At 48.6% G+C, this 144,179-nt stretch overlaps 2 protein-coding genes across 2 annotated transcripts; both read left to right on the forward strand.

The window, feature by feature from the left end:
• The first annotated feature begins 22,149 nt into the window (after positions 1-22,149).
• klhl6 (kelch-like family member 6) lies at positions 22,150-109,170 on the forward strand. The gene is made up of 7 exons (XM_085990723.1): positions 22,150-22,465; positions 66,613-66,778; positions 74,842-75,291; positions 80,593-80,830; positions 85,517-85,719; positions 98,199-98,412; positions 104,084-109,170. Exons 1-7 carry the CDS (start codon positions 22,206-22,208, stop codon positions 104,383-104,385), a joined length of 1,833 nt encoding a protein of 610 aa, XP_085846849.1. The 5' UTR covers positions 22,150-22,205; the 3' UTR covers positions 104,386-109,170.
• A 20,890-nt stretch (positions 109,171-130,060) lies between these two features.
• LOC147116012 (putative G protein-coupled receptor 148) lies at positions 130,061-137,934 on the forward strand. Its single transcript, XM_085989489.1, has 2 exons — positions 130,061-130,151; positions 136,360-137,934. Exon 2 carries the CDS (start codon positions 136,655-136,657, stop codon positions 137,675-137,677), a length of 1,023 nt encoding a protein of 340 aa, XP_085845615.1. The 5' UTR covers positions 130,061-130,151; positions 136,360-136,654; the 3' UTR covers positions 137,678-137,934.
• The last annotated feature ends 6,245 nt before the right edge of the window (positions 137,935-144,179 follow it).

A 144,179-nucleotide genomic window follows, 5' to 3' on the forward strand; every position in this document is an offset into this window, starting at 1 on the left:
TGTGGCCAGTGGCAGGGCTGAAAGAATAGAAGATGCTGGTATCCTCATACATGATCCTTCTTCTCACATCCAAGTTCCCCCTCATTCCACAACCTCTTCTGATTTACAATCTGCACGTGGTGTAAGCATGCACCTCTTGATTTTCTCGCTCCCCTCACCACAACCCTACCCTTGTGCCTTTCTCATTTCATACACCCAAGAAACCCATCCTGCCCAGCCAGTGGTTCAACAACAACTTGTATTTATATAGCGCCTTTAACGTAGTAAAATGTCCCAAGGCACTTCACAGGAGCGTTATCAAACAGAATTTGACACTGAGCCACATAGGGAGATATTAAGGCAGATGACCAAAAACTAAGGCAAAGAAGTTGGTTTTAAGGAGTGTCTTAAAGGAGGAAAGAGAGATAGAGAGACAGAGAGGTTTAGGGAGGGAATTCCAGAACTTAGGGCCTTGGCAGCTGAAGGCACGGCCACCAATGGTTGAGCGATTATAATCAGGGATGCTCAAGAGGGCAGAATTAGAGGAGTGCAGATATCTCAGGGGGTTGTGGGGCTGGAGGAGATTACAGGGATAGGGAGGGGCGAGGCTATGGAGGGATTTGAAAACAAGGATGAGAATTTTTAAATTGAGGCATTGCTTAACCAGAAGCCAAAGTAGGTCAGCGAGCACAGGGGTGATGGGTGAACGGGACTTAGTGTTAGTTAGGACACGGGCAGCAGAGTTTTGGATGAGCTCAAGTTTAAGTAGGGTGGAAGGTGGGAGGCCAGCCAGGAGTGCGTTGGAATAGTCGAGTCTAGAGGTAACAAAGACATGGATGAGGGTTTTAACAGCAGATGAGCTGAGGCAGAGGTGGAGTCAGATGATGTTCCGGAGGTGGAAATAGGCAGTCTTAGTGATGACGCAGATATGTGGTCGGAAGCTCATTTCGGGGTCAAATATGACACCAAGTTTGCGAACAGTGTGGTTCAGCCTCAGACAGATGTTAGGTAGAGGGATTGAGTCCGTGGCTAGGGAATGGAGTTTGTGGTGGGGACTGAAGACAATGGCTTCGGACTTCCCAAAATTTAGCTGGAGGAAATTTCTGTTCATCCAGTTACCGGATGTCGGACAAGCAGTCTGACAATTTAGAGACAGTGGAGGGGTCGAGAGAAGTGGCGGTGAGGTAGAGCAGGGTGTCGTCAGTGTATATGTGGAAACTGATGCTGTGTTTTCAGATGATGTCGCCAAAGGGCAACATGTAGATGAGAAATAGGAGGGGGCCAAGGATAGATCTTTAGGGGACTTCAGAGCTAAAGGTGCGGGAGTGGGAAGAGAAGCCAGTGCAGGTGATTCTTGTTGTGTCTGTGTATAATAAGACACAGACTGCAGGAGAACAGTACAACAGGTGTTTATTCAACGTGGCTCACACGGGAACTGATCTGTACAGATTACTACTCAGTGCTATATATAGGCGTGGTCACTGCCGGTACTGCAGTATATATGAGCTGTAAAAGATAGTTCCCCCCTGTGGTGATTATTCCTTGATTAGTAAAAGTATTGTGATTCGTTGTTTGTTAACTGCCTTGGGATATGTGTTGTAATCTCATTGGTAGTTGATGATAACATGATGTGTTGTGGCTACCTTAAATTCAGCCCTTTTCTAGCTTTAGTTGGGACTGGATGTAGAAAGATATGCTGCCGAGTTTAAAGTTAATAAAGCCTAACTTTGGAAGGCAAATCTATTCTTTATTTCACCCCCTTAAAGGTATATACATTACAATTCCTCCCCTTTTAGATTAACCGTACCATAATACTCATTTAACAATTAAATATCAAACTAATTACAATTAACACTTTTAACATGCAACATTAGCTGAAAATAGTCTATTTATATATTCAGTCTTTAGGGAGGCTTCCTGATCCTTTCTGGATAGCGCCTTTCCCGAGTGTCTTGCTCTTGGTGCGGAGGCGATTCTGGCCCCCTGTCGTCGGTTGGTTCATCAGCTTCCGATGCTACTGTTTCTGGGGTAGATGCGACCTGTACGTCGGGTTCATCACCAGGTACGTATGGGCGAGGCATGGGGTTGACTTGTTCCTGTGACTCTAGGATCTGGTCAGCATGGCGTCTCACGATGCTCTCCCCAACGTCCACTGTGTACATTAGTGGGCCCTGCCGTGTGCATATCGTTCCTGGCTGCCATTTTCTGTTCGGTAGTCGCGGGCCAAGACTGGTTGCCCTACATTGAAGCTCCTTGTTGGCTTCTCATGGATGTGCTGGAATTGCTTACTCTCAACATCTCTTCGTACGTTTGGTCTGAGCAAATCCAGGCGAGATCTTAAACTTCGGTTAAAGAACATCATGGCTGGGGCCTGGTTGGTGACTGCATGTGTCGCATTCCGGTAGGCAAACAGGAAATTGTCCACCTTGTGCTGCAGTGGAATGTTGTCATTGTACATAGCCTTTATTGCCTTCTTAAAGGTTTGTACGAACCTCTCAGCCAATCCATTTGTGGCTGGATGATACGGGGCGGATGTGTAATGCCTTACCCCATTCTTTTTCAAGAACCTCCGGAACTCTTTGGGCACAAACTGTGGTCCGTTGTCGGAGCAAATCTGTTCTGGCAAGCCATTCCTGGCAAAAATGGTCCGTAGGACTGCAATAGTTTTCTCCGTGGTGGTGGAGGACATTTTGATGACCTCAGGCCATTTCGAGTGCGCATCCACGGCTATTAAAAACATTGAGTCCATGAATGGACCAGCAAAATCAATATGCACCCGTTGCCATGGAAATGAGGGCCACTCCCATGGGTGTAGAGGGGCCTGTGGTGGTGCATTTTGGACTTTCTGGCATCCTGAGCAACTCTTGGTCAGGTCCTCGATTTGTTTATCGATTCCCGGCCACCACACATAAGCCCTGGCTAGGCTTTTCATTTTTACCCCTCCCAGATGACCCTCATGAAGCTCATTGAGCACTCTATCCCTTAACTTGGGTGGAATTACCACTCGGGATCCACACATCAAGGTCCTCCGGCACACTGACAGCTGTTCTCTCCTTGTCGAGAATGCTGGCAACAGTGAGTCGCCATGTGCTGGCCATCCCTTCACCGTCAAATCATATACCCGAGACAGTGTCGGGTCATTTCGGGTTTCCTTTTCGATACAAGCGTTAGTTACCGGTAGGTATTCAACTATAGTCGAATGAAATATTTCGACAGGATCCACTGCTGGTGCTTCCTCCGCAGTAGGCAGTGGCAGGCGTGATAGCCCATCAGCATTTCCATGCTGTTTCGTGCCCTTATATTCAATCTCATAGTGGTGTGCCCCTAGAAAAAGTGACCATCTTTGTAGTCGTTGCGCAGTCATCACCGGAACACCCTTCTTCGGATTAAAAATGGAGACAAGAGGCTGGTGATCAGTCAGCAAGGTGAATTTCTGCCCGTGCAGATAGTGATTGAACTTTTTCACTCCCCACACTAGGCTGAGGGCCTCCCTGTCAATCTGGGCGTAGTTACGCTCGGCTGAGGTTAGTGATCGTGACGCAAAGGCTATTGGCCTCTCTGAGCCGTCCGAGAATTTGTGCGACAGCACCGCTCCAATGCCGTAGGGTGACGCATCACATGCCAACCGAATTGGTAATGTGGGTTGTAATGGGCCAATACCTCTTTCGATGTGATTAGTGTTTTGCTCTTCTGGAAAGCTCGTCTACATTCATCACTCCACTTCCATGGCACCCCAGTTTGCAGTAGGGTGTTCAGTGGGTGTAGTATTGTAGACAAATTTGGCAAGAACTTATGGTAGTAGTTTACCAGCCCGAGGAACGACCTCAGTTGTGACACATTTTCCGGTGCTGGAGCCTTGACTACTGCCTCAATCTTCTCTGGGGACTTATGTAACCCCTCTTTATCGATAACGTGTCCACAATATGAGATCTGTTTTCTAAAAAACTCGCATTTGGGGCAGTTAGCTCAGAGCCCATATTCCTGCAATCTAGTGAGCACCTGCTCCAGGTTGGCAAGGTGACCACTGTCATTTTCGCCCGTGACCAGGATGTCGTCCAAATAACACTGGGTCCCTGGGATCCCTTGCAGGACTTGTTCCATTGCCCTCTGCCAAATAGCCGGAGCTGATGCTACACCTAATACCAGCCGGTTGTATTGGTAGAGACCTTTATGGGTGTTGATTGTGAGGTATTTTTTTGATGCTTCTTCTACCTCCATTTGCAGATACGCCTGGGCCAGATCAATCTTAGTGAAGCGTTTCCCTCCAGATAGCGAGGCGAAAATATCTTCAATCCGCGGAAGTGGATATTGTACGGTGTGAAGGACTGGGTTCACTGTTACCTTAAAGTCCCCACAGATGCGAACCTTCCTTGGTTCCCCAGGCGTGCTGCTCAACGACTTTTTTATCATAGGGACGATGGGTGTAGCCCACTCGCTCCAGTCTACCTTGGACAGTACACCTAACGTTCCAGACTCTCCAGCTCTGCTTCGATGGCTGGGCGGATCGCATAAGGTACCAGTCTGGCCGTAAAAAATTTTGGGCTTGCGTTTTCTTCAATTTTAATCGTTGCTGTCATGCCTTTTAGTGTTCCGAGTCCTTGCTGGAACACTTCTTTCGCGTCAGTTAGGATCTTTGACAGTCGCCCAGGTGTGACGTCGTCATCCTTTTTGTCAGCCACAGTCAGTTCCTGTATGGAATGCCAATCCAGTTGTATTTTCCGGATCCATTCACGTCCCAGTAATGGTGGTCCTCCATCTTGCAATACATACAGGTCTAGTTTTGGTGTTTCCTTACCGTTATATATAACGGTCACCCTTATTTTTCCTTTGGGATAGACTTTTTGCCCCGTGTACGTCTTCAAAATAATTTTTGTGTCTCTCAAGGGTATGTGTGAGAATAGCCGCTCGTAGTCCCGTCGGTTTATGACTGTTAGGGCTGATCCTGTGTCCAATTCCATCTTTACCTGGACTCCTGCTATCTTGAGAGTGACCCAAATGGTACGGTGATCCTCCGTTGTGATCACATTATGTAGTTTCAGACAACTCAGTTCCCTGCTTTCGGAGTCGCTTTCACTCTTTTGTTTGTCTGAACTACTCTCCGTCATCTTATGTACCTTCTTGTACTTTCCTTTGGTAGGTTTCTTATTGCTGGTTTTCTTTCCCGACCTGCAGACTCGTGCTATGTGTCCTACTTTTCCACACTGTCTGCACACTTTGTCTTTGAACCAGCAATCATTCTGGTCGTGTGTTGTTCTGCCGCAGTGATAGCACTTCTCTGTTCTATATGACATTTCATTTGTGCCATATTCTTGCCGTCTCTGTTGTATCTCTGCAGCGCCCCATGCTGCTGCTTCATATGAAACCACAATGCTGAAAGCCTTTTCCAGCGTAAGGTCCTTTTCAGATAAAAGCCGTTTCTGGGTTCCTTCACTTTGAAGTCCACACACAAACTTGTCCCTTAAGGTATCTGCCAGTCCCGCTCCAAACTGGCAGTGTTTCGATAGTTTGCGCAGTTCTGTTAAATAATCAGCATTGCTTTCATCCTTATGCTGGTTCCGTTTGTGAAACTTGAATCTTTCTGCTATCAGCAGCGGTGTGGGCTTTAAATGTTCCTGTAGTATCGTTACTATGTCTTCAAAACTCTTTTCCATTGGCTTCGTTGGGGTTACTAGATTTCGTAATAAACCATACGTCTTTGCACCCATTAAATTTAACAATACCGATGCTTTCTTGTCATCTGACACCTCATTTGCCTTGCAGTATATCTCTATTCGTTCGACATATGTAGTCCAATCTTCGACTTCATTGTCAAATGCGGTGATACTGCCACTCTTCGGCATTTTGGGTGTGGTTTAAAATGGCGCCTCCCAATGGCCTAAAATGGCGTCTCGCGTGCTTTCCTTCCTCCCCCGCTGCTGCCAATGCCGCTCCCGGCGGTTCTCGTGGCAATGGCGGCGCCCTGTAGGTTTCGCGCCCTTCTCCTGCGCTGCTGCCAACGCCGCTCTCGGCGGTCCTCATGGCAATGGCGGCACCTCGCGGGTTTCTGCGCGTCTCTCTCTCCCTCTCTTTGACGCTGCTCGGCCCCTGAACACCGGCTGCGCCCTGTGCGCTCTGCCCTCTCTCTCTCTCCCCTGTCGACGCTGCTTGGCCCTTTGCTGTGCCGCTCGGTCGGGCTCTAGCCCGCCGCTGTCCGGGAAGGGTCTGCGCACTAACTGTTGCCAGCCCGTTTCGCTGGACCACCTCGACTGGAAAGCCAAGCCTGGCTCTCGACAGCCTACCCCGCAATTCTTGAGTCTCTGCTGGATGACTGGGCGGTTGCCTGTGGTCGATGCCCGAGTCTCTGGCCTTGACCTCCAATCCACTGATCTCCAGGAACGAATCCCCGGGAGGTGATGCAGAGTTGCAGGTAGGTTCGAACTTGCCTTGTCGCCAATGTTGTGTCTGTGTATAATAAGACACAGACTGCAGGAGAACGGTACAACAGGTGTTTACTCAACGTGGCTCACACGGGAACTGATCTGTACAGATTACTACTCAGTGCTATATACAGGTGTGGTCACTGTTGGTACTGCAGTATACATGAGCTGTAAAAGATAGTTCCCCCCTTAAAGGTATATACATTACAATTCTCTGGCTATGATTAGATAGATAAGAATGGAACCAGGTGAGTGCAGTCGTTGGACAATGGCGGAGAGGAGTTGGAGGAGGATGGTATGCTCAACCATGTCAAAGGCTACAGACAGGTCGAGAAGCATGAGGAGGGATAGTTTACCTTTGTCACAGTCACATAGGATGTCATATGTGACTTTGATAAGAGCCGTTTCGGTACTTTGGCTGAGGCAGAAACCGGATTGGAGAGATTCAAACATGGAGTTCCGGGAAACATGGGCATGGGTTTGGGAGGCAACAACACATTCAAGGTCTTTGGAGAGGAAAATGAGGTTGCAGATGGGGCGGTAGTTTGCAAGGACAGTGGGGTCAAGGGTTGGTTTTTTGAGGACGGGGTAATGATGGCAGATTTGAAGGAGAGGGTGACAGTACCTGAGGAGAGAGAACCATTAACAATATCAGCTAACATGGGAGCCGGGAAAGGAGGCTGGGTGATCAGCAGTTTAGTGGGAATAGGGTCGAGGGAGCAGGAAGTGGGTCTCATGGACAAGATGAGCTTGGAGAGGGCATGAGGGGAGATCGGAGAGAAACTAGAGAAAGATGTGAGTTCAGGACTAGGGCAGGGGGAACCTTAAAGGCAGTTTGAGCTGGTGGGCTGGGGAAGGGAGGGATGTGGCAGAGGCAGCTGATCGGATGGTCTCAATCTTTGTGACAAAGAAGTCCATGAGCTCCTCTTACTTGTTGTTGGAGGTGAGGGTGCAGGAGACAGGAGACAGGGGTTTATGAAAATGATTTGCAGTAGAGAAAAGAAGAGGGAGATGACAGTGAAGAAGCAGAAGAAACACCATCACTCGATTTCACACTCCTAGCCACCAGCTCAGAAACTGACACTCCGCGTACTTTAGGGAATAGGTTAGATGCGGGATCTGCACGCGGTGAGACACCGGGCACAAGTGGGCTGCAGCCAGGGCAGTGGGAAAGGGTAACGCATAAGAACATAAGAACATAAGAAGTAGGAGCAGGAGTAGGCCATACGGCCCCTCGGGCCTGCTCCACCATTCAATAGGATCATGGCTGATCCGAACCTAGACTCACGTCCACTTCCCTGCCCTCTCCCCGTAACCCCTAATTCCCTTATCTGCTAGGAAACTGTCTATCTCCATTTTAAATTTATTTAATGTTGCCGCTTCCGCAGCTCTCTGGGGTAGCAAATTCCATAGATTTACTACCCTCTGAGTGAAGAAGTTTCTCCTCATCTCAGTTTTGAAAGGGCAGCCCCTTATTCTAAGATTATGCCCCCTAGTTCTAGTCTCACCCATCAGTGGAAACATCCTCACTGCATCCACCCGATCAAGCCCCCTCACAATCTTATATTTCGATAAGATCGCCTCTCATTCTTCTGAATTCCAATGAGTAGAGTCCCAACCTACTCAACCTTTCCTCATACGTCAACCCCCTCATCTCCGGAATCAACCGAGTGAACCTTCTCTGAACCGCCTCGAGAGCAAGTATATCTTTTCTAAAATATGGAAACCAAAACTGCATGCAGTATTCCAGGTGTGGCCTCACCAATACCCTGTATAACTGCAGCAAGACTTCCCTGTTTTTATACTCCATCCCCCTTGCAATAAAAGCCAAGATTCCATTGGCCTTCCTGATCACCTGCTGCACCTGCATACTAACTTTTTGTGTTTCATGCACCAGGACCCCCAGATCCCTTTGTACTGTAGCACTTTGCAGTTTCTCTCCATTTAGATAATAACTTGCCCTTTGATTTTTTCTGCCAAAGTGCATAACCTCACACTTTCCAACATTATATTGCATCTGCCAAATCTCTGCCCACTCACTTAGCCTGTCTATGTCCTTTTGCAGGTTTTTTATGTCCTCCTCACTCACTGCTTTCCCTCCCATCTTTGTATCGTCGGCAAACTTGGATATGTTGCACTCGGTCCCTTCCTCCAAATCATTAATATAGATTGTAAAGAGTTGGGGTCCCAGCACCGACCCCTGCGGAACACCACTAGTTACTGATTGCCAGCCCGAGAAGGAACCATTTATCCCGACTCTTTGTTTTCTGTTAGATAGCCAATCTTCCACCCATGCCAGTATATTACTCCCAATCCCGTGATTTCTTATCTTGATCAGTAATCTTTTGTGTGGAACCTTGTCAAACGCGGGTGCCAGCTCTCCGGAGGGCGAGGCCACACACGAGTTTTGCTGCACAGGACTCAGATGACGACGTCGATGGGCCGGCCTATAGAAGAACGCTGAAGAGTATGCACAATGAAATGGTTGGTGCGTTGGCAGGCCTGCCGGAATTTATTTAAGAAAGGAGGGGGACAGAAAGCAGGAAACTATAAATCAGTTAGCTTAACATCTGTCATTGGGAAAATGCTGGAGTCCTTCATTAAGGAAGCAGTAGCAGGGCATTTGGAAAATCATAATGCAGTCAAGCAGAGTCAGCATGGTTTTATGAAAGGGAAATCATGTTTAACAAACTTGCTGGAGTTCTTTGAGGGTGTAAGGAGCAGGGTGGACAAAGGTGAATCAGTGGATGTGGTTTATTTAGATTTCCAGAAGGCATTCGATAAGGTGCCACATAAAAGGTTACTGCATAAGATAAGAGCTCACGGAATTGGGGGTAATATATTAGCATGGATAGAGAATTGGCTGACTAACAGAAAGCAGAGAGTTGGGATAAATGGGTCAATTTCCGGTTGGCAAACGGTAACTAGTGGGATGCCACAGGGATTGGCACTGGGGCCTCAACTATTTACAGTCTACATTAATGACTTGGATGAAGGGACTGAGTGTAATGTAACCAAGTTTGCGGATGATACAAAGATGGGTGGGAAAGCAAGTTGTGCAGAGGACTCAAAGAACCTCCTAAAGGGATATAGACAGGCTAAGTGAGTGGGCAAACATTTGGCAGATGGAGTATAATGTGGGAAAGTGCGAGGTTATACACTTTGGCAGGAAAAATGAAAAAGCAAATTATTATTTAAATGGAGAGAGATTACAAGATGCTACAATTCAGAGGGACCTGGGGGTCCTTGTGCATGAAACACAAAAAGTTAGCATGCAAGTACAGCAAGTAATCAAAAAGGCAAATGGAATATTGGCCTTTATTTCAAAGGGGTTGGCTTATAAAAGCAGGGAAGTCCTGCTACAACTGTACAGGGTATTGGTGAGATCACACCTTGAGTACTGCGCACAGTTTTGGTCTTCTTATTTAAGGAAGGATAAACTTGCATTGGAGGCAGTTCAGAGACGATTCACTAGGTTAATTCCAGAGATGAGGGGGTTGACTTATGAGGAAAGGTTGAGCAGGCTGGGCCTATACTCACTGGAATTTAGAAGAATGAGAGGTGACCTTATTGAAATATATATGATACGGAGGGGGCACGACAAGGTAAATGCAGAGAGGATGTTTCCCCTCGTGGGGAAATCTAGAACAAGGGGGCACAGTTTTAGAATAAGGGGTCACCCTTTTAGAACTGAGATGAGGAGGAATTTCTTCTCTCAGAGGGTCGTAAATCTATGGAATTCTCTGCCCCAGAGAGCTGTGGAGGCTGGGTCATTAAATACATTTAAGGTGGAGATAGACAAATTTTTGCAAGATAAGGGAGTGAAGGGTTATGGGGAGTGGGCGGGGAAGTGGCTTTGAGCCTAAGATCAGTTATGATCTTATTGAATGGCAGAGCAGGCTCGAGGGGCCAAGTGGCCTATTTCTGCTCCTATTTCTTATGTTCTTATGTTATGATCGCTATTAGATAAATGTCCATGCACCGTTAGGCAAGTAACTAAATCTGGCTCATTACTCATTACTAAATCTAATATGGCATGCCCTCCTGTTGGTTCTCGAACATATTGCTGCAGAAAACTATCCCAGACACAATCAAGAAATTCACTACCTTTCTGACATGTGATAGTCTATATGAAAGCTAAAACCTCCCATTAAAACCACTCTGCCTTTACCACATGCTTGTCTAATCTCTGCATTTATACAATCTACCACTTCACAGCTGCTACCAGGGGCTGATACACAACTCCTACTACAATCTTAAATATTTCTTAATTCTACCCATAAAGTCTCCACTGCCTGTTTACCTCTCATTAGATCCTCTCTTATTATTGAAGTGATTTTATCCTTAATCACTAAGGCTAGTCCTCCCCTGCTACCATGTTCCCTATCTTTCCTGTAGACCTTATAACCTGGTATATTTAGTTCCCAGCCCTGACTGTCTTGCAGCCATGTCTCAGTAATGGCTACCATGTAATACCCTCCAAGTTGAATTCGCGCCTGCAGTTCATTCAATTTGTTCCTTATACCCCGTGTGTTTGTATAAATTACGCTTATTTGGGCCACACACCCACACCTGTCCTTCAGCTCTATTGTTTTACTTACCTGTTTCTGATTTCTATCTCCTGGTTTAATCACTTTTCATCTTTTAGTTTTCCCTTCACCTGTAGTGCCTAAAGCATAATTTCTGATTGTTACTCTGCTCTCTTCCCTTTCGTTTGCTTTTGAACTATTATTTGTACTACATTTTCCACCTGAGCCCTCCCCCCATTTGCTAGCTTAAAGTCCTTATGATCGCCCTTTTTATCTTTTCCGCAAGGACCCTGGTCCCAGTTCGTCCCAGCGGTACAGTTCCTTCCTGTCCCAATATTGGCGCCAGTGTCCCACAAAATGGAACCCCTCTTTTCCACACCACTCCTTCAGCCATGTGTTCACCTCCCTAATCTGCTAATTTGCATGTGGCTCAGGTAATAATCCAGAGATTATAACCCTTGAGGTCCTGTTTTTTAATTTAGCTCCAAGTTCCTGGTACTCTCCAAACTGGACCTCTTGCCTACTCTTCCCTATCACAGAAACCCCACAGTGCAGATAGAGGCCATTTCGGCCCATCGAGCCTGCACCAACACATATCCCACCCGATCCCTGTAACCCCTACACCAACACATATCCCACCCTATCCCCGTAACCCCACGTATTTAATCCCCCTAACACTAAGGGTCAATTTATCATAGCCAATCAACCTAACCCGCACATCTTTGGACTGTGGGAGGAAACCGGAGCACCCGGAGGAAACCCACACAAACATGGGGAGAATGTGCAAACTCCACACAGACAGTCACCCGAGGCCGGATTCGAACCCGGGTCCCTGGCGCTGTGAGGCAACAGTGCTAACCACTATGCCACCGTGCTGCCCTATGTTGCTGGTCACAACATGGACCACAACGACTGGATCCTCCCCCTCCCTCTCCAATATCCTTTCAATCTGGTTCAAGCTGTCCCTCACTCTGGCACCAGGTAGGCAAAATACCTTGTGGGACTCTTGATCCTGCTTACAAAGGATGCTATCTGTCCCCCTAATTATAGAATCCCCTACAACTAACATATTACGCTTCCCCTCCTCCTCCTCCCCCCTTTGGACAGCGTCCTGCTCCAAGGTGCAATAGTCTGCATTCTGGCTGTCCTTCCGACAGTCTTCATCCTTATCCTCACAGGTAGCAAGTACATTGTGCCTGTTGAATAGGATCAGTTTCTGCAGATCCTCGATCTCTATCTCACCTGAGTTCCCTTTACTCTGCATACTATCAGTCACACCAACCCCGTTCTGAACATACAAGCACCATTTTGTGCTTCTGCATAATCAATATATTACGGACATGTGATATAGTATACTGTGCAAATAATAGAATATATCATTAATATGATTTATGCCAGTTGGCCTGTATATCCGTCTGAAGCTCCAGTGCCTTCCAGATTATCCCTCCTGTAATGTATATACCTTTAAGTGGGGAACTATCTTTTACAGCTCATTTATACTGTAGTACCGGCAGTGACCACACCTGTATATAGCACTGAGTAGTCATCTGTACAGATCAGTTCCCGTGTGAGCCACGTTGAGTAAACACCTGTTATACCGTTCTCCTGCAGTCTGTGTCTTATTATACACAGACACAACATTGGCGACAAGGCAAGTCGAACCGACCTGCAACTCTGCATCACCTCCCGGGGATTCGTTCCTGGAGATCAGTGGATTGGAGGTCAAGGCCAGAGACTCGGGCATCGACCACGGGCAACCGCCCAGTCATCCAGCAGAGACTCGAGAATTGCGGGGGAGGCTGTCGAGAGCCAGGCTTGGCTTTCCAGTCGAGGTGGTCCAGCAAAACGGGCTGGCAACAGGTAGTGCGCAGAACCTTCCCGGACAGCAGCGGGCTAGAGCCCGACCGAGCGGCACAGCAAAGGGCCGAGCAGCGTCGACGGGGGAGAGAGAGAGAGGGCAGAGCGCACAGGGCGCAGCCGGTGTTCAGGGGCTGAGCAGCGTCGAAGAGAGGGAGAGAGAGACGCGCAGAAACCCGCGAGGTGCCACCATTGCCACGAGGACTGCCGAGAGCGGCGTTGGCAGCATCGCAGGAGAAGCGCACGAAACCTACAGGGCGCCGCCATTGCCACGAGAACCGCCGGGAGCGGCGTTGGCAGCAGCGGGGGAGGAAGGAAAGCGTGGGAGACGCCATTTTAAGTCATTGGGAGACGCCATTTTAAACCACACCCAAAATGCCGAAGAGTGGCAGTGTCACCGCATTTGACAATGAAGTCGAAGATTGGACTACCGACCATCGAACACATATACCAGAAACGCTGTTTACGGAGGTCACGGACCATCATCAAAGACCCTACCCGCCCCAGCCACAGTCTGTTCGCCCTCCTGCCATCTGGGAGACGCTACAGATGCATTCGCACCCGTACGACCAGATTTAGGAACAGCTTCTTTCCCAGGGTTGTTAAATTTAATGGGTATTGTTAAATTTAATGGGTGCAAAGATGTATGGTTTATTACGAAATCTAGTAACCCCAACGAAGCCAATGGAAAAGAGTTTTGAAGACATAGTAACGATACTACAGGAACATTTAAACCCCACACCGCTGCTGATAGCAGAAAGATTCAAGTTTCACAAACGGAACCAGCATAAGGATGAAAGCAATGCTGATTATTTAACAGAACTGCGCAAACTATCGAAACACTGCCAGTTTGGAGCGGGACTGGCAGATACCTTAAGGGACAAGTTTGTGTGTGGGCTTCAAAGTGAAGGAACCCAGAAATGGCTTTTATCTGAAAAGGACCTTACGCTGGAAAAGGCTTTCAGCATTGCGGTATCATATGAAGCAGCAGCACGGGGCGCTGCAGAGACACAACAGAGACCGCAAGAATATGGCACAAACGAAATGTCATATGGAACACAGAAGTGCTATCACTGCGGCAGAACAACACACGACCAGAATGATTGCTGGTTCAAAGACAAAGCGTGCAGACAGTGTGGAAAAGTAGGACACATAGCATGAGTCTGCAGGTCGGGAAAGAAAACCAGCAATAAGAAACCTACCAAAGGAAAGTACAAGAAGGTACATAAGATGACGGAGAATAGTTCAGATGAACAAAAGAGTGATAACGACTCCGAAAGCAGGGAACTGAGTTGTCTGAAACTACATAATGTGATCACAACGGAGGATCACCGTACCATTTGGGTCACTCTCAAGATAGCAGGAGTCCAGGTAAAGATGGAATTGGACACAGGATCAGCCCTAACAGTCATAAACCGACGGGACTACGAGCGGCTATTCTCACACATACCCTTGAGAGACACAAAAATTATATTGAAGAGGTACACGGGGCAAAAAGTCTACCCCAAAGGAAAAATAAGGGTGACCGTTATATATAACGGTAAGGAAACACCAAAACTAGACCTGTATGTATTGCAAGATGGAGGACCACCATTACTGGGACGTGAATGGATCCGGAAAATACAACTGGATTGGCATTCCATACAGGCACTGACTGTGGCTGACAAAAAGGATGATGACGTCACACCTGGGCGACTGTCAAAGATCCTAACTGACGCGAAAGAAGTGTTCCAGCAAGGACTCGGAACATTAAAAGGCATGACAGTGATGATTAAAATTGAAGAAAACGCAAGCCCAAAATTTTTTAAGGTCAGACCGATACCTTATGCGATCCGCCCAGCCGTCGAAGCAGAGCTGGAGAGTCTGGAACGTTCCGGTGTACTGTCCAAGGTAGACTGGAGCGAGTGGGCTACACCCATCGTCCCTGTGATGAAAAAGTCATTGTGCAGCACGCCTGGGGAACCAAGGAAGGTTCGCATCTGTGGGGACTTTAAGGTAACAGTGAACCCGGTCCTTCACACCATACAATATCCACTTCCGCGGATTGAAGATATTTTCGCCTCGCTATCTGGTGGGAAACGCTTCACGAAGATTGATCTGGCCCAGGCGTATCTGCAAATGGAGGTAGAAGAAGCATCAAAAAAATACCTCACAATCAACACCCATAAAGGTCTCTACCAATACAACCGGCTGGTATTAGGTGTAGCATCAGCTCCGGCTATTTGGCAGAGGGCAATGGAACAAGTCCTGCAAGGGATCCCAGGGATCCAGTGTTATTTGGACGACATCCTGGTCACGGGCGAAAATGACAGTGATCACCTTGCCAACCTGGAGCAGGTGCTCACTAGATTGCAGGAATATGGGCTCCGAGCTAACCGCCCCAAATGCGAGTTTTTTAGAAAACAGATCTCGTATTGTGGCCACGTTATCGATAAAGAGGGGTTACATAAGTCCCCAGAGAAGATTGAGGCAGTAGTCAAGGCTCCAGCACCGGAAAATGTGTCACAACTGAGGTCATTCCTCGGGCTGGTAAACTACTACCATAAGTTCTTGCCAAATTTGTCTACAATACTACACCCACTGAACACCCTACTGCAAACTGGGGTGCCATGGAAGTGGAGTGACGAATGTAGATGAGCTTTCCAGAAGAGCAAAACACTAATCACATCGAAAGAGGTATTGGCCCATTACAACCCACATTACCAATTCGGTTGGCATGTGATGCGTCACCCTACGGCATTGGAGCGGTGCTGTCGCACAAATTCTCGGATGGCTCAGAGAGGCCAATAGCCTTTGCGTCACGATCACTAACCTCAGCTGAGCGTAACTACGCCCAGATTGACAGGGAGGCCCTCAGCCTAGTGTGGGGAGTGAAAAAGTTCAATCACTATCTGCACGGGCAGAAATTCACCTTGCTGACTGATCACCAGCCTCTTGTCTCCATTTTTAATCCGAAGAAGGGTGTTCCGGTGATGACTGCGCAACGACTACAAAGATGGTCACTTTTTCTAGGGGCACACCACTATGAGATTGAATATAAGGGCACGAAACAGCATGGAAATGCTGATGGGCTATCACGCCTGCCACTGCCTACTGCGGAGGAAGCACCAGCAGTGGATCCTGTCGAAATATTTCATTCGACTATAGTTGAATACCTACCGGTAACTAACGCTTGTATCGAAAAGGAAACCCGAAATGACCCGACACTGTCTCGGGTATATGATTTGACGGTGAAGGGATGGCCAGCACATGGCGACTCACTGTTGCCAGCGTTCTCGACAAGGAGAGAACAGCTGTCAGTGTGCCGGAGGACCTTGATGTGTGGATCCCGAGTGGTAATTCCACCCAAGTTAAGGGATAGAGTGCTCAATGAGCTTCATGAGGGTCATCTGGGAGGGGTAAAAATGAAAAGCCTAGCCAGGGCTTATGTGTGGTGGCCGGGAATCGATAAACAAATCGAGGACCTGACCAAGAGTTGCTCAGGATGCCAGAAAGTCCAAAATGCACCACCACAGGCCCCTCTACACCCATGGGAGTGGCCCTCATTTCCATGGCAACGGGTGCATATTGATTTTGCTGGTCCATTCATGGACTCAATGTTTTTAATAGCCGTGGATGCGCACTCGAAATGGCCTGAGGTCATCAAAATGTCCTCCACCACCACGGAGAAAACTATTGCAGTCCTACGGACCATTTTTGCCAGGAATGGCTTGCCAGAACAGATTTGCTCCGACAACGGACCACAGTTTGTGCCCAAAGAGTTCCGGAGGTTCTTGAAAAAGAATGGGGTAAGGCATTACACATCCGCCCCGTATCATCCAGCCACAAATGGATTGGCTGAGAGGTTCGTACAAACCTTTAAGAAGGCAATAAAGGCTATGTACAATGACAACATTCCGCTGCAGCACAAGGTGGACAATTTCCTGTTTGCCTACCGGAATGCGACACATGCAGTCACCAACCAGGCCCCAGCCATGATGTTCTTTAACCGAAGTTTAAGATCTCGCCTGGATTTGCTCAGACCAAACGTACGAAGAGATGTTGAGAGTAAGCAATTCCAGCACATCCATGAGAAGCCAACAAGGAGCTTCAATGTAGGGCAACCAGTCTTGGCCCGCGACTACCGAACAGAAAATGGCAGCCAGGAACGATATGCACACGGCAGGTCGCATCTACCCCAGAAACAGTAGCATCGGAAGCCGATGAACCAACCGACAACAGGGGGCCAGAATCGCCTCTGCACCAAGAGCAAGACACTCGGGAAAGGCACTATCCAGAAAGGATCAGGAAGCCTCCCCAAAGACTGAATATATAAATAGACTATTTTCAGCTAATGTTGTATGTTAAAAGTGTTAATTGTAATTAGTTTGATATTTAATTGTTAAATGAGTGTTATGGTACTGTTAATCTAAAAGGGGAGGAATTGTAATGTATATACCTTTAAGTGGGGAACTATCTTTTACAGCTCATGTATACTGCAGTACCGGCAGTGACCACACCTGTATATAGCACTGAGTAGTCATCTGTACAGATCAGTTCCCGTGTGAGTCACGTTGAGTAAACATCTGTTATACTGTTCTCCTGCAGTCTGTGTCTTATTATACACAGACACAACACCTCCCAAATAACCCAACATTTGCTTCTTCATGCTTGCACAGTGGGTTCATAACATTGTGCTGTGGTACGGAATTATACACAGCAGAAGATTCCCAGGTTCACTCCCTGGTCTGTACTGGGTGAGCTGATCTCAGCTGGGGTTATAGTAGGAACAATGCAATTATTTTTAGTGTCCCTAGGCTTGAAAGGAAAGTGCATATCTGTGGACATTGGCTGAGGACAGTGTGTTGGCCATGATGCCCCTTGTGGTCATATTGCCTGTTAGCTGTGGCTCAGTGGGTAGCACTCTCGCCTCTGAGTCAGTAGGTTGTGGGTTTAAGCCCCATACCAGAGACCTGAGCACATAATCTAGGCTGACACTCCAGAGCAGTACTGAGGGAATGCTGCACTGTCGGAGGTGCCATCTATCAGATGAGACGTTAAACCTGCGCTGTCAGGTGAATATAAAAGTACCATGGCACTATTCGAAGAAGAGCAGGAGTGTCCTCCCGGTGTCCTGGACAACTTTTATCCCTCAACCAACAGCTAAAATGAACGATCTGGTCATTTATTTCATTGCTGTTTGTGGGAGCTTGCTGTGCATGAATCGGCTGCTGCGTTTGCTACATTGAAATAGTGATTACACTTCAAAGGTACTTCACTGGGTGTAAAGTGATTTGGGATGTCCTGAGGTTGTGAAAGGCGCTGTATAAATGCAAGTTCTTTCTTTCTGATGACACTCAAAGTTTAGGGTTATGCAGGAATAATGGTGATTTGGACAAAATAGCAGAGGGAGGGCCAGAGCCCACTGAATTATGCTCTAGCAAGAGTCAGTGCTTTCAGGGGTTGGGGGTGGGGAGAGGAGAGTTAGAAAAAGGGCCGATAGTGAATTACGGATATAAACTTGAAGATTGCAATAGTGAAGGCACAATCTTCATGAGTATTGTAGAGGAAAATGTATGCAAGACCCTCACGTAACATTGCGTACTGTCACACTGCACAGTGAGGTGATATTAGCCCAGAAATTCGGGTCGAGGGCTTCCCATGGGTGCAAGCCCCCGACCTACACTTACATATCGCGCTGACTTTTGAAGACTGGGCCTGCTTGGATTTCCCGTCTGTGGCTCGGTTCAGCTCCCGGCGCGCTGTGCGTGCGTGATGCAGCGGCGTACTTAGTGCGATGAGCCAGCTGGGATCACGTGAGCACTGGGCAACCAATGGGAGTTTACAAAAGTCCATTCATGAGTTAGACATAAGACCTGTCAAACTCATGAAAAGTCCAGGCGCCCAAAACACTACTTAAACTTTAAATAAAAGTTAAAAAAAATTCCAATAATTAAATTAACTATTAATAGCTTTAAAAAAACTAATTTAAACAATTATTCAAATTTCTGCCAAAATTTTTTTTCAAGAAATCGGGTCCAAAAATACACTTACCTTACTGTAAATTGTTTAAAAATAATAAACCTGTGGAAAAAAATTTCTAACTTTAATTATTAGACCACTTACCTTATAAAACTAAGTCCTTACGTCTGCTTTTTACATTCATAAAAAGTGGAGGCCTTCACGCACAGACAAACCTGTCAAAAGAAACGAAGTTCAACGCGAACGCGCTGCCTCCAACGTCGCAAGGGAACCGCCTCTTAACCCCTTGGTTCAGAGGAGAGGAAATGCCGGTTTTCCGCGCATGCGCTGTGCATGCGCAAATCCGGCACTTCCAACGGGCCCACGTGTGAGTACCCCGTCCGTACTCACGCGTTGGGACCGGAATTACTGTGCCAATATGTTTTGTATGTTTGAAAAGAAAGAAAAGAAAGCTTTGTAAAACACTTTTTTCACAAAGATTGTGCTTGTACCTCTGAGGCCCCTCCCTCCTCCCCCCCCCCCCACCCCGCTCCTCCCCATGAAGAACAGGAATTGTCCACTGATTTCCTGAGATTCCACAAGACTTTACTTGCAAACATGGTGGAAGAGAACAGGGCAAAGGTTGGGCTTTAAAATGTCCCATTGGAAATGGCATGGCCGAGGGGAAGGGGACAAAACTGGAAATTTCAAAGTGAGACAGGATATCGCTGATAGTTAGGAGACTGTCTCAATGGAACAGATGCTTCTGAAGAACAATAGGCCCACTTCTATCAGCAGCACAGTGGAGTTCAAAGGTTAAAGTGAACTTCCTCTGATGCAGGGTAGCAACAAATCCAATGGTCTGGATGACAACCAGAATATAACTTTAAATTACTCTAAGCAGATCGCTAGATTCAGCTTACTGTGTGGATATATATTGCATATTTGTCTGAGCCTTCAGAATACAGTAACAGTATTAACTTGGTGGGCAAAAAAAAATGATCATTTAGAACAGGCTGCAATTTTTAGGCCCTAAGATCACACTTGCTGCAAGCTATATTAACTGGACATTGTAGACCATTCAGCCCCTCAAGCCTGTTGCGCCATTCTATTAGATCAGGGCTGGTCTGTACCTCAACTCCATTTACCCGTCTTTGTTCCATATCCATTGATACACAAAAATCTATTAATCTCAGTCTTGAAAATTTCAATTGACCCAGCAGCCACAGCCTTTCAGGGGAAGAGAGTTCCAGATAACCAGTATCCTTTGTGTGAAAAGTGCTTCCTCATTTCACTTCTAAATGGCCAAGCTCTAACTTTAAGATTGTGCCCACTTGTTCTCGATTTCCCCACCAGAGGAAATCGTTTCTCTGTATCTACCCTATCGAATCCTTTTATCAGTTTCAAAACCTTGATTAGATGAACCCTCAACCTTCTAAACTCAAGGGAATACAATCCAAATTTATGCAACCTATCCTCATAATTTAACCCTTTAAACCCTGGTGGGTCTGCACTGCATCCCCTCCAAGGCCAATATATCCTTCCTCAGGTGCATTACCTAAAACTGAACGCAATACTCCAGATGGGGTTTGACCAAAGCTCTTTACAACTGACGTAGCACTTCCTCATTTTTATATTCCAGCCTGCTTAAGATAAACCATACTGCTTCTCTTCCTTTTGCAGGCAAAACAAAACACACAGAGCATTCAAACAGCTGTTTTCCATTTATCTAACCCACTACAAAAATTATCACCAAAAGATATGTAGCATCATGGCAACACTGTAATGAATGAACAGAGACCGAACTAATCAACGTGAATTATCAGTCACAGTTCATCAGACACTGTCCTTTCACCTCTGGGACCTGAATGCAGGCCAGACTGATAAGATGGAGGTCTGCGTATGCTTTATGGGTTTCATCTGCACTGTGTTTGGACAGCTTATACCCAGTTTCTAGCGGACATGTGACCAGAGCAAAGTACGGCACAAATTGGAACTGAATTAACAATTTCACTCAGAGAAGCCATGAGCATACACTAATGCAGTAGGTGGTGCTCTTCTGAGCCTGAGATTGGGGTTGGGTAGAATTGGGTAGAATTGTTGGCGTAAGGTATCTAACTCATGCTATGCATGACTTCGTAATGTTTGCTGGAACAGTGTGGAGCTTTGCTCTGTATCCAACCTGTGCTGTACCTAACCTGGGAGTGTTTGATGAGACAGTTTAGAGGGGGTTTTACTCTGTATCTAACTGTGAAGTATGTGACCTGGGAATACTTCAGGGGACAGTGCAGAGACAGCTTTATTCTGTATCTAACCCGTGCTATACCTGCCTTGGCAGTACTTGATGGGACAGTGTAAAGGGAGCTTTACTTTGTATCTAACCCCTGCTGTACCTGCCCTGGGAGTGTTTGATGGGACAGTGTCAAATAAATTTACTCTGTATCTAACCCTGCCCTGGAAGTTTTACTCAACTTCTAACCCATGCTGTTCCTGACTTGATAGTGCTTGATGGGGCACATGAACAAAAAGTGGAAAGTTGTCCGATTCCAGATGACATCCCACAACCCCAAAAGATATCACTTGTTGGTAGGTCTGCCTCACTTTATTCTAATGACTAGATCTTGTGTGAGACGTTGTGGTTTTGGTGCTCTCAGAGACTCTGGCACTGCTCTCAGGCCAAACGTAACGAGAATACTCAGCACTTCCATGGTTATGAGTTTCCACGGTTGACCCCCAATCAGCCTGGTGAGTGTATTTTATTGGGAGCCATTGCGTACTCTGTTCATCACACTTGCTGCACTGGATCTCATCATCCTGCAGCAATGCAACTTTGTATTAGTGCCAGAGTTTGTGAACTCACAGACAGAGGCAGCGTTAGTACCGTGCAACCCAATGTATGAACTGTCCAGAGCCCAAGGGACCCAGCCTCAACAAGTGTCATTGTCCTCGGGAGAGATGGAAGAAAAAAAAGACATTGTACAGTGGGAAATCGTTGCTATCTAGCTGTGCATCCCCTTGATCAGTAAACATCATGCTTTGGGGAAGGTTATCCTTAGGCCAGGAACTGACCGCAACATGGTTTGAGGATTCAGACCATTATTGAGCCTCTCAATCTTCAGTCTCATGGTTTTTGAGGTCATCCAAGCCCTGCTTCGACCCTAACACCAAATGCGTGCCCGGCATAAAGTGCCACCCTCTCACGTTCAAATTCCTTTTATGCAAAGGAAATTCGACTGAGACAAGATGTGTTGATTTAGTAACATTCAGTGGACTAACTAAACTTCATGAAAAAAAGCAGGTTAGTGAAGGGTGAACAAAGAATGAGAAAGTGCAGCTCTTCCTGTTCTGCGTGTGTGTTGGTCTCTGATAAGAAGCGAGTCATGAGCAGGAAATCCGTCAAAGGGCAACATTACAACCAACTCCAAAACCTCAAAACGCTGCTACAGTCAGCGGAGAGTGGAGCAATCAGACAGTAGCATGCGACATGGCAGACGTGGTGGAGAGCAGCACCGACAAGTCCCCCAGCCGCCAAGCCGGGAAACACCCCCAGGGGGTCGAGGGGCTGACAGAAACCTTGTCCGACGGGAGGGTGACATTCGATGACACCGGGCTCTCCGCTGTCCTTCAGAGCGGCCTGGAGAACCTACGGTTGGAGAGGTCCCTGACAGATGTCGTGCTGTGTGTGGAGGGCAGGGAGTTCTCCTGCCACCGGGTGGTCCTGGCAGCGGTGAGCAGTTACTTCAGGTAGGCCAAAAGTAGACGTCTTTACTTTGTTCACATGGCGAGAATGTTTGATATTTCCTTTGCCCCGTTGTTGGCGGCTGTGCCTTCAGCTGCCTAGGCCCTGAGGTTTGGAATTCTCTCCTAAACCTCTCCACCTCTCCACCTCTCTCCTCCTTTAAGATTCTCCTTAAGACCTCACTCTTTGATCAAACTTTTGGTCCACCTGTCCTAATATCTCCTTATGTGGCTCAGTGTCATTTTTGTGTCTGGTAAAACCCCTTGGGATGTTTTTACTACATTAAAGGTGCTATGTAAATGTAAGTTGTTGTTCCGGTGAGTTAAGCTGCTCCATGGGTGCTCCATGGGAGTCTCTTTTTTGAGCTGGAGACTGCTCTAAAAAAAATATTCAATAACAATCCTCCAGCCCCTCACTAATGTGTGACTAACTCCTTTGCTCACTGAAACTCTGTACCCATCCCTCCGTTCACTGTTGACTCGCCACCACCGATAAATAAGGTTCGCGTCAGCTGATTGTTCCTGACGCCTCAGTGTGGCTTCCTCTTGCACACAGTGACTGCTGATCTGTAATTGTTATGGCAGAACATTGGAGAAACGCGAGACATGAGCTTTATGAGCAAACAATGTTAATTTCCTGGTACTGCTGCGAGCAACCCAGGGGGGAAATCATAGGGACATTAAAAAACAACTTTTTTTCGTTTTCTTTGAACACTTTCATTTATTAGTGATAGAAATATTGGAATTGGGAAAAAAGGCTGTTTCATTATACAGGGCCGTTGGAGGTGGGAGGTCATGAGATGAAGCCTCTGGGGATATGTTCAACTTGAGTTGGCAACCCAAAGCGCGAGACAGGTCACAGGCCCGTTTAAAAGCACAAAGGAATGTGAGGAGTGAGGTACCTCAAAAGAGATAACAAAATGAGTGTGTTTCATTGCAGACAGCAAGCTGACAGGGCTGCTCACACATGGGTGCGCCAGGCAGCTTTTCATCGCGTGCATTTTGTTTTGCTTCTGTTTTAAATTGATAAAAAAGAAAATATATTACAACTTTTACATCATCAGACCTTTCAAAAGCACTTCAAAGCCAATGAATTACTTTCGAAGTGCAGTCGGTGTTGTTATGTAAACAAACACAGCAGCCAATTTGTGCACCTAAAGGTCGCACAGACAGCAATGAGATAAGGACCAGTTAATCCGCTTTTAGGCAGGTAATTTTGACTTTGGGCGATAGTATGAAATCGGCGATATTGTTTCAGCCACCCATTATACATCTCCCGATTCTCATTTCCAGGAGAGAGGTAAGCCGGGCGGCTAAATCGATGTCACCCACGTTACACTATCACCCAAAGTTAAAATATTCCTCTTAGTATTGGTTGAGGGATGAATGTTGGCCAGGACACCAGGAGAATGCCCTTGATCTTCTACAAGTAGAGCCAGTTTAACACTTCACCTGAAAGGTAGCATCTCTGACAATGCAGCACTTCTCCTCAGTACTGCGCTGAAATGTCGGTCGAGATTATGTGCACAAACCTAGATTGGGGCTTGAACCCATTATCTTCTGACTCAGAGACAAATGGTACCACTGAAACACCCTGGCATTTACATGCAGCTTCCAGCAGTTTAATGTGGGGAGAGTGAGTCCGTGGGGTCACTGTGGGGTGAGTGAGTCTCCAGGGGTCACTGTGGGGTGAATGAGTCTCCAGGGGTCACTGTGGGGAGAGTGAGTCCCCTGGGGTCACTGTGGGGAGAGTGAATCTCCAGGGGTCACTGTGGGGTGAGTGAGTCTCCAGGGGTCACTGTGGGGTGAATGAGTCTCCAGGGGTCACTGTGGGGTGAGTGAATCTCCAGGGGCCACTGTGGGGTGAGTGAGTCTGTCTCCAGGGGTCACTGTGGGGTGAGTGATTCCCCAGGGGTCACTGTGGGGTGAGTGAGTCCCTGGGGTCACTGTGGGGTGAGTGAGTCTCCAGGGGTCACTGTGGGGAGAGTGAGTCCCCGGGGTCACTGTGGGGTGAGTGAATCTCCAGGGGTCACTGTGGGGTGAGTGAGTCTCCAGGGGTCACTGTGGGGTGAATGAATCTCCAAGGGTCACTGTGGAGTGAGTGAATCTCCAGGGGTCACTGTGGGGTGTGTGAGTCCCTGGGGGTCACTGTGGGGTGAGTGATTCCCCAGGGGTCACTGTGGGGTGAGTGAATCTCCAGGGGTCACTGTGGGGTGAGTGAGTCCCTGGGGTCACTGTGGGGTGAGTGAGTCCCTGGGGGTCACTGTGGGGTGAGTGAGTCCCTGTGGGTCACTGTGGGGTGAGTGAGTCTGTCTCCAGGGGTCACTGTGGGGTGAGTGAGTCTGTCTCCAGGGGTCACTGTGGGGTGAGTGAGTCCCTGTGGGTCACTGTGGGGTGAGTGATTCCCCGGGGGTCACTGTGGGGGAGACTGAGTCTCCAGGGGTCATTGTGGGGTGAGTGAGTCTCCAGGGGTCACTGTGGGGAGACTGAGTCTCCAGGGGTCATTGTGGGGTGAGTGAGTCTCCAGGGGTCACTGTGGGGTGAGTGAGTCCCTGGGGGTCACTGTGGGATGAGTGAGTCTGTCTCCAGGGGTCACTGTGGGGTGAGTGAGTCCCTGGGGGTCTCTGTGGGGTGAGTGAGTCTGTCTGCAGGGGTCACTGTGGGGTGAGTGATTCCCCAGGGGTCACTGTGGGGTGAGCGAGAGCTGGAAATCACTATTGATGGAGAGACTTTGCATGCCATTCAAGCCTTTGGAGAGCAGTTTGAACCCACAATCTTTAGACTCATAGGCAAAACTGTGACCTCTGACACTTTGCTGATATTTTTAGACAAACTGGTCCAGGTTACAGAGCAAGGCTTGGTTCCAGAGCAGGATTGATTATAGAGCAGAGCCTGGGTACTGAGCAGGACTGGTTGCAGAGCAGGACTGATTACAGAGCAGGGCCTTGGTACAGAGGAGGACTGGTAATAGAGCAGGATCAGTTACAGAGCAGGGCCGGTTACAGAGCAGGGCCTGGTTACAGAGCAGGACTGGCTCCAGAGCAGTGCCTGGTTACAGAGCAGGACTGGTTACAGAGCAGGGCCCTGCTACAGAGCAGGACTGGTTACAGAGCAGGGCCTGGTTACAGAGTAGAGCCTGGTTACAGAGCAGGACTGGTTCCAGAGCAGTGCCTGGTTACAGAGAAGTGCCTGGTTCCAGGGCAGAGCATGGTTCCAGAGCAGGACTAGTTCCAGAGCAGGGCCTGGTTCCAGAGCAGGACCTGGTTCCAGAGCAGGACTGGTTCCAGAGCAGGGCCTGGTTACAGAGTAGGACTGGTTACAGAGCAGGGCCTGGTTACAGAGCACGACAGGCTCCAGAGCAGGGCCTGGTTACAGAGCAGGACTGGTTACAGAGCAGGGCCTTGGTACAGTGCAGGACTGGTTACAGAGCAGGGTCTAGTTACAGAGCAGGACTGGTACCAGAGAAGGGCCTGGTTACAGAGCAGGACTGGTTGCAGAGCAGGACATTGGTACAGAGCAGGGCCTTGGTACAGAGCAGGACGCGTTACAGAGCAGGGACTGGTTACAGAGCAGGACTGGTTACAGAGCAGGGCCTTGGTACAGAGGAGGGCCTTGGTACAGAGGAGGGCCTTGGTACAGAGGAGGGCCTTGGTACAGAGCAGGGCCTTGGTACAGAGCAGGGCCTGGTTACAAAGCAGGGCCTTGGTACAGAGCAGGACTGGTTACAGAGCAGTGCCTCATAACAGAGCGGGACTGGTTCAAGAGCAGGGCCTGGTTCCAGAGCAGGACTGGTTCCAGAGCAGGGTCTGGTTACAGAGCAGGACTGGTTCCAGAGCAGGACTAGTTCCAGAGCATGGCCTGGTTACAGAGCAGGGCCTTGGTACAGCGCAGGGCCTTGGTACAGAGCAAGGCCTGGTTACAGAGCAGGGCCTTGGTACAGAGCAGAGCCTTGGTACAGAGCAGCGCCTTGATACAGAGCTGGTACTGGTTACAGAGCAGGTACTGGTTACAGAGCAGGGACTGGTTACAGAACAGGACAGGTTACAGAGCAGGACTGATTACAGAGCAGGGCCTTGGTGGAGAGCAGGGCCTGGTTCCAGAGCAGGGCCTGGTTACAGAGCAGGGCCTTGGTACAGAGCAGGGCCTGATTACAGAGCAGGACCTGGTTACAGATTAGGGACTGGTTATAGTGCAGAATTGGTTACAGAGCAGGACTGGTTACAGAGCAGGGCCTGGTTACAGAGCAGGGCCTGGTTCCAGAGCAGGACTGGTTACAGAGCAGGGCCATGGTACAGAGCAGGGCCTGGTTACAGAGCAGGACTGGTTACAGAGCAGGGCCTGGCTCCAGAGCAGGACTGGTTACAGTCCAGGGCCTTGGTACAGAGCAGGGCCTGGTTACAGAGCAGTGCCTGGTTACAGAGCAGGACTGGTTCCAGAGCATGTCCTGGTTCCAGAGCAGGGCCTGGTTCCAGAGCAGGACTGGTTACAGAGCAGGGCCATGGTACAGAGTAGAGCCTGGTTACAGAGCAGGGCCTGGTCACAGAGCAGGACTGGTTACAGAGCAGGGCCATGGTACAGAGCAGGGCCTGGTTACAGAGCAGGACTGGTTACAGAGCAGGACTGGTTACAGTCCAGGGCCTTGGTACAGAGCAGGGCCTGGTTACAGAGCAGGACCTGGTTCCAGAGCAGGACTGGTTACAGTCCAGGGCCTTGGGACAGAGCAGGGACTGGTTGCAGAGCAGGATTGTTTACAGAGCATGACTGGTTACAGAGCAGGACTGGTTACAGAGCAGAGCCTGGTTACAAAGCAGGGCCTGGTCCCAGAGCAGGACTGGTTACAGAGCAGGACTGGTTACAGAGGAGGACCTGGCTCCAGAGCACGACTGGTTACAGTCCAGGGCCTTGGTACAGAGCAGGGCATGGTTACAGAGCAGTGCCTGGTTACATAGCAGGACTGGTTCCAGAGCATGTCCTGGTTACAGAGCAGGGCCTTGGTACAGTGCAGGGCCTTGGTACAGAGAAGGGCCTTGGTACAGAGCAGTGCCTTGTTACAAAGGAGGGCATTGTTACAGATCAGGGCCTTGGTACAGAGCAGGGCCTGGCTACAGAGCAGTGCCTGGTTACAGACCAAGGACAGGTTATCATGCAGAATTGGTTACAGAGCAGGACTGGTTACAGAGCAGGGCCTGGTTTCAGCACAGTGCCTGGTTCCAGAGCAGGACTGGTTACAGAGCAGGACTGGTTACAGAGCAGGACTGGTTACAGAGCAGGGCCTGGGTCCAGAGCAGGACTGGGTACAGAGCAGAGCCTGGTTACATAGCAGGGCCTGGTTCCAGAGGAGGACTGGTTACAGAGCAAGGCCTTGGTACAGAGCAGGGCCTGGTTACTGAGCAGGGCCTTGTTACAGAGCAGGACTGCTTCCAGAGCATGGCCTGGTTGCAGAGCAGGACTGGTTACAGAGCAGGGCCTGGTTACAGAGCAGGGCCTGGTTACAAAGCAGGGCCTGGTTACAAAGCAGGGCCTTGGTACAGAGCAGGGCCTTGGTACAGAGCAGGGCCTGGTTACAGAGCAGGACTGGTTCAAGCGCATGTCCTGGTTACAGAGCAGGGCCTTGGTACAGAGAAGGGCCTTGTTACAGAGCAGGGCCTTGTTACAGTGCAGGGCCTTGGTACAGCGCAGGGACTAGGTACAGAGCATGCCATTGGTACAGATCAGAGCCTTGGTACAGATCAGGGCCTTGGTACAGAAAAGGGCCTGGTTACAGAGCAGGGCCTGGTTACAGAGTAGGACTGGCTACAGAGTAGGGCCTGGTTCCAGAGCAGGGCCTGGTTCCAGAGCAGGACTGGTTACAGCACAGGGCCTTTGTAAAGAGTAGGGCCTTGGTACAGAGCATGGCCTTGGTACAGAGCAGGGACTGGTTACAGAGCGGGGCCTTGGTACAGAGCAGGGTACGGGTTACAGAGCAGGACTAGTTCCAGAGCATGGCCTGGTTACAGAGCAGGGCCTTGGTACAGAGAAGGGCCTTGGTACAGAGCAGGACCTTGTTACAGAGCAGGGACTGGTTACAGAGCAGTGTCTGGTTACAGAGCAGGACTGGTTACAGAGCAGGGCCTTGGTACAGAGCAGGGCCTGGTTACAGTGCAAGGACTGGTTACAGAGAAGAGCCTGGTTACAGAGCAGGGCCTGGTTCCACATCAGGACAGGTTCCAGAGCAGGGCCTGGTTCCAGAGCGGGACTGGTTAAAGAGCAGGGCCTTGGCACAGAGCAGAGCCTGGATGCAGAGCAGCAGCTGGTTACAGAGCAGGGCTGGTTCCAGAGCATGGCCTGGTTTTGGTGCCGAATTGGTTACAGAGCAGGACTGGTTACAGAGCAGGGCCTTGTCACAGAGCAGGGCCTTGTCACAGAGCAGGGCCTGGTTACAGAGCAGGGCCTGGTTACAGAGCAGGGCCTGGTTACAGAGCAGGGCCTGGTTACAAAGCAAGGCCTGGTTACAGAGCAGGGCCTTGGTACAGAGCAGAGCCTTGGTACAGAGCAGGGCCTTGGTACAGAGCAGGTACTGGTTACAGAGCAGGTACTGGTTAAAGAGCAGGGACTGGTTACAGAACAGGACAGGTTACAGAGCAGGACTGATTACAGAGCAGGGCCTTGGTGGAGAGCAGGGTCTGGTTACAGAGCCGGGCCTGATTACAGAGCAGGACCTGGTTACAGATTAGGGACTGGTTATAGTGCAGAATTGGTTACAGAGCAGGACTGGTTACAGAGCAGGACTGGTTACAGAGCAGGACTGGTTACAGCGTAGCGACTGGTTCCAGAGCATGTCCTGGTTCCAGAGCAGGGCCTGGTTCCAGAGCAGGACTGGTTACAGAGCAGGGCCATGGTACAGAGTAGGGCCTGGTTACAGAGCAGGGCCTGGTCACAGAGCAGGACTGGTTACAGAGCAGGGCCATGGTACAGAGCAGGGCCTGGTTACAGAGCAGGACTGGTTACAGAACAGGGCCTGGCTCCAGAGCAGGACTGGGCACAGATCATGGCCTGGTTACAGAGCAGGACCTGGTTCCAGAGCAGGACTGGTTACAGTCCAGGGCCTTGGTACAGAGCAGGGCCATGGTACAGAGCGGGGACTGGTTACAGAGCAGGACTGGTTACAGAACAGGGCCTGGCTCCAGAGCAGGACTGGGTACAGATCATGGCCTGGTTACAGAGCAGGACCTGGTTCCAGAGCAGGACTGGTTACAGTCCAGGGCCTTGGTACAGAGCAGGGCCATGGTACAGAGCGGGGACTGGTTACAGAGCAGGACCGGTTACAGAGTGTAATGTATATGCCTTTAAGGGGGGGAACTATCTTTTAAAGCTCATATATACTGCAGTACCGGCAGTGACCACACCTGTATATAGCACTGAGTAGTGATCTGTACAGATCAGTTCCAGTGTGAGCCACATTGAGTAAACACCTGTTGTACCGTTCTCCTGCAATCTGTGTCTCATTATACACAGACACAACACAGAGCAGGGCTGATTACAGAGCAGGGCCTTGGTGGAGAGCAGGACTGGTTCCAGAGCAGGACCTGGTTACAGAGCAGGGACTGGTTGCAGAGCAGGATTGTTTACAGAGCAGGACTGGTTACAGAGCAGGACTGGTTACAGAGCAGAGCCTGGTTACAAAGCAGGGCCTGGTTCCAGAGCAGGACTGGTTACAGAGCAGGACTGGTTACAGAGGAGGGTCTGGCTCCAGAGCAGGACTGGGTACAGATCATGGCCTGGTTACAGAGCAGGACCTGGTTCCAGAGCAGGACTGGTTACAGTCCAGGGCCTTGGTACAGAGCAGGGCCTGGTTACAGAGCAGTGCCTGGTTACAGAGCAGGACTGGTTCCAGAGCATGTCCTGGTTACAGAGCAGGGCCTTGGTACAGTGCAGTGCCTTGTTACAGAGGAGGGCATTGTTGCAGATCAGGGCCTTGGTACAGAGCAGGGCCTGGCTACAGAGCAGGGCCTGGTTACAGACCAGGGACAGGTTATCATGCAGAATTGGTTACAGAGCAGGACTGGTTACAGAGCAGGGCCTGGTTTCAACGCAGTGCCTGGTTCCAGAGCAGGACTGGTTACAGAGCAAGGCCTTGGTACAGAGCAGGGCCTGGTTACTGAGCAGGACTGGTTCCAAAGCATGGCATGGTTTTAGTGCAGAATTGGTTACAGAGCAGGACTGGTTCCAGAGCAGGGCCTGGTTCCAGAGCAGGGCCTGGTTCCAGAGCAGGACTGGTTACAGCGAAGGGCCTTGGTAAAAAGCAGGGCCTTGGTACAGAGCAGGGCCTTGGTACAGAGCAGGGCCTGGATACAGAGCAGTGCCTGGTTACAGAGGAGGACTGGTTACAGACCAGGACTAGTTCCAGAGCATGGCCTGGTTACAGAGCAGGGCCTTGGTACAGAGCAGGGACTGGTTACAGAGCAGTGCCTGGTTACAGAGCAGGGCTGGTTACAGAGCAGGGCCTGGTTACAGTGCAAGGACTGGTTACAGAGAAGAGCCTGGTTACAGAGCAGGGCCTGGTTCCACATCAGGACTGGGTACAGAGCAGGGCCTGGTTCCAGAGCAGGGCCTGGTTCCAGAGCAGGACTGGTTAAAGAGCAGGGCCTTGGTACAGAGCAGAGCCTGGATACAGAGCAGCACCTGGTTACAGAGCAGGGCTGGTTCCAGAGCATGGCCTGGTTTTGGTGCAGAATTGGTTACAGAGCAGGACTGGTTCCAGAGCAGGGCCTGGTTCCAGAGCAGGGCCTGGTTCCAGAGCAGGGCCTGGTTCCAGAGCAGGACTGGTTACAGCGAAGGGCCTTGGTAAAAAGCAGGGCCTTGGTACAGAGCAGGGACTGGTTACAGAGCAGTGCCTGGTTCCAGAGCAGGACTGGTTACAGAGCAGGACTGGATACAGAGCAGGCCTGCTTACAGAGCAGGGCCTTGGTAAAGTACAGGGCCTTGTTACAGAGCAGGGCATTGGTACAGAGCAGGGCCTTGGTACAGAGCAGGGCCTTGGTAAAGAGCAGGGCATTGGTACAGATCAGGGCCTTGGTACATAGCAGGGCCTGGTTACAGAGCAGGACCTGGTTACAGAACAGGGACTGGTTATAGTGCAGAATTGGTTACAGAGCTGGACTGGTTACAGAGCAGGACTGGTTACAGAGCAGGGGCTGGTTACAGAGCAGGGCCTGGTTACAGAGCAAGACCTGGTTACAGAGCAGGGCCTTGGTACAGAGCAGAGCCTTGATACAGAGCAGGGCCTTGGTACAGAGCAGGTACTGGTTACAGAGCAGGGACTGGTTACAGAACAGGACACGTTACAGAGCAGGACTGATTACAGAGCAGGGCCTTGGTGGAGAGCAGGGCCTGGTTACAAAGCAGGACCTGGTTACAGAGCAGGGACTGGATATAGTGCAGAATTGGTTACAGAGCAGGGCCTGGTTCCAGAGCAGGGCCTGGTTCCAGAGCAGGACTGGTTACAGAGCAGGGCCATGGTACAGAGCAGGGCCTGGTTACAGAGCAGGGCCTGGCTCCAGAGCAGAACTGGGTACAGAGCAGGACCTGGTTCCAGAGCAGGACCTGGTTCCAGAGCAGGACTGGTTACAGAACAGGGCCATGGTACAGAGCAGGGCCTGGTTACAGAGCAGAGCCTGGTTACAGAGCAGGGCCTGGTTCCAGAGCAGGACTGGTTACAGAGCAGGACTGGATACAGAGCAGGGCCTGGCTCCAGAGCAGGACTGGGTACAGATCATGGCCTGGTTACAGAGCAGGACCTGGTTCCAGAGCATGACTTGTTACAGTCCAGGGCCTTGGTACAGAGCAGGGCCTGGTTACAGAGCAATGCCTGGTTACAGAGCAGGACTGGTTCCAGAGCATTGCCTGGTTACAGAGCAGGGCCTCGGTACAGTGCAGGGCCTTGCTAAAGAGCAGGGCCTTGGTACAGAGCAGTGCCTTGTTACAGAGGAGGGCATTGTTACAGATCAGGGCCTTGGTTCAGAGCAGGGCCTGGCTACAGAGCAGGGCCTGGTTACAGACCAGGGACTGGTTATAGTGCAGAATTGGTTAAAGAGCAGGACTGGTTACAGAGCAGGGCCATGGTACAGAGCAGGGCCTGGCTACAGAGCAGGGCCTGGCTACAGACCAGGGACTGGATATAGTGCAGAATTGGTTAAAGAGCAGGACTGGTTACAGAGCAGGGCCTGGTTTCAGCACAGTGCCTGGTTCCAGAGCAGGACTGGTTACAGAGCAGAGCCCGGTTACAGAGCAGGGCCTGGTTCCAGAGCAGGACTGGGTACAGAGCAGAGCCTGGTTACATAGCAGGGCCTGGTTCCAGAAGAGGACTGGTTACAGAGCAAGGCCTTGGTACAGAGCAGGGCCTGGTTACTGAGCAGGGCCTTGTTACAGAGCAGGACTGCTTCCAGAGCATGGCCTGGTTGCAGAGCAGGACTGGTTACAGAGCAGGGCCTGGTTACAGAGCAGGGCCTGATTACAAAGCAGGGCCTTGGTACAGAGCAGGGCATTAGTACAGAGCAGTGCCTGGTTACAGAGCAGGACTGGTTCAAGCGCATGGACTGGTTACAGAGCAGGGACTTGGTACAGATAAGTGCCTTGTTACAGAGCGGGGCCTTGGTACAGAGCAGGGCCTTGGTACAGCGCAGGGCCTAGGTACAGAGCAGGTCATTGGTACAGAGGAGGGCCTGGTTACAGAGCAGGGCCTGGTTACAGAGCAGGACCTGGTTACAGAGCAGGGACTGGTAATAGTGCAGAATTGATTACAGAGCAGGGCCTGGTTACAGAGTAGGACTGGTTACAGAGTAGGACTGGTTACAGAGTAGGACTGGTTACAGAGTAGGACTGGTTACAGAGTAGGGCCTGGTTACAGAGCAGGGCCTGGTTACAGAGCAGGCCTGCTTACAGAGCAGGGCCTTGGTACAGAGCAGGGCCTTGGTACAGAGCAGGGCCTTGGTACAGAGGAGTGCATTGGTACAGATCAGGGCCTTGGTACAGAGCAGGGCCTGGTTACAGAGCAGGACCTGGTTACAGAGCAGGGACTGGTTATAGTGCAGAATTGGTTACAGAGCAGGACTGGTTACAGAGCAGGACTGGTTACAGAGTAGGGACAGGTTACGGAGCAGAGCCTGGATCCAGAGCAGTGCCTGGGTCCAGAGCAGGACTGGTTACAGAGCAGGGCCACGGTACAGAGCAGGGCCTGGTTACAGAGCAGGGCCTGGTTACAGAGCAGGGCCTGGTCACAGAGCAGGGCCTGGTTACAGAACAAGTCCTGGTTGCAGAGCAAGGCCTGGTTACAGAGCAGGGCCTTGGTACAGAGCAGAGCGTTGATACAGAGCAGGGCCTTGGTACAGAGCAGGTACTGGTTACAGAGCAGGGACTGGTTACAGAACAGGACAGGGCACAGAGCAGGACTGATTACAGGGCAGGTCCTTGGTGGAGAGCAGGGCCTGGTTCCAGAGCAGGGCCTGGTTCCAGAGCAGGACTGGTTACAGAGCAGGGCCATGGTACAGAGCAGGGCCTGGTTACAGAGCAGGGCCTGATCACAGAGCAGGACTGGTTACAGAGCAGGGCCATGGTACAGAGCAGGGCCTGGCTATAGAGCAGGGCCTGGTTACAGACCAGGGACTGGTTATAGTGCAGAATTGGTTACAGAGCAGGACTGGTTACAGAGCAGGGCCTGGTTTCAGCGCAGTGCCTGGTTCCAGAGCAGGACTGGTTACAGAGCGGGACTGGTTACATAGCAGAGCCCGGTTACAGAGCAGGGCCTGGTTCGAGAGCAGGACTGGGCACAGCGAAGGGCCTTGGTAAAAAGCAGGGCCTTGGTACAGAGCAGGGCCTTCGTACAGAGCAGGGCCTGGTTACAGAGCAGGGCCTGGTTACAGAGCAGTGCCTGGTTATAGAGGAGGACAGGTTACAGAGCAGGTCCTGGTTACAGAGCAGGCCTGCTTACAGAGCAGGGCCTTGTTACAGAGCAGGACTGGTTACAGAGCATGGCCTGGTTACAGAGCAGGGCCTTGGTAAAGTACAGGGCCTTGGTACAGAGCAGGGCCTTGGTACAGAGCAGGTCATTGGTACAGAGCAGGGCCTGGTTACAGAGCAGGGCCTGGTTACAGAGCAGGACCTGGTTACAGAGCAGGGAGTGGTAATAGTGCAGAATTGATTACAGAGCAGAGCCTGGTTACAGAGTAGGGCCTGGTTACAGAGTAGGGCCTGGTTACAGAGTAGGGCCTGGTTACAGAGCAGGGCCTGGTTACAGAGCAGGGCCTGGTTACAGAGCAGGGCCTGGTTACAGAGCAGGGCCTGCTTACAGAGCAGGGCCTGCTTACAGAGCAGGGCCTTGTTACAGAGCAGGACTGGTTACAGAGCATGGCCTTGGTACAGAGCAGGTACTGGTCACAGAGCAGGTCCTGGTCACAGAGCAAGGCCTGGTCACAGAGCAGGGCCTTGGTACAGAGCAGAGCCTTGATACAGAGCAGGTACTGGTTACGGAGCAGGGACTGTTTACAGAACAGGACAGGTTACAGAGCAGGACTGATTACAGGGCAGGGCCTTGGTGGAGAGCAGGGCCTGGTTCCAGAGCAGGGCCTGGTTACAGAGCAGGGCCAAGGTACAGAGCAGGGCCTGGCTACAGAGCAGGGCCTGGCTACAGACCAGGGACTGGTTATAGTGCAGAACCGGGCAGCACGGTGGCATAGTGGTTAGCACTGTTGCCTCACAGCGCCAGGGACCCGGGTTTGAATCCGGCCTCGGGTGACTGTCTGTGTGGAGTTTGCACATTCTCCCCGTGTTTGCGTGGGTTTCCTCCGGGTGCTCCGGTTTCCTCCCACAGTCCAAAGATGTGCAGGTTAGGTTGATTGGCTATGATAAATTGACCCTTAGTGTTAGGGGGATTAAATACGTTGGTTTACGGGGATAGGGTGGGATATGTGTTGGCGTAGGGGGTACGGGGATCGGGTGGGATATGTGTCGGTGCAGGCTCGATGGGCCGAAATGGCCTCTATCTGCACTGTGGGGTTTCTGTGATTCTGTGAATTGGTTACAGAGCAGGACTGGTTACAGAGCAGGGCCTGGTTTCAGCGCAGTGCCTGGTTCCAGAGCAGGACTGGTTACAGAGCAGGACTGGTTACAGAGCAGGGCCAAGGTACAGAGCAGGACTGGTTACAGAGCAGGGCCACGGTACAGAGCAGGGCCTGGTTACAGAGCAGGGCCTGGTTACAGAGCAGGGCCTGGTCACAGAGCAGGGCCTGGTTACAGAACAAGTCCTGGTTGCAGAGCAAGGCCTGGTTACAGAGCAGGGCCTTGGTACAGAGCAGAGCGTTGATACAGAGCAGGGCCTTGGTACAGAGCAGGTACTGGTTACAGAGCAGGGACTGGTTACAGAACAGGACAGGTTACAGAGCAGGACTGATTGCAGGGCAGGGCCTTGGTGGAGAGCAGGGCCTGGTTCCAGAGCAGGGCCTGGTTCCAGAGCAGGACTGGTTACAGAGCAGGGCCATGGTACAGAGCAGGGCCTGGTTACAGAGCAGGGCCTGATCACAGAGCAGGACTGGTTACAGAGCAGGGCCATGGTACAGAGCAGGGCCTGGCTACAGAGCAGGGCCTGGTTACAGACCAGGGACTGGTTATAGTGCAGAATTGGTTACAGAGCAGGACTGGTTACAGAGCAGGGCCTGGTTTCAGCGCAGTGCCTGGTTCCAGAGCAGGACTGGTTACAGAGCGGGACTGGTTACATAGCAGAGCCCGGTTACAGAGCAGGGCCTGGTTCGAGAGCAGGACTGGGTACAGCGAAGGGCCTTGGTAAAAAGCAGGGCCTTGGTACAGAGCAGGGCCTTTGTACAGAGCAGGGCCTGGTTACAGAGCAGGGCCTGGTTACAGAGCAGTGCCTGGTTATAGAGGAGGACAGGTTACAGAGCAGGTCCTGGTTACAGAGCAGGCCTGCTTACAGAGCAGGGCCTTGTTACAGAGCAGGACTGGTTACAGAGCATGGCCTGGTTACAGAGCAGGGCCTTGGTAAAGTACAGGGCCTTGGTACAGAGCAGGGCCTTGGTACAGAGCAGGTCATTGGTACAGAGCAGGGCCTGGTTACAGAGCAGGGCCTGGTTACAGAGCAGGGAGTGGTAATAGTGCAGAATTGATTACAGAGCAGAGCCTGGTTACAGAGTAGGGCCTGGTTACAGAGCAGGGCCTGGTTACAGAGCAGGGCCTGGTTACAGAGCAGGGCCTGCTTACAGAGCAGGACTGGTTACAGAGCATGGCCTTGGTACAGAGCAGGTCCTGGTCACAGAGCAGGTCCTGGTCACAGAGCAAGGCCTGGTCACAGAGCAGGGCCTTGGTACAGAGCAGAGCCTTGATACAGAGCAGGTACTGGTTACGGAGCAGGGACTGTTTACAGAACAGGACAGGTTACAGAGCAGGACTGATTACAGGGCAGGGCCTTGGTGGAGAGCAGGGCCTGGTTCCAGAGCAGGGCCTGGTTACAGAGCAGGGCCAAGGTACAGAGCAGGGCCTGGCTACAGAGCAGGGCCTGGCTACAGACCAGGGACTGGTTATAGTGCAGAATTGGTTACAGAGCAGGACTGGTTACAGAGCAGGGCCTGGTTTCAGCGCAGTGCCTGGTTCCAGAGCAGGACTGGTTACAGCGCAGGGCCTTTGTAAAGAGCAGGGCCTTGGTACAGAGCATGGACTTGGTACAGAGCAGGACTGGTTACAGAGCGGGGCCTTGGTACAGAGCAGGGTACGGGTTACAGAGCAGGACTAGTTCCAGAGCATGGCCTGGTTACAGAGCAGGGCCTTGGTAGAGAGAAGGGCCTTGGTACAGAGCAGGGCCTTGGTACAGAGCAGGGACTGGTTACAGAGCAGTGCCTGGTTACAGAGCAGGACTGGTTACAGAGCAGGGCCTTGGTACAGAGCAGGGCCTGGTTTCAGCGCAAGGACTGGTTACAGAGAAGAGCCTGGTTACAGAGCAGTGCCTGGTTACAGAGCAGGACTGGTTACAGAGAAGAGCCTGGTTACAGAGCAGGGCCTGGTTCCACATCAGGACTGGTTACAGAGCAAGACTGGTTACAGAGCAGGGCCTTGGTACAGAGCAGGGCCTGGTTACAGAGCAGCGCCTGGTTACAGAGCAGGGCTGGTTCCAGAGCATAGCCTGGTTTTAGTGCAGAATTGATTACAGAGCAGGGCCTGTTTACAGAGCAGGGCCTGGTTCCAGAGCAGTGCCTTGGTACACAGAAGAGCCTTGGTACAGAGCAGGGCCTTGGTACAGAGCAGGGACTGGATACAGAGCAGGGACTGGTTACAGAGCAGGACCGGTTACACAGCAGGACTGAATACAGAGCAGGGCCTTGGTGGAGAGCAGGACTGGTTCCAGAGCAGGGCCTGGTTACAGAGCAGGGCCTGGTTGCAGAGCAGGGACTGGTTCCAGAGCAGGATTGTTTACAGAGCAGGACTGGTTACAGAGCAAGACTGGTTACAGAGCAGAGCCTGGCTATGGAGCTGGGCCTGGTTACAGGCCAGGGACTGGTTATAGTGCAGAATTGGTTACAGAGCAGGACTGGTTACAGAGCAGGGCCTGGTTTCAGCGCAATGCCTGGTTCCAGAGCAAGACTGGTTACAGAGCAGGATTGGTTACATAGCAGAGACTGGTTACAGAGCAGGGCCTGGTTCCAGAGCAGGACTGGGTACAGAGTAGAGCCTGGATACATAGCAGGGCCTGGTTCCAGAGCAGGACTGGTTACAGAACAAGGCCTTGGTACAGAGCAAGGCCTGGTTCCAGACCAGGACTTGTTACAGAGCAGGGCCTTTGTAAAGAGCAGGGCCTTGGTACAGTCCAGGGCCTTGGTACAGAGCAGGGCCTGGTTACAGAGCAGGGCCTTGGTACAGTGCAGGGCCTTGGTACAGAGCATGGCCATGGTGCAGCGCAGAGACTGATTACAGAGCAGGTCCTTGGTACAGAGCAGGGCCGGGTTACAGAGCAGGGCCTTGGTACAGAGCAGGGACTGGTTACAGATCAGTGCCTGGTTACAGAGCAGGACTGGTTACAGAGCAGGGCCTGGTTACAGAGCAGGGCCTGGTTACAGAGCAGGACTGGTTACACAGCAGGGCCTTGGTACAGAGCAGGGCCTTGGTACAGAGCAGGGCCTTGGTACAGAGCAGGGCCTTGGTACAGAGCAGGGCCTGGTTCCAGAGCAGGGCCTGGTTCCAGAGCATGGCCTGGTTTTTGTGCAGAATTGTTTACAGAGCAGGACTGGTTACAGAGTAGGGCCTGGTTGCAGAGCAGGGCCTGTTTCCAGAGCAGGGCCTGATTCCAGAGCAGGACTGGCTACAGCGAAGGGCCATGGTAAAGAGCAGGGTCTTGGTACAGAGCAGGGCCTTGGTACAGAGCAGGTACTGGTTACAGAGCAGGGACTGGTTACAGAACAGGACAGGTTACAGAGCAGGACTGAATACAGAGCAGGGCCTTGGTGGAGAGCAGGATTGGTTCCAGAGCAGGGCCTGGTTACAGAGCAGGGCCTGGTTACAGAGCAGGGCCTTGGTACAGAGCAGGGCCTGGTTACAGAGCAGGACCTGGTTACAGAGCAGGGACTGGTTACAGTGCAGCATTGGTTACAGTGCAGGACTGGTTCCAGAGCAGGGCCTGGTTCCAGAGCAGGGCCTGGTTCCAGAGCAGGACTGGTTACAGAGCAAGGCCATGGTACAGAGCAGTGCCTGGTTACAGAGCAAGGCCTGGTCACAGAGCAGGGCCTGTTTACAGAGCAGGGCCTGTTTACAGAGCAAGGCCTGGTTACAGAGCAGGGCCTTGGTACACAGAAGAGCCTTGGTACAGAGCAGGGCCTTGGTACAGAGCAGGGACTGGATACAGAGCAGGGACTGGTTACAGAGCAGGACCGGTTACACAGCAGGACTGAATACAGAGCAGGGCCTTGGTGGAGAGCAGGACTGGTTCCAGAGTAGGGCCTGGTTACAGAGCAGGGCCTGGTTGCAGAGCAGGGACTGGTTCCAGAGCAGGATTGTTTACAGAGCAGGACTGGTTACAGAGCAGGACTGGTTCCAGAGCAGGACTGGGTACAGAGTAGAGCCTGGATACATAGCAGGGCCTGGTTCCAGAGCAGGACTGGTTACAGAGCAAGGCCTTGGTACAGAGCAGGGCCTGGGTCCAGAGCAGGGCCTGGTTCCAGACCAGGACTGGTTACAGAGCAGGGCCTTTGTAAAGAGCAGGGCCTTGGTACAGTCCAGGGCCTTGATACAGAACAGGGCCTGGTTACAGAGCAGTGCCTGGTTACAGAGCAGGAATGGTTCCAGAGCATGGGCTGGTTACAGTGCAGGGCCTTGGTACAGTGCAGGGCCTTGGTACAGAGCAGGGCCTTGGTACAGAGCAGTGCCTTGTTGCAGAGGAGGGCATTTTTACAGATCAGGGCCTTGGTACATAGCAGGGCCTGGCTACAGAGCAGGGCCTGGTTACAGACCAGGCACTGGTTATAGTGCAGAATTGGTTACAGAGCAGGACTGGTTACAGAGCAGGGCCTGGTTACAGAGCAAGACCTGGTTACAGCGCAGTGCCTTGGTACAGAGCAGAGCCTTGATACAGAGCAGGGCCTTGGTACAGAGCAGAGCCTGGTCACAGAGCAGGGCCTGGTCACAGAGCAGGGCTTGGTTACAGAGCAGGGCCTGGTTACTGAGCAAGACCTGGTTACAGAGCAGGGCCTTGGTACAGAGCAGAGCCTTGATACAGAGCAGGGCCTTGTTACAGAGCAGTTTCTTGTTACAGAGCAGGGACTGGTTACAGAGCAGGACCTGGTTACAGAGCAGGACTGATTACAGAGCAGGGCCTTGGTGGAGAGCAGGGCCTGGTTCCAGAGCAGGGCCTGGTTACAGAGCAGGGCCTTGGTACAGAGCAGGCCTGGTTACAAAGCAGGACCTCGTTACAGAGCAGGGACTGGTTATAGTGCAGAATTGGTTACAGAGCAGTACTGGTTACAGAGCAGGACTGGTTACAGCGTAGGGACTGGTTACAGAGCAGGGCCTGGGTCCAGAGCAGGGCCTGGTTCCAGAGCAGAACTGGTTACAGAGCAGGGCCATGGTACAGAGCAGGGCCTGGTTACAGAGCAGGGCCTGGTCACAGAGCAGGGCCTGGATCCAGAGCAGGACTGGGTACAGATCATGGCCTGGTTCCAGAGCAGGACCTGGTTCCAGAGCAGGGCTGGTTAGAGAGCAGAGCCTGGTTACAGAGCAGGGCCTGGTTCTAGAGCAGGGCTGGTTACAGAGCAGGACTGGTTACAGAGCAGGGCCTGGTTACAGAGCAAGACCTGGTTACAGCGCAGTGCCTTGGTACAGAGCAGAGCCTTGATACAGAGCAGGGCCTTGGTACAGAGCAGGACTGGTTACACAGCAGTGGCTGGTTGCAGAGCAGGGCCTTGGTACAGAGCAGGGCCTTGGTACAGAGCAGGGCCTTGGTTGCAGAGCAGGACTGGTTACAAAGCAGGGCCTGGTTACACAGCAGGGCCTCATTACAGAGCAGGCCCTGGTTACAGAGCAGGGCCTGGTTACAGAGCAGGGCCTGGTTACAGAGCAGGGACTGGTTACAGAGCAGGGACTAGTTACAGAGCATGGACAAGTTACAGAGCAGGGACGAGTTACAGAGCAGGACTGGTTACAGAGCAGGGCTGGTTACACAGCAGGGACTAGTTACAGAGCAGGGACTAGTTACAGAGCAGGGACGAGTTACAGAGCAGGACTGGTTACAGAGCAGGGCCTTGTTACAGAGCAGGGCCTTGTTCCAGAGAAGGACCTGGTACAGAGCAGGGCCTGGTTACAGAGTAGGGCCTGGTTACAGAGCAGGGACTAGTTACAGAGCAGGGACTAGTTACAGAGCAGGACTGGTTCCAGAGCAGGGCCTGGTTACAGAGCAGGGCCTCGTTACAGAGCAGGACTGGTTACAGAGCAGGGACTGGTTACAGAGCAGGGCCTGGTTACAGAGCAGGGCCTTGTTACTGAGCAGGGCCTTGGTACTGAGCAGAGCCTTGGTACTGAGCAGGGCCTTGGTACAGAGCAGGGCCTGGTTCCAGAGCAGTGCTTGGTTCCAGAGCAGGACTGGTTACAGCGAAGCGCCTTGGTACAGAGGAGGGCCTTGGTACAGAACAGGGCCTGTTTACAGAGCAAGGACTGGTTACAGAGCAGGGACTTGCTAGAGAGCAGGGCATTGGTGCAGAGCAGGGCCTTGGTACAGAGCAGGGACTTAGGACAGACGGGGACTGGTTACAGAACAGGACTGGTTACAGAGCAGGGACGGTTTACAGAGCAGGACTGGTTACAGAGCAGGGCCATGGTACAGAGCAGGGCCTGGTCACAGAGCAGGGCCTGTTTCCAGAGAAGGACCTGGTACAGAGCAGTGCCTGGTTACAGAGCAGGGCCTGGTTACAGAGCAGGGACTAGTTACAGAGCAGGGACTAGTTACAGAGCAGGACTGGTTCCAGAGCAGGGCCTGGTTACAGAGCAGGGCCTCGTTACAGAGCAGGACTGGTTACAGAGCAGGGCCTTGGTACTGAGCAGGGCCTTGGTACTGAGCAGGGCCTTGGTACAGAGCAGGGCCTGGTTCCAGAGCAGTGCTTGGTTCCAGGGCAGGACTGGTTACAGAGCAGGACTGGTTACAGAGCAGGGCTTTGGTACAGAGCAGGGCCTGGTTACAGAGCAAGGACCGGTTACAGAGCAGGGACTTGCTAGAGAGCAGGGCCTTGGTACAGAGCAGGGCCTTGGTACAGAGCAGGGCCTCAGTGCAGAGCAGGGACTTAGGACAGAGGGGGACTGGTTACAGAGCAGGACTGGTTACAGAGCTGGGGCTGGTTGCAGAGCAGGGCCTTGGTACAGAGCAGGGCCTTGGTACAGAGCAGGGCCTTGGTTGCAGAGCAGGACTGGTTACAAAGCAGGGCCTGGTTACAGAGCAGGCCCTGGTTACAGAGCAGGCCCTGGTTATAGAGTATGGCCTTGGTACAGAGCAGTGCCTGGTTACAGAGCACGACTGGTTCCAGTGCAGGACTGGTTCCAGAGCATGGCCTGGTTACAGAATAGGACCTTGGTACAGTGCAGGGCCTCGGTACAGAGCAGGGCCTTGGTACAGAACAGGGCATTGGTACAGAGCAGAGCCTTGGTACAAAGGAGGGCATTGGTACAGAGTAGGGCCTTGGGACAGAGCAGGGCCTTGGTACAGAGCAGGGCCTTGATACAGAGCAGGGCCTTGGTATAGAGCAGGGACTGGTTACAGAGCAGGGACTGGTTACAGAGCAGGACTGGTTACACAGCAGTGGCTGGTTGCAGAGTAGGGCCTTGGTACAGAGCAGGGCCTTGGTACAGAGCAGGGCCTTGGTTGCAGAGCAGGACTGGTTACAAAGCAGGGCCTGGTTACACAGCAGGGCCTCATTACAGAGCAGGCCCTGGTTACAGAGCAGGGCCTGGTTACCGAGCAGGGCCTGGTTACAGAGCAAAACCTGGTTACAGAGCAGGGACTAGTTACAGAGCAGGGACTAGTTACAGAGCATGGACGAGTTACAGAGCAGGGACGAGTTACAGAGCAGGACTGGTTACAGAGCAGGGCCTGGTTCCAGAGCAGGACTGGTTCCAGAGTATGGCCTTGGTACAGAGCAGGGCCTGGTTACAGAGCACGACTGGTTCCAGTGCAGGACTGGTTCCAGAGCATGGCCTGGTTACAGAATAGGGCCTTGGTACAGTGCAGGGCCTTGGTACTGAGCAGGGCATTGGTACAGAGCAGGGCCTTGGTACAGAGCAGGGCCTTGGTACAGAGCAGGGACTGGTTACAGAGCAGGGTCTGGTTACAGCGCAGGGCCATGGTACAGAGCGGGGCCTGGTTACAGAGCAGGGCCTGGTCACAGAGCAGGGCCTGTTTACAGAGAAGGGCCTGGTTACAGAGCAAGGCCTGGTTACAGAGCAGGGCCTTGGTACAGAGCAGGGGCTTGGTACAAATCAGTGACTGGTTACAGAGCAGGGATTGGTTACAGAGCAGAACCGGTTACAGAACAGGACTGGTTGCAGAGCAGGGCCTTGGTACAGAGCAGGACTGGTTCCAGAGCAGGGCTTGCTTACAGAGCAGTACTGGTTACATAGCAGGGCCTGGTTACAAAGCATGGACTGGTTACAGAGCAGGGCCTTGGTACAGAGCAGGGCCTTGATACAGAGCAGGGTCTTGGTACAGATCTGGGACTGGTTACAGAGCAGGGACGGTTTACAGAGCAGGACTAGTTACAGAGCAGGGCCATGGTACAGAGCAGGGCCTGGTCACAGAGCAGGGCCTGGTTACAGAGCAGGGCCTGGTTACAGAGCAAGGCCTGGTTACAGAGCGGGGCCTTGGTACAGAGCAGGGCTTGGTACAGAGCAGGGCCTGGTTACAGAGCAGGGCCTGGTTCCAGAACAGGACTTGGTACAGAGCAGGGCCTTGGTACAGAGCAGGGCATTGATAGAGAGCAGGGCCTTGGTACAAAGCAGGGACTGGTTACATAGCAGGGCCTGGTTACAGAGCATGGCCTGGTTACAGAGCCGGGCCTGGTTACAGAACAGGGACTGGTTACAGAGCAGAATTGGTTACAGAGCAGGACTGGTTACAGAGCAGGACTGGTTACAGAGCAGAGCCTGGTTACAGAGAGGGCCTGGTTACAGAGCAGGACTGGTTACAGAACAGGGCCTTGGTACAGAGCAGGGCCTGGTTATGGAGCAGGGCCTGGTTCCAGAGCAGTGCTTGGTTCCAGAGCAGGACTGGTTACAGCGAAGGGTCTTGGTACAGAGGAGGGCCTTGGTACAGAACAGGGCCTGGTTGCAGAGCAGGACTCGGTACAGAGCAGGGCCTTGTTACAGAGCATGGCCTAGGTACAGAGCAGGGCCTGGTTTCAGAGCAGGGCCTGATTTCAGAGCAGGGACTAGTTATAGAGCAGGATTGGTTACAGAGCAGGGCCTGGTTACAGAGCAGGGCCTGTTTCCAGAGCAGGACTGGTTACAGAGCAGGACCTTGGTACAGAGCAGGACCTTGGTACAGAGCAAGGCCTGGTTACAGAGCAGGGTCTGGTTACAGAGCAGGGACTAGTTACAGAGCAGGGACTAGTTACAGAGCAGGGACTAGTTACAGAGCAGGACTGGTAACAGAGCAGGACTGGTTACAGAGCAGGACTGGTTACAGAGTAGGGCTTTGGTACAGAGCAGGGCCTGGTTACAGAGCAAGGACTGGTTACAGAGCAGGGACTTGCTAGAGAGCAGGGCCTTCGTACAGAGCAGGGCCTTGGTACAGAGCAGGGCCTCGGTGCAGAGCAGGGACTTGGGACAGAGGGGGACTGGTTACAGAGCAGGACTGGTTACAGAGCAGGGGCTGGTTGCAGAGCAGGGCCTTGGTACAGAGCAGGGCCTTGGTACAGAGCAGGGCCTTGGTTGCAGAGCAGGACTGGTTCCAGAGCAGGGCCTGGTTCCAGAGCAGGGCCTGGTTCCAGAGCAGGACTGGTTACAGAGCAGGAGTGGTTACAGAGCAGGACAGGTTACAGAACAGGACCTGGTTACAGAACAGGACTGGTTCGAGAGCAGGGCCTGGTTATAGAGCAGGGCCTTGGTACAGAGCTGGACTGGTTACAGAGCAGGACTGGTTACAGGGCATGGCCTGTGTGGTGTATGTAACCGTTCCACCTTTAAGGGAACTATTTTAAGAGTTGCACTACTTTATCTTGGCTGCTGTATACTGTAATACCGGTGGTGACCACACCGGTATATAAGTGCTGTGTAATGATCTATTGGGCAGTTCCGCCCTGACCTTCGACTAGTAAAGACCTGTTAAAAGTTACTCTTGTGGTCTGTGTAGTAATTCTCAATATAACACACAGACTTAACAGTGGCGACGAGTACGATCTTACCCTGCGACAGAGATACATCCAAGGCAGTTTAACGGGCGTTGAGAGGAGGCATCCGCCCTCATCATTCTGCTGAGAAAAGACTCGGGTCTGCAGAGCAAAGGAAGAATTCTGACACGAAGCCTTCCAGCAGCAACAGGCAGTGATCATCCCTTCTATCACGGTGGTGGGTAAGCCGATCAGCGACGAGCAGCAAGTCGGCCACGTTGGCTGTGAAGTAGGGGAGGGAAAAACGGAGGATATAAGGGCGGAGAACTCGACCACGGCCGGGGAAAAGAGCCGGACAGAAGTCGGGGCCAGAGGCGAAGCCGCCATTTTCGTAGGCGGGGGAAGAAGACAAGCGCGGGAAACCGCCATTTTGAAAAATAAATAAATAAATAAAAGAAAAATTTCTTTTTGTTTCTCAAGAAGGTTGCGAAGATGCCTAAGCGTGGTAACATCAATGATTTCGATCCCGATGTTGAAGATTGGGCCACGTATGTAGAACGCATAGAGATATATTGTAAGGCAAATAAAATATCAGATGAAGATAAAGCACTAACCTTACTAAACTCAATGGGTGCGAAGACATACGGTCTATTGAAGCATCTTCTATCACCAGCTAAACCGGCGGATCAGACTTTCGCTAAAATTGTTGCTGTCCTGAAAAATCATTTGAACCCCACACCGCTGATGTTAGCGGAACGATTTAAATTTTATGCGAGAACACAACTGAAAGAGGAAAGCAACGCGGAGCATTTAATTGAACTGCGTAAGCTAGCGAAATACTGCCAGTTTGGGGAAAGCCTGACAGAGGCACTGAGAGACAAATTCGTGTGTGGATTGTCGAAAGAAGGAATACAAAAGCGGCTGCTTGAAGAGAATGATCTTACACTTGATAAGGCTGTCTCTATTGCAGCATCGCACGAAGCTGCAGCGAGAGGCACTGCGGAAATGCAGCTGAAGGCAGCGGTACTCAGCGTAGATCAAATGGCTTCGGGTACAATGAAATGTTATCGTTGTGGGAAGACAACACACGATCAGAACCAATGCTGGTTTAAAAGCCAGGAATGTAGAAAATGTGGCAAGCTTGGTCACATAGCTAAAGTATGCCGGTCAGGAAAGAAGACCAGCAACAAAAAGTCACCGCAGGAAAAGTGCAGAAAGGTACATAAGGTGGCTGAGAAGAGTTCGTATGAACAGAATTCGGATTCAGACTCCAACAGCAAGGAACTGGGTAGTCTGAGAATTCACAATGTGAGTAAGGAAGCTGACCGACAAACTATCTGGGTCACACTGCAGATAGCAGGAGTCCAAATGAAGATGGAATTGGACACCGGATCGGCGTTGACGGTCATGAATAAGCAAGATTACAAAAGGTTATTCAAACATATTCCCCTACGGGATACGAAGATAGTATTGCAGACATACACGGGGCAAAGAGTATACCCCATCGGAAAGATAAAAGTCAAGGTGGTACACAAGGGCAAAGAACACCAAGGAATGGACTTATATGTACTACCTGAGGGAGGTCCACCACTTCTGGGACGGGAGTGGATCAGGAAAATAAATATGGACTGGCACTCCCTAAACGCAATAACGGTAGATTCCGGGAAAAAAGATGTCAAACCTGAACGATTGTCCAGAATATTGGATGAGGCTAAAGAGGTGTTCCAACAGGGACTGGGAACACTGAGAGGAATTAAGGCAAAAATCAAGATTGCAGAACATGCAAACCCAAAATTTTTCAAAGCCAGACCGGTACCTTATGCGATACGACCTGCTGTGGAAGCTGAGCTGGAAGGGCTAGAACGTTCAGGAGTACTGTCTAAGGTGGACTGGAGTGAGTGGGCCACGCCCATTGTTCCCGTCATGAAGCGTTCATCGAGTAACAAGCCAGGGGAACCGGGGAAGGTCCACATCTGTGGAGACTTCAAGATCACAGTTAATCCGGTGCTTCACACGGTGCAATATCCGCTTCCGCGGATTGAGGATATCTTTGCTTCATTGTCTGGCGGGAAACGCTTCACCAAGATAGACCTGGCGCAAGCATACTTACAGATGGAAGTTGAGGAAGAGTCGCGCCAGTATCTCACAATCAACACGCACAGAGGCTTGTATCGATATAATAGACTGGTTTTTGGAGTGGCTTCGGCTCCAGCAATTTGGCAGAGGGCCATGGAGCAGGTATTACAGGGAATTCCAAGCACTCAATGTTACTTGGACGATATCCTGATTACAGGAGATGACGATGAGGAACACCTTGCAAATTTGAAACTGGTGCTCACCAAGTTGAAGGAATATGGCCTTCGAGTTAATCGCCAGAAATGTGAATTCTTTCAGAAACGGATCTCGTACTGTGGTCATGTCATTGACCAGGAGGGGCTGCACAAGTCACCTGGCAAGATCGAAGCGGTTGTGAAGGCTCCCGCTCCGGAAAATGTATCCCAGTTGAGGTCGTTCCTAGGGTTGATTAACTATTACCATAAGTTTCTGCCAAATCTATCCACGGTGCTGCACCTGCTGAATGCTCTTTTGCAGAAAGAAGTACCATGGAAGTGGAGCGAGGACTGTAAGAAGGCCTTTCGCAAAAGCAAGGCATTGATCACCTCAGAGGAAGTATTGGCTCACTTCAACCCAACACTACCTATTCGTTTAGCTTGTGATGCTTCTCCTTATGGTATTGGAGCAGTACTCTCACACAAGTGGCCAAATGGCTCGGAAAGGCCAGTCGCATTTGCATCCAGATCATTGACCTCCGCTGAGCGCAACTATGCTCAGATAGATAGGGAGGCTCTCAGCCTGGTGTGGGGAGTAAAGAAGTTTAATCATTACCTGCAGGGCCAGAAGTTTACACTGCTGACAGACCACCAGCCGTTGGTATCCATATTCAACCGTAAAAAGGGCGTTTCCATTATGACAGCGCAAAGGCTACAGAGGTGGTCCCTTTTCCTAGGGGCACACCAATATGACATAGAATACAAAGGATCAAAACAGCATGGGAATGCTGATGGTTTATCGCGCCTACCGTTGCCAACGGTAGAAGAGGCGCCTACAGTGGACCCAGTGGAGAAGTTCCACTCAACCATAGTGGAATGTCTACCAGTAACAAATTCTACCATTGAAAAAGAAACGAGAAATGACCCGACTCTCTCACGAGTCTACGATTTAACGGTGAAGGGATGGCCAGCACATGGCGAACCACTGTTGCCAGCATTCTCGCAATGAAGAGAACAGCTGTCAGTGTGCCGAGGAACCTTGATGTGTGGATCCAGAGTGGTGATTCCACCCAAACTCCAGAGTAAAGTGCTAAAGGAGCCTCACGAGGGGCATCTGGGTGGAGTGAAAATGAAGAACCTAGCCAGAGCATTTGTGTGGTGGCCAGGTATTGATGGAGACATCGAAGAAATGACCAAGAGCTGTCTAGGATGCCAGAAGGTCCAAAACGCCCCACCACAAGCCCCTCTACATCCATGGGAGTGGCCCTCATCTCCATGGCAAAGGGTATATATCGACTTTGCTGGTCCATTTATGGACTCAATGTTCTTAATCGCGGTGGATGCACACTCCAAGTGGCCGGAGGTAATAAAGATGTCCTCCACCACCACGGAAAAAACCATCACAGTATTAAGGACCATATTTGCCAGGAATGGGCTGCCAGAACAGATCTGTTCTGATAATGGACCGCAATTCGTGTCCGAAGAATTCAGGAAGTTCTTAAAAAAACAATGGGGTTAAGCACTACACGTCCGCCCCATACCATCCCGCCACCAATGGATTAGCTGAAAGGTTTGTCCAGACCTTCAAGAAGGCCATAAAGGCCATGGGTAATGAAGACCTAAATCTACAACATAAGGTGGATAACTTCTTGTTGGCGTACAGGAATGCAACACATGCGGTCACAAACCAAACTCCCGCCATGATGTTTTTCAATAGAAGACTAAGATGCCGGCTGGATTTGATCAAGCCAAACATCAGAAGGGACGTAGAGAACCGGCAATTTCAAGGCATGAATGAAAGGCCAACTAGAACCTTCCAGATAGGTCAACAAGTTTTGGCCCGGGACTACCGTACCGAGAAATGGCAGCCTGGAACTATTTGCACACGACTAGGACCGCTGATGTATACCGTGGACATTGGTGAAAGCATAATAAGGCGCCATGTTGACCAGATCATAGAGTCATCCGAAATGGGACAACCTACTCCACAACTCTATACGCCTAATGATGAAGCAGAGATACCCATAGTATCTACCTCCGATCCGGTGATACTGGAATCAGATGTACCCGACACTGGCATTCAAGCCGAATCGACCTTGCCAAAAGAACCTACTACACCACCGAAAACTACTACACCACCGAGGCGTTATCCGGACCGAGTCAGGAAGCCTCCAGAGAGACTGAATCTGTGAACTGTTGTACATGAAGTTGTGTATATATGTTATTATGTTATGTTAATGGGGAATATATACTGTTAAGCTAAAAAGGGAGGATTGTGGTGTATGTAACCGTTCCACCTTTAAGGGAACTATTTTAAGAGTTGCACTACTTTATCTTGGCTGCTGTATACTGTAATACCGGTGGTGACCACACCGGTATATAACTGCTGTGTAATGATTTATTGGGCAGTTCCGCCCTGACCTTCGACTAGTAAAGACCTGTTAAAAGTTACTCTTGTGGTCTGTGTAGTAATTCTCAATATAACACACAGACTTAACAGCCTGGTTACAGAGCAGGTCCTTATTACAGAGCAGGGCCTTGGTACAGAGCAAGGCCTTGGTACAGAACAGGGCCTGGTTACAGAGCAGGGCCTGGTTACAGAGCAGGGCCTTGGTACAGAGCAGGACTGGTTACAGAGCAGGACTGGTTACAGAGCATGGCCTGGTTACAGAGCAGGGCCTTAGTACAGAGCAGGGCCTTGGTACAGAGCAAGGCCTTGGTACAGAACAGGGCCTGGTTACAGAGCAGGGCCTGGTTACAGAGCAGGGCCTTGGTGCAGAGCAGGGCCTTGGTGCAGAGCAGGGCCTGGTTACAGAGCAGGACTGGTTACAGAGCAGGATTGGTTACAGTGTAGGATTGGTTACAGAGCAGGGCCTGGTTACAGAGCAGGGACTGATTACAGAGCAGGGCCTGGTTCCAGTGCAGGACTGGTTACAGAGCAGGATTGGTTACAGAGCAGGGCCTGGTTACAGAGCAGGGACTGATTACAGAGCAGTGACTGATTCCAGAGCAGGACTGGTTACAGAGCAGGGCCTGGATACAGAGCAGGGGCTGGTCACAGAGCAGGGCCTGGTTCCAGAGAAGGACCTGGTACAGAGCAGGGCCTGGTTACAGAGCAGGGCCTGGTTACAGAGCAGGGACTAGTTACAGAGCAGGGACTAGTTACAGAGCAGGATTGGTTCCAGAGCAGGGCCTGGTTACAGAGCAGGGCCTCGTTACAGAGCAGGGCTGGTTACAGAGCAGGGCCTGGTCCAGAGCAGTGCTTGGTTCCAGAGCAGGGCTGGTTACAGAGCAGGACTGGTTACAGAGCTGGGCTTTGGTACAGAGCAGGGCCTGGTTACAGAGCAAGGACTGGTTACAGAGCAGGGACTTGCTAGAGAGCAGGGTCTTGGTACAGAGCAGGGCCTTGCTACAGAGCAGGGCCTCGGTGCAGAGCAGGGACTTAGGACAGAGGGGGACTGGTTTCATAGCAGGACTGGTTACAGAGCAGGGGCTGGTTGCAGAGCAGGGCCTTGGTACAGAGCAGGGCCTTGGTACAGAGCAGGGCCTTGGTACAGAGCAGGGCCTTGGTTGCAGAGCAGGACTGGTTACAGAGCAGGGCCTTGGTATAAAACAGGGACTGGTTACAGAGCAGGGACTGGTTACAGAGCAGGACTGGTTACAGCGCAGGGCCATGGTACAGAGCAGGGCCTGTTTACAGAGCAGGGCCTGGTCACAGAGCAGGGCCTGTTTACAGAGAAGGGCCTGGTTACAGAGCAAGGCCTGGTTACAGAACAGGGACTTGGTACAGTGCAGGGCCTTGGTACAGAGCAGGGGCTTGGTACAAACCAGTGACTGGTTACAGAGCAGGGATTGGTTACAGAGCAGGGCCTGGTTACAGAGCATGGACTGGTTACAGAGCAGGGCCTTGGTACAGAGCAGGGCCTTGATACAGAGCAGGGTCTTGGTACAGATTTGGGACTGGTTACAGAGCAGGGACGGTTTACAGAGCAGGACTAGTTACAGAGCAGGGCCATGGTACAGAGCAAGGCCTGGTCACAGAGCAGGGCCTGGTTACAGAGCAGGGCCTGGTTACAGAGCAAGGCCTGGTTACAGAGCAGGGCCTTGGTACAGAGCAGGGCTTGGTACAGAGCAGGGCCTGGTTACAGAGCAGGGCCTGGTTCCAGAGCAGGTCTTGGTACAGAGCAGGGCCTGGTTACAGAGCAGGGCCTGGTTCCAGAGCAGGACTTGGTACAGAGCAGGGCCTTGGTACAGAGCAGGGCCTTGATAGAGAGCAGGGCCTTGGTACAGAGCAGTGCCTGGTTACAGAGCAGGGCCTGGTTACAGAGCAGGGCCTGTTTCCAGAGCAGGACTGGTTACAGAGCAGGACTTTGGTACAGAGCAAGGCCTGGTTACAGAGCAGGGCCTGGTTACAGAGCAGGGCCCGGTTACAGAGCAGGGACTAGTTACAGAGCAGGAACTAGTTACAGAGCAGGGACTAGTTACAGAGCAGGACTGGTAACAGAGCTGAACTGGTTACAGAGCAGGACTGGTTACAGAGCAGGGCTTTGGTACAGAGCAGGGCCTGGTTACAGAGCAAGGGCTGGTTACAGAGCAGGGACTTGCTAGAGAGCAAGGCCTTGGTAGTGAGCAGGGCCTTGGTACAGAGCAGGGCCTCGGTGTAGAGCAGGGACTTGGGACAGAGGGGGACTGGTTACAGAGCAGGACTGGTTACAGAGCAGGGGCTGGTTGCAGAGCAGGACTGGTTACAAAGCAGGGCCTGGTTACAGAGCAGGGCCTGGTTCCAGAGCAGGGCCTGGTTCCAGAGCAGGACTGGTTACAGAGCAGGAGTGGTTACTGAAATAAAGAATAGATTTGCCTTTCTAATCTAGGCTTTATTAACTTAAAAATCCTGTAGCACATCTTCAACACCCAGTCCCAACTAAAGGCTGGAAAGAACTGAATTTAAGATGGCCACCACAAATCACATGACATCAACTACCAATGAGATTACAACATATATCCCAAGGCAGGAAACAAACAAACAATCACAATACTTCTTACTAAACATAAATAATAATCACCACATTCACCCCTCCTTTTAAAATATACTCCAACCTAAATAACCTTTACAATTTATAATTAATTATTTACAACTAAAACTTTGCACAGACAAAATAAAACTATTCAACATGACACAATACTAAGTGAGCAACAACAAATAGTAACATTGCACATAAGTATTAAGTATCTCTCAACTAAAACAATATAATATAATATTTCAACAATTTTAAAACATTACTATCAATTTAAAAGTCCATTTTCAATCGGTCGACCGGATATCTTGTTCGTGTCGACCTTCTTAACCTTGGTGAAATTCCTTGCCCTCCCACACCAGGAGACACAGAAGTATCTTCTGCAGGAAGGCTATCCATATCCCGATTTTCAACGGTTTCCGGATAAGAAATCCCATCAGGAGGTAAACTGGGACGGTCATGAACATCCATCGAGGGCTGACTAATAGAAGTATAATTATCTGCAGTCGGATTGGAAATATTCGTAGTATCTGTAACAGCAGCCACATTATCTGAATCATGACTATTGTTAATATCCTCAGAAGAGGGCTGGCCACCACAAGGAGCCAAGTCTTTAATTGAAACGGTACTTTCTTTCCCATCTTGGAATTGAATATGAGCATATTGGGAATTTGCCTCCAACAGCTCCACCTCCTCCACTAAAGGATCATATTTTGACAATCTAACATGGCGTCGAAGCAGCACAGGTCCCTGCATAGTAAGCCATGAAGGTACCGAATATCCCGTAGTAGATCTCCGCGGATAGTTAAAGAGCCTTTCATGGGGGGTCACATTAGTAACCGTTGAAAGCAATGATCTAATGGAATGCAGGGCATCAGGCAGTACCATTTCCCACTGTGTATTCTTAAGGTTCCGGGATGTCAAAGCCAACATAACTGCCTTCCAGATCACCCCATTGTATCGTTCACACTGTCCATTACCCTGGGGATTATACGGGGTAGTTCTGCTAGTAGAAATTCCCCGACTCTGAAGGTATTCCTTCAACTGGGAAGACATAAAAGAACTTCCCTGATCCGAATGGATATACGCAGGCATCCCAAAGATGACAAAAAGTTGAGTCAGACATTTGATAACTGTAGCAGCTGATACATCTGCGCAAGGAAAAGCAAAAGGGAACCTTGAAAACTCATCCACAACAGTAAATATATATCGGTTTTGAGTAGTTGAAGGAAGAGGCCCCTTAAAATTGACGCTCAAACGTTCAAAAGGAGAAGTAGCCTTTATAAGATGAGCTCGTTGAGGCTTAAAGAAATTCGGTTTACACCGAGCACAGATAGAACATGATGAAGTCATCCGCTTGACGTCTTCAACTGAAAAGGGCAAATTCTTACTGCGTACGAAGTGTATCATCCTCGTAACCCCAGGATGGCATAAGGCATTGTGAAGATTAATAAGCGTATCTCCGTGAATCACAGAACAATAAGCCCTCGACAGCGCATCAGCAGCAACGTTATCCTTCCCCGAACGATAAACTATATCAAAATGGTAACATGCCAACTCAATCCTCCACCTCATTATTTTATCATTCTTAATCTTTCCAAAACGTTTGGCATCAAACATAAAGGACACAGACTTTTGATCAGTTACCAACGTAAAATGTCGCCCCGATAAATAATGTCTCCATTTACGCAGTGCTTCTATTATTGCATACGCCTCTTTCTCTATTGAAGAATGCCTTTTTTCACTATTGTTCAAGGTACGTGAGAAAAAGGCCACAGGTCTTCCATTTTGGTTCAGAGTAGCCCCAATTGCAAAATCAGGAGCGTCCGTCTCAATCACAAAAGGAACCTGCTCATCAATAGAATGCACAACTGCTCCAAGGATATCCTTTATAAAATTATCAAAACACGTCCTGGCCTCCCATGATAGAGGATATGTAGTAACCCAAATAAGAGGCCGGATCTTCTGTGAAAAATTTGCAATCCAATTAGAATAGTAAGAAAACAGTCCAACAACTCGTTGCAAAGCCTTAGAATTAGTAGGACAAGGTAAATCAATCAATGGTCACAGACGTTCTGGGTCTGGTTTAATCTTGTTTCCCGAGATAATGTACCCCAGTAGATTTACCTCAGTAGTCGAAAAGGTACACTTCTCTTTATTGAAAGTTAAACCAACTTTTTCTGCAGCTTGAAGGAATCTTTCTAAATTAGAATCATGCTCCACCCTTGATTTGCCACACACCGTGATGTCATCTAAGTATGAAAAGGTGTCAGAGAGAGTTATCACTTATAAAAGCATCCATTGCCCGTTGAAAACAAGCAACACCATTAGTAACACCAAATGGTATTCGGCAAAACTGATACAGCTTTCCACCAGCCTCAAAGGCCGTATATGGTTGATCCTTCTTAACAATAGGAATCTGATGATAAGCACTCTTTAGGTCAATAGTGCTAAAAACCTTATACTGAGATACTTTATTGATAAGCTCATCAATCTTAGGCAAAGGGTACGCATCTAATTGAGTATACCTATTAATAGTTTGGGAATAGTCTATCACCATTCGTTTCTTATGTCTCTCGTTAGTCGTGACAACTACCTGTGCCCGCCAAGGCGAACAACTAGGTTCAATGATTCCTTCCAATAAGAGACGTTGAACTTCAGAATTAATAAATTCTCTATCCTGACTGCTATACCTTCTTGACTTGGTAGCAATTGGCTTACAATCCGGCATCAAATTGGAAAAAAGTGATAATGGAGAAATGGATAAAGAGATTAATCCACAAATAGATAAAGGTGGCTTAGTCCCTCCAAATGAAAGACTGAGAGACTCGTGTAACTGAAGCACATCATGACCAATCAAAATATCCGCACAGAGATTATGCAAAACAGATAGGCGTATATCAGTATACGTATTACCTAGAAGAATCAATTTCACAAGGCAACAACCAGCTACTTGTGAAGTGAGAGTCGTCTGAGCCATACACACCTGATAGGAAACAGGCGAAATTTTCAAATGCTTCTCCTTTGCAAACTGAAGACTTATAAAACTCTCGGTACTGCCCGTATCTATAAGGGCCTTCACTTCCAACCCATTAACTTGGGCCGTAACTATAGCTTTGTTTAGGCCATGAGCAAATGCAGCAGAAATTGATGCAATAAACGCCCTATCTAAAGGCTGAATAGTCACAGAGGAGGTAATTGAACCTGATGATTTATACACACGTGCGTAATGACCTCTCTTGCCGCATTTACTACACACAGCCTCCCGAGCAGGACACTTCAGACGAGGGTGCTGGACGTTCCCACAAAAATAACACTTCTGAATCCTAGAGGCAACAGCCGCTGAAGTAGAAACTGTTTCAGAATCTAGTAAACCACTCCTATTAAGTCCACATAATTCCTTTTCATCGGAACTGCTGAAACCACAGTCACAGGCCGATTAAAAAGAGCATAAGAATCCGAACTTCTCTGAGCCACATCCAATGTAGAAGCTTGCTCAAAAGCACTCTTAAGATCCAAAGTCTTATTTTCTAACAACCGCTGATGAATTGATCTAGACAGTAATCCATTAATAAAAGCATGCCGTACCGATTCTTCCTTATATTCTTCAGCCGTCACGGCCTTATAATTACAGTTAACACTAAGGCACCGAAGTGCTTGTAAATAAGTATCCAAAGATTCTCCCACCTGCTGCCTACGGGCAGATAGAAGGTGATGTGCAAATACCTCATTCTTTGGTTTAACAAAAATCTTTTCCAATGTAGAAATAGCCACTTCATAAGTTTTACAGTCCAAAATATACTTATACACATCCGGAGCAATGTAGTTGATCAGCATATTCAGCTTATTTAGAGACTCTTGATCCAACACGCCCAAAAAGTTTTAAAATGTACAATACCGGTGTTTCCATTTATCATCCACTCCTGCAGAATTAGGGTCAGCATTGAATCATTCTGGTTGAAGATATCGCTCCATTCTGACATAAAGTTAATAAATTGAAATAAAGAATAGATTTGCCTTTCTAATCTAGGCTTTATTAACTTAAAAATCCTGTAGCACATCTTCAACACCCAGTCCCAACTAAAGGCTGGAAAGAACTGAATTTAAGATGGCCACCACAAACCACAAATCACATGACATCAACTACCAATGAGATTACAACATATATCCCAAGGCAGGAAACAAACAACCAATCACAATACTTCTTACTAAACATAAAGAATAATCACCACAGTTACAGAGCAGGACAGGTTACAGAGCAGGACTGGTTCGAGAGCAGGGCCTGGTTACAGAGCAGGGCCTTAGTACAGAGCAGGACTGGTTACAGAGCAGGATTGGTTACAGGGCATGGCCTGGTTACAGAGCAGGGCCTTATTACAGAGCAGGGCCTGGTTACAGAGCAGGGCCTTGGTACAGAGCAAGGCCTTGGTACAGAACAGGGCCTGGTTACAGAGCAGGGCCTGGTTACAGAGCAGGGCCTTGGTGCAGAGCAGGACTGGTTACAGAGCAGGACTGGTTACAGAGCATGGCCTTATTACAGAGCAGGGCCTTGGTACAGAGCAAGGCCTTGGTACAGAGCAGGGCCTGGTTACAGAGCAGGGTCTGGTTACAGAGCAGGGCCTGGTTATAGAGCAGGACTGGTTACAGAGTAGGATTGGTTACAGAGCAGGGCCTGGTTACAGAGCAGGGACTGATTACAGAGCAGGGCCTGGTGCCAGTGCAGGACTGGTTACAGAGCAGGATTGGTTACAGAGCAGGGCCTGGTTACAGAGCAGGGACTGATTACAGAGCAGTGCCTGATTCCAGAGCAGAACTGGTTACAGAGCAGGGCCTGGATACAGAGCAGGGCCTGGTTACAGAGCAGAACTTGTTACAGAGCAGGGCCTTGGTACAGAGCAGGACTGGTTACAGAGCAGGGCGTGGGTACAGAGCAGGGCCTGGTTCCAGAGCAGGACTGGTTCCAGAGCAGGGCCTTGTTACAGAGCAGGACTGGTTATAAAGCAGGATTGGTTACAGAGCAGGGCCTGGTTCCAGAGCAGGACTGGTTCCAGAGCAGGACTGGTTACAGAGCAGGGCCTTGGTACAGAGCAGGGCTTTGGTACAGGGCATGGCCTGGGTTCAGAGCAGAGCCTTGGTATAGAGCAGAGCCTTGGTACAGAGCAGGGCTTTGGTACAGGGCAGGGACTGGTTACAGAGCAGGACTGGTTACAGAGCAGGGCCTTGGTACAGAGCAGGACTGGTTACAGAGCAGGGCCTGGGTACAGAGCAGGGCCTGGGTACAGAGCAGGGCTTGGTTACAGAGCAGAACTGGTTACAGAGCAGGGCCTTGGTACAGAGCAGGACTGATTACAGAGCAGGGCCTGGGTACAGAGCAGGGCCTGGGTACAGAGCAGGGCCTGGTTACAGAGCAGAACTGGTTACAGAGCCGGGCCTTGGTACAGAGCAGGACTGGTTACAGAGCAGGGCCTGGGTACAGAGCAGGGCCTGGTTACAGAGCAGAACTGGTTACAGAGCAGGGCCTTGGTACAGAGCAGGACTGGTTACAGAGCAGGGCCTGGGTACAGAGCAGGGCCTGGTTACAGAGCAGAACTGGTTACAGAGCAGGGCCTTGGTACAGAGGGGGACTGGTTATAGGGCAGGTTTGGTTACAGAGCAGGATTGGTTACAAAGGAGGTCGCACAAAATCTAATATGAAACAAGAAGTTTCCTATTACTTTTTGTGCATCCTTTTAATTAAATAAATTAATTTTCTGCTACTCATCCTCTGTTTCTTCCATTACTCCAGATCAGTGAACATTCTCTGCCTAACTATTTATTCAGCAGATGTTTGATTTGATGTTGAAGAATGCGAGCTGGTTCTGTAACCCAATGCCAGGCAGATATTGAAACCGACACATACTCAGCTTGTTACAGATAGCACCTCACGAGGCGATGAAAATCAAACCTCAGTTTCTGTTTCGAATGAATGTTGTCGTTCCAGACTGCTCTTGCTGTAACTTTGTTAACCAGTTAATTTTGGAACATTCCTTTTCAAATTGCCATTACATTTCTGTTGGGGGATTGGGTGGAAACGGAATTATAAACGATGCATGATAAAACTTGAAAGCTGGTGAAAATATAGGCTCTCGGAGTAAACGGAAGGGTCACTTGCTAAATAAATCGCAGATATTTATAAGGGGGCTTTCCCATATTGAAAGTCCAAGCAAACATTGGGCGAGAAAGGGACAGGGTTGGGGTGTCCAAACAGCTGCCAGATGAAACACAGGACCACCTGGAATGACATGACATTGAGTGACCCAGGGATTGTAGATATCTTAATGATTCTATTGCTGCCCTAACTATTTATCTGCTCTGAGATAATCTACAAAAATAAGTGGCGGTGTTTTATTGACCAGATCAATAGGAACACAATCTACCTGCACAACCTATTGTAAATGGCTAGTCAACCAGTTGAGGCAACCAAGTCATGCACAGTCTGAGTCCCAAGAAGGTTAGGTGTATCTTTGTACCTGCCACACAGCTCTAGCCTTTAGTCATGAGTTTAGAAGGTCACTCCCTTTCCCACCTTCACCCCCCCCACTCCACCACCCCCCCCCCGCTCCCCGACCCCAGAACCTTGTGCGATACAGGGGGTCAATTTTGATATTTGAGAGCTGGTCAACAGCGGGGTTGGGGTTATTGTCTCTGGCCAGTCAGAAGCCTCTGAGCTGCTCCAGGGACCCCCGTGTGGTTTCGAAGCGCTCCCCTATTCCTGGTTCTGACCACCGGACTTATTCGGTAGCGATGTAGACAGAAAACGTGACTCGTGGTTTGGGTGCAAAACAGACCAGTATTTATTGAAACAAAAAGAAAGAAACAACTTAAAAATAAACAATACAACACTCCTATATTCGATACAGCACTTTTACTCAACGCAGTACACTTAGTGTCCACTAGAGCGCTCTTTGCTCAGTGCAACACTCCTTTATTTAAATACATCACTTTTAAATATAGAAACACCTTGCTCACTACAGCGCCTTTGCTTAGTGGCTTTTACTTAAAAACAGCACTTTAATACAGAACCCTTAGTGTCCACTGAAGCACGCCTCTGTTTAGTGCAACACTCTTTTTAATAGCACTTTTAATATAGAAACACCTTGCTCACTACAGCACCTTTGCTTAGTGGCTTTTACTTAAAGAAACAGCACTTTAATACAGCTACTCTCAGTGTTCACTACAGCCTTATCTGCTAGTGCAACACTGTTACTTAAATAGGGGAGGAGAGAACGGACACAACGAGGGGAAATTGACTAAAATCACAGTTCTAACAAAATTCCCACTTAATTCCCACCCCTATACCTATTCTAAGTTGCCTTGTAATGGGCCAGAAAAGTATATGCTCACCAATGAAAACCCGCCTGCTCCGTGCCCTGCGATCTTTGATCTTCACTGCCCCGAAGTAAAAACACCCCAGTATTTTAAAAGTAAACTGCTGGTGTTCCACCCCTTTAGTCAGGCTCCCACGTTGTAAAGGGCACAGAGGCGAGGCCACAGAGAGAGAGAGGCTTCTGAGAAGCTATCTTTTATACCCCATTTGGGCTCGCCCAAATCCGGATGTATCTGGGCTAAACAAAAGGGATCCAAACTGTCCCCATTGTCTGGAATGGGTTTGGATGAATTACCCATTCGTTTAAACTGCGTTTTTTTTCAGTTTAAATGTGTCCTCATTGTCTGTGATGGGCTTTTGAATAAAGCTGCTGTGGTTTGAAAAAGAAGCATGTCTATTTCCTTGATTGCTTGAGTAAACAAAAGTCATTGTCCTTGTGGTTAGACTGAAACCGCAGTAATCCTTTGTGTAGCAGTTTCTGTAAACACATCGATTGTCTCTGCAGGGAGGGGAAACTCCCTGAACTGCCTTTGATTGGCAGTCTGGTCAGCCATCTTTGATCTTCACCTTTTTCACAGACACACACGGAAGCTGCCTTTTCAATTCCTTGTCTTCTGCCATGCGGTCTGGTGGCCATTTTGATCCCTGGATTTTTAAAGGTATATTACCCAGGTATTCTTTAATCAAAATTCAATCTTCGGAACTGTAGGAAATCTCAAAATTATTGCAAAATCCCTACACATATGTGCAGCATACAACTTACATATAGGCCTATATTTCCCCAGTATTAGCTGCTGTGGCTCGCACACATATTCAACCAGAAGGAAGAGGGCTTGGGGAGTGTTGGAGTTAGTTCTATGCCCCCTCTTCTCTCCCGGGCTGCTTCAGGAATGTAGTCTTTTGCTATTGTTGAATGTCGGGATGGCTCAGACTTTAGGGGGCCATGGACTCCTTTCACAATTCTAAGATCTTCCAGCCCGAGGAGCTGGCGAAGGCTCAGTCAAGTGCTGATGGCGTGAGGTGGAGCAAATTTGCTGGGGACTTAGGGCTACTTTACACCCCCAGAAGGGTTGGGTTGTCACAGACCTTTCATATATTCCGTTTGATGGAAAATATGCCAATTAACTATGTACTGACAGAAACATACATGTGCTAAAAATGCAGGTAACTATCCAGAAATGAGGGTGAAACCTCAAAATGAACGAGAGTAAGATACTACTCATGGCTTTTGGCAGCCTCCCAATCCTCATGCGTTGGAGTGGCTTATTCCTTTATCAGCTTCTCCCAGGATGCTTACTGAGCTCGGGCCTACTTACTGAGGCTCTAGCAAGGCAGTTGTTCTTTGAAAAGGAGTGTGATGATTAGCTCACCTCAGAAGCCCTCTTGTTTTTTCCAGCAATGAGCTATTTAACACTAATTTCATGTTGGCTGCTGTGTGAAGGAGGGCAGCTCTGGGACTGAGGGGGGTGGAGGAAGTGGGGGGGGATCCATTTCCAAATTAGAGATGGAATTAAGTTGACTTGGGTTGTCCTACTCCAAAACAGCTTCTTGTTGTTGGATGTCAAGGCTTTGGAAAGGGTGCAGTGGAGATTTACCAGAATACTAGGGATAAGGGACTTCAGTTATGCGGAGAGACTAGAGAAGCTAGAAATGTTCTCCTTAGAGCAGAGAAAGTTAAGGGGAGATTTGATTGAAGTGTTCAAAATCATGAGAAGTTTTGATAGAGTAAATAAGGAGAATCTGTTTTCACTGGCAAGAGGGTCGGTAACCAAAGGACACAGATTTAAGATAATTGTCAAAGAGGGGAAATGAGGAGAATTTTTTTAAGCAGCGAGTTGTTATGATCTGGAATGCACTACCTGAAAGGTGGTGGAAGCAGATTCAATAGCAACATGCAAAAGGGAATTGGATAAATACTTGAAAAGGAAAAATTTGCAGGGCTATGGGGAAAGAGAGTGGGAAGTGGGACTAATTCGATTGCTCTTTCAAAGAGCCGGCACAAGCAAGATGGCCTAAATGGCGGCCTCCTGTGCTGTATGATTCTATGATTTGTTGCTTGATCACGGGGTGGAATTTAATGATGGCCATGGAACAATTTACAACCAAACCTGCCTTGCCCTCTGTGGTGATTATTCCTTGATTAGTAAAAGTATTGTGATTCGTTGTTTGTTAACTGCCTTGGGATATGTGTTGTAATCTCATTGGTAGTTGATGATCACATGATGTGTTGTGGCTACCTTAAATTCAGTCCTTTTCTAGCTTTAGTTGGGACTGGATGTGGAAAGATATGCTGCTGATTTTAAAGTTAATAAAGCCTAGCTTTGGAAGGCCAATCTATTCTTTATTTCAATTTATTAACTTTATGTTAGAATGGAGCGATATCTTCAACCAGAACGATTCAAGGCTGACCCCAATTCTGCTGGAGTGGATGATAAATGGAAACATTGGTATTGTACATTTAAAAACTTTTTGGGCGTGTTGGATCAAGAGGCTCTAAATAAGCTGAATATGCTGATCAACTACATTGACCCGGATGTATATAAATATATTTTGCACTGTAAAACTTATGAAGAGGCTATTTCTACATTGGAAAAGATTTTTCTTAAACCAAAGAATGAGGTATTTGCACGTCATCTTCTATCTGCCCGTAGGCAGCAGGTGGGAGAATCTTTGGATACTTATTTACAAGCACTTCGGTGCCTTAGTGTTGACTGTAATTATAAGGCTGTGACGGCTGAAGAATATAAGGACGAATCGGTACGGGATGCTTTTATTAATGGATTACTGTCTAGATCAATTCGTCAGCGGTTGTTAGAAAATAAGACTCTGGATCTTAAAAGTGCTTTTGAGCAAGCTTCTACATTGGATGTGGCTCAGAGAAGTTCGGATTTTTATGCTCTTTTTAATCGGCCTGCGACTATGGTTTCGGCAGTTTCGGATGAAAAGGAATTATGTGGACTTAATGGGAGTGGTTTACTAGATTTTGAAACAGTTTCTACTTCGGCGGCCGTTGCCTCTAGGATTCAGAAGTGTTATTTTTGTGGGAATATCCGGCACCCTCGTCTGAAGTGTCCTGCTCGGGAGGCTGTGTGTAGTAAATGCGGCAAGAGAGGTCATTATGCACGTGTGTGCAAATCATCAGGTTCAATTACCTTCCCTTCTCCTGGTGTGGGAGGGTCTTCCTCCACTACCTCTTCTGTGACTATTCAGCCTTTAGATAGGGCGTTTATTGCATCAATTTCTGCTGCATTTGCTCATGGCCTAAACAAAGCTATAGTTACGGCTCAAGTTAATGGGTTGGAAGTGAAGTCCCTTATAGATACGGGCAGTACTGAGAGTTTTATAAGTCTTCAGTTTGCGAAGGAGAAGCAGTTGAAAATTTCGCCTGTTACGTATCAGGTGTGTATGGCTCAGACGACCCTTACTTCACAAATAGCTGGTTGTTGCTTTGTGAAAATGGTTCTTCTAGGTAATACGTATACTGATATACGCCTATCTGTTTTGCCTAATCTCTGTGCGGATATTTTGATTGGACATGATGTGCTTCAGTTACACGAGTCTCTTAGTCTTTCATTTGGAGGGACTAAGCCACCTTTATCTATTTGTGGATTAACCTCTTTATCTATTCCTCCATTATCACTTTTTTCCAATTTGATGTCAGATTGTAAGCCAATTGCTACCAAGTCAAGAAGATATAGTAGTCAGGATAGAGAATTTATTAATTCTGAAGTTCAACGTCTCTTATTGGAAGGAATCATTGAACCTAGTTGTTCGCCTTGGCGAGCACAAGTAGTTGTCATGACTAATGAGAGACACAAGAAACGAATGGTGATAGACTATTCCCAAACTATTAATAGGTATACTCAATTAGACGCGTACCCTTTGCCTAAGATTGATGAGCTTATTAATAAAGTATCTCAGTATAAAGTTTTTAGCACTATTGATTTAAAGAGTGCTTATCATCAGATTCCTATTGTTAAGAAGGATTAACCATATACGGCCTTTGAGGCTGGTGGAAAGCTGTATCAGTTTTGCCGAATACCATTTGGTGTTACTAATGGTGTTGCTTGTTTTCAATGGGCAATGGATGCTTTTATAAGTGATAACTCCCTCTCTGACACCTTTTCATACTTAGATGACATCACAGTGTGTGGCAAATCAAGGGTGGAGCATGATTCTAATTTAAAAAGATTCCTTCAAGCTGCGGAAAAAGTTGGTTTAACTTTTAACAAAGAGAAATGTATCTTTTCGACTACTGAGGGAAATCTATTGGGGTATATTATTTCGGGAAATAAGATTAAACCAGATCCAGAACGTCTGCGACCATTGATCGATTTACCTTGTCCTACTAATTCTAAGGCTTTGCAATGAGTTGTTGGACTGTTTTCTTATTATTCTAATTGGATTGCAAACTTTTCACGGAAGATCCGGCCTCTTATTCGGGTTACGACATATCCTCTATCATGGGAGGCCAGGACATGTTTTGAGAATTTTAAAAAGGATATTTTAGGAGCAGTTGTGCATTCCATTGATGAGCAGGTTCCCTTTGTGATTGAGACGGATGCTTCGGATTTTGCAATTGGGGCTACTTTGAACCAAAATGGAAGACCTGTGGCCTTTTTCTCACGTACTTTGAATAATAGTGAAAAAAGACATTCCTCAATAGAAAAAGAGGCATACGCAATAGTAGAAGCATTGCGTAAATGGAGACATTATTTATCGGGGCGACATTTCACGTTGGTAACTGATCAAAAATCTGTGTCCTTTATGTTTGATGTTAAACATTTTGGAAAGATTAAAAATGATAAAATAATGAGATGGAGGATTGAGTTGGCATGTTACCATTTTGACATAGTTTATCGTCCGGGGAAGGATAACGTTGCTGCTGATGCACTGTCGAGGGCTTATTGTTCTGTGATTCACGGAGATACGCTTATTAATCTTCACAATGCCTTATGTCATCCTGGGGTTACGAGGATGATACACTTTGTATGCAGTAAGAACTTGCCTTTTTCAGTTGAAGACGTCAAGCGGATGACTTCATCATGTTCTATCTGTGCTCGGTGTAAACCGAATTTCTTTAAGCCTCAACGAGCTCATCTTATAAAGGCTACTTCTCCTTTTGAACGTTTGAGTGTCGATTTTAAGGGACCTCTTCCTTCAACTACTCAAAACCGATATATATTTACTGTTGTGGACGAGTTTTCAAGGTTCCCTTTTGCTTTTCCTTGTGCAGATGTATCAGCTGCTACAGTTATTAAATGTTTGACTCAACTTTTTGTTATCTTTGGGATGCCTGCGTATATCCATTTGGATCAGGGAAGTTCTTTTATGTCTTCCCAGTTGAAGGAATACCTTCAGAGTCGGGGAATTTCTACTAGTAGAACTACCCCGTATAATCCCCAGGGTAATGGACAGTGTGAATGATACAATGGGGTGATCTGGAAGGCAGTTATGTTGGCGTTGACATCCCGGAACCTTAAGAATACACAGTGGGAAATGGTGCTGCCTGATGCCCTGCATTCCATTAGATCATTGCTTTCAACGGCTACTAATGTGACCCCCCATGAAAGGCTCTTTAACTATCCGCGGAGATCTACTACGGGATATTCAGTACCTTCATGGCTTACTATGCAGGGACCTGTGTTGCTTCGACGCCATGTTAGATTGTCAAAATATGACCCCTTGGTGGAGGAGGTGGAGCTGTTGGAGGCAAATTCCCAATATGCTCATATTCGATTCCAAGATGGGAAAGAAAGTACTGTTTCAATTAAAGACTTGGCTCCTTGTGGTGGCCAGCCCTCTTCTGAGGATATTAATAATGGTCATGATTCAGATAATGTGGATGCTGTTACAGATACTACGAATATTTCCAATCCGATTGCAGATAATCATACTTCTATTAGTCAGCCTTTGATAGATGTTTATGACTGTCCCAGTTCATCTTCTGATGGGATTTCTAATCCGGAAACCGTTGAGAATCGGGATATGGATAGCCTTCCTGTTGAAGATACTTCTGTGCCTTCTGGCGTGGGAGGGCAAGGAATTTCACCAAGGTTAAGAAGGTCGACACGAACAAGATATCCGGTCGACCGATTGAAAATGGACTTTTACATTGATAGTAATGTTTTAAAAATTGTTGAAATATTATAGTATATTGTTTTAGTTGAGAGATACTTAATACTTATGCGTAATGTTATTATTTGTTGTTGTTCATTTAGAATTGTGTTATGTAAATAGTTTTAATCTCGTGCATAGTTTAGTTGTAAATAATTAATTGTAAATTGTAAAAGTTATTAGGTTGGAGTATATTTTAAAAGGAGGGGTGAATGTGGTGATTATTCCTTGATTAGTAAAAGTATTGTGATTCGTTGTTTGTTAACTGCCTTGGGATATGTGTTGTAATCTCATTGGTAGTTGATGATCACATGATGTGTTGTGGCTACCTTAAATTCAGTCCTTTTCTAGCTTTAGTTGGGACTGGATGTGGAAAGATATGCTGCTGATTTTAAAGTTAATAAAGCCTAGCTTTGGAAGGCCAATCTATTCTTTATTTCACCCTCCAACTGGCTCTGGGTGATCTGGTTTCAACGAGAGGAAATACAGAATTGGCAAAAAAAAAGAAAATGAATGAATCCTTTTCTCATGTGAGATTTCATTTCTCTCCCAGGGCGATGTTTTGTAATGACCTTAAAGAAAAGCATGAAGAAAAGATTGTGATTAAAGGAGTCGATGCCGATACCATGCAGACCTTATTGGACTATACCTACACCAGCAAAGTCTACATCACCAGACAGAATGTCCAGAGGATCCTGGAGGCAGCCAGTCTCTTTCAGGTTAGCAACAATGAAACCTTCTGCTACGGGCAGTTTTTGTCTGTTATACCGCCGCACACAGAGAAAGGTGCGGCGCAATAGGGCATTAAATTGCGGGGGTGGGGGGGCGGAGAATTGATTCCATATCGATTGCTGCCTATTTCCTGGTCGGGTCTTGAGGGACGTGGCGGGGGAGGGGGTAGAGGTGGTGGAAACTCCCATCCACAGCAGACTGGACCTTCATTTGCATATTAAAATGAGGATGGGAACGCCCATTTTCCAGAATGAGGATGTGCGGGATGCCAATTACAATCCGCACCCATGAAACCTGCCGCCCAGGACTGCTAGGGACGGACAGCTCAGGAGTTTCCTTTATAGGGCATAGCACGCAATGGTATGCATTTCTGGGCCCTTTACTCGTTAGTTTTTTTCCCCATTGTTCTATTCTTCCTACTGCCACTTAGGCTTTCATGAGCCTATGTGCCAGTCGTTCTTAATTAATATATATTTTATTTGCCCACAGCAAATTACTGCAAATAATGGGTTTCCTAATGGGAATTCTCCAAGGTGAGTTTTTAAAAGAAGCGGATGACCTACAGAGGGACACCCGTATACCCACATCTGGAAACAGAGGTAGAATTAACTCTCTTGGCAGATCCAATGCTGCTGAAGGCTACTCCTCTCAAAGGAAGCTGTGATAGCAGATCCCGGGTGGCATCACTAAGATGTGTGAATGACTGACTTAACCGTTGTCCTGCATGGTTTTCCAGAAGCACTCCAATCACAGCAGGTCGTGCTCTACCTTGCACTATATGAACAAAACCCATGCCGAGGTAATCTACAGCCTTGTTAGCAGCTTCCAAGATGGTGCCAACCACCTCTGCAGACCCTGGAACACCTTCCTGGCAAAGTCCACAGGGATAAGTCTTCTGACGGTCTGAGTCAGCAAAGAAATGGTTGGCGAGCTGTGTCATTCGCTGTAAGGACACCTGCAGCTACCATGCAACATAGGGCCTGTACATGTGCAGAAGCAGTAATAGTCTCAAACTTGGCTGCATCTCTTTGCAGGCCTGCTGTAATGCTGACCTATGGAGATAGTACTGCGGCATGGCACGGAGGGTCACCTTCCTTGCAAGCAGCTCCTGGAGCACCGCCTCAACTTTAGCAGCCATCAAACAGGAGCTCGGCTGATGGGCTGCTCCATCTCTTGTTGGCAGACATGTGCCTGCCTCTACGGTTACCTACAGTTTGGCCTGTCGTGGCTCGATCCCCTGCCCCTCCAGCCTTGACAAAGACTGATCATGAGTTCGGATCCCTTTCTGACAGTCTCCTAAAGCTTTCTGATTTTTCTTACCCACTTTTAATTGGTTCATTCCCTTAAGTTGGACGCATGCAATTTTTCTCGTCCACCACCAGTTTGAGGTCGCATCTGGTGTTGTGAATAACTATGCAAATAAGCTTTACACCAGAAAATTGAACGCTGTTTGCACTTGAGCTCTCAGGGGGAATTTGCAGAAGTTCTTAATCATTTAGAACTAACTTACACCTGTAGACTAAAATCAGCCAAAGGTATCTAAAAGACTCAGTTCTCATTCAACTACCTAGGGACAGCTCCACTGGCCAGTAAAGATGCTCTAAAACAGCAGGAAATGCCTCTATTCTAACCCTACAGATCTGAGATACAAGCCAACCCATTTGACTTAAATAGCTGATGGCTAATGGTGGAGTGCAACAATTGATTGTCATCGGCAACTCTATGGGCAGAGATGAATGCCGATTAGGGTTGCGGTGGTACAAACTGTTGGAAGTCCAATGTGTTGTTCTTGGTGAGTGACTGGAGAGCACACTGGTGATCACCCCCACCCCCTCCGCACCTCCCAATAGCCAGTCACTGACTCCAATGTTACAGGGAAATATTTTTTGTTTACACATGATTGAATCCAGCACACGGAATCTTTGACACAGACTGAAGTATTTGCATCAAACCACAAACTGTGCATCGCTTCTCTGAATGGGGAAAGATAAAACATATTACAGAATGATAAACATCTCAGCTTCCCCTTCACGTACTTGCAGTCACTCTGATTTTGATTTGAAACTGTTCCACAGGCTTCAGCTGCCTCACATTTCCCTGAAGTTGATGGCACCGCCACTGAATAAGCAGGGTGGCTGGATCCCCAGCTCTCTGGGGGTGTCAACTTGTTTGTTATTGATCTGTTGTCTGTGCTTTGTGGCTGGTATCCCCTGATGGTTTGAACACACACACATGTCCAGATGAATCTGTAAACAGCAGGATAGTGTGGTTTTCACACCATTGCACTTTGTTGCCTCTGCAGTAACTTTCTTACTCTGACACCTACATAGAATCTACAGCACAGAATCAGGCCATTTGGCCCACCTGGCCTGTGCCAGTGTTTATTCGCTACACGAGCCTCCATCGCCCTAATTACCTCTTCCTATCCCTGCCTCCGTGTCACTCAATTCCCTTCTCCCTCATGTATGCATCCCCTTAAATGTATCTGCTTCAACCACTCCATGTGGCAGCGAGTTGCACATTCTCTCCACTCTCTGTGTAAAGAAATACCTCTTAAATTCTTTATTTGATCTGTTAGCGGCTATTCTTTATTTATGCTTCCTTAGACACACCCACAGTGGAACCAGTTTCTCCACACTCACCCTATCCAATTCCGTAATAATTTTAAAGACCTCTCTCTGGTCTCCTTTTAGTTTTCTCTTCTCCAGAGAAAAGAGCCCTAACCTGCTCAATCTTTCCTGATAGTTGCATCCTCTTAATTCTGTAATATCCTTGTAAATCTTTTCTGCACTTTCTCCAGGCTTCAATAATCTTTCTGTAGTATGGAGTCTGGAACTGCACACAGTACTCCAAGTGTAGTCTAACCAAGGTTCTATATAAATTTAACATTACCTCCCTCTTTATTCATCCTACCAAAACGAACCACCTCACACTTCACTATATTAAATTTCATTTGCCATTTATCCACCCACTCTGCAAGCCTGTTTATGTCTTCCTGTATTTAGGTGCAGTCCTCCTCATTATTAGCTATACCCCCCAATTTGGTGTCATCTGCAAATTTTGACGCCATACCTTCAGTTTCTGAGTCCAAATCATTTATGCACCTGGTGAACAATAATGGCCCCAGCACAGATCCCTACAGGACCTCATTTTTCACTTGCTACCAGTCTGATAAACTTCCCTTAACTCCTACGCTCTGTTTTCTGTGTTGCAGCCATCTTTCAATCCAGTCTGCTACATGACCTTTGACTTCATGAGTCATGAGTCTGTTATGTGGCATCTTATCCACGGCATTCTGAGAGTCCATGTATACCACATCCACTACATTGCCCTTGTCTAATCTTTCTGTTGTTTCTTCAAACAATTCAGTAAGACTGGTTAAACATGAAACTCCTCTCAGAAATTCATGCTAATTATTTTTATTATATTCTCTGTCTCTAGATGTTTTGCTGTTTCATCTTTTAGTGGTGGGTATCTTTCCTAATACTGGCGTTAAGCTAACTGGTCAATAGTTACCTGGATTAGTTCTATCTCCCTTTTTGAAGATAAGAATTACATTTGCTATTTGCCAGTCCTCTGGCACTATTCCTTTTTCTATTGCATTTTCATACAGTATATGGACACTAATGCCTCTGCTATCTCCTCCCTAGTCTCTTTGATTATCAGCAGGTGCAGTCCAACTGGACTCAGGGTCTTGCCCTCCTTATGTTTGTCTAGCTTATCCTTCCTTTCTATCTTAACTGTTGTAATAACCCTCTTGATTTCCTCTTTGTTAGCCTCGTCAGTGAAAACTGAGGTAAAGTATCTATTCAGTATCCCTGCCACTTCAGTGTTGTCTCCTGTGAGCTTATCTCGCTCATCCTTTAGTGGTCCTAGCCCTATCTTAATTCTCCTTTAGTTACTCATGTGCCTATAGAATATTTTACTCATCCTTTTTATATTTTGTGGTATTTCCATTTCATATTTCCTCTTTATCTTTTTAATCTCTTTCCTAAACTCATCATATTCCCTTTTGTCGTCCTCTCCTTTGTTGTTTCTGCACTTTGCGTATGCCATTTTCTTTAGATTCAATTTTATCCTCACTTCATTATTAATTCATGGCATCGCATTCTTGGCGAGTTTGTTCTTATTTTTTAGTGGAAAATATTTATCCTAAACTCTATTGATCGCTCCTTTTTTCCAATCTATTACTTTGGCCTTTGTACTATTTTATATCTTTCTGAAACATTATCTTAAACATTATTATCTTGTGATCACTACTCCAAAAATGTTCTCACACACTTTCTTCTCTTATCTGATCTGGTCCATTTCCCATCACTAGGCCGAGCAGTGCTTCCTCTCTTGTTGGGTTTCTTACATATTGGGTCAGAAAGGAGTCTTGTACAGAATGTAAAACCTGCATCCCCTACTCCTCTCTCCTGCAGCACCTTCCTTGTTTATGATGTTATTTGTGTGACATTTGTGTTCAAAGCAAAGGAGATTAATCGTGGGCAACAGAGCACTTTCCATTCCATGGATCCAGTGAGCATTAAACATAGTCAGTACAGCACAGAGTGAAGCTCCTTCCACATGGTCCCAACAAACACTCCCAGGTCAGGTACAGCACGGCTTAGATACAGAGTAAAGCTCCTTCCACATGGTCCCATCAAACACTCCCAGGTCAGGTACAACACTGGATAGATATAGAATAAAGCTCCTTCTACGCTGTCCCATCAAACACTCCCAGGTCAGGTACAGCACGGGTTAGATACAGAGTGAAGCTCCTTCCACCTGGTCCCACCAAACATTCCCAGGTCAGGTACAGCATGGGTTAGATACAGACTAAAGCTCCTTCCACATGGTCCCATCAAACATTCCCAGGTCAGGTACAGCACGGGTTAGATACAGATTAAAGCTCCTTCCACATGGTCCCATCAAACATTCCCAGGTCAGGTACAGCACGGGTTAGATACAGATTAAAGCTCCTTCCACATGGTCCCATCAAACATTCCCAGGTCAGGTTCAACACTGGTTAGATACAGAGTAAAGCTCCCTCTACACTGTCCCATCAAACACTCCCAGGTCAGGTACAGCACGGGTTAAATACAGAGTAAAGCTCCCTCTACACTGTCCCCATTAAACACTCCCAGGTCAGGTACAGCAAGGGTTGGATACAGAGTGAAGGCCCCTCTACACTGTCCCATCAAACACTCCCAGGTCAGGTACAGCAAGGGTTAGATACAGAGTAAAGCTCCTTCTACACTGTCCCCATTAAACACTCCCAGGTCAGGTACAGCAAGGGTTAGATACAGAGTAAAGCTCCCTCTACACTGTCCCATCAAACACTCCCAGGGCAGGTACAGCACGGGTTAGATACAGTGTAAAGCTCCTTCCACATGGTCCCATCAAACACTCCCAGGTCAGGTACAGCAAGGGTTAGATACAGAGTAAAGCTCCCTCTACACTGTCCCCATTAAACACTCCCAGGTCAGGTACAGCACGGGTTGGATACAGAGTGAAGGCCCCTCTACACTGTCCCCATTAAACACTCCCAGGTCAGGTACAGCAAGGGTTGGATACAGAGTGAAGGCCCCTCTACACTATTTCAGCAAGCATTCCCAATTCAGATATAGCATGGATTAGCTGCAGAATAAAGCTTCCTTAACACAGTCCCACCAAACAATTCCAGGACAGCTACAGTAAGGGTTTTGAGTAAAGCTCCCTCTATACGGTTTTATCAATGTGGAACAGAGTTAACCTTAGAAGAACACACTCGACTAAACTAGTGTGACATTTTTCCATTTCAGTTCCTGAGTGAGATTGCTCATTAGTGCTGAATTGGGATAGATTTGCATGTGGCTCCCTGCCTGCTAGATATTGGATTGAGACTGCCTGAATTTTTTTCACATAGAACCTTTACAGCCAGCAAACAGAGGAGACTTTCATCCCATTAGCCCGGACTCCCAGAGGCCAGTGTGTAACTCACTGCACCATTAGACCTGGCAGTCTTTTTTCACATTGATTGTACTGTTCTCCAGGGAGTGCAGCCAGAGCCCCCTACACTGACCTGTAGTAGTGCTTGGCAACTGCCTTTTGCTTGCCGACTGTAAGAACATGGAGAATTATACAATTTACAGCACAGGAGACTGTTCAGCCCATTGTGCCAGTGCTTCAACTGTCTGCTCTAACCTCCTTTCCCTGTATCTTTTTTATATTCTTCCTTTACAAATATTTATCCAATTCCATTTTAACTGGTGTTGTAGGCTATGCCTCAATAGCCACTTGTGGTAAAGTTTCCCATGTTTTAATAAATCTCCATATGAAAAGATTTCATCTAACATCTCCTCACTCTATCACCCTTTGTTACCGATTTGCAAACCAGTGGAAACAATCTCAAATGATTATTCTCTCATAACTGTTCATATTTTTGAAAACTGCTGTTAGATCCTCCTTAACCTTCTCTGTTCAGTGAAAAGGAACAGTTTTCAAGCTCATCTACATAACTACAACCTCTCATTACTGATATCGTTCTACTGAATCTTCACTGTACCTTTTCCATGGCTCTAATGTTCTTCCTATAACGAGGAGCTCAGAACAGCACACAATTCAACTGTGGCCCGTGAGAAACAAAAGAAAGAACTTGCATTTACATAGCGCCTTTCACATCCTCAGGATGTCTGAAAGCACTTTACAGCCAATGAAATACTTTAAGTGGAGTCACTGTTGTAATGTAGGGAAATGCAGCAGCCAATTTGCACACAGCCAGCTCCCACAAACAGCAATAAGATAATGACCAGATAATCTGTTTTAGTGATGTTGGTTGAGGGATAAATATTAGTTAGGACACTGGGGAGAACACCCCTGTTCTTCTTCAAATAGTGGCCATAGGATCTTTTACATCCACTTGAGAGAGCAGTTGGAGCCTCGGTTTAACGTCTCATCTGAAAGATGGCAGCTCTGAACGTGCAGCACTCCATCAGTACTGCACTGGAGTGTCAGCCTAGCTGCTTCTTCTAATCCAGAATCATTGAACCAAGACTAATGTTTAAAATGTAGTCACTGTCGTTTTGTAGGTGAATGTGTCAGCCAATTTGTGCACAGCAAGGTCCCACAAACAACAATGAGGGAAATGACCGATTAATCTGTGTTTGTTGGTGGTGTGATTTGAGAGATAACCACTTGTCAAGGCACTTCTTCATCCGTGGTCTTTAATGGCCACCTGAGAGGGCAGGCCGGGCCTCGGGTTAATATCTTATCTGAAAGACGGCACCTCCGACAGTGCGGCACTCCCTCTGTACTGGACTGGAATGTCGGCCCAGCTTTATTTGCTCAAGTCCTGGAGTGGGGCTTGAACCCACTACCTTCTGACTCGGGCAACAGTGCCAGCAATGAGCCAAGCTGACATGTGAGATGGGAAATTTATGCATGTAATAAGACAGGATCAGGCTTGATTGTTAGCCCCTCTATAGTTGACTAACCCGTCGACACTCACTATCTAGGCACAGACATGAGATTGGTTCCTACATTACAAAAGTGACTATACTTCAAAAACTTTTTAATTGTCTGTAAAGCTTTGTGATGTCCATAGTTTGTGAAAGGTGCTATATAAGTACAAGTTCCTATTTCTTTTCAATGTACAGCTCCTGGTCTGTGATGCTGAATGTTGCTGCTCTATGTAATAAACAAGCCTCATTTGACTTAGGTGATCTCAGTGTGGGGGGTCGGGGGGAGAGAGGGGTCATGGTAAGGGTACTACAGGTGCCCTAGGGATAGGGAGGGAACAATATCAGCCAGGGTTTCCATTATCTAGTGGCTCCTATTGGACTTGTGTGGTTGTCAGGATCGGGCTCTGCTGCGATACTACTCACGGTTGAATAGTCTGCAGATACTCACAGTCCGAGCTCACATGGGAAGAATGGGCGAAGTGGCGGAAGGCTGTCAGTGCTCGTGGGACTGAGCCCACTGAGAGTCAGAAGAGGAAGGGGAGACAGAGGGAGGGCACGAACAGAAAAGCTAAGGGAGTGTGTGGGGGCACATTTCATGACTGTGTGCCTGTTTCCTTGCCCGACAGTTCCTGCGGATGGTGGATGCCTGCGCCAGCTTCCTCACGGAGGCGCTACACCCGGACAACTGCGTGGGGATCCTCAGGCTGGCCGACACTCACTCCCTGGACAGCCTGAAGAGATGTGTCCAGAACTACATCGTGCAGAACTTCCCCCAGGTGCTGACTCACGAGGAGTTCCTGGAGCTGCCGGCGGAGATTCTGTCGGAAATTCTCGGAAGCGATGAGCTCTACGTCACGGAGGAGGAGCAGGTGTTTGAGACAGTGACACGCTGGGTGCGCTACCGAGAACCCGAGAGGCGGCACCAGCTCTGCCAGGTCCTGATGCATGTCCGCCTTCCCCTCCTGGACCCCTGGTATTTTGTGGAGCGCGTGGAAGGTGATGAACTTGTTTGGCAAAACCCTGACGTGTTCCATCTGTTGCAAGAAGCCAGGATGTACCACCTGTCAGGCAATGAGGTCGGACTTTTCTACACTGATTCAGTCATTCCAACCTTTCCTGTCAGATTGTGCTGGTTATGATGGTGACTGTGGAAATGGAAAGGGAAGGACTTGCATTTATACAACGACTTTCATGACCTCAGGACTTCCCAAAGCGCTTCACAGTCAATGACCTGTAGTCACTGTTGTAATGTAGGGAATCGTGGCAGCCAATTTGTGCACAGCAAGGTCCCACAAACACCAATGAGATAATGACCAGATAATCTGTTTTTTTAGAGATGTTTGTTGAGGGATAAATGTTGGCCAAAACACCAGGGAGAACTCCCCTGCTCTTCTTCAAAATAGTACCGTGGGATCTTTTACGTCCACCTGAGAGGGCAGACAGGAGCTTGGTTTAACATCTCACCGGAAAGATGGCACCTCCGACAGTGTAGCACTCCCTTGGTTCTGCACTGCAGTGTCAGCCTAGATTATGTGCTGAAGTCTCTGGAGTGAGGCTTGAACCCATGACCTTCTGACTCGGAGGCGAGAGTACTGCCCACTGAGCTGACACCTCTGGATATCACAGTTCAAAACACCTGGGTTGCAGTCGGCTGAGATGACTGAGAGTGAGCTCTCCTGATGGTCCAGTTGGTAAAGGCACTGTCCAGTGTGGTGCTGAGTCATACCGTGTGGACAGTCCTGGCTTCAATCAAAGTTGATTTCAGCTGAGCAACAGGCGAAGGGTTATGACCATACAGCTTGACAAGGGAGGGGGAAACCGGCCGCTCCTGATCACTATCTGGCGACTTCCACCGGAAAATGTGCCTGTGCAGACGTCAGTTGAGAAAAGGATTGGGCTTGAAAGTGATGCCCTGTAAATTCGAGCAGCCTAGTGAAACATATGGAGAATGGCCACTTTTAACTGGCTTGACTCGAATTATAAATAAAGTTGGTCCCTAAGTACCCTGTTAGTTCCCTTCATTATTTTAAACGCCTTGATCAGATCACCCCCTGAACACCCTCATCCCCAAGGAATATAAAGCAAGTTTTCCCAGTTTCTCATCAGTCCTTCAGGCCTAAGGGGGAATTTTCCAAATCTGTGTTTCTGTGCAGGGTTTTGTCCACTGATGTTGGGAATTAATAGACAGAAAGTCACAGCGGGTACAGGCCCAAATTCCCGATATGTGCTCCCAGCAGGTGAAGCTCCCTGCTGGAAGTGCTGATTCATAAAACTACAAACTCCCCCCCCTGCTGAATTTGGCCAATATTTGCTTAGGTGGGATGCCCAGACCTGAGGTCTGACAGCGCTCTGTGTAACTGCAGTAGTACTATCTTGCTTTGATATTCTAAACCTCCTGTGATGAAACCTGGCATTACATTAGACTTTCAATCACATTTTGCATCTGGGAGCTAGCTATCAATGACTTAGGTAGCTAAACCCATAAATCCCTTTGTTTATCCAACACTCATGACTTTCCCCATTTCGACTGTACTGCCATCTTACATCAAATGTGCACTACCTCACACTTTGTTATGTTACTGGGGGCTGGTGTTGCACAGGGAGCCATTCGCAGCACCTTCAGGAGAAGAGAGGGGGAAACCTGATGTAAAAAAAAGAGCTAACTTTGTGCTGCAAATTGTTGTGTCTTGTCAGGAGGAACTGTGCTGTATCCAGCCTAAACTGGGTCCGGCCAGCAAGATAAAATGGAAATGAAACGCGATGGAGAGGAAAAGTGTGCAAGAGAGAGACAGAGAGCAATCTAGAGAGAGAGAAAGAGACAGAGAAAGAAACAGAACGAGCGAGAGACCGAAAAAATGAGAGAAAGTGAGAGACAGAAAGAAAATGAGAGATGGCGGTTCACCACCACTTTCTCAAGGACAATTAGGGATGGGCCAATGCATGTCAGGGATGACTAAAAACAGCAAGGATCAACATGGCGGCCGTGTCGGCAACACACATCGGCCGCAGGACCTCGCGCCTAGATATTGGTATACGTTGCATCTGTTTTACACCCGAAAATCAGGCACAACGCATACCAATGTCTCCCCCAGTATGTACGAGAGAAAGATAGAAAGAGAAATAAAGTAGTAGGGAGATGGACAGGGAGGGAAAGCACATCAAGTGCAAGTGAGAGTTGAAGATAACAGCAAATTAATTATCGCTTGCCTCTGTTCCTTTTTTGGGTGTAAGAATTATGCAGCATTAAAGAGAGTCCAGTAAAGGAGCTCAGCTCTTTAAACATGCCCAATGAGAGGCTTTTTACTGAAACACATCACCACACTGCTTCTCCTAACCATCTCTCAGCAGCTACTTCACAAATGAGATGTTGAATTCTTGTGGTCCGTGACCATAAAATGGGGCTGGTTGTGGCGATCCCCGAGGCTGATTCAGAGCGGCTACAGTCGTTGTGACAGCACCAACATTTGTTGCTAAATGATAGAGCTGTTAGTTGTTGGGGGGGGTGGGGGTATGGAGAGACTGGGGCAACACAGGGTCGACAACACAGGGGGCAAGCCCGGGGACCCGCATTGGGCCTGGTGCAGCACAGGAGACAAGAGCTGCTACTGCTGGTAGGAACAGATAAAGCAGGATGACGGAAGTGAGCCATCCAGCTCGAAAGCATCTGCTGAGGGACAAAATAAAGTGGGGGGATGGCAATAGCAGCACTCTTGTGTTTAAATGAATCGCAGCACAGGTCAGTGATTGGACAGCTGCTCTTAAACCAATGGTTTTGTGCTCCTGTGGATGCTGTCTCCACTCCTGATCATATCTCCCTCCCCCACAAAGACAGAGTTTTCCCTGGCTGGTTCTTGGGCATGGTCCGTTTTTTGACTAAGCTCCGTTTTGTATTCCTGATGTCAGTGGGGCAATAAATGTCTGGTTCCATGGGTTGTTAATGGAAGTTTTTCATCTGGTGTTGTAGACTTTACAGTAAAGTATCCAAATTGGACTAATTCAAACTGGTCCTGTGGCATAAAACCAACAGTGCCTTAAAACCAGCTGGGCCTCAAAACCAGCAGGGCCTTAAAACCAGCTGGGCCTCAAAACCAGCAGGGCCTTAAAACCAGCTGGGCCTCAAAACCAACAGGGCCTTAAAACCAGCTGGGCCTCAAAATCAGCAGGGTCTTGAAATGAAACAGCACCACCAACGTGGAAGTGTAGTCAATCCCAGAAATGAACAGGATTTAATCTAAATCTGCAGCTAATAAACAGGCTGGAGTAGGAAGTCCTACAATTCAGAGAGCGATAGAAAGACTGTGATAGGCAGACAAAGAGAGAAACATAAAGACTCAGGCAGACAGAAAGAAAGAGACAAGAGTTAGATATGGAGAAGGTGAAAGAGATAGACAAATAGAGAGAGACAGACGGGCACAAGCAGAGAGACTGTACTGAAATAAACATACCCTTTATAGTAGTTGAACATTGGAGCCATGCAACAGTTTCAATTATTGAGCTCAATACAAGTTTTAAGTACATGTTTTCCCCCAAGCTAGTCTTTGGCCCCACCCCCAACCTCTGACAATGAGGGGCCGTATCCGTTTCCTCTTTTTAAAGGAAGTGTCTCCAGCACATCCTTTCCCAATGGGCAGGATGTGCTGTCATGGATACTGTGTCAGAGAAATGTATTTGTTTTCCAAGCATTACACGTGTTTTGTGTTAGTTAAGGTGGCATAGGTAATTGCCTGATATCCCAATATTACAACAACAATAACTTGGATTTATATAGCGCCTTTAACATAGTAAAAGGTCCCAAGGTGCTTCACAGGAGCGTAATCAGACACAAAGTTGACAATGAGTCATAGAAGGAGAAATTAGGACAGGTGACCAAAAGCCTGGTGAAAGAGGTAGCTATTAAGGGGGATCTTAAAGGAGGAGAGAGAGGTAGAGAGGTGGAGAGGCTTATGAAGGGAATTCCAGAGCTTAGGGCCTCAGCAGTTGAAGGCACAGCTGGCAAAGGTGGGACAAATGAAGTGGGGGATCCACAAGAGGCCAGAATTGGAGGAGCGCAGAAATCTCGGAGGATTGTGGGGCTGAAGGAGGTTACAGAGATAGGGGAGGGCGAGGCCATCGAGGGATTTGAAAACAAGGATGAGAATTTTAAATTTGAGGCGTTGCTACATCGGGAGCCAATGTGCGAGTTAGGATATGCGCAGCAGTTTTGGATGAGCTGAAGTTTACGGAGGATGCAAGGTGGGAGGCCGACCAGGAGAACATTGGAATAGTCGAGGCTGGAGGTAACAAAGTCTTGGATGAGGGTTTCAGCAGCAGATGGGCTGAGGGAGGGGCGGAGACAAGCGATGTTACAGAGGTGGAAGTAGACGGTCTTGGCGATGGAGAGGATACACTGGAAAATTTTCCCCTGTAAGGGATGGGTGCAGTCTTGTGTTCAGCAGGCAGCGACCACAGAGATTCATGCAGTCTAGTGTGGCATTTAATTTTTTCTGGCAGGGTCCTTTCATATCAAGTGTAAAAATGCCTGAACACCACCATCAATAGATTTTATTGGGTTTTTTTTCCCCCAGTTTACTAACCGGCCTTTCTCAGAGGTGTTAACTTCTGCTGAGGTCCAGTTCCGTGGGTGGCAGTCACTCTCTTCCAACTCAAAGAGTGTGTGTTGAGTGGACTATTCAACATGGGAGCACCATAGCGAGGTCTGTTATTTCCCTTCCTGGGGTGCTGAGAATGAAATGAGACTTGCCTTTCATGACCTCAGGATGCCCCAAAGTGCTTTACAGCCAATTAAGTACTTTTTTGAAGAGTAGTCACTGGTGCAATGTAGGAAATGTGCCAGCCAATTTACGCACAGCACGGTCTCACAGACAGCAATGTGATAATGACCAGATAATGTATTTTTAGTGATGTTGGTTGATGGATAAATATTGGCCAGGACACCGGGGAGAACTCCCCTGCTCTTCTTTGAACTAGTACCATGAGATCTTTTACGTCCACCTGAGAGGGCAGACGGGGCCTCGGTTTAACATCGCATCCGAAAGATGGCGCCTCCGACAGTGCAGCACTCTCTCTGCATTGCACTGGAGTATCAGCCTAGAGTGTGTGATCAAATCTCTTGACCGGGACTTGAACCCACAACCTTCTGACTCAGAGGTGAGAGTGCTACCGCTGAGCCCCGGCTGATACCTGAGGCCAATTCTGATGCCAATATTTGAGGCCAAACAGTTGCACAGCTGAGATCCACCCAAGGATTGAACCTGGAACCTCCGTATGACTGAAGAGAGTAAAGTTCCTCATTTTTTAATTGTTTCAGGGTAATCCAAGAGCAAATAAAAAAAGGAATAACTCAGCTTTTACACTCACCCCTTTTTTCATTGGCACAGATTATTTCGGAGAGGACGAAGCCCAGGATGCAAGAGTTCCAATCAGAGGTCTTCATGATAATAGGTGGCTGCACCAAAGACGAGAAGTTTGTGTCAGAGGTGACCTGTTTGGACCCGCTCCGGCGAAGTCGCCTGGAGGTGGCCAAGCTGCCAATCACAGAGCAGGAAATGGAGAGTGAGAACAAGAAGTGGGTGGAGTTTGCATGTATCACATTCCGCAATGAGGTCTACATCGCAGGTGAGCTGCGTGTTCAGAGCCATTTACCCCACTACCCGCTGCAATGGTACTTTTCACTTGCTTAGTTAGCGCTCATCAAGGTGAGGCCTGGGGAATGGTATGCTTTCCACTTCAGACAAGCAGAATCAGCAATAAATCTCAGCTCAGGTCAGTGATGGGACAGTGTAGAGGGAGCTTTACTCTGTAACTAACCCGTACTGTACCTGCCCTGGGAGTGCTTGATGGGGCAGTGTAGTGGGAGCTTTACTCTGTATCTAACCCATGCTGTACCAGACCTGGGAGTGTTTGATGGGACAGTGTAGAGGGAGCTTTAATCTGTATCTAACCCGTGCTGTACCAGACCTGGGAGTGTTTGACGGGACAGTGTAGAGGGAGCTTTACTCTGTATCTAACCCATGCTGTACCTGCCCTGGGAGTGTTTGATGGGACAGTGTAGAGGGAGCTTTAATCTGTATCTAACCCGTGCTGTACCAGACCTGGGAGTGTTTGACGGGACAGTGTAGAGGGAGCTTTACTCTGTATCTAACCCATGCTGTACCTGCCCTGGGAGTGATTGATGGGACAGTGGAGAGGGAGCTTTACTCTGTATCTAACCCATGCTGTACCTGACCTGGGAGTGTTTGATTGGACAGTGTAGAGGGAGCTTTAATCTGGCCCCGATTTTAAACCTGGTTTCCACCAGGCAGGAGGGTGTGGGGCAGTTAAAATGGAGTGGGGGGCTTACCCACTCTTTTCTTACCCTGATCTGACCACCTGCAAATTTAAATGCCATACCTGACCTGGGTGCGTTTGATGGGACAGTGTAGAAGGAGCTTTGTAAACACTGGTAATCCTCACCCTAATGAACATAAAAATTCAGAACAAAAAAGCTGCACATGTCCCATTCCTGGTTCCAGCAGATCTGGAAACAATTGTTCAGCTGCTTTCTTAAAATAAATCCATGGCAGTTCCGCACAAATTGGCCCACTGCCAGGCTGATTCTAGAGAGCTCAGTGATGAACAACATTGAAGACGGCATTCCGAGAGGAAATGAAGATACAAACAGGAAACATGGCAAGGGATTAAGGGGATGCTCAGTAAGCTATTTTTGGCATTCATGAATCAAAGCTGCATCTACTCTGCCAACACAGCCTCCTCTATAGTGGTGTTAGACCCCAAGCATTTCTAGAGCTCTTTTCTTGCCCCCCCCCCACCGCCCCCGGTTTTCTCCCCTCGCCACATGTAGGTAATGATTCTCGCTGGGATATCATCCTTGACCCTGCTCCGCCATTCAATCAGATTATGGCTGATCTGTACCTCAACCCCATTTACCTGCCTTTGACAACCCTTGCCTAACAAAAATCCAGCAACCTCCGTCTCATAAGCTTCAATTGTTCCAGCATTCACAACCTTTTGGGGAAGAGAGTTCCAGATTTCCACTATCCTTTGTGCGAAAAAGTGCTTCCTGATTTCGCCCCGGAATGGCCTGGCTCTAATTTTAAGATTATGCCCCCTTGTTCTGGATTCCCTCACCAGAGGAAATAGCTTCTCTGTATCTACTCTATCAAATCCTTTTATCATTTCAGCTCTCAACCTTCTAGACTCAAGGGAATACAAGTTTATGCAACCTGTCATCGAATCATAGAATGATACAGCACAGAAGGAGGCCATTCAGCCCATTGTGTCTGTGCTAGCTCTTTGAAAGAGCTAACCAATGAGCTCCATTCCCCTACCCATTTCCCATAGCCCTGCAAGTTCTTCTCCTTCACGTATTTATCCAATTCCCTTTTGTCACTCATGGCTCAGTGGTCGCACTCTTGCCTCTGGATCAGAAGGTTGTGGGCTCTAAGTCCCATTGCAGAGACTAGAGCACAAAAATCTAGGCTGACACTCCAGTGCAGTACTGATGGAGTGCAGCACTGTCGGAGGTGCCGTCTTTTGGATGAGCTGTTAAACCGAGGCCCCCGTCTGCTCTCTCAGGTGAATGTTAACGATGCCATGACACTATTTTGAAGAAGAGCAGGGGAGTTTTCCCTGGTGTCCTGGCCAATATTTATCCCTCAATCAACATAACAAAAACAGGTTATCTGGTCATGATCACATTGCTGTTTGTGGGAGTTTGCTGTGCACAAATTGGCTGCCGCGTTTCCTACATTACAACAGTGACTACGCTCCAAAAAAAGTACTTAATTGGCTGCAAAGCGCTTTGGGATGTCTTGAGGTCATGAAAGTTGCTATAGAAATGGAAGCCTTCCTTTCTTTGAAACTCATTATTGAATCTGCTCTTGCCACCCTTTCAGGCAGTGCATTCCAGATCATAACAACTTGCTGCGTAAAGAAAATCCTCCTCATGTCGCCTCTAGTTCGTTTGCCAATGACCTTAAATCTGTGTTCTCTGGTTACTGACCCTTATGACACTGGGAACAGTTTCTCCTTATTTACTCTATCAAAACCCTTCATGATTTTGAACACCTTCTGTTAAATCTTCCCTTAACCTTCTCTGCTCTAAGGAGAACAACCCCAGCTTCTCTTGTCTCTCCACATGACTGAAGTCTCGCATCCCACGTACCATCCTAATAAATCTCCTCTGCACCCTCTCTAAGGCTTTGACATCCTTCCTAAAGTCTGTTGCCCAGAATTGGAGACAATACTCCAGCTCTAGCCTAACCAGTGAGTTATAAAGGTTTAGCATAACTTCCTTACTTTTGTACTCTATGGGCTGGATTTTCATTGAGGAGGCGGGTAGGAGGCGGGACTACAACTTTTGGGGTTGTAGTCCCGCCTCCATCGAGTTCTAGCCAACCCACGCAATTTTGACTTGATTGACCTTGTTGAGCCTGCCCAGCGGGCTCAGCAGGCCAATTAAGGGCCACCCGGCAACAGGTGATGTCACAGATTGACATTTCATCTGTCAAGACCTTTTGACAGATGAAATATCAGCGTTTCCCAGCTGTTTGAAGCTGTCAAACACTGACAATCTGTACTCTAAGTTAATTCCTTCCTCTCAGGATGATTTAGAGATCTCCCCAGAACAGAAAGCTGAATGCTGCAATTTTTGACAGATCGCGGCCATTCTGCTTTCTGTGCCGGTGAGATGAGGGACTCCCAAGACCTGAAGGAAGGAAGGCTGTAAAGGTAAGTAAAACTTCTTTAAACGCTTTAAACACACCAAACACACTTACCTCTGCACTCATGCACCCATCACTCACCTGAACACTGGACATCTTGACCTCTCCAAGCCCATCAGCCCGACGGCCCGCCTCGCAAACTTGGCGTGGTTTGCAGCCATCGGGAATCCCACACTTCAGCTATGAAAATAGGGATTAGGCTAAAAACTGCCTGTTAATTACCTGTTAACAGGCAGTTAATTGGCACTAATCTCCTTCCCGCCTCGGGGAGGCGGGTCCCAGCGCGGGTCGGGTACCCGCCTCCTTTGAAACTGGCATGGAGGCGGGTTGGGGGCGGGATGGGTTCGTGCCCCCCGATTTCGGGATTTTAACCCCCCACATGCCTCCAATCCCGCCTCCACGGCTCAATGAAAAATCCTGCCCTATATCTCTGTCTATAAAGCCAAAATTCCCTTTTTTTAAACAGCCTTCTCAACTTGTCCTGCTACCTTCAAAGATTTGTGTTCCTGCACCCCGTTTAAAATTGTACCATTTAGTTTATATTGCCTCTCCTCATTATTCCTACGAAATGCTTCACTTCACACTTCTCTGCGTTAAATTTCACCTGCTGTGTGTCTGCCCATTTCACCAGTCTGTCTATGTCCTCCTGAAATCTGTCCTTATAATTTAACCCTCTAAGCCCCGGTATCATTCTGCTGAATCTGCACTGCACCCCCTCCAAAGCCAATATATCCTTCCTGAGGTGCGGGGCCCAGAACTGAACGCAGTACTCCAGATGGGGTTTGACCAAGACTCCGTACAACTGAAGCATCACTTCCTCCACTTTGTATTCCAATTCCTTTAAGATAAGAGCCAACATTCCAATAGCCTTTTTGATTACTTTTTATATCTGTGCACTATCTTTTAGTTATGTGTGTACTTGGACTCCCAAATCCCTCTGCTTCTCCACAACACCTAGTTTCTCACCAGGGTCCAGCTTGCCGGACACTGTCTCCAGTACCTCAACCAAGTGAGCATTCTTCACATCTGAGTCGAGTCAATTTGTGTTGGCTTAGCTTGTTGATTGTTGGGGGATGGGGGAGGCATCATTGCTGAGCCCCGACCTGCCCTACCTGACGATCACACACTTTCCATCAGGGGGCTGATTTCCACCCCCCCCCCCCCGCATCTTGTCCGGGTGTGGTGAGTCTACTCATTTCGCTTCAATTGCTACCTCAGGCATTAGCGGTACCAATTAGCACAAACTAGGGATCAAACCTGGGACCTTTCTTGCCTGTATGGGTTAGTGCTACACTGGCCATGTTTTTAGCCACAAGGCCATTGGGGGAACCTTCAGAACTGTTCCACACAAAGCGGGGGATGCGGTAGACTGTTGAAGGGTCCGAATATCCCTCAGGATGGGAGTGGCAGCCCAGTAAGTTCATGCCCTCCAGTGATGAGGTGTATTTTTCACCATGAGGTCCCAGTTTCAAGACCTGCGACTGCCAAAAGTTTCTTTCATGAGACATCACCATGAAAATAAAGGTCAGGGTTTGTGTGTCTGGAAGATTAACTGTTATATTTCGGTGCGGCTTTCCAGGTGGTAAAGAAACACAGCACGAGGTGTGGAAGTACAACGCCTCCTTAAATAAGTGGATTCAAGTTGAATATTTAAACACTGGGCGGTGGCGGCACAAGATGGCAGTTCTGAGCGGCAAGGTGTACGCAGTGGGAGGATTTGATGGCATTACGCGCCTCAACAGTGTGGAAGCCTATGACCCCTTTCACAACTGCTGGACAGAGGTATCTATCGAGCTGACCATCAAACCGTGTAATGTAAATGTCAAGCCATACTTTATCGAGTTTTTTTGTATAGTATGCATTTCCTGTACATTTCACACTTTATTTCCTGTGTCACAATTTTTCTGTAATGCTACTTCTGTCACGCCTGTGGTGTTAGATCTCTTGGCGAAACAATTTGGATAATGACTTTCATGACCTCAGAACGTACCAAAGCACTTCACAGCCAATGAAGTACTTTTTAAGTGTAGTCACTGTTGTAATGTAGGGAAATATGGCAGGCAAAGTCTTTTACGTGCACCTGCTTTGCCTCTGACTCCGAGTGGTTCGAATCGCTCCCACTCCCTTGGTTCTAGACCTGGACTTATTTGGGGATTGTAATGAAATTGCCGCAGACAACTGAGTTGGTGAAAAGAACTTGGATTTTATTTGAGACAAGAAAATATACACAACACAATAAATCTTATCACTCTAAAAGGGGAAACACTTCGACATACATGAGGGAAAATAACAATAGATAGAATACTTCACCCCTCCCAATCCCACCTTAGTAGCTAAGTTGGACTCTAAAGGATCAGGGATAATGCTCACCAAATGCAGGAATAGTTTGTAGAGTGGAAAAAAACTTGCAGATCTTCGGTTTCTTCCGAGTTGGTTTCTTGTTGGTCGCGGTGGCCCATTATTACCTGGTTGGCTTCTGGTAATATTTGGTTGTTGGTTTCGTGGGGCCCTTGGTGCCGCGAGATGTCCGATGATGTGTTACTTCCTCTTCTTCGAGAGAACTGCTTCCAGATGCTTGCTTCTGAAACCGAGTTTCGATGGTGTTTTAAACTTGAACGATGGGTCTTTCCTTTCTTCTCGAACTGGTTGAGCTGTTTCTGTTGAATTCCTTCTGCTGAACTGTACTTATCGAACTGTTCGAACTCATCAAACTAACTGATTTCTTGTGGAGACAAGTCTTTAGTTTATACTAATTAAGGCCTGCTTATCTGCCTGCCAAATCAGTCTCGGTTCATTGTTAAATTTTGGGCAGGCTTGTTAACATTGATCTGTTCAAATTGTTTAATTGGTTTCGGGATGGCCCCATCGATTGTTTAACCTCTTGTTTAATTGTCCTTAGTCTTTGAGTTTCCTGTGGGGCCTTGAGATTCTTTGTTGGTTGGCTAAACGATTTGGTTTATTGTTATATCCGAGTAGTAAGGTCCAATAACAACGATAAGTTAGACTTCAGGAACTCAAAACTTTACTTTTAATTACACAGAATAAGGAGAGAACAGAGCTCTTACAGCCACAGGCATGCACTGGTATTTTCTTACTGCACGATGCATTCAACATGGAGGATGCTATGAGTCATTCTACCCATAATGCAATTTTACCTTAAGACTAGTAAATATAATCCCTTTGCATTTGTCTCCCTCTGGTGGATAACTTAAGCATTACATCCGAGATTACTATATTTATGCATGACTTGGATGGGTTCTGTTCTTCCGTGGGTCTATTGTCAGCATGTAAATGTCTTGATAGGGGCTGAGTGATGTGTACAGTTTCCCCCAGACAGTTTGATTACCTCGAATACTCAAACTGGCTACTGCATAGGTAGATCCCAAATTCTTTGTTGCAGCCTTTCACAGGCCTGGACATGCCTTTTAAAATAGCCAAATCCTGGGGTTTTGACTTTTGGCCCAATATTCTTTTAAAACAGTCCAAAATCTCTTCTTTTCTTGGTTTGGGGGAATCTGTAGAATTTTGCGAGCCTTACACCTGAGAGGGCAGTCAGGACCCTGGTTTAACGTCTCATCCAAAAGTCGGCACCTCCGACAGTGCAGCACTCCCTCAGTACTGCACTGGAGTGTCAGCCTAGATTCTGTGCACAAGTCTCTGGAGCGGGACTGGAACCCACAACCTTCTGTCTCAGAGATGAGAGTGCTACCAACTGAGCCACAGCTGACACCTAACAAAATAAAACTCAACATTTACAGCAGATACAATGCTAACCAGTTTCTTGAACAAAATCAATAAATAATTCCAATCAATATTCTGTTCCTATTTTATAGTTAACCTTTACGTAAAAGAAAGAACTTGCATTTCTATAGCGCCTTTCACGACATCAGGTCGTTCCAAAACGCTTTACAGCCAATGACGTACTTTTGAAGTGGAGCCACTGTTGTAATGTAGGAAGCATGGCCGTCAATTTCTGCACAGACAGATCCCACAACCAGCAATGAAATAAATGACCAGATAATCTGTGTTTTTTTAGATGTTGGTTGAGGGAGAAATATTGGCCAGGGCACCAAGGACAATTCTTCTGCTCTTCTTCGAATAGTGCCATGGGATCTTTTACGTATACCTGAGAGAGCAGACGGGGCCTTGGTTTAATGCCTCATCCAAAAGATAGCAGCTCCAACAGTAAGCACTCCCTCAGCACTCCACTGGAGTGTCCGTCAGGATTATGTGCTCAAGGCTCTGGAGTGGGACTTGAACACACCAGTTTTTGAGCCAGGAAACAGGAATAAGCCATTCAGCTCAAATAAGCCCAACTCTTTTTCATAGATCAATCCCACCTACTCGCCTTCTCACTGCATCAGTTAAAAGAATCTAGACTCATCGGCCGGGATTTTTCTTACCTCGGCGGGTCTGGGGCGGGCGATGTCGGTGGCAGGTCACGGCCCTACTGCTGGCTTCAACCCGCTCTGGAAAATGAATTTACATTGATGGGGCTTGTTAAGCCCGCCCAGCGCGTTTCCCGATCCAATTAGAGGAAGCGGGTCTGGTGACATCATTCATGACGCGACATCAGCCGGTTTCCTTAAAGGGACCATGGCCAACTTTCCTTTGACATTTGTGCTGTCAGTGTTCTACAGCATTGAGGTGCTGCAAACACTGACAATCACTGCACAGAGGTGCAGGGCTGCACCCAGCCTCTCCCATGACTCCCTCCATATGCTTATGAGAGCAGAGCACGCAGGGAGATCCTCTTCCCTTCCGATGGGCAGGAGAGACCTCCCCAGGAAACCAAAACAGCCTGGTTGCACATTGCACAGGAGGGCACAAGCAAGGATGAGTTCAGGAGGATCTGGGTACAGTGGCGCAAATGATCTCATTAGATCTCGAAACGTTAGTACAAAGTCACACTCAACCTCATCCTGCTGTGCCTCTCATCACATCCCCATCACTCTGCCTTCCCTACCCTACTCCTGCACATCCTTACACCAACTTACCTTGCACCTCCACCCATCCCTCTCCCTCTATCTACATTATCACATCCCCATCTCACTAGCCACCCCTCACACTCACCCTCATCCTAGTGCAATCATACCAACTAACAACACACAAGAGTAGCCACTTGGGTGTTTTATCCAATGTTCATGTAAAGTTTCTGTTAATGTTCTGTCAAACATTGAAACCTTTATTTTCAACACTTTCCGTTCTTGGACAGATTTGTGTGCACCTTTGGAAGTGGTTTAGTGAGTTGCAGTGAATGGTGAGACATAACGGTACCCCCCTGCAATGGTGGTGAGTGTGAAGGGAATGGCCTGGACATTGTAGGGATGCTTTATGGTGTTGGTGTGAGGTGGTGCCAACCTGGCGCATCATGTGGCAGCCAGGGTGTACAGCATGAAGTGAAGTAAATCTGGCCATGATGAGGCCATCCCTGGCCTCCCGGGCAGCAATGTGCTCGGGTGCTGATGCCCTCTATCCTGTGCAGTACCAGCTGATTGCGGAGAAGGTTGGTGTTGTTGTTGGTGCTGCTGGTGTGCTTGGTGCTGCTGGTGTGCCTGGTGCTGCTAGTGTTGGGGCTGATCGTGGTCGGATTCTGAGGACCAAGGTGAGACAATACAAAGGGCACCCATGTTGATGGAATAGATAGCAGGTGAAGTAGAGATGACAGAAGCATTTTGTCAATGGTGAGAGTTCTTCCAATGAGGTAAGAGTGGATGGAGAGTGGAAAGTGGAAAGCCTGCAGAATCTGTGCTGGAAATGGACTGAGAAACAGCTTGTAGAGTCATAGGCCTAGAAATTCGGTTGGTAGCGCTGGCGCTGAGCGCCTAAAGAGACCTAGAATTGGGGCGATACCCTATGTTGGGGCGGTCGCTATGAAGATAGCGATAACTCAGATATTGACGATACATTTAACGCCTGCGCTAAGTGTTTGCGCGCGCCCGCGAGCGCAAGCAGATCATGACGTCATTTCAGTGTGCAATGCCTTTTAGGAGCGCCTGAGCGCATATTGGGTGGCGCCCGGAGCCTTAACGCCTAGCGTTATTAGTGACAGTTCGAGGGAGGGCTAGCAGGCCCTTCTCGGAGTAGGGGGGCGCTATTTAAAGGGGACAGCTCTCGTGCAGAATCTTCAGCCACTTGGCCTGCTCATTGCGATCGTTGCTGGAGAGAGTTGGCGAGCTACTGTGGAGCAGAGTTTTGGGAATTTAGCTTTAGAGTACTTGGGACCTTCAAACCTGTCCGAAGCACTTGCAGCACTACACCTAAAAGCCTTTTGACCAACTGGCATCGGAATGGGAGCTGCTTTGGAGGGCGACAGCCTCATGGCCCAACACTGTGAAGGGGCAGAGAGACGGCGGGAGAGAGGGCCGGGATTGGCCAGAAGGAGGAGGGGCAATGGAGGTCGGCCAACCCGACGGGATGCTGCGAGGGTCTTTAGGCAGCAGGTGTCAAGCCTTGACATGTCGGAGGAGCAGTGTTTGCGAAGGCTCCGATTCTGGAGGGACATTGTTACTGATCTGTGCCACCTGCTTGGTCAGGATCTGCAGCCGCGTGAACGGTGCAGGACCTCTCTGTCCGTGATCGCTAAACTGACTGACGGCCTCAATTTTTATGCCAACGGATCCTTTCAGTCAGCCATTGGGGACATTGCGACTATCGCTCAGGTTGCAGTCCACTGTTGCATCCGGCAAGTTACAGATGCCCTTTATAGGCGAAGGCGTCAATTCATGACCTTCTCTCTGACCCTGCACAAGCAGGCGGAGCGCGCGCAGGGTATCGCTTCTATTGCGGACTTCCCCATGGTGCAGGGGGCGACTGACAGCACACACGTGGCTTTGAGGGCACCATGCCAGCATCCTTAGGACTTCCGCAACCGCAAGGGGCTCCACTCCCTCAACGTGCAGCTGGTCTGTGACCACCGCCAAATCATCATGGCAGTCACCGCGCATTTCCCAGGGTGCAGCCACGATGGCTTTATCCTGCGGTTGACCTCAGTTTGTAACCTTTTTGAGGGGCTGGCTCGAACACGAGGCTGGCTTACTGGGGACAAGGGCTATCCTCTCTGCCCATGGCTGATGACAACATTCCGTGTGGCCGACACCCCAGCAGAAGAGCTGATCAGCAGCGGCCATCAGGCGACCAGGCACAGTAAACAGCACACTATTGGTGTTCTCAAAAAGCGTTTCCGATGTCTGGAACATTCGGGGGGATCCCTGCAGTACTCGCCGTAGCAAGTGGGACACATCGTCATCGTCTGCTGCATGCTCCACAACTTGGCGAATCGACGCACCCACCCAATTCCACCTGTCCCTCAACGACCAGCAGAGCAGGCGGAGGAGGATGAGGAGGAAGAGCAGGCGGAGGAGGAGGAGGAGGAAGAGCAGGCGGAGGAGGAGGAGGAGGAAGATGGAAGGGCTCCTGAAAGTGGAAGGGCCATACGTCAGAGGCTCATCAGGACTACTTTCGAGACCCCTGTGGCGGAATGATGAGAGTCTTAACTCCTGTGCACTTTGGATGTTTGACGGCCTCTGAATGCCAGCATCACTGAAAGTAGTCACGTGCACCATGCCACATTGAAACTTCTGTTTATTGTCACAAAAGTCTTTCATTACAGCAAAACAACGTAATGTCAACAGAAACCATAAGTAACAAAATAACTGTGAACTCTTTGGCAAAGCCGCAAAACTCAACAAACCTTCTGCAAATATAACAACAGGTGAAGGTGTCCTTGAATTTGGACAAAGAAACGTCTCAGCACCTCCCTCTACAACTGGCCCCTTGAGGGAGAACGACTTCTCTTTCGCGCCCGGCCCCTTCCCTCCCTGCTGCTCCTACGCAATTGGACCCCAGTGGCGGGCTCAAGGCTGGGGGACGCCTGCTGACTGTGTGGAAACGCAGAAGCCCCTGAGGGACGGCCTGGCCGACCTCTGGGCTTGGAGGGGGCGGACGCAGGATGCTTGATGTGACCATGGCTGGAAGCAGTGTGCCCTGCAGGTGGTGGCAGCTGCACTGCAGACGTACCAGCACTGGCATGTGCAATGGTCTCCTGCCGAGAGAGTACACCTGCACCATGGTCGGACGACACACTGGCTATCTGAGGGGAGCTCCACTGATTCCTGGCCTTGTATGGGACTGGAAGGGCCCGGGGTGATCCTAACTGATGCAGAGAGGGTGGCTGCAGTGAGAGATCGCGTTGCCTCAATCTGGGTGTGGAGGAGCCCAGCAAGTGACTGCGTGGCAACAGTGAGGACCTGTGTGCCAGGTGCCAGTGCTTCGGAGAAGCCCTGGACAGTCCTTCCCATTGCTTCGGACAAGGCAGGTGCCGACTGCTCCACTGCCTCGGACAAGCCCTGGACAGACCTTTCCAGGGATTGTCCGAAGCCCTGAACAGTCCTTTCCATAGCGGCCTCAAAGCCCTGGACAGTCCTCTCCATTGTTGGGCCGAAGCCCTGGATAGTCCTGTCCATTGTTGCCCCGAAGCCCTGGATAGACCTGTCCATTGTTGCCCCGAAGCCCTGGAGAGTCCTGTCCATTGTTGCCCCAAAGCCCTGGAGAGTCCTCTCCATTGTTGCCCCGAAGTCCAACATACTCTTAGCCAATGAATCTATTGACTCAGGCATCTTCTCCACTGCAGCCATCAGCTCCGTGCGTCTGAGCCGGGCCTGTTTGCTCATTTCAGCCAGGCGACGCACCTCCTCTGCACTCTGTGCAGCAGTCATCACTACCTGCCTTGCCCTCCGGGGAGACGGTGGGCGAACTTGCCTATCCCCCTTGCGTTGCTGCATGCCACTTGTTCCGGCAACTGGTTCATCCTCAGAGCCCCCCCCCCCCGCTCCCCTCCAGGGGACTACTATCCCCAGTCTGTAGATGTGTCCGCTCCCCGGATTCTGCAACGGCTGGTCCGGATTCCTCCTGCTCCTCGCCTCCGGTGGCACTGGCACTGGCAGCTTCAGTGCGTTGAGCCCGAGTTGGTGCTGATTCATCTGAAAGCAGGGAGGTGGAACAGTGGCTTTAGCAAAAGGACAGGTTTGCGGAAAGGCATGCCAGATTGCGGCAAGGCTCTGACATGGCTGCACACTGAGGAAGCATGCTGGTGGGGGGACCAAGTGGAAGGCAACAGGTGGAAAAGGTGAGAGTCTTACCCTCGCTGTCGGAAATGGGGTCGGCAGATGCAGTGGTCACAGGACCAGACAGGCGTCCTCCAAGAATCTGGTGCACTCTCTCCTCCAGATCCGTGAGAGTGACCACTTGTGGAGGTCCGCCACCGCTTCGACGCTGCTCCTTTCGGATCGTCGCCAGCTTGGACTGCAGGGGAAAGAAGGGGAAGTTCTGTAACATGATGCCTTGAGAGATCATCTCATGCCCCCCATGGTGCAAGAGCCCTTACATGATGCCTTGAGAGATCATCGCATGCCCCCCATGGTGCAAGAGCCCTTACATGATGCCTTGAGAGATCATCTCATGCCCCCCATGGTGCAAGAGCCCTTACATGAGGCCTTGAGACACCTGTCCATGTGTGTGCCCAGAAAGGGCCATGGGTGTTTGCTGACAGATGGCCATTGGGGCATCATGGCAACAGGGTGCCCGAAGTCAGCTGCAGATGGAGGGAATCAGAAGTTTGCGAAACCATTACTCACCCTAACGATCCGTGTGAGGTCGTTGAATTTCTTCCTGCACTGAACAGGGGTCCTGGTCACCATGCTGCTGGAGTTGACCCTCACAGCAACCTCCCTCCAAGATCGTCGGTAAGCCTTCTGATTCGGCCTCTTGCCATTGTCCGGATACAGGACATCTCGATGGCGCTCAACTGCAGCCATCAACTGGTCCAGAGCCTCAGTGCTGAAGCGCTCTGCTCTCTGTCTAACCTTCTCCATGCTCAACAAGTTTCTAACGCCAGAGAAGGGCGAGCGCCGAATCTAAGGCCTACAGGGCGTTGGGTGTTGAAGCTCAGGCTGACTGACCCACCCCTTTAAGAGCCGGCCGGTGCCTGGAAGTCTCGTGGTTTCCCGTAATTGAGATCACCTGCGCTGCGCCCGTCCGCGTCGATATTGAGTAGCGCCTGAACTTTTGCGCCTTAGGAGCACTGTGCAACGGCTGAATTAGCGCCTCAATCCCCTTTGGGGGCGATGCAACCCAATATCTCGCCAGGCAGCGATAAGTTTCGTCTGGCTATAAACTTTGCGCACCGCCAGTTCTAGCACCTCAAGCGGGGCTATACCCAATTTCTAGGCCATAGAGTTATACAGCACAGAAAGAGGCCCTTCGGCCCATCATGTCAGCGCCGGCCATCAAGCCCTGTCTATTCTAATCCCATTTTCCAGCACTTGGTCCGTAGCCTTGTATGCTATGGTGTTTCAAGTGCTCATCTAAATGCTTCTTGAATATTGTGAGGGTTCCTGCCTCTACCACCCTTTCAGGCAGTGAGTTTCAGATTCCAACCACCCTCTGGGTGAAAAAGTTTTCCCTCAAATCCCCTCTAAACCTCCTGCCCCTTACCTTGAAACTATGCCCCCTGGTTATTGACCCCTCTACTAAGGGGAAAAGTTCCTTTCTATCTACCCTATCTATGCCCCTCATAATTTTGTACACCTCAATCAGGTCCCCCCTCAGCCTTCTCTGCTCTAAGGAAAACAACCCCAGCCTGTCCAGTCTCTTTTCATAGCTGAAGCACTCCAGCCCAGGTAACATCCTGGTGAATCTCCTCTGCACCCTCTCCAATGCAATCACATCCCTCCTATAGTATGGCGACCAGAACTGCACACAGTATTCCAGCTGTGGCCTAACTAGCATTTTGTACAGCTCCATCATAACCTCCCTGCTCTTATATTCTATGCCTCGGCCAATGAAGGCAAGTATCCCATATGCCTTTTTAACCACCTTATCTACCTGTCCTGCTGCCTTCAGGGATCTATGTATATGCACACCAAGGTCCCTCTGACCCTCTGTCCTTCCTAGAATCCTACCATTCATTGTGTATTCCCTTGCCTTGTTAGTCCTCCCAAAATGCATCACCTCACACTTTTCAGGGTTAAATTCCATTTGCCACTGTTCTGCCCATCTAACCATCCCGTCTATATCGTCCTGTAGCCTGAGGCTTCCCTCCTCGCTATTTACCATCTACCAATTTTCGTGTCATCTGCGAACTTACTGATCATACCTCCTACATTCATATCTAAATCATTAATGTACATTACAAACAGCAAAGGACCCAGCACCAATCCCTGCGGTACACCACTGGACACAGGCTTCCAGTCACAAAAACAACCTTCGACCATCACCCTCTGCCTCCTGCCACTAAGCCAATTTTGGATCCAATGTGCCAAATTGCCCTGGATCCCATGGGCTCTTACCTTCTTGACCAGTCTCCCATGTGGGACTTTGTCAAAAGCCTTACTGAAGTCCATGTAGACGACATTAACTGCACTACCCTCATCCACACACCTAGTCACCCCTTCGAAAAATTCAATCAAATTGGTCAGACATGATCTCCCCCTGACAAAGCCATGCTGACTATTCCTGATTAATCCCTGCCTCTCCAAGTGGAGACTAATTCTGTCCCTCAGAATTTTTTCCAATAATTTCCCTATCACTCACTGGCCTGTAATTCCCTGGTTTATCCCTGCTACCCTTCTTGAACAATGGTACTATGTTAGCTGTTCTCCAGTCCTCTGTCACTTCCCCTGTGGCCAGAGAGGTTCTGAAAATTTGTATCAGAGCCCCTGCAATCTCCTCCCTTGCCTCACACAGCAGCCTGGGATACATCCTGTCAGGGCCTGGGGATTTATCCACCTTTAAGCCCGCTAAAAACGCTAGTACCTCCTCCCTCTCAATACTAATTTGTTCAAGTATAACACAACCCCCCTGCCTGATTTCTATGCCTACATCACCCTTCTCCATTCATTTAAAACCTCACCTACATCTTCCGGCTCTACACACAGATTGCCACTTTGGTCCCTAATGGGCCCTACTTTTTCCCTGGTTATCCTCTTGCCCTTAATATACTTATAAAACACCTTGGGATTGTCCTTTATTTTGCCCACCAGTGTTTTTTCATGACCCCTCTTCGCTCTCCTAATTTCTTTTTTAAGTACCCCCCTGCACTTTCTATACTCCTCTAGGGCTTCCACTGTTTTTAGTCCTTTGTATCTGTCAGAAGCCTCCCTTTTTTTCCTAATCCATTCTTGTATATCCCTTGACATCCAGGGTTCCCTGGGCTTGTTGGTCCCACTCTTGACCTTTACGGGAACATGTTGGCGTTGTAGTCTCTCTATTTCCTTTCTGAAATACTCCCATTGCTATGATGTGGATTTTCCTACAGGTGGCTGATCCCAGTCCACTTCGGCCAGATCCTGCCTTATCATATTAAAATCGGCCTTCCCCCAATTTAGAACCTTTATTTCCAGTCCATCTTTGTCCTTTTCCATGACTACCTTAAATCTCACCAAATTATGGTCACTGTCACCAAAATGCTCTCCTACTGACACATCTACCACTTGCCCAGCTATATTCACTAGAATTAGGTCCAGTACCGCCCCCTCTCTTGTAGGACTTTCTACATGCTGGCTCAAAAAGCTCTCCTGGATGCACTTTAAGAATTCCGCACCCTCTAAGCCTTTCACACTCTGACTATCCCAGTTAATATTGGGGAAGTTGAAATCCCCTACTATTATTACCCTATTATTTCTACACTTCTCTGAGATTTACCTACATATCTGTTCCTCTGTCTCCCTCTGACAGTTTGGGGGCCTATAGTACACTCCCAGTGTGGCTGAGGAAAGTGATGATCTGTCAGGTGGGAGCTTTTACTGTACATTTGAAGCTGTCAAGTAATCAGCTGGAGCAATGGCCATTCAACTCCCGCCTCAGGTTCACAGATGTGCTCCCTGAGCGGCGCTGACCCCATGGGCGAGCAGTTAAAGTTAAAAGGTAAGGTGAAAAGCATTATTATGGGTCTGTCAACAACCCAATAATTGGATTAATTGAGTCGCCTGCCTCTGCGGTCCAGGTCAGATCGGAGATCACACACATGCCTGCGGGAAAGGCAAGTTGCAGCAGGAAGACAGGGGGTCCCGACCAGCTGTCAAAAAAATCAAATTTCCCACCCGACCCGCCACCTATCCCGCCCACTGACCCCCGGAAAATTCCGACCAACAGGTCTGTTCCATCCAGAGCCATGTATGATTATTGCATTATAAAATTCCCTTGCATGTCACCTGTTGAACCTATAATTCAAGGAATCTCTTTGAAAGACTCAGTCAGTGCTCTAAACTGCACCCATCCCATTCTCAACAGCTCTCTTTTCAGCTCTTTTCTAGAGGTATTAATTGTCCATGAAGCAATTCTCTCCTCCCAATCTCTAACCTTGCTAGGGACATATATGGAGCAGAATTTAGACTGGGCCCATTTCCGGGCCTAGACTCGGTACTGCGGAGGCAGCGCACACCTGAACTAAGAATCCTGAGGATTGGCAGGAATTGGTCCTCGGGCCTCGTCTACATATTCGGGGCAAGCTGATTACACCTTGGTGAAATGTCTTTGGGACATCCTTCCATGTTAAAGGTGCTCTGTAAATGGCACTTGTTGTTATTGCGTTAGTTGTATAAGAAAAATAGCTCATTATTAGTTCTCATTACTCAGGATTTGGAAGCAATTCTTCTACCTGACCCTGTGCCTGGGGGATGGTATGTAATGCAGCAATGGGGGCGGGAGGGAAGGGAGGAGAGAGAAAAACTAAAGTAAATATGTTTTTGTTCTCTTGCGTTTCTTACGTCCCACTCCAGAGGCTTGAGCACAAAAATCTAGGCTGACAATCCAGTGCAATAGTGAAGGAGTGCTGCGCTGTCTTTCGGATGAGATGTTAAACTGAGGCCCCGTCTGCTCTCTCAGGTGGACGTAAAAGATCCTATGGCACTACTTCGAAGAAGAGCAGGAGAATTATCCCCGGTGTCCTGGCCAATATTTATCCCTCAATCAACATCACTAAAACAGATTATCTGGTCATTATCACATTGCTGTTTGTGGGAGCTTGCTGTGTGCAAATTGGCTGCCTCATTTCCTACATTACAACAGTGACTACACTTCAAAAAGTACTCAATTGGCTGTAAAGCGCTTTGGGACGTCCGGTGGTTGTGAAAGGCGCTTTATAAATGCAAGTCTTTCTTTCTTTCTTTCTTTCTTTAAGCAATCACAACCCTTATTCCAAAAGGTGTCCTTTCATTCTGTGAATCAGTTAAATGTGACCCAAATTATTCCTTCTGCCGCAGGTGGTTCCGCTCCTTGTAAACGTGAGTTCATTTGCTGCCACCACCCATAATAAGAAGCTATACGTCATTGGAGGAGGACCCAACGGGAAGCTGGCCACAGACAGGACCCAATGTTACGACCCAGCAGCCAATAAATGGAGCCTCAAGTCACCCATGCCTATTGAAGCCAAGTGCATCAATGCTGTTACATTTAATGACCATGTTTATGTTGTAGGTATGTGGACTGCAGTGCTTTGCTGTGAGTGGTGAGTGCAGATGTTGACGCCTAGGCAGAGTTTGGGTGCAACTTTCTGTTAAACGAAGAGAAGGATGTTTCGGGATGTGCAAAGGCCACTGGACCATTCATTTAGATCATGGCCGATCTGTACCTCAACTCCATTTTCCCACCTTTGATCCATATCCATTTCCACCCTTACCTATTAAAAATCTATCGATCTCAGAATTGAAAATTTCAAATGACCCAGCATCCATAGCTTTTTGAGTGAGAGAATTCTAGATTTCCACTACCCTTAGTGTGAAAAAGTGCTTCCTGATTTCCCTCCTGATTTTCCTGATTTCGCAACGCGTAGCAGGTCAAAATTTCTCATATGCTCTGCTGGTAGGGCAAGGTCGGGAAATGGCCTCGAAAGACCCCTCTTGTCCAAAGAAATCTTGCCCAGCTTCCTTCACCTTCACTCATAACATGAATTCCTGATGTTCAGAAAGATCTTTGCTGGCACCTCAGTACCCCTCAGTGTCAATAAATGGTTTTAAGCTCTTCTGAGGCTTGCTGTGAAGTTAAAGGGCCATGGAGACGTATCTTTGCTGCTTGTTGGCAGGTGATTCTGACTGGCTAGCCCAGTGGATTTAACGGTGGGATATAGAAGGGCCTGATTACCCTATGTCCTGCACCCAGCATATGAGCAGCGCGGGATTGAGTCAGGTGGCATCACACTATCGACTTAGCGGCAGAAAAACTTTGAAGATTTCAAAGTGTGCGCCGCCCCCCCCCCCCGCTGTTTGGCATCTCATTCTAGTCTTTAAGTTTATTGAAAGGTGACAAATGCTTTTTCACTGCTCAGCTCTTTGGGTGTTGCTCGGCATTTAGAACTGCCACTTCCAGGCTTCCGTAGCGTTCAATGAAGAACATCCATTCCTAATACTGGGCCTGACTAGTTTTTTTGGACACTTGCCTTGCGATGCTGCTATTATTGTCTCAGCACATTGTCCTTTCTGCACATTATTGTTTGCCCAATCATTCCCACTCCCCCGCCCCCCTGCTGCTGGTATCAAACTTTTGTAATACAGGACTCCCTTTGCACACATCTCCAGCCACATCTGGCTAGCCATAGTTGCCAACCAAGTGCTATTTTTTGAGTGAGCAATCAGCAATTCTGGCCCGTCTCTGCGCTGCTCGAGCAATGCTCTCCTGGCCAGCCTCCCCACTTCCAACCACCCCGCCACCCCCCCCGCATAAACTTGAGTTCACCCAAAACTCTGCCGCCCGTAACTCCTAACTTGCACCAAGTCCTGTTTACCCGTCACCCCTGTGCTCATTGGTTCCCGGTCCGGCAACACCTCAGTTTCAAAATTCTCATCCTCGTGTTCAAATCAGTCTATGGCCTCTCACCCCTCCAGCCCCCCGAAATCTCTGCATTCCTCCAACTCTGGCTTCTTGTGCATCCCCACTTCCTTCACCCCACCATTGGTGGCGTGCCTTCAGACGCCTAGGCCCTAAGCTCTGCAATTCCCTCCCTAAACATCTTTGCCTCTCTCTTCTCCTTTAAGATGCTGCTTAAAACCTATCTACCTCTTTGACTAAGCATTTGGTCATCTGTGCTATGTTCCCTTCTTTGGTTCGGTGTCAATTTTGTGTTTGATTATGCTCCTGTTAAGCTCACTATGCTAAAGGAGCTATATATATTTAAAGTTGTTGTTGGTGAAAACATTCTCAAATTGTGGGACTATTCATCAAACCTTCTCTTGGTGCTTTGCCAGAGGTCACTCCTCTGAACGTACTGCACGTGTCCTTCGTGCATGTTGCATCGGAGGCAGTTGGTGACAGCACGATTTTGATCAGGAATGCTGCTGCGGGAACAGCAGTAGGGAGCGATGTGAAACAATAACAAGTCGGACCACAGCCAAAACACGTCTAGACCAAGACACACGGGGGAAAATAGCGATGCTTCAATGTGCTGGCTATGATCTGATCCCGTGCTGATCTGTACATGAGTGAGTTGAGGAACAGACGGTAAAGGAAGGAATTTCAAGGGTGCAGTTTGAAGTCAACTTCAAAGTGTTTGGCAGCTGACATCAGGGGACTTTGCCAAGCAGCTATCACAGGTGAACGATAAAAAAGAAAAAAAAACAGCATCCGAATAGGAAGCACAATGCTGATAGGCTACGCATTTAGTTCCCAATTTTATTTGGAACTTTAAGCCATGAAAAGTTCAGTCTCATTCTTGCGGAATTTATCCGATTGTGACTACAAAAAACACCGGCAGATTTTGTGGTGCGCGGGCTGCCAGGTAAAAACAACAAGGAAGTTTCCAGCAGGGCAGAGTTTCAACATCTTGTCACGCGTGAAGTAAACATTTCTTTGGAACCACATTATTATATTCCGTGGATAAATACCACTGTGTTTGGAGCCAGGGGTGGGACTACAGACTGTCAACAATGCTATTCCACCAGGCAATGGAACAGACTGCCTTTTAATTTAGTTTATGTGGGAGTGACAACTCTAACAGAATACATATTTGGTGAAATATATTTGAATTGGCTTATTGCATACACAATTAAACCCAATTAAGGTGTCTGGCACTTTAGCCAAATTATAGTGATTGCAGAATCCAGATTACTCTAGTAAAACACATTTCTGCTTGAAGCAATTGCCTTTTCCAATGGAAGGGGTGGAAGGGTATGGTAGTGTCATGGTTATATTACTGGACTAGTAATCCAGAGGTCTAGGCTAACAATCCAGAAAATGTGAGTTTAAATTGAGAAATTGAAATCTGTTTTAAAAAAAAATCTGGATCTTAAAATCTAATACCAGAAAAGGGACCATGAGCTGTCGGATTGTTGTAAAAAAAACACTGGTTCACTAATGTCCTTTAGGGAAGGAAACCTGCGGTCCTTACCTGGTCTGGCTTATATGTGACTCCTGTCCCACACTGATGTGGTTGACTGTTAACTGCCCCCTGAAGTGGTTTAGCAAGCCACTCGGTCATATCAAACTCCTGCAGCAGTTCAAGAAGGCGGCCCACCACCAACTTCTCCAGGCAACTAAGGATGGGCAATAAATGCTGGCCTTGCCACATGAGAATGAATAAAAAAATAGTATATTTGCCTATTCTCCTCTGAAGTAAAGGATGTGATACTTTCTTTTGGAAAAGGGTTGGTGTAAAATTCCCAAACAATAGGAAATCCCCACACGGTTATGATCGTGAATCGTTGAGGTGTTATGTGTTACCCCCCTGACTGAGAAGATTGCTTAGTCTCAAATTATAATGTAGAACCATTTAAATCCAGCAACAGCTTGTGTAGTTGGCTTAAATAATAAAGAATATACAGTTCAATGGATCAGGGTTCAATACTGAATCGCAATACATTTAAGTGCCAGAAAATGCACCAAAACATTTCAAAAATCTAAATTTACTTGGGGTGGGGCCAAGCCCCCAGACTGGTAAATTTGAACCAACATAGCTCCACCACCATATAAATTGTACTTTTTATTTATTATATACCACTGATAGAATATTGAGTGTAACTGCAGCATAAGTCATGACAAGCTCGTGTCCCACTGCACTCCCATTGGAACCACTTCTTTTCATATGTACATACAAGTTTGCAGAAGACACTAAGTTAGGAAGCACACTAAATTGTGTGGGTGGGAACAGAAAGTTGCAAAGGGACATAGACAGATTAAGTGAGTGGGCAAAACTGTGGCAAATGGAGTTTAATGTGCGGAAATGTGAGGTCATCCACTTTGGATCCATTAAAGACAAATCGGAATATTTTCTAAATGGTGAAGACTAGGAACTGTGGAGGAGCAGAGAGATTTAGGTGTCCATGTGCAGATCACTGAATGGTAGTGCACAGTCACAGGCACAAAAGGTAATACAAACGGCTAATGGGAGGGTGACCTTTATCTCAAGGGGGCTGAATACAACAGTGAGGAAGTGATGTTTCAGTTGTACAGAGCCTTGGTCAGACCCCATCTGGAGCACTGCGTTCAGCTTTGGGCACCGAACCTCAGGAGGGATATTTTGGCCTTGGAGGGGGTACAGCACAGATTCACTAGAATGATTTCAGGGCTTAGAGGGTTAAATTATGAAGACATGTTGCATAAACTTAGCTTGTATACCCTTGTGTTTTGAAGGTTGAGGGGTGATCTAATTGAGGTGTTTAAAATGTTAAAAGGGTTCAACAGACTAGATACAAAGAAGATATTTTCTCTGGTGGGGGAATTACAGAACAAGGAGACATAATCTTAAAATTAGAGCTAGCCCATTCAGGAATAAAATCAAGAAGCACCTTTTAACACAAAGGGTAGTGGAATTCCAGAACTCTCTCCCCCTGAAGGCTGTGGATGCTGGGTCAATTGGAGCTTTCAAGACTGAGATCATTAGGCAAAGGTATCAAGGGATATGGAGCAAAGGTAGCTAAATGGGGTTGAGGTACAGATCAGCCATGATCTAACTGAATGGCAGAACAGGATTGAGGGGCTGAATGGCCTCCTCCTGTTCCTGTGTTTCCTTTACATGATGGCATTGGGTTTCAGCTTCACAGAACGACAAACTTGCGGAATGTGATCCCAAAACATCAATAAAAATACTGAAAGCCGAGTGCAATAAAAAGCAATTTAACTTATTCAGTCATCTTGAGGCGGTGGCCTAGGTCATAGGCCTATATTCCGGGTTGGGTTTCACTTGTACTTTGTTTTATTGAGTTGTCAGATTTTTTGGGGCTGTGTCAGATTTTCTGAAGCTGCTTATCAGCTTTTCCGAGTTTTGTAAGTTGGCATCTGTGAAAAATACAGCTCTCATGTATTAGCAATCGCTGCTGTAACAGCTGGTGCTATTTTTGTTGTGGGACATATGCTAAGAGCAACCAACAGCACCATCTTCTGGACAATCTTTTGTTACTGAAGAAGCCTCTTTACAGTAGTTCCATGAGATTTATTTCTATTCAGTGTAACTATCAGATGGAGAAGTTAAAATGAACCCAGGACGGGTACCAAAAGAGTCGCTGACAGAAGAATTGTTTTTGAGAAACTGGGTTCGAACAGTAGGGGACACAAGTTATAATTTCAAAAAGAGAGAAGTCAGGCAGAACTTTTTGCAAAAAAGGGGTTGAGGAAGAAGTTACCTGGGGACGGACATAGAAACAGAAAAATAGGAGCAGGAGTAGGCCATTCGGCCCTTCGAGCCTGCTCCGCCATTCAATATGTTCATGGCTGATCCTCTATCTCAATACCATATTCCCGCTCTCTCCATTGAAGTGGACAGTGTAACTGAGGTCAAGGGATAGTTAGGTGTGCTTCTGGAGAGAGAAGAAATTGAAGGATATTGGGAGAAGGTGGGTAGGTGGAATTGAGGGATATTGTGAGGTGGGTAGGTGGGGTTAAGGGATCGGGTGAAAAGGTGAGTAGGTGTGATTGAGGGATATGGTGGAGAGTTGGGTGGATGGTAGATGTAAGCATGGGTCAGGCAAGTGGTACGTGAAGGGGAGAACTTTGATCTCCCTTTGGTTTTCATTACACTGTAATATTGGAATACTGAGCTGGAGTGTCGTTGGGCAAACCTCTATCCTTGGTTTTCAGTCTACCATGTTGCACTGCTCCAGCCTCAGTAATCTCTGACCTAATCACCCATTTCCACTCCTTGAACCTCTCTCTCTTTCCCAAGGAGGTGCAATGAAGGCCCTTTACTGCTACAGCCCCACGGAGGACTCGTGGACTCTCGTCACGCAGTTTGGTCATGAGCGCGCCAGCTGTGGGATCGCGGCGTGCAACAACAAACTCTTCATCACGGGGGGCCGTGATGAGAAGAACGAGGTCATCGCCACCGTGCTGTGCTGGGACACGGAGAAGCAAAAGCTGACGGAGGAGTGCGTCTTGCCTCGCGGGGTATCGCACCATGGCAGCGTCACCGTTAGGAAGTCCTACACGCACATCCGTCGCATCGTTCCAGGAGCGGTCTCGGTATGACAGACGGCGGAATCGCGGGCACCTTACTCGCCTCCTGAGGGGGTGCCCCGGGGCTTTCGAAGAGACTGCATTCTCCGGAATTTCTATCTCGACAGTTGGATGCTTTTAACAAAACATTTTCCTTTCACCATCATCCGTTCCCTCCGGACATCAACTGTACAATCATTGCAACCGATCCTTGTGGGACAAACACTGCAGTGTCGAAATATTTGGAAACCGGAATCTGATCCAAAAAGATTCCTTGCATTTTTTTTGTGTATAAAGAAGTACACACTATATATACAGGAGACACATTGGGAACAAAGGGGATATAGAGGAAATATGCCAGGAGCAGAGAGATACAGTCCAGAATTTTCCCCTAAAAAAACGGGTGGGTTTGGAACATGGGGGCAGTTAAATTGTTAAAAATGAGATTCCCGACCTGATCCCGCCTCCAACCCGCCCACTTCTGGTTTTGACGGAGGCGGGTTGGGGCAGGACGGGGGGTGGGCGACCAATCCGCTCACAGGGGGCGGTACCTTAATTTAAATACTGTAATGAGCCTCCATTTTCCCCTCCATTTTGAATTTAACTGCCTGGGGACGGGTTTCACACAGTTTGTGAAACCTGGCAGTGAAAGCGAGGTGGGGACTGCTACATCCAGGAGGTAAGTGGCTTTATACCAACCTCCTGGATCCAGGGTCCCGACCATACCCACCCCCCACGAACGGAGACCCCCCCCCCCGCCCCCAGGCCTCCGATCTCCACCATGAGGCCTCCCTCCACCCCACTGGTGATTCTGAGGCTGGCCATAATCCTCCAGTGGCCGGCCCCAATCCTCTCTCGCCCCCCACCGATCCCCTGCGATCCCCGACCCCCCCTCCCGATCCCCAGCCAGCCACCTGACCCCACCATGAACCCCGACCTCGCCCATGCTGATCCCCAACCCCCCCTGCCTATCCCTGATCCGCCCCTATCCCCGGCGACCCCCCCTCCCGATCCCCAATCCCCGGCCGGTCCCAACCTCTTCACCGATCCCCGACCATGCCGATCCCCGAACATCCCGACCCCCCCACGATCCAAGAACATGCCGACCCCCGACCCCCCCCCCACGATCCCCGACCATACCGATCCCGCCATCCTTCCCCCGGACCAATTCCTTGCATCTGAGGCCTACCAACCCGCAGCCTGCAAACCTCTCAATCTGGCGGGCTGCGAGCAGGAATCTGAGGCCTCACATTCAAATCGGGCTCTGCCGTTAAAGTCATCAGGGCCTGCGGGAAATCCGGCCTCCTGGGTTTCCCGCCCAGCTCTGATGTCCACATCCCCCAACTTGCCTCCCTTGAGAAAATTCCAGCCATAGAGAGGGTACAGATTGGCTAAAAGGGTTAAATTATGGGGACAAGTTGCATAGACTAAGCTTGTTAGGCAAGGGTACTAAGGGTTACAGAACCAAGGTGGATAAATGGAGTTAAGATACAGATCAACCATGATCTAATTGAATGGCAGAACAGACTCGAGAGGTTGAATAGCCTAGTCCCCTTCCTATGTTCCCATATGTCCCACTATTCCAAGTGTTGATCCTCTCTATATCCCGCTATTCCGCAGTGTTTTTTTATACATTCACGGGATGTGGGCGTTGCTGGCAAGGCCAGCATTTATTGCCTATCCCTAATTGCCCTTGAGAAGGTGGTGGTGAGCTGCCTTCTTGTACTGCTGCAGTCCGCGTGGTGAAGATACTCCCACAGTGCTGAGTTTTTCCTGGAGGTTTGCTAGGTCATTTCAGAAGGCAGTTAAGAGTCAACCACATTTAACCTCTCTATATCCCACTGTTTAACCTCTCTATATCCCACTGTTTAACCTCTCTATATCCCACTGTTTCCCAGTGTTTAACCTCTCTAGAATCCCATTAATTGGAAATTTTCAATCTGGATTTATTTAGCTCCAAAATTCTTGAATTGTGATTTGATGATGTTTTCTGAATGTGAAATTTGAGCCAATGAGTGTTAGAGATTCTGATACATGATGGATGCTGGTGGGAGTGTTGTGGATGGTCCTGAAATCTGAGAACACTTGGGAGGGGGTCATCTGGAAGATTGGCAGGGGTTTCCGGGGTCTGGGAACACTGAATACGGAGAAGGCAGTCCTGGGATTTAACAGAACTGAGAGCACTTAGATTCTGGGAGCACACGGTATTCTGTAGCATTGTGGAAATGGGGTAGTTGGGTCCCAGACTTTAGCAGCACTGTGGAGGTGGGTGGTGTCCTTGGATCGAGGAGGCAGATCCCAGGTTCAATGGCAGTGTGGCGGGTGATGGTGGAACCTGGGTTTGGCAGCAATGAAGAGGTGAGATGTGGCAGCATTAAGCAGAAAGGCGGCTCAGTGGACACTGGGCTGAGCTGCCCTGCATCAGCCTCAAATGCCAACTTTCCATTCGGCCCCCTCTGTCGTATATTTGTGGAGACTGTTTGCAGTCAGCAAATTCAGTAATAACTCACTTTCTACTTAAAACCGTCCTCAGGGTGTGAATCAGTGAAGGAGAGGGCGGTGCCGATCGCCAGGAGTGCGTTGGAGCAGCAGGGACAGTAGTGATCCGGGGTGGGGGCGGAATCTCAGCGTTGTGTGTGTGTGTGTGTCTCAGTACCTGGTGTGTGTGTGTGTGTGTCTCAGTACCTGGTGTGTGTGTGTGTGTCTCAGTACCTGGTGTGTGTGTGTGTGTCTCAGTACCTGGTGTGTGTGTGTGTGTCTCAGTACCTGGTGTGTGTGTGTGTGTCTCAGTACCTGGTGTGTGTGTGTGTCTCAGTACCTGGTGTGTGTGTGTGTCTCAGTACCTGGTGTGTGTGTGTGTCTCAGTACCTGGTGTGTGTGTGTGTGTCTCAGTACCTGGTGTGTGTGTGTGTCTCAGTACCTGGTGTGTGTGTGTGTGTGACTCAGTACCTGGTGTGTGTGTGTGACTCAGTACCTGGTGTGTGTGTGTGACTCAGTACCTGGTGTGTGTGTGTGACTCAGTACCTGGTGTGTGTGTGTCTCAGTACCTGGTGTGTGTGTGTGTGTCTCAGTACCTGGTGTGTGTGTGTCTCAGTACCTGGTGTGTGTGTGTGTCTCAGTACCTGGTGTGTGTGTGTGTGTGACTCAGTACCTGGTGTGTGTGTGTGACTCAGTACCTGGTGTGTGTGTGTGACTCAGTACCTGGTGTGTGTGTGTCTCAGTACCTGGTGTGTGTGTGTGTGACTCAGTACCTGGTGTGTGTGTGTCTCAGTACCTGGTGTGTGTGTGTGTGACTCAGTACCTGGTGTGTGTGTGTCTCAGTACCTGGTGTGTGTGTGTGTGTCTCAGTACCTGGTGTGTGTGTGTATGTGTGTCTCAGTACCTGGGGTGTGTGTGTGTGTCTCAGTACCTGGTGTGTGTGTGTGTCTCAGTACCTGGGGTGTGTGTGTGTGTCTCAGTACCTGGTGTGTGTGTGTGTCTCAGTACCTGGTGTGTGTGTGTGTCTCAGTACCTGGTGTGTGTGTGTGTGTCTCAGTACCTGGTGTGTGTGTATGTGTCTCAGTACCTGGGGTGTGTGTGTGTGTCCCAGTACCTGGTGTGTGTGTGTGTCTCAGTACCTGGTGTGTGTGTGTGTCTCAGTACCTGGTGTGTATGTATGTGTCTCAGTACCTGGTGTGTGTGTGTGTCTCAGTACCTGGTGTGTGTGTGTGTCTCAGTACCTGGGGTGTGTGTGTGTCTCAGTACCTGGGGTGTGTGTGTGTCTCAGTACCTGGTGTGTGTGTGTGTCTCAGTACCTGGTGTGTGTGTATGTGTCTCAGTACCTGGGGTGTGTGTGTGTCTCAGTACCTGGGGTGTGTGTGTGTCTCAGTACCTGGTGTGTGTGTGTGTCTCAGTACCTGGTGTGTGTGTGTGTGTCTCAGTACCTGGTGTGTGTGTGTGTGTCTCAGTACCTGGTGTGTGTGTATGTGTCTCAGTACCTGGGGTGTGTGTGTGTGTCTCAGTACCTGGTGTGTGTGTGTGTCTCAGTACCTGGTGTGTGTGTGTGTCTCAGTTCCTGGTGTGTGTGTGTGTTTCTCAGTACCTGGTGTGTGTGTATGTGTCTCAGTACCTGGGGTGTGTGTGTGTGTCTCAGTACCTGGTGTGTGTGTGTGTCTCAGTACCTGGTGTGTGTGTGTGTCTCAGTACCTGGTGTGTGTGTATGTGTCTCAGTACCTGGGGTGTGTGTGTGTGTCTCAGTACCTGGTGTGTGTGTGTGTCTCAGTACCTGGTGTGTGTGTGTGTGTGTCTCAGTACCTGGTGTGTGTGTCTCAGTACCTGGTGTGTGTGTGTGTCTCAGTATCTGGTGTGTGTGTGTGTCTCAGTACCTGGTGTGTGTGTGTGTCTCAGTACCTGGTGTGTGTGTGTGTCTCAGTACCTGGTGTGTGTGTGTGACTCAGTACCTGGTGTGGGCTTCTCAATTTCTCACTATACATTAATGTTACTCAGTGGCCAGCAGAGGATGCAATAGCAGCTTTATTTGAATCAGGAATAACAACAGAAAATGCTGGAAAAACTCAGCAGGCCAGGCAACATCCGTGGAGAGAGAAATAGAGTCAACGTTTCGGGTCGAAACCCTTCTACAGAACTGGGAGAAAAGGCAGGAAATGAAACAAAAGGCAGTTTGGGGGCTGGGAAATGGGGGCGGGGATGAAAGAAGAGACATTAAGAGATATTCAAGGTGAGACGAGATAGTAATAGGACAGGTAAAGAAACAGACAATGGCTCCAGATGAAGTGTGAAATGCGCCGGCAGTGTGAGAGACAGCTGCCATGTGGGAGAGAGAGAAAGGAAAAGGCACAAACCAAAAGTGTGGATAAAAATATAAAAATATAATCGGGGCCGAGGTTATGATCTGAAGTTGTTCAACTCGATATTGAGTCCGGAAGGCTGTAAAGTGCCTAATCGGAAGATGAGGTGCTGTTCCTAGAGTTTACGGTGAGCTTCCGTGGAACAATGCAAGAGGACGCAGACGGTGAGGTCCGAGTGGGAATGGAACGGTGAATTGAAAAGACAGGCGACCGGAAGCTCGGGGTCACCCTTACGGACTGAACGGAGGTGTTCCGCAAAGTGGTCACACAATCTGCGTTTGGTCTCCCAATGTAGAGGAGACCACATCGTGAGCAGCGAATACAGTATACTAGATTGCAAGAAGTACAAGTAAATCGCTGTTTCACCTGGAAGGGGTGTTTGGGGCCCTGGACAGTGGGAAGGGGGGAGGTATATGGGCAGGTGTTGCATCTCCTGCGCTTGCACAGGAAGGTGCCGGGCGAAGGGGAAGGGGTGCTGGGGGGGATAGAGGAGTGGACTAGGGTGTCTCGGAGGGAGCGGTCCCTACGGATTGCTGGGAGGGGAGGGGAAGATGCGTTTGGTGGTGGGATCACGTTGGAGATGGCGGAGGATGATCCGTTGAATGTGAAGGCTGGTGGGGTGAAAGGTGAGGACAAGGGGAACCCTATCGTGGTTCCGAGAGGGAGGGGCAGGGGTGAGGGCTGAAGTGCGGGAGATAGAACGGACCCGGTCGAGGGCCGTGTCAACCACGGTAGAGGGGAATCCTCGGTTGAAGAAAAAGGAAGACATATTGGAAGCACTGGTGTGCAAGGTGGCATTATCGGAGCAGATGCGGCGGAGACGGAGAAACTGGGAGAGTGGAACTGTCCAGGGCCCCAAACACCCCTTCCAGGTGAAACAGCGATTTACTTGTATTTCTTGCAATCTAGTATACTGTATTCGCTGCTCACGATGCGGCCTCCTCTACATTGGGGAGACCAAACGCAGATTGTGTGACCGCTTTGCAGAACACCTCCGTTCAGTCCGTAAGTGTGACCCCGAGCTTCCGGTCGCCTGTCTTTTCAATTCACCGCTCCATTCCCACTCGGACCTCACCGTCTGCGTCCTCTTGCATTGTTCCACGGAAGCTCACCGTAAACTCTAGGAACAGCACCTCATCTTCCGATTAGGCACTTTACAGCCTTCCGGACTCAATATCGAGTTGAACAACTTCAGATCATAACCTCGGCCCCTATTATATTTTTTATCCACACTTTTGGTTTGTGACTTTTCCTTTTCTCTCTCTCTCCCACATGGCAGCTGTCTCTCACACTGCCGGCGCATTTCACACTTCATCTGGAGCCATTGTCTGTTTCTTTACCTGTCCTATTACTATCTCGTCTCACCTTGAATATCTCTTAATGTCTCTTCTTTCATCCCCGCCCCCATTTCCCAGCCCCGAAACTGCCTTTTGTTTCATTTCCTGCCTTTGCTCTCAGTTCTGTAGAAGGGTTTCGACCCGAAACGTTGACTCTATTTCTCTCTCCACGGATGTTGCCTGGCCTGCTGAGTTTTCCCAGCATTTTCTGTTGTTATTTCGGATTTCCAGCATCCGCAGTATTTTGCTATTTTATTTGAATCAGGGTTGATTTAAACAGCTCTTACGTCAGTGAACATGCAGGCTCTATATTGAATGTGCAAGTTAAACATCATCCTGTGTACACAGGATCTGGAATGATCCATTCAGTCACAATTTACAGCTGTTTGAAACTAAAATGCAAAGAGCACAAACTAATTGCAGCAAAATAAAATCTTGGACTGTGCCCTCTCCTTTGAAGCTTGTTTAAAGCAATGCGGACTAACAGAGCTCAGTGCCTCTGGCGCAATCGGCCATTACCAGGGCCACTGATTTATGGTGAGCAAAATTCCCTGTTTGTTGCATAGGAGTCTGAGATTTTTACCAATGTTTTGGGGATCAAATTCAACAATTGTGTCCATTTTACTATGAAAGAAGGAAAGATCTTGCTTTTATATAGAGCCTTTCATGACCTCGGGAGTCCCAAAAGCAATTCATAGCCAAGAAAGCACAGTTACTGTGGTAATATGGGGAAACGCGGCAGCCAAATTGTACATAGCAAGGTCCCACAAAGAGAAATGAGATAATGATCAGATGATCTGTTTAATGGTGTTGGTTGATCGATAAATATTGGCCAGGACACCAGGAGAACTCCCCATCTCTTCAAATAGGATCTTTTACATTACCTGAGAGGGCAGATAGGGTCTTAGCTTAATGCCTCATCTGAAAGACGACAGCACTTCCCTCAGTACCAAGATTCTATGCTCAAGTCTCTGGAGTGGGTCATGAACCCAAGACTTTTTGATTCATAGGCAAGAGTGCTACCACTGAGCCAAGGCTGATACCTGAATGACATTAATCGACGGTCCCTTCTACCTGACACAGCAGCACTGGTAGTAGACAGGGAATTTGATAGCGTTTGGCAGTGTCCTCACACCAGGGTGCATTGTGGGAGAGATGATTTAGAGGGGGATCTGTCTTCATTGTAACCAAAAAGAGAACCCATCACAGCCTGGTGTAATTCACCATACCTCGATACACTCTGATTCCGCGTTTCCGGAGCGGAGCCATATCCACCGTGAGCGCATATAAGAAATCCAAGCTCGTGGTCGGAAAGTCATGGACAGCACACGTCTGAATTTTCCACATCATCTCCTGGCTAGCAAGGCTCCCTGTCAGAGGTGTGGAATCATAAAAATACCATCCCCCCCCAACCCCACCCCATGTAAGAGACCAGGGAAACCTTCTGATATGATTCCTGTCATGTCATGTACTTGGCAAACAGAAAATAAAGTTAGCCAGACTTTAACCTTGAATAGCTTCGTCTCTCCACCACCTCTCGACCCCTCCGCTACCTCAGTGGAAGTCTATTCTATATGTTGATCATTCTCTGTATGAAAAACTATTTCCTAATATCAGTTATCTTTTGCTAGTATGAACCTGTGTCCCTCTGTTAATTTAAAATTACTTTTCATATTCCCTTAACTATCTCACATATCTGGATAAAATCACCTCTCAAGAATCAGCAGGTGATACACGAGTGGTCAGCGCATTGACTGATACTGAAGAGCATCCCGATGTTAACCTGGAAGGAAACACAGAATAAACATGTTGAGGGAGGGGGCGAGTTTCACTGGCACTGGTGTCTCTATGATGCAGACTGGCTGCTGATGTCCTTACAGAAGGATTGCTTCTGGCACTTGAATGTCTTGGTGACCAGAACTGGATACAGTGTTCAAGCTTCAGTCTGACCAGAGCACTGTACAGTGCGATCACAACCTCCATTGTCTTGGCTGAGTAGTTTAACAACCTTAGTTGATTGTTGCACTGCCTTGGTTGGACTTGTTTGGCATAGCGTCTACTAAGACCTCTAGCTCTCAGCTTCATTCTTGCGTATTTCAACTCCATTCAAGGCAACTTGTAGTTACCTAGCAACCTTAACTTGAAGAATGTCCCAGGCACTTCACAGATGGGTGTAAGGAGAGTGGATGCTGCACCAGGATGAAGGGGTGAGGAGGGGTAACTGGAAGCTTGGTTGACCGGATGGATTTTTAGAAGAAGGATTGACCTGTTTTGCTCCCATGGGTACTTTCCTCAAAGGGCAGCAGTGAAACATGCATGACACGGTCAATGCTGTGTGCAGTACCTGTAGCACCTGGGAACAGATAGCACTCTTTAAGATAAGACTATTCAACAGCACCTCTTGCCAGCTAGATGGTCCGAGTATACTTACAACAAACCGGCAAAAAAAAACAGAAGAGAGATGAGGAGACATTTTTTTACACAGTGAGTTGTTATGATCTGCAGTGCACTGTCTGAAAGGGTGATGGAAGCAGATTCAATAGTAACTTTCAAAAGGGAATTGGATAAATACTTGAAAAGGAAAAACTTGCAGGGCTATGGGGAAAGGACAGGGGAGTGGGACTAATTGGATAGCTCTTGCAAAGAGCCAGCGCAGGCACAATGGGCTGAATGGCATCCTTCAGTGCTGTAAGATTCTATGAAGTTGTTTCCTGTCAACCTGTTCCATGTTTGTTGATCCCCAGGTCAAGCCTTCACACGGCTTTACAGCATTGCTTATCATACATACCCACATTCAAGCTGCAATTTACGAATGACAGTTTTGGCATACTCACATCTTCATAGGCAGTGGCACGGCTGTCTCTATGATGCAGACTGGCTGCCGATGTCCTTACAGAAGGTAGCACATACCAGCAACAGGCTCCGTGTTGATCCCGAGCCTACAGAGCCAATTCCCTGTGTAACCTGTGCTCCTCAGCAACCCATTGCAACTCCATTTCTTCCTCTGCTCCTCTAGATGTGGCTGAACACCAAATTACAGAGCATGGATCATTTGTCAGCTTTGGGGTCAGTGGCCCTCAGGTTGTGGGTTCTCTGCAGAACTGTTGGTGCTGCATCTGTAGGCATGCCCCAACACAATGGCCCTAAGGGCAGTCTTAGCTTTAGGTATGGAGGCTCAGACTGCTGCCATGCAGGTCTAGAGTGGGCTTTCTCAATTGACTTAGTGGCCTTGCAGACAAGCATCTCTCAGGGCTTCTCAGATCTCATTGGATCTGTTCAGTCAGCTCTCCCACTGACCGGTGGCCAAGTAGATGCTGTTCCCAGTACTAGTGGGATGGCATGAAGGACATTGTATGGTGCTACTGTCTCTCAGTACAGCAGCACATGCTTCTCCCTTTACTCCCCCTCAGATGCCTATATATGTGGCGAGGCTGGCCTTGTGGCACAACAAGAGATTCAGCCAATGGTAGGTCCATCTCAGGACTAAGATTAGGGTCACTTCAGACCCACGAGGCTTATATGCAAGTAGATCAGCCAAACACTTCATGCACTGCTGCCCCTCGCATTCCAGCCAGGGGAAATAATGCATTAGGGGTTAGTGGGACTAAAGAGGGAACAATCACCAAAGGGAAACACAGTGCTAAGAGAAAATAATAAGGAACTGTTGTCTCAAAATACAGATTGTGTTTTTACTTTTATGCAGGCATTATTTTGCCAGATATAGTAAAGGGTTTTGGAGGAGGTGTATAGAATGTAAACAGGAGGAAATCATGCGCTTTGATTGTTAGGAGATGCATGCATGTTTGTGATATTGCCAGTTAACGCACTGGGGAAAATTGAATTTAAGAAACGGTTTCATGAGTGAGACTGGCATGAACTTCTTCAACCAGCTACAGGTAGTTGCACTCTTTCTCATTTTGGTGCTGTTCCCACTGACCGCCAACGACCTCACTCAGCTCATCCTGGTCGGCCTCTTCCTCCTTTTGCTGCTGACCAATAGCTACTCACCAGCTAGCCTTGGTTGCCTTCCTTTTGTTACTGCTGACTGTCAGCTTCCTCACCTGGTCCATCCTGGTCACTTGCCTCTTGGTTCTCTTGCTGCTGACCGCCAGCTAGATTGCCCGGCAGACCCTAGTCTCCTTTCTCTTGCTCCCCCTTTCCAATGCAAAGCACACTACAACAATCCTGGACAATCTTTTTGAGCTGTACTGCAGGATGCCCCCTGATCATTCCAGGCAGTGAAATCAAGACCTCAGAATCCCACTGGTCTGCTTGGCATGCTGTCTGTTGCTGGTGATGCGAATCCATGGGGAAGCTTGTGAAAAAGCTCAGTCTAACAAGCAAGGCATCAGTCACTTATTTAATGCATCTATGCACAACTGATTGGATTATGTTACAGATGTTGTCACTAGATACAGCCTGAAATGCACCCGAGGTATACTAATTCAAAATTCATTGTGACTTTCACAGACACTGATGGTGCAGTGGATGAAGTGATCTTCAAGTTGGGTTCCAATATGTCACACAACTTGTATATGGTTTCTCTAGTGAAGTGCAGCCTCCGAAGGCACTGCTGTTGAGACAAGTTGAGGTAGGAGTGCCTTGGTTGGTATATGCTGCTGGTGCTGCCGGACCCGTCATATCTGCTGCAGGAACGTGACGGTATCCTTCACCCCCCATATCTGCTGGTGAAGATCTGATGGTGTTTCTCCCCGCCCGCCCATATTTGCTTCAGAAAAATGATGGTATCCTTCTCCTCTATCAGCTGGTGAAAATGTGATTGTATCCTACCCCCCCACGCCCCCTCCACACCCCCATATCTGCTGGTGGGGATACAGTGGTAACCCTCTGGCCGGAATTTTCTGGGGTTTGTGCGGGCGTGATCGGAGGCGGGTCGGGTGGGAAATTTTAAATAAGTTGCAGCAGGTTGGGAACCCACCATCATCCTGCCCCCACGCGTCTTTCCCTCGGACATGTTTGCCGGTGCAGCAGCAGCGACCCGACCAGCAGAGGCGGGCGGCCTAATTCAAATCATTAACAGGTACTTGTCAGACCCTTAAGCGCCCTTTTCAGCCTACATTTCAAATTTCCCTGGCTGCCCACAGGATTCACGCAGCTTGGGAACCATGTCTGTCAGCCTGAGGCGGGAGTTGAGTGGTCATTGCTCCAGCTGATTAGATGATGGCATGAAATCTACTATAAAAGCTCCCACCTCACAGCTGGTCACTTTCCTCAGGCAGAAGCTGTTGCTGACTGCATTCCCAGCAAACATTTAGGTTTCTACAGGCTACAAGTGTTTCCAGCAAAGTCGCCATCCAGTCTCACCTCATTGTTACAACCTATCACACCACTGACAGCTTGCTCCTCTGATCTCTACTTGACCTGCCATCTATTCCATCAGCATGGGTGCCATTTATACTGTCTCATCTTGGTCCTCAGTATTGTACCACGATGAGCCCCAACACCAGCAGCACCAGGCACATCAGCAGCACCAACAACAACAGCACCAACCTTCTCCTCAGCTACCTGATGCTGCACAGGACAGAGGGCATCAGCGTAGGGCTGCACCGCGCCGGAGGTGATACCCCCAACACAGGGTATACACACAGAGGATGAGCTTCTTCAACATGACTGAGCAGCAGTGCCAAAGGAGGCTTAGGCTATTGCACCAGGTCGTCGCAGACATTTGCAGCTTGCAGCAAGACATAGAAACATAGAAAAATAGGAGCAGGAGTAGGCCATTCGGCCCTTCGAGCCTGCTCCGCCATTCAATATGATCATGGCTGATCCTCTATCTCAATACCATATTCCCGCTCTCTCCCCATATCCCTTGATGCCTTTTGTGTTTAGAAATCTATCTCCTTCTTAAATATATTCAGTGACTTGGCCTCCACAGCCTTTTGTGGTAGAGAATTCCACAGGTTCACTTCTTTACCTCAGGCTCCTTCCAGGGATCTGCAGCAGACATTTGCAGGTTCTCACAGTCGGCCGCCTACAGATGCATCACACAGGTCACCGATGCCCTCTTTGACAAGTCAGCCAATTATATCAACTTTGCCACTGATGAAGCCAGTGTTACTGAGAAGGCACGCGGCTTTGCCACTCTGGCTGGCTTCCCATGGGTGCAGGGCATCATCGACTGCACACATGTGGCCATCAGGGCCTCCCATCATAACCCAGGAGTCTTTGTCAACCACAAGGGCTTCCACTCCCTCAATGTGAAGCTGGTCTGCAACCATAGGAAGATCACCATGCATGTGTGTGGCAAATTCCCTAGCATGACTCTTTCATCCTTCGCCAGTCCACCCTCCCTCAGCTCTTCGCTCCTACAAAATGATTTTCCAGCTGGCTGCTTGGAGACAAGGGGTATCCACCAGATGTGTCATAGAGCAGACAATAGGCATGCTCTAAATGTGCTTCAGATGCCTTGACAGATCTGGAGGAGCCCTTCAATACACACCAGCCAGGATCTCCAGAATTGTCGTGGTCTGCTGTGTCCTGCACAACATAACGCAGCAACGAGGATTAGCGCTGCATGAGGAGCAAGGCACTGAGTGCACAGCCTCTGCAGAAGGAGGAGGAGGGGGAGGAGGAGGAGTAGCATTAGCTGGAAGACGAGGAGGAGGAGGAGCTGGAGGAACCTGTGGCCCAGATCCCACCAGCACCCGAGCACATTGCTGCCCGGGAGGCCAGGGATGGCCTCATCATGGACAGATTTACTAAATTTTACGCAGTACACCCATATGGCTGCCACATGCTGCGCCAGGTTGGCACCACCCCACAGCAACACCATAAAGCATCCCTACAATGACCAAGCCATTCCTTTCACATTGACCACCATTGCTGGAGGTACCGTTATGTCTCACCATTCACTGCAACTCACTAAGACACTTCCAAAGGTGCACACAAATTTGTCCAAGTGGTGAAAATAAAGATTTTTATGGTTGACATTACATTAACGGAAACTTGACATTAACATTGACTAAAACACCCAAGTGGCTACCCTTGTGAATCTACTTCTGTGTCATCTTTCTCTTACGCGTGCTTCTACGAGGTGGCTTCAGCAGAGGTAGAGTCAGCTGGCTCACTTCCCTGCTGTGACTGCTTAGACACTCTTGGCATACGTCCTCTGGGTTTTGGAGCCTCTGATGGCCCCGCCAAAGTCTGCTCCCCCTGCGACTGTGCAGGGGCAGACTCAGCCATCGCTGTCCAAGGAGGCATCTGGGGCTCTGACTGAGGGGGTGGCAATGGGGCAGAAGTGTAAACGCTTTGAGAAGAGCCCCCACTTCCATATCCCCTCTCACCATCATCCCTCTCATGAGCCACCCGCACTTCCCTGCTAGCAAGGAGCTGGAGAGCACCTTGCTGCACATCAGTGGGGCCATGAGGACCCACATCTACGTTGACATTCCTCCAAAACAGGAGGTCTATGAGCCTCTGCCATCTATTCTCCATAGAGACCATGTGCTCCTGTGAGTGGCACATTAGCTGCTCCATGCAGGTGGCCATCCTATCCATGGAAGAGCCTACAGTCACCTTCGCCTGCAACACGGTGGTGCTCATGTTAGAGATGGACCCCTCCATTCTCTGAACATTTGCAGACATTGCGGTTGCAAAACCTGTCAGAGCCCCCTGCACTTCTTCCTGCACCTCCAGGATCGCCCTGTCTCGATGGCCCCTGAGGCTCAGCGTCTGCATGCAGCTGAGCAGAGCTGGGAGCATCCTGCGCCCTCCAGCGGGGAGTTTCCACTGCTTTCCCTGTCTCCACCATCTGCTCTTGCTCACTTGTGACTTGTGACAGACCAGGTGACATTACTCTATCTCACGTGGCACCCACTGAGGTGTACATCTCTGCGCTGGTGCTGGGTGCGCTCATGTCTGGTGACGGTGCGCCATCAGAGGCTGGAGACTCCTCTGAGGAGTCGTCTTCCTCTTCCTCCTGAACAATGGGGTGGTGGGGGGACTCTTGATGGACCCATGGGAGAGTAAAGAGATGAGTTAGATATGTCATATGAAGAATGGGTACAGACACCATTATGCACATGATGACCATTCAGTGGTTGATGACATCAGTCCCCATGAGTGACTGATGAATGCCATGTAGCTGTATGATATGTATTTCTGTCACCAGGTTGCTGAGATGCCCCCTCTCACCGTCTCTCACCTCCAGCTGCTCGGCCACTCCTGATACTTCCAACGCAGCCTCTTCTGCTGTTGTGAGGGTGGCAAATGATGGAGGCCCACCTCCAGTTCTCTCCCTCTCCCTCTTATTGGGCGCTCTCTTTTCCTGCAAGGAGGGAAAGAAGAGAAGGATGAGTGAGAGTGATGGAATGAGTGTAAAGAATGGATGGGTTACATCTTTAGAGGGAGACTATGATGGATTGGGGTGGCAATGCCAAATGGCCTCCTTGTGTGTTGTTAGTTGGTATGATTACATTAGGATGAGGGTGAGTTTGAGGGCTAGTCAGATGGGGATGTGATAACGTACATAGAGAGAGAGGGATGGGTGGACGTGCAAGGTATGTTGGTGTAAGGATATGCAGGAGTAGGGTTTGGAAGGCAGAGTGATGGGGATGTGATGAGAGGCACAGCAGGATGGATTTGAGTATAGCTTTGTACTCACCTTTTGTGGTAAACCACTGTTTGTATTCCTGTTTGTCCTGTTTGTATTCCACTGTGTACATGCCTGGACATGCCTCGGCTGACTCCTCCCACAGGTCCTAGTATAAAGGTGACTGCTCCCCAGCCCTTAGTATCCTGGACCGGTCGACCACTCGAGGCAGACCTCCATTCTGTTGTTAATAAAAGCCTTTAGTTACTCTTCTAACTCTCAGTCTTTTATGAGTAATTGATAGCGCATCAATTTTATTAACAACATTTTTATAATGGAGAAGATCCTCACACCAGCATGCCTGGACTTAGATCATCGGGAGGCGGACTCATCCACCAAGTTTACTCACTGGCTTAAGTGTTTCGAAAAATTCCTGACCGCCTCCGAAGCAATCAAATCGGACGAGGACAAACTGGATGTCCTGACCTCCAAAGTGAACCACCGAGTGTACTCGGTCATCCAAGACGCGACCTCGTACGCGGATGCTATCAAGCTCCTCAAGGACCAGTACACGCGCCCAGTGAACGAAGTGTACGCCAGGCACCTCCTGGGGAGTCGTAAACAACAACCTGGGGAATCGACCGTGGAATACCTTCAGGCACTGTCTGTGCTTGGCCGGGCCTGTGGTTGTAAGGATGTAAAGGCCGCCGTGTACACAGAGGAACTTATCCGGGACGCTTTTGTAGCGGGCCACAGATCCAATTACACACGACAGCGACTGTTGGAGCAGAGTAACCTCGACCTCAACAAGGCCTCTGAACTCGCACTATCGTTGGATGCAGCCTACCAGGGCATGGATGCCTACTCCTCTGCACCGTGGACGCCGCGGGGAATGACAGCCTGGGACACGGTAGGACCGCCTCATAGCGCCGTGCCACCCCAGCCACACCCCAACAACGGCCCAACTACCGCAGCAGTGTCCCAAGGCCAGACAGCAGTGCCCCAAGGCCAGAAATGCTACTTCTGTGGCCAGGCAAAACACCCCAGAGCGCGCTGCCCGGCGAAAAACGCGATCTGCTCGGGCTGCGGGAAGAAGGGACACTACGCTAGCGTCTGCAGGGCCAAAGCCACCCCGAACCCCAGCAGCGCCATGTGTGGGCCATGCGGGCCGCCATTTTGGACCTCCCCGGCCGTGTGCGAATCACCGGTACAGCAGCCATTTTGGACGCCTCCAGCCACATGGGGATCATGGACGCCGCCATCTTGGACGACAGCCGGGATGCAGCAGGCCCCCGACACCGCCTCATCTGATACCCGCAGCGACACACCGACCCCTACGCTGGCATCCGTTACACTGGACCAAGCGAGACCGCACCAACTGGCCAGTTCCACAATGGACATTAAGGTAAATGGTCACGATACAATCTGCCTTTTTGACTCTGGGAGCACGGAGAGCTTCATCCACCCCGACACGGTGCGGCGTTGCTCTCTCCCAGTCCTGCCTGCGCAACAGCGGATTTCTATGGCCTCCGAGTCCCAGTCGGCGGACATCGGCAGCTACTGCGTGGTGACACTCGTAGTAGACGGGACCGTGTACGATCATTTTAAACTTCTGGTCCTGCCTGACCTCTGCGCTGCCGTCCTGCTGGGGTTAGATTTTCAGTGCCACCTTAAAAGTGTTACGATGGCGTACGGTGGACCCCTACCCCCACTCACAGTCCGCAGCCAGCAGCTTCCAAATTGCCCGCCGCGCACCAGGTGCAACCTCTCCACACTCAGAGTCACCCCCCCCACCACTGTTTGCTAACCTCACCCCCGACTGTAAGCCCATCGCCACAAAGAGCAGGCGATACAGTGCCGGGGACAGGGTTTTCATTAAAACCGAAGTGGAGCGGCTCCTGAAAGAAGGGATTATTGAGGGCAGCACCAGCCCCTGGTGAGCCCAGGTTGTGGTCGTTAAGACCAGCGAGAAGCAGCGCCTGGTCATCGACTACAGCCAGACAATAAATCGCTACACCCTGCTGGACGCCTACCCACTCCCCCGTATAGCTGATATGGTCAACCAGATCGCGCAGTACCGCGTCTTCTCGACCATTGACCTGAAATCAGCGTACCACCAGCTCCCCATCCGCCCTGAGGACCGCCAGTACACTGCCTTTGAGGCAAACGGCCGCCTCTATCACTTCCTTAGGGTTCCCTTTGGCGTCACCAACGGGGTCTCCATCTTCCAAAGGGAGATGGACCGGATGGTAGATCAAAATGCGTTGCAGGCCACTTTCCCATATCTGGACAATGTGACCATCTGCGGCCGTGACTTGCAGGACCATGACGCAAACCTCGAAAAATTCCTCCGCACCGCCCAACTCCTAAACCTGACATATAACAAGGAGAAGTGCATATTCCGCACAAACCGCCTCGCCATCCTTGGCTGTGTTGTGGAACACGGAGTCATCGGCCCCGACCCCGACCGGATGCGTCCCCTTATGGAACTTCCACTGCCCCACTGCCTCAAGGCCCTGAAGAGGTGCCTAGGGTTTTTCTCCTATTACGCCCAGTGGGTCCCCTACTATGCGGACAAGGTCCGTCCGCTGATCAAGTCCACCTCTTTTCCCTTGACGGCAGAGGCCCGCTTAGCCTTCCACCGTATCAAGGAGGACATTGCCAAAGCCACCATGCACGCAGTGGACGAATCCATCCCCTTCCAGGTGGAAAGCGACGCGTCCGACTTTGCCCTGGCCGCTACCCTCAATCAGGCGGGGAGACCCGTGGCCTTCTTTTCACGAACCCTCCAAGGCCCGGAGACCAGACACTCCGCTGTTGAGAAGGAGGCCCAGGCGATTGTGGAGGCTGTGCGTCATTGGAGGCACTACCTGGCCGGAAAACGATTTACCCTGCTCACTGACCAGCGTTCAGTTGCTTTTATGTTTAACAACAAGCAGAGGGGCAAAATCAAAAATGACAAGATCTTGAGGTGGAGAATCGAACTTTCCACCTACAACTACGAGATCTTGTACCGGCCAGGGAAGCTAAATGAACCCCCGGATGCGCTATCGCGTGGCACCTGCGCCAGCGCGCAGATCGATAGACTACGGGTCCTCCACAATGACCTCTGCCACCCGGGGGTCACCAGGTTCTTCCACCTCATCAAGGCCCGCAACCTGCCTTACTCTATTGAGGAGGTCAGGACCATGACCAGGAACTGCCAAGTCTGCGCTGAGTGCAAACCACACTTTTATAGACCAGACAGGGCCCACCTGATAAAAGCCACTCGCCCCTTCGAGCGCCTGAGCGTTGATTTTAAAGGGCCTCTCCCCTCCTCCGACCGCAATGTGTACTTCCTCAATATTATTGATGAGTACTCCCGTTTCCCGTTCGCCTTCCCCTGCCCGGACATGACCAGTGCCACGGTCATTAAATGTCTGAACAACCTCTTCACCCTGTTCGGCTTCCCCAGCTATATCCATAGCGACCGGGGCTCATCGTTTATGAGCGACGAACTCCGTCAGTACCTGCTAACTAGGGGTATTGCCACAAGCAGGACCACCAGTTACAACCCCCGGGGGAACGGACAGGTGGAAAGAGAAAATGCGACAGTTTGGAAGGCCGTCCTGCTAGCCTTAAAGTCTAGGGGCCTTCCAACCTCCCGCTGGCAGGATGTGCTCCCCGATGCGCTCCACTCTATTCGGTCACTGCTCTGCACTGCCACTAACGCCACCCCTCATGAGAAAATGTTTGTCTTCCCAAGGAAGTCCACATCAGGGACATCGCTACCGCCATGGCTGACGTCCCCAGGGCCGGTCCTACTGAGAAGACACGTGAGGACCCATAAAACGGACCCCCTGGTCGAGAGGGTCGACCTCCTCCATGCCAACCCCCAGTATGCTTACATCGCATACCCGGACGGGCGGGAGGACACAGTCTCCATAAGAGACCTTGCACCCTCGGGGACCACAGTAACCCACTACCCACTACTACCCCCCCCCACGATCCGATATCCAGCCCCAGCAGACGGCAGGCCTGGGCCCCGCGACCTGCTCGACATCTACGAGGACGACACGCCTGTGCCACAGCCTACGCTGGACTCGACGCCGGAAGCTTCACTACCCCTGCCGTCGCCACGCCGATCACAGCGGCAGACAAGACCTCCGGAGAGACTCCAATACACTAACTTTTAATACACTTCACCCCGCCGGACTCAATTTTAAACAAGGGGTGAATGTGGTAAACCACTGTTTGTATTCCTGTTTGTCCTGTTTGTATTCCACTGTGTACATGCCTGGACATGCCTCGGCTGACTCCTCCCACAGGTCCTAGTATAAAGGTGACTGCTCCCCAGCCCTTAGTATCCTGGACCAGTCGACCACTCGAGGCAGACCTCCATTCTGTTGTTAATAAAAGCCTTTAGTTACTCTTCTAACTCTCAGTCTTTTATGAGTAATTGATAGCGCATCACCTTTCCTGATCTAATGAGATCATTGAAACGTTTCCGGCACTGCACTCAGGTCATAGATACATAGATACATATAGATACATAGAAGATAGGAGCAGGAGTAGGCCATTCGGCCCTTCGAGCCTGCTCCGCCATTCAATGAGATCATGGCTGATCATCCAAATTCAGTACCCTGTCCCTGCCTTCTCCCCATATCCCCCTGATTCTGACTGCAAGGGACCTATGCTTGACTTCACCAATCTTTTTCTCTTTACATATCTATAGAAGCTTTTACAGTCAGTTTTTATGTTCCCTGCAAGCTTACTCTCATACTCTATTTTCCCCCCTCTTAATTAATCCTTTTGTCCTCCTTTGCTGAATCCTAAACTGCTCCCAATCCTCAGGTTTGCTGCTTTTTCTGGCCAATTTATATATGCTCTCCTTGGATCTTATGCTATCCCTAATTTCCCTTGTTAGCCACGGTTGAGTCACCTTTTTTGTTTTATTTTTATGCCAGACAGGGATGAACAAATTCTGTAGTTCATCCAAGCGATCTTTAAATGTTTGCCATTGCCTATCCACCGTCAACCCTTTAAGTAACGTTCCCCAATCCATCCTAGCCAACTCGCGCCACATACCATCGTAGTTTCCTTTATTTAAATTCAGGACCCAAGTCTCTGAGTCAACTACTTCACTCTCCATCTTAATGAAGAATTCTATCATATTAAGATCGCTCCTCCCCAAGGGGCCTCGCACAAGATTGCTAATTAATCGTTTCTCATTACATAATACCCAATCTAAGATGGCCTGATCTCTAGTTGGTCGACATATTGGTCCAGGAAACCATCCCGTATACACTCTAGGAATTCCTCCTCCATGGTATTGTTACTATTTTGGTTAGCCCAATCATGATAACTGCTGTGCCCTTATTGCACGCATCTCTAATTTCCCATTTAATGCCATCCCCAACCTCAGCATTACTGTTTGGGGGTCTGTTTACAACTCCCACTAATGTTTTCTGCCCCCTGGTATTTCTCAGCTCTACCCATATAGATTCCGCATCATCAGAGCTAATATCCTTCCTTAATCTCCTCTTTAACCAGCAATGCTACCCCACCTCCTTTTCCTTTTTGCCTGTCCTTCCTGAATATTGAATACCCCTGGATGTTGAATTCCTAGCCTTGGTCACCCTGGAGCCATGTCTTTGTAATCCCAAATATATCATATCCATTTACATCTATTTGCGCAGCTAATTCATCCACCTTATTATGAATGCTCCTCGCATTAAGACACAAAGCCTTCAGGCTTGTTTTTTTAACACTCGTAGTCATTTTAGAATTATTATTTACTGTGGCCCTGATTGATTTACACCCTTGATTTCTCTGCCTTCCACTTTTGCTTTTCTCCTTCCTGTCTTTTGCTTCTATCCTTGCTTCCCTTTCCTCTGTCTCCCTGCACAGGTTCCCAACCCCCTGCCATTTTAGTTTAAACCCTCTCCAACAGCACTAGCAAACACTCCCCCTAGGACATCGGTCCCGGACCTGCCCAGGTGCAAACCGTCCAGTTTGTACTGGTCCCACCTCCCCCAGAACCGGTTCCAATGTCCCAGGAATTTGAATCCCTCCCCCTTGCACCATTCCTCTAGCCAGATATTCGTCTGAAATTTCCTTCTATTTCTACTCTGATTAGCACGTGGCACTGGTAGCAATCCTGAGATTACTACCTTTGAGGTCCTATTTTTTAATTTACCTCCTAACGCCCTATATTCAGCTTTTAGGACCTCATCCCATTTTTTACCTATATCGTTTGTACCTATATGCACCACGACAACTGGCTGTTCACCCTCCCCCTCCAGAATGCCCTGCAGCCACTCCGAGACATCCTTGACCCTTGCATCAGGGAGGCAACATACCATCCTGGCCTCTCATTTGCGGCCGCAGAAACGCCTAACTATTCCTCTTACAATAGAATCCCCTATCAATATAGCGCTCCCACTCTTTTTCCTCCCGTCCTGTGCAGCAGAACCACCCATGGTGCCAGGAAGTTGGCTGCTGCTGCCTTTCCCCAATAAGCCATCTCCCCCAACAATATCCAAAGTGGTATATCTGTTTGAGAGGGGGATGGCCACATGGGACCCCTGCACTGCCTGCCTGCGCCTACTACTCTGCGTGGCGATCACCCATTCCCTTCCTGCCTATGCAGCCTTTACCTGTGGTGTGACCAACTCCCTGAACGTGCTATCCACGACGTCCTCAGCATCGCAAATGCTCCAGTATGTATCCATTCGCAGCTCCAGTGCGCAAAGCGGTCTGCCAGTAGCTGCAGCTGGATACACTTCCTGCACACATGGTCGTCAGGGACACAGAAAGTGTTCCTGATTTCCCACATAGTGCAGGAGGAGCATGCCATGGGGCCGAGCTGTGCTGCCACGACTTACCCTTTAATTAATTCAAATTAAATTAAATCAAATCAATACCACTAATTACACTACAATTAAATGTTATACTCAAGGGCCCTTGTTTACTAGCACTCCCCGCTACACAACAGAGACCTTAGAAACTATAAACCACAAAAATTAAGACCTTCTAAACTTTATAAACTATTAACCTTAACTGTCAAACTATAGAGTAGTATAAATACTCACCTAGCCGTACTCATCCAATCAGCTGCTTCCTCTTGCCCGCGTCACTTTTGAATCATGACGTGGCTCTGGAACGCCGCCGCCGGTCTACGAGATTGGTAAGCCTCTGAAAAAAGCCTGCGAAAGTGAGTTTAAATACTCACTGTAAAGCCGCTCTCCTGCTGCTCCCGACACCGGCCTCTGAAAGAAGCCCGCGAAAGTGAGTTTAAATACTCACTGTAAAGCCGCTCTCCTGCTGCTCCCGACACTGGCCTCTGAAAGAAGCCCGCGAAAGTGAGTTTAAATACTCACTGTAACACCACTCTCCTGCTGCTCCCGACACCTGCCTCTCTGTTCATGTAAAGTTTCTGTTAATGTTCTGTCAAACATTGAAACCTTTATTTTCAACACTTTCTGTTGAATGGTGAGACATAACGGTATCCCCTACATTAGTGGTGAGTATGAAAGGAATGGCTTGGACATTGTAGGGATGATGTATGGTGTTGGTGTGAGATGGTATCAACCTGGCGCATCATGTGGCAGCCAGGGTGTACAGCGTCAAGTGAAGTAAATCTGGCCATGGTGAGGCCATCCCTGGCCTCCCGGGCAACAATGTGCTCAGGTGCTGATGCCCTCTGTCTTGTGCAGCATCAGGTGATTGTGGAGAAGGTCGGTGTTGTTGTTGGTGTTGCTGGTGTGCCTGGTGCTGCTGGTGTTGGGGCTGATCATGGTCGGACTCTGAGGACTAAGGTGAGACTATATAAAGGGCACCCAAGTTGATGGAATAGATGGCAGGTGAAGTAGAGATGACAGAAGCAGTCTGTCAATGGTGAGAGAGTTCTTCCAATGAGGTGAGAGTGCATGGAGAGTGGAAAGTGGAAAGCCTGCAGAATCTGTGCTGGAAATGGACTGAGAAACAGCTTGTGGCTGAGGAAAGTGATGATCTGTCAGGTGGGAACTTTTACTGTACATTTGAAGCTGTCAAGTAATCAGCTGGAGCAATGGCCACTGAACTCCTGCCTCAGGTTGACAGCTGTGGTCCCCGAACAGCGTGGTTCCCGTGGCCATGAAGTTAAAGTGAAAAGGTAAGTTGAAAAAACCTGTTAATCATCTGTCATCTAGATGCTAATTAGTTTAATTGGGCCGCCCGCCGCTGTCTGTCTGGTCTGCTCAACGCTGACAGACCCGACATTGGGAAAGGCGTGTTGCAGCGGGTTCTTGACCCGTTGTCAAAAAAATCAAATTTCCCACCCAACCCGCCACCGATCCCACCCGCTGACCCCCTGGAAAATCTCAGCCACTCTATTATCACAGTGACAGTATTCAGAACTGGCTGGATTGCAGGACATGTCTTTCATGAAGTCAAGGGTTTGAAACAGAAGTGTTTAGAACCTCTTATCTGCGCATTAAAACTTTTCCAGGAAACATTGCCATGGTAATACCACTGAAAGCACCAGGAAATGGTACTGTGTAATTCCCCTGCCTGAAAGTCGATACTTGTTACATCTTCACAGCAAACCTTTGTAGAGAGGGTTTATTTTTAAGATGGCTGCCATCGGCTCTGTTCTCACGCAGCTGTGTGACAGAGCGCTGGCGATTTACTGCTGGTCAGCATATTCTGCATCTTTAAAGCATGTAATCCACTTTAACTGCCCACCCCCGCTGCCCTCCCCACCTGTGACTGTGCTTATCAGGGGCATTAAGTGGCATGAGCATCATGGTACCTGTTGTGTTCTTTATTTGCTCAGTTACTATGACAGAGATAGCCTTGCCTGCTTATTCAGTGCTGATGATAATGCCGTTATCACTTCATTTCCCAATCAGTCAATAGCAGCAATATTTACTGAAACGGCTCCATTTCCATCCAGGAGATGATTGGCTGCAGAGAGGTTTACTTAACAGCGACTCCACTTCCAAATGCACTTTACCACCAGCCCGGCTCAGTCAGGTGAGTGGAAATCAGAATTTAATTTATGTACAGTTAATGCATGGTTGCACTGGCTGGAAACATTACACTTTTAATGGGCTTTGCTTTTTTTATCTTACTACTTAAAATAGAATGAGATGTAAATCTAGAAATTATGGCCCAGTCAGCCCAACGTTTGTATGGGGTATGCTAGCTAAGAATTAGAAAGCAGAAGGTGATGTGGGACCTGGGAGGGGATGGGCAGTGCATTCTGAAGGGCTCTGCTCTTCACTCTTACCGCTTAGTCTCCTCCCGCTTCAGCCTTGCCAAAGGCTGCTGATCAGTTGAGATGCCGTTGAGCCTTTCAAAGATTTCAGAATTTTGTCCCCTAGTGGGACACAGCTCTTTAACTGTACTCTTCCCCTTAACTTTGACTTACAGGTAATTTTTCACTCGTGCTCTCCCTGCACATCCATAAGTTTGCAACTGGAGATGTGCATAATTATAATGATGAGCTGACATCGGAGAGGTTGGGGTTTTCTGATTGGTGTCGGAGTAAAACCTGTTTCTAACCATTTGGGTGAAAATGCACCCATATTGGAAAATTCACCTTCACCTGTGTATTCACTCAGTCACTCACTTCACCCACACACCCCAAGCCCCTGCACCCCCTATCCAGCACCTCAAGTTAAGGCAAAGGAAAAAGGAAATCTTGTCATGAAAATCCATTTTAAACATTGTACTGTTCAAATAAACAAGATACAGTAACAATAACCTGCATTTATATAGCGCCTTTAACATAGTGAAACGTTCCAAGGCGCTTCTCACGAGCTTTATCAAACAAAATTCGACACAGAGCCACATAAGAAGATATTAGGGCAGATGATCAAAAGCTTGGCCAAAGGCGTAGGTTTTAAGGAGCGTCTTAAAGGAGGAGAGCGAGGTAGCGAGGCGGAGAGGTTTAGGGAGGGAATTACAGAGCTTAGGGCACAATTTAGAAATATTATATCATTTGAAACAGGACAGGTCCTTTCAAAACTTCTGTTAAAAAAATCTGGAAAATCAAGAAAAGCTAAATCTAGAGGAATTAGAAAATGATGAACTTCCAGAAATTTTTTTTTAAGTTGCAATGAATTATTGATACATATACAGAGTGAATGATTGATAAATACTTACCAAATATCTGAAAAATTAAAACAAGTAAAAAATAAATTTAAAGAACCAGAGACAGAAATACCGTCACCCTTAAACTATGGCGAGTTTCTGATTTCAAAACATAACGATCTATATAATTAAGTGTTGTGTATAACATGCATTACACTTTAAATCCGTCACACTTTAAATCCGTCACACTTTAAATGAATCACATTTAAAATCTGTCACTGTCTAAATATAAATATATAAAATATCTGCTTGTCCCACCCATCGCTGCATTTACGTACACTCCGATTTTCTGACGGATGCAATTCCTGGCGCCAGAGCACCAGCCTGAAATACTAAATTGTGGCACCCCTGACAAAGATTGGCCTGTATTTTCCGATGCCTACGGGTGTGTATGCGCTGTGTACACACCCATAGGGACATCGGAAATGCCGGTTTCGGGTATGCGAAGTGCATGCGCTGAAAACCGGCATTTCCTATCTGTCAAGAATGCTCTTAACAGATCGGACACCTGCCCTGGAGAAGGGCCTCAGCGGGTAGAGAGTTCCGCTTTCTGCAGAACCTCCGCCCGCTGAAAACCCTTAGAAATCCTTTTAAAAAAGGTAAGTTTATTTTTAGCCCCGTAAAAAACTTTATTTTTTTCAAAAAATTTAATTTTTGTTTAAAATATTTAATTTAATGTCATTTTAACTGATTTTAAAAACGTGATGGTTTTTAAAAATGTATTTAATGTTTTAGTGTGTCTTTTCACTGATCTCCATTCATACTTTTGACGGGTCTATCTGTCAAAAGTATGAAAGGAGATTCCCTTCTCCTATTGGCTGGCCTGGCCCACGTGATCCCAGGGACGCTTGCGAACTGCCTGCGCCCCTGGGATATGTGGGCCCTGCGCGTTTCAACTGTGGAGAGGCCCAGCATCGGAAGTGTCCGGACCTCGGGAACCCTCAGGTAAGTTGGTAGATTTTTTTCTGATAGGAGGCATCTGCACATAGGAAGCCTCCTATCGGAAATGACGGGCCATTGTCACACTCCCAAGGACTAATGTTTCCTGCATGACAACAGTGCCTACACTTCAAAAGCACTTCATTGGCTGTAAAGCGGTTTGGAGCATCGTTAAATGTGCAGTATAAATGCAAATCTTTCTTTTGTTTTTCTTGCAAATATTGGCAAATTCTACAGAACCCCTGTTGCAAATAGTGAAACAATTCCTGGGGCCCTCTGAAAATACTGACACACTTGTAAGGATTCCGGGGGCTTCTTTTAAACTGGTTTAAGGTAATCTACCTGGCCAGCAGTCTTTTTGCTGCTGCACTCTAAACCAATTTACAAACAGCAGTTTCGAATCGCTACCCCTCCTTTAGTTCTGAGTGGAGGAACTTATAATTAATGATATTAAAACGGAACACGTGGTTTGGATGAGAGAACAAAATCAAGCTTTATTAACTAAAAGAAACTATAATCACAATATCAAACTATCCCACACGAACACAGTAAAATTGTAAAACTATATATCAAGGGGGTACACACGGCAAAAACGAGGGATACAATGGCCACAATGTATTTAAACAATCTTAGCAATTCCCTTAAATCACCATCCCCCCTTAACTCCTGCTAGGTTGCCTTGTGTGGAGTCAGAAACTCTGCCGACATGTGGTCCAGCGAAGAGAGAGAGAGAGAGAGAGAGAAAGAGAGAGAGCTCACCTATGGTACCATGAAGTCAAGAGAGTCAAGAGTCAAGAGAGCGAGCTGGCTGCTCAGCCCTTTTTTTATACCTGGTGAGCCCCTCACATCCTGCTTTGCAAGGGCTGTGTGCAAAATTAACCCCAAAGCTGTGATAGGCTAACTCAAAGTGGTTAGATTGAGTTAATGTGATTTTCAGAGCTCCCTTTGCTGAAACAAAAGGGAGATACATCTGCTCTATAGTCCAGTACTGGGTGATTGGAAACCCATTCAAGATACAAAGAGTCTCTTCTGCAGTTTAGGTGTATCCACTCGATATACAAACAAATGCTAATAGCATTCAATTGCTTTGTAAACAAAGCATTGTCCTTTGTCTTCATTGAACCTTACTTCCAGACACAGAAAGCTGCATTCCAAACCTCTTTTGTCATTTGGCCATGTGGTGTGACAGCCATTTTATCCCTGGAAATTTAAAAAGCACATTGCCCAGGGATACTTTAATCAAAAAAACATGAATCTTCAGAACTGTAAATTATCGCGAATTCTTACAGTCCGCCCTTGGATACTTCCAGCTTGCTTGTAGTATCCTCTTGAAGAAATGAGCAATAATTTCTGACCCCCCACAAACAACCATCCCCTGTATTTACCTAATAGCTATCTGCCACTGATCCCCGTCCCGTCTATTCCCCTTAAATTCAAGAAAAAAACCATGGTACGGTGGGCATCTTACAGATACTTCAGCTTTCACTAAGGGGTCTCATACCCCTACACGCTTGTAAAATTATACAGTGTAAACCAAATTTACAATCACCTTTTTTTTTACATCATAAGTTATTACAAAATGTTGCAATCTTAGTTACACAATGTACTCAAAAATTATCGCAAGCACGGAGAGGGTCCTACGCCTCTGCTCAACTTGGAGTTGTCACAAACTGGTCCCAAGCACGGAGAGGACCTCACGCCTCTGCTCAACTTGGGGCTGCAACACAAAATACAAAAAATCATTAAACAACATGCTTATCAAGCTTTATACACACACATAGTTATAATACAAATGCCGCCCGTCTCCGGACGGCCCGTCTAATCTCTGGCACTGTCGCAGATTGCTGCTGGCTGCAGCGAAGCTGGTCTGCCTCCTGTCTCTGGTCCCCCGCAGCTTATGGCTGTTGAGTGGGGGCCTCTGTTCTCTGGCTTTTCCCTGGCTCGGGAAACCGTCCTACTCCACTGTAAAGTGGGTGACCATGCTTTCTTAGGCTGGGGCACCCACTGAGACCTTCTGAGGGGTGTCTCTCTGGGGGAAACTTTGGCTGGCAGACCCTGAGCTTGGGTCACAGCCCCAGCTGGCTGGGAACCTTCTCCCCCATGTCCAAATAGCCCGCACTGTATAATGTACCTGGCAGCCTGCCGGTGCAAATCTCTCTCTGGGTTTGTCTGCTCTTCCCTGCCTACTCCTGTGCTGGGGGCAGGTATACTCTCACCACCCGCGGCTGGTGGCTGGAAATTTTCCTCCCCATGTTTAAAACCTGGTGTCAGCTCCCTCCCTATGTCTCCTGCAAGAGGGATTGCTATCCCTGCCCCCGCAGGGTTCCACATCATGGGGGGGACCCCTCTAGAAGCGGGCTGGGAAGCTGGCTCCTTTAAATAGGCCACAGTGCCTGTCTTTACAGGCAGTGAACTTGAACTTGCCTTGTACAATTTGTCTGAATTTCTCTGTGCCCCATCCCTGCCTGTAATCACTGCCACTGGCCCGGACCCATATGGGTCCCAGAAAGTGCCTGCACGTGCACTCTCTTTGACCAGCATACCGGCCAGTCATTGTGGGGAGGCAGAGGTGGGCGAGGGGGTTGCAGCACCATTGATGGCTGCTACCTTTCCCTGGTTGGTCAGGAGAGTCCGCATTGCTTCCAGTAGCGACTCGACTGAGGCGGGGGAGATTCCTGTCTCTACTCTTTGGGCTGGGGCTGGGGGATTCTTTCCCTTGCTATTCTTCCAGGAATTCTTACAGTCTTTTCTCCAGTGACCGTCTTTCCCACACCCATAGCAATTTAACCGAGCCTGGGAGGGACTGTTCCCCTCCTGGTGCCACTCTTTCTTATACTGAGCCCCAGGTTCAACCTCGTGGACTTTACCCTTCTGCTGGGGGCTCGCACCATTCCTCCCATTCCTAAATGTCACCATGAGCTGCCGGATTACAGTCTCTTCGGTTACTAGGGGGTCTCGGGGGTCAAACCATGCGTTGGCCTTTGCTCTTATCTGGGGCAGGCAATTGTACACCAGGCAACGAAGCCATTGGGTCTGCTGCTGCTGGTTCAGCTGTGCCCTATCTTGTCCCCCTGTACATGCACGGTTGTAGACTGGCCACAGCCTGTCTGCAAATGCTTGTGGAGTCTTCCCTTCCTGCTGCAGGGTTCTCCCTACGCGATCGAACGGATTGCCGTCGTTCGCACCCATGGCTTCCAGTATTTCCTCCTTCAGGTCCTCAAAACCCTTCTCCCCTCTCTTGGCCTCAGCCGAAAGGGTCTGATAGAGCTTACTACCCACAGAGAAAAGCAACATTCTGGCTTTCTCTTCATCATCACAGCCGTTAACACCGGCTGCCTGGTCTACTTGTTGGAAGTGCAGTGAGGGGTCTCCCTTTTCAGAGAGCATGGGAATATGTTTCGCCATACCCCTGAGCTGTGGGGTATCATAAGGGACCAGATAGGTATTCTGAACAGCCCCTGGGTCATTATTATTCACGGGCTGACCGTACCTCCGTTGTCGGAGGGGGTACACTGGTCCTGGTCCCCGCCTGCCTAGCGGGACCTGCTGGCGTTCTCCTACCACCCCATTGTCCACCCCTCCTTGCTGCCAGAGCTCCTCAAAACCCGGAGCTGTGGGCTGCTGACTTGGGATCTCTAATTCCCTAGCCAGCCTTTCCCTGGGTGTTGCCTGTGGGGCGGTTTGATTTGGGCTGCCAGTAAAATCCAGCTGACCTGCCTTCGGGCTGGTCATGCAAATCATTCCCCTTGCTGCCTTTAAAGCCACGTTAAGACTTTCTATCTCTGCCCTACAGGGGCCATGATCTGCTTCACCAAACCTGGCATTCTCTTCCCGCAGTCTCATCTCACTGTCCCTCGCCTCTGTGACTTCCTGCACAAGGCGCTCTATAAATGCCTGGCATTTCGTGACCTCTAGTGTGAGGCGTGCATTCTCTTCCTGCACCCTCATACCACTAGCTCTGGCCTCTTTAAACTCCTCCTGCTCTCCCATCACACCCTTCCTAACCCAGCCACCTATACCCTGATAGGTGAGCCTACACGCTGATGCTAAAATTCGCAGGGCTACCCACATACTGAAAACGAGAGAAACAAGAGCTGATGCTTTCACCAGATCCAGACCACTTATTAAATCAAAAACTACCTCCAATCCTACCTGGCTCGCCATTGTAAGGATTCCGGGGGCTTCTTTTAAACTGGTTTAAGGTAATCTACCTGGCCAGCAGTCTTTTTGCTGCTGCGCTCTAAACCAATTTACAAACAGCGGTTTCGAATCGCTACCCCTCCTTTAGTTCTGAGTGGAGGAACTTATAATTAATGATATTAAAACAGAACACGTGGTTTGGATGAGAGAAAAAAATCAAGCTTTATTAACTAAAAGAAACTATAATCACAATATCAAACTATCCCACACGAACACAGTAAAATTGTAAAACTATATATCAAGGGGGTACACACGGCAAAAACGAGGGATACAATGGCTACAATGTATTTAAACAATCTTAGCAATTCCCTTAAATCACCATCCCCCCTTAACTCCTGCTAGGTTGCCTTGTGTGGAGTCAGAAACTCTGCCGACATGTGGTCCAGCGAAGAGAGAGAGAGAGAGAGAAAGAGAGAAAGCTCACCTATGGTACCATGAAGTCAAGAGAGTCAAGAGTCAAGAGGGCGAGCTGGCTGCTCAGCCCTTTTTTTATACCTGGTGAGCCCCTCACATCCTGCTTTGCAAGGGCTGTGTGCAAAATTAACCCCAAAGCTGTGATAGGCTAACTCAAAGTGGTTAGATTGAGTTAATGTGATTTTCAGAGCTCCCTTTGCTGAAACAAAAGGGAGATACATCTGCTCTATAGTCCAGTACTGGGTGATTGGAAACCCATTCAAGATACAAAGAGTCTCTTCTGCAGTTTAGGTGTATCCACTCGATATACAAACAAATGCTAATAGCATTCAATTGCTTTGTAAACAAAGCATTGTCCTTTGTCTTCATTGAACCTTACTTCCAGACACAGAAAGCTGCATTCCAAACCTCTTTTGTCATTCGGCCATGTGGTGTGACAGCCATTTTATCCCTGGAAATTTAAAAAGCACATTGCCCAGGGATACTTTAATCAAAAAAACATGAATCTTCAGAACTGTAAATTATTGCGAATTCTTACACACTCCCAGCACGTCCTGAAAATATTGACACACTCCTGAGGACCTCCTGAAAATATTGACACATTCCCAGCACCTCCTGAAAATATTGACACATTCCCAGCACCTCCTGAAAATATTGACACATTCCCAGCACCTCCTGAAAATATTGACACACTCCTGAGGACCTCCTGAAAATATTGACATACTCCCAGTACCCTTTTCAAATATTGACACACTCCTGAGGACCTCCTGAAAATATTGACACACTCCCAGCACCCCTTTCAAATATTGACATACTCCTGAGAACCTCCTGAAAATATTGACATGCTCCCCGTACCGCCTGCAAACACTGACGCACTCCTGAGGACCCCCTGCATATATTGTATTCAGCATCGGCAAATCGAGGGGCTCGTCTCAGCCTTGGTGCCAGTGATTTGTCTGCCAAAAATCTCCCTCTCCTTCAAATTGCTGCTGCAGGTGTTTAAATCACTACAGTCAGTGCCAGATTTCCATCTCACCCTTTCATCGAACAGTGAGCTCCCATTGACTGATGTATGAGATGCCAGGAGTGCAGGGTGAGCAATTCTGATCTTGATGCCCTCTCGATCTGCTAACGTTGGAGAAAATCCATGCAATTTATTCCTGGTGGAGGAGGCTCAGCAAGAGCTTGACATTCAATATCAGTAACATAGGAAAAGGAGTAGACCATTGAGCCCCTCGCGCCTGTTCCACCATTCAATCAGATCATGGCTGATCTGTACCTCAACCCCATTTACCCGCCTTTGCTCCATATCCCTTGATAACCTTACCTAACAAAAATCTAGCGATCTCAGTAACCTCTTCCTCATATATATCGCCAATAGATTCAGCAACACACACTTTTTAAATATAATTCAACTGAAGTGGGTGTTGGACAAGGTGATGTTGGAGGCAATTCTAATTCCCTGTTACTGTTTGATTTTGGAATGTCTGTGAATCTCTCTTTAAAATTTCCACTAATATTAACGGCTTGGTAACACTTTCTGCCAACTTTGCTGCTACATTTCAATCAAGATGTTCATAATATCAATGTTTATTGACAGAAATCAAGAGACGAGAATCAAGCGTCAGATGATGCCCTCAAGCCTGCCGACCTAGGATGGGATTAAAGCTGGATATCGATTGGTGAAGAAAGAAAGTGCACAGTAAAAATATTGACATGTCCCTTTAACCATATCATTGCGACTGGCTGAAATTTGCTTTTGTGACTCAGGTCCCAAATTCAGGGAAAAGTACATCAGCAGTCAGCGATCGGAAAGTGTGCAGAAGATCATCGCGTCAACACCAAGCTGAGAGGTTGGCATTTCTGAATGCTGGTTCCATCCGACTGGACACACAATGGCTTTTCTTGGGGTCAATGTTTCCAATTTTAGAGTGACCTTGTCGGGCAATGTGCTTTCCAAAGCTGTCAATGGTAGTGAGGACTGCAGCGACTCAGTGAAAGGTATCCCTTACCAGCGCTTAAACTTGTTGCTGATATCTGTAGCTCTGTGTCTCACAGGCACATTGTCGGCCAACCCACTGCTCCTGGTGCTTATTTTGTTAAAAAAAAAGTTTCGCCAGGAGACGAGGTATCTGCTTCTGGCCAACGTGATGGTGTCCGACCTTATTTTCCTACTATTTAACAGCTTTATAGCCATTAGCAATGTAGCACAGCAGTGCATTCCCAAGTTCCTTTGTGATGCCGCAGTTAGTGGCCTAACCATATCCTACGCCAGCAGCATCATTACCATCACCGTTATGGCCATTGATACCTATGTAGCGGTTAGTTTGCCGCTGCGCTACATGATACTCGTACCCCCGTCGCGGACTGTCAAACTTGTAATCGTGATTTGGATTCTAGCATCAATGTATCCGTTCTCCCTCTTATCTGTGATCTTGGCAAAGCAATCGGCTCTCATTCACCAGCACAAGTTGTGCCACGTGATGCTGGTCCTAGATTCAGCCTGTTTCAGCCATCAGCTGACATTGGGTGTCCACATCTTCCTCATGTGCAGTATTCTGATATGCTTGTCGCTGGTACTGTACTGCTACATCATGCTGTACTGCAAAACCAGGAGATTGGGGATCTGGAACAGTGTCAACTCCAGGGCAAGAATGACACGGCTGATACATGGGATCATGCTCTTCCTATATTTCGCTCCCGGTATATTTTTTGGCATTGGAATACTATTCCAAGGCACACACCTCATCAACCACAGCACCAGAATGTGGCTCACCAGCATCAACAGTCAAGTTTTCATGATGCTCCCACGGCTGCTATGCCCTTACCTTTATGGGCTGAGGTACAGAGAACTAGCAGAGACAGTCAAGAGGCTATTCATCAAGAGAAGGCATCGCGTACATTCAATAAACACATAGGGGTCCAAAATATTTGGAAAAATAATTTTTGGGATATGGGCGTCGCTGGCAAGGCTGGTATTTTATTGCTCATCCCTTGTGAAAGTGGTGGTGCGTCACCATCCTGAACTGCTGCAGTCTGTATGGTGAAGGTACTCCCACAGTGCTGTTAAGATAGGAAGATCCCAGACTTTGATCCAACGACAACGAAGGAACGGCGATATATGTCCAAGTCAGGATGGTGTGTGTTATAAATCTCATCATTCATCAAGAAACTACTCGTGAAATGACACTGGACGGCCAGCTGGTGGCGCTGTCCAAGGAGTATAAATACTCGGGCGTCAGCCCCAGCTTCCCATGGACATTTTGTAAGACAAGGAACTAGTGAAGTACAACTAGACCTCCATGTTCTGAAACAAGTTGATTAAAGCCTTGCTTTATGCTCAAGCCAAGTGCGTAGTGAGTTTTATTACGTCAATTTAATCAACTTGTTTCAGAACATGGAGGTCTAGGGGCCGACGCCCAAGTATTTATACTCCTTGGACAGCGCCACCAGCTGGCCGTCCAGCGTTATTTCACGAGTAGTTTCTTGATGAATGATGAGATTTATAACAGTGTGTGACTTGGAGGGGAACTTGGAGGTGGTATTCCCATGCACCTGCTGCCCTTGTTCTTCTAGGTGGTAGAGGTCACAGGTTTGGGTGCTCTACTGGCTCAAGTGAGGCGAAGTGGAATCCCTTCCCATACTAGCTCCAGGTCCCCAATCCCAGTGAAGGGGTCACGTGCACGGCTGGGGTGGGTTGCTCATTCCTGCAACGGCGTATCAGCGGTGCCCAGCCTGAACCACTGGCGGAATGTCAGAGCGTCGCTATGCTACTCCAACGGAGGAGAGAAGGCCCGGCGAGACCCCATGAAAAAGTACCTTCTTCGGATCAGCTCCCAAAGGAGCAAGCGAGCCTGTTGGGGAGGTGATCAATTCCCTCTGCGATCGATTAGCTTTCCCGAACAAAGATTTGTGTTTTTTAATGGGCCTCGGAAAATGTCCCTCTGCGATACAAGATCTGCTGGGATTCTGCCTTGGCCCCAACTGGAATTTCAGGGCCATTGTTTATTTGGGCTGTTGATGATGTTGTGATGTTGCCTCTACCTGCTTCTCAGCCCGTCTAAGTCTGGGATATCTCTTAAAGCTTGGAGCAACTGTCAAAAGCCAGTCTGGACAACCATAAAACACTGATATTGGATTGACATGCTTGAAGACTGTTCTGCTTTAAGGGCTCCTGCCCAGAGCCCAGATCTAGAACTAATTGGTCCGTACCTCAAAATGTGACCTTGCCGCTCCATTTTTTAAAGAATCTTTTACTGGAAACATTTGAAAAATAAAATGACAGACAAGTGGAGAACTGTCACAAATCCTTAAATATATTTAATAAATCACTGGAGATATGCTGCCTTTTATTTGTACATACATATATATAGATTCTTAACATATATATTTGTCAGATCAGTTAATAATTTGTGGACATTGTGAAACCAGAATATTGTTGGAGAAAGGGAGCTGAATCACACGGCATTTTAACATTGCATTGCATTTGTAAGATAGACAGCGGAGTATGGGAGGTAGAAAGGGTAACTTATCCTAATTGTAAGAACCATCTATATATTATTGAATTTGTCACATTTTCCACGGAAAAGTCTCATGTAAACACTTCCTTTAGAGTTTTGCATGTTAATTATGCCTACACTTGCCTGCTAGATTTGTAGAGTCTATAGCACAGAATCAGGCCATTCGGCCCAACTGGTCTATACTTCGCATGAGCCTCCTCCTACTCTAATTACCTCCTCCCACCCTGGCCCCCATATCGCTCTATTCCCTGCTCCCTCGTGTATGCCAAATTGGCAGGATTTGCCCAGCTGTATGCAATGCTGCAAGCTTAACAGCCATCACTGCCCCAGTGTCATGGCCCGGATTCAAGCCTGTACCTAAAGGATGAGGAGCCTTAACCATTTGTCCACCTTGGTTTGGAGGTAACTGTTTCCCCCTGTAATGCCTGTAGGTGGTGCTGAGTAGGACTCTCCCAACTTAGTGGAGTTTGATAACATTACGGCTGTCACAAACCCTTTGATCTTCCACAGTTTAGGGGGGAAATGCTTTAAGTCTGCATGCAGTTGCAGGCTTTGGCCACATGGTAGTGCTGTAGAGTTTTTTTACCTTTTACAAGCCGCATGCTCTCCGCCATCTTCCTTCCTATGTGAGGTGGGAAATTGTGAAGTGGCAGAGAGTCCAATTTACATTCAATGCAACCCTAACATTTAAATATTCAGATATGGTCTTCTCCTTTCACCTTCAATACCTCCTCAGCTTATTCCATCTTCCCCAATTCCCCTCAGTTTTCCTCCTCAATTGCTATCTCTATCCCAACCCATCATAAGTCACCTGAAAGTTTTTGGATTCAATAAAACCCCCTGCTGCGTCCACTGCCTAATCTCTGCTGGTTTTGCATGCGCGATAATAGCTTATAACGTATTTGTTGATGGTAACAGTGCTTTGAAAACTAAAATACCAGTGAAACTATGACAAAAGTATCACAAAATCATGACACAGGAAGTAAGTGTGACACACAGTATATTAATAGTCTTGCATCTAGTATACAACTCCTGTGTTAGGATTCTGCTATATTCTCCCTTCTCCACACTCATCTTGTCCATGAGACCCACTTCCTGCGCCCTCGACCCTATTCCCACCAAACTGTTGACCACCCAACTTCCTTTTCTGGCTCCCATGTTAGCTGATATTGTTAATGGTTCTCTCTCCTCAGGTACTGTCCCCCTCTCCTTCAAACCTGCCGTCATCACCCCTCTCCTCAAAAAAACAACCCTTGACCCCTCCATCCTTGCAAACTACCACCCCATCTCCAACCTCCCTTTCCTCTCCAAAGTCCTTGAATGTGTTGTCGCCTCACAAATCCGTGCCCATCTTTCCCGGAACTCCATGTTTAAATCCCTCCAATCCGGTTTCTGCCCCTGCCACAGTACTGAAGCGGCACGCATCGAAGTCACAAATAACATCCTTTGTGACTGTGACAAAGGTAAACTATCCCCCCTCATCCTTCTCGACCTTTCTGCAGCCTTTTATACGGTTGACCACTCCATCCTCCTCCAACGCCTCTCCACCATCGTCCAGCTGGGTGGGACTGCACTCGCCTAGTTCCACTCTTATCTATCTAACCGCAGCCAGAAAATCACTTGCAATGGCTTCTCTTCCCACTCCCGCATCGTTACCTCTGGGGTCCCCCAAGGACCTATCCATAGCCCCCTCCTATTTTTCATCTATATGCTGCCCCTTGGCGACATCATCCAAAAACACAGCATCAGTTTCCACATGTACGCTGATGGCACCCAGCTCTACCACCACTTCTCTCGACCCCTCCACGGTCTCTAAATTGACACACTGCTTGTCCAACATCCAGTACTGGATGAGCAGAAATGTTCTCCAATTGAATATTGGGAAGGCTGAAGCCATTGTCTTCGGGACCCGCTGCAAACTCCGTTCCCTAGTCACCAACTCCATCGCTCTCCCTAGCATCTGTCTGAGGCTGAATGACACTGTTCGCAACCTTGGTGTCATATTTGACCCTGAAATGAGCTTCCGGCCACACATCCGCAGCATCACTAAGACTGCCTATTTTCACCTCCGTAACATTGCCCGTCTCTGCCCTTGCCTCAGTTCATCCGCTGCTGAAACCCTCATCCAGGCCTTTGTTACCTCTAGACTTGACTATTTGATTATTCCAATGCACTCCTGGCTGGCCTCCCACATTCTACCCTATGTAAACTTGAGGTCATCCAAAACTCGGCTGCCCGTGTCCTAACTCACACCAAGTCCCGTTCACCCATCACCCCTGTGCTCACTGACCTACATTGGCTCCCGGTTAAGCAACACCTTGAATTCAAAATTCTTATCCTTGTTTTCAAATCCCTCCATGGCCTCGCCCCCTCCCTATCTCTGTAATCTCCCCCAGCCCTCCAACCCCCCCGAGATATCTGCTGGCCTCTTGAGCATCCCTGATTATAATCGCTCAACCTTTGGTGGCTATGCCTTCAGCTGCCTAGGCCCTAATCTCTGGAATTCCCTGCCTAAACCTCTCACTTCTCTACCTCTCTCTTTCCTCCTTTAAGACACTCCTTAAAACCTAACTTTTTGACCAAGCTTTTGGTCATCTGCCCTAATTTCTTATGTGGCTCGGTGTCAATTTTTTGTCTTATAACACTCCTGTGAAGCACCTTGGGACATTTTACTATGTTAAAGGCACTATATAAATACAAGTTGTTATTGTATATATATAATGAATGCAAAAACTCTTCTAGCATCGGAGGGAAGGGAGTGACTCCTGGATATAACTCATCCATTAAAATAATTGCCCATGAACCCACAACCCACCCCGCCCCCACCACATACACACTAACAAGACTTTCCATTAGAAATTGCATCAAAATGATTGAGCACATCTGCAAAGGTATTGAGGCTAATGTGTGGCTTGGCAGACATGGCACAAAAGGAATGGACAGCTCGTACGTCTTCATTCTTCTTGTATTTCCCACTTTACACAATTGCTAAAATTGTCTTACGCGTTATTGATTGAGGGACATATAGGACCTCACAGAAATAAAGAAAAATGTAAAGTGTAATATATTATTATGGAAGCACTTAATAATATCTCCACTTAGCAATGTCTTCGCCACCTCCAGGCTTCACTACTCCAATATTCTCCTGGCCGGCCTTCCATCCTCCACCCTCCATAAACTTCAACTCATCTGCTACCTATATCCTATCTCGCACCAAGTCCCGCTCACCCCTGTCCTCAATAATCTACATTGGCTCCCAGTCCCCCAACATGTCAAATGTAAAATTCTCATAGCTGTGTTTAAATTGCTCCATGGCCTTGCCCTCCCTATCTCTGTATTCCCCTCCAGCATTATAACACCTCCTGCCCGGACCTCTCTGTTTCTCTTGATTCTGACCTACTGTGCAATCACCCCTTTCCTTCATCCCTCCATTGACAGCCGTGCCTTCAGCTACCAAGGCCCCACATTCTGGATTTCCCTCCCTAAATGAATCCACTTTCCCACCTCCCTTTCCTCCATTAAGACCCTCCTTATAACTCATCTCTGACCAAACTTTTGGTTATCCCTCCTAATAACTCCTTCTTTGGCTCACTGTCCATTTTTCCTTAAGCCTCTGTAACGTGCTTTTTGAGACGTATTTCTATGTTTACAGTGCTATATAAATTAAAATTATTGTTGTTAATCCAAGCTCACTCTGCTATTTGTTTCTATGTTATTCCAGGCTTGCTCTGCTGTGCGTTAAGCTCACTTCAGCCTATTTCTCCAGAGTTATTCTGCTCTATGCTTCCTGTTACTCCAGGCTCACTCTGCTATCTGTTTCTCCATTATTCCAGTTTCAATCAGCTGTATGCTTCCTGGTATGCCAGGCTCATTCTGATCTCTATTTCCTCGTTATCCCAGACTCACTCCACTCTCCGTTATCCCGGATCACTCCGCTCTCCGTTATCCCGGATCACTCCGCTCTCCTTTATCCCGGACTAACTCCGCTCTCCGTTATCCCGGATCACCCCACTCTCCGTTATCCCGGACTCACTCCGCTCTCCCGGACTCACTCTTTTATCCATTATCTCTTTTTCTAGGATTTGCTCTTAATGTAGGGTCACTTGCTACCTGTTATTCCAAACTTCCTCTCCATCATCTCACTTTTAACTAATTCCCTTTTCTTCTAGAAGTTTGTGGAAACAATATCTGATGGATGATGAGAGTCTGTACAGAAAGGAGAGAGCTAATACTCGCAGTGCGCCTGGACCAAGCTAAAAATTTTACTGTTTTATCCCTTTTGAAAACATGCTGATAAAAATCTTTTGTTAATATTAATTGAGCTATTTACACATTCAGCGGAAGTCTCTTTGCATTATTTAGTGTTTAGTGTACTCTGTTACTGCACAAAGGTACAGGAAACTCTTTGGTATCCGGCACCGGCGGGACCTGCGTGTTGCCGGTTGATCAAAAATTCCGGATGACGGAGAGGGTTATCTACCGAGGCTATTTTTAACAAAGAAAAATAAAAAAAATCAAGAAATGTGCAGTATACAGTAATTGGGTACTCGCCTACAGAATGTTGTGTTAAATGGATGGTGGAAGATGCTTGATTAAGTACAGTACTGCCAGTTGAGGGTAATGCAATGCAATGACTACCAGCAGCGTGGGAGATGCACAGTACCCCTGTAAAATGGCGGATCAGAAGAGACGACTGGCGGCGTGGGAGAGTCAGACTCCTGTTAGAGGGGGATTGAGGTGTTCCGACATCCGACAGCGCCAAGAAGCCGAGTAGTGGCAGTTTGGAGAACTACCCCCACTGGCGAACTCGGCTACCGCAGGAGACTCGGACTCGGTAACGTTTCCGGTTATTGAGGTGTTGTTTTCGGCGTGAGTATTTTGCCGGTTAATCGAGAATTCT

The sequence above is a fragment of the Somniosus microcephalus genome, chromosome 6 (assembly GCF_052327205.1).
Source record: "Somniosus microcephalus isolate GS21.2 chromosome 6, FLI_Smic_1.0, whole genome shotgun sequence".
In the NCBI taxonomy this organism is placed as follows: Eukaryota; Metazoa; Chordata; class Chondrichthyes; order Squaliformes; family Somniosidae; genus Somniosus; species Somniosus microcephalus.

Bases quoted from the DNA above. Each gene is read 5' to 3' on its own strand.
- klhl6 (XM_085990723.1), top strand. From the start codon at position 22,206: ATGGCAGACGTGGTGGAGAGCAGCACCGACAAGTCCCCCAGCCGCCAA. The intron at 85,720-98,198 runs GTATCTATCGAG...CTTCTGCCGCAG, and splicing joins TTCACAACTGCTGGACAGAG to GTGGTTCCGCTCCTTGTAAA. The intron at 98,413-104,083 runs GTATGTGGACTG...CTCTTTCCCAAG, and splicing joins TGACCATGTTTATGTTGTAG to GAGGTGCAATGAAGGCCCTT.
- LOC147116012 (XM_085989489.1), top strand. From the start codon at position 136,655: ATGGCTTTTCTTGGGGTCAATGTTTCCAATTTTAGAGTGACCTTGTCG.